The sequence below is a fragment of the Seriola dumerili genome, unplaced genomic scaffold (genome assembly GCF_002260705.1).
Source record: "Seriola dumerili isolate Sdu_G_001 unplaced genomic scaffold, Sdu_1.0 BDQW01000331.1, whole genome shotgun sequence".
Classification (NCBI taxonomy): Eukaryota; Metazoa; Chordata; class Actinopteri; order Carangiformes; family Carangidae; genus Seriola; species Seriola dumerili.
The window spans coordinates 1271050-1392945 of NW_019174586.1; the positions used below are offsets into that span (position 1 = coordinate 1271050).

At 39.9% G+C, this 121896-nt stretch overlaps 6 protein-coding genes across 7 annotated transcripts in view; 5 read left to right on the forward strand and 1 right to left on the reverse strand.

Annotated features, from left to right (window-relative positions):
* The window catches only part of LOC111232436 (neuronal acetylcholine receptor subunit alpha-7-like), a 41789-nt gene extending 41326 nt beyond the window's left edge, over positions 1-463 (forward strand). Inside the window, exon 10 of the mRNA XM_022759952.1 lies at positions 1-463. This exon is cut by the window's left edge and continues 187 nt beyond it. Within this exon, the coding sequence (XP_022615673.1) occupies positions 1-46 (46 nt within the window). The 3' untranslated portion in view covers positions 47-463.
* Positions 464-11969: 11506 nt separating this feature from the next.
* Positions 11970-18117, reverse strand: LOC111232697. Its single transcript, XM_022760325.1, has 6 exons — positions 17854-18117; positions 17514-17720; positions 17267-17437; positions 17081-17180; positions 14432-14562; positions 11970-13905 (listed from the first exon to the last, which is right to left on the reverse strand). Exons 2-6 carry the CDS (start codon positions 17565-17567, stop codon positions 13615-13617), a joined length of 747 nt encoding a protein of 248 aa, XP_022616046.1. The 5' UTR covers positions 17568-17720; positions 17854-18117; the 3' UTR covers positions 11970-13614.
* Positions 18118-18275: 158 nt separating this feature from the next.
* Positions 18276-21407, forward strand: polr2g (RNA polymerase II subunit G). The gene is made up of 8 exons (XM_022760327.1): positions 18276-18388; positions 18675-18784; positions 19312-19471; positions 20014-20064; positions 20172-20237; positions 20589-20660; positions 20827-20860; positions 21120-21407. The coding sequence occupies exons 1-8, from the start codon at positions 18377-18379 to the stop codon at positions 21131-21133; spliced, it is 519 nt and encodes a 172-aa protein (XP_022616048.1). The 5' UTR covers positions 18276-18376; the 3' UTR covers positions 21134-21407.
* A 262-nt stretch (positions 21408-21669) lies between these two features.
* Positions 21670-28136, forward strand: eef1g (eukaryotic translation elongation factor 1 gamma). The gene is made up of 10 exons (XM_022759940.1): positions 21670-21740; positions 22512-22670; positions 22939-23002; positions 23582-23724; positions 23933-24076; positions 24230-24359; positions 24654-24858; positions 25664-25836; positions 26987-27111; positions 27766-28136. The coding sequence occupies exons 1-10, from the start codon at positions 21729-21731 to the stop codon at positions 27922-27924; spliced, it is 1314 nt and encodes a 437-aa protein (XP_022615661.1). The 5' UTR covers positions 21670-21728; the 3' UTR covers positions 27925-28136.
* A 12891-nt stretch (positions 28137-41027) lies between these two features.
* Positions 41028-72663, forward strand: ahnak (AHNAK nucleoprotein). The gene is given in 7 exon segments (XM_022760134.1): positions 41028-41106; positions 48848-48910; positions 53617-53675; positions 53814-53970; positions 54106-54323; positions 54437-58761; positions 58763-72663. Coding segments are annotated over 4 exon segments (17580 nt in total). The 5' UTR covers positions 41028-41106; positions 48848-48910; positions 53617-53675; the 3' UTR covers positions 71643-72663.
* Positions 72664-76444: 3781 nt separating this feature from the next.
* Positions 76445-103248, forward strand: LOC111232676 (kelch-like protein 4). Of its 2 annotated transcripts, XM_022760300.1 has the most exons (12): positions 76445-76554; positions 81104-81570; positions 89231-89398; positions 91317-91453; positions 91816-92012; positions 94574-94786; positions 96017-96203; positions 96286-96510; positions 98158-98320; positions 99627-99839; positions 101212-101383; positions 101761-103248. In XM_022760300.1, the coding sequence occupies exons 1-12, from the start codon at positions 76510-76512 to the stop codon at positions 101818-101820; spliced, it is 2247 nt and encodes a 748-aa protein (XP_022616021.1). In that variant the 5' UTR covers positions 76445-76509; the 3' UTR covers positions 101821-103248. The 2 variants fall into 2 exon arrangements, with proteins under 2 accessions (XP_022616021.1, XP_022616022.1); XM_022760301.1 differs by lacking the exon at positions 81104-81570 and having other exon boundaries at positions 76467-76554.
* The last annotated feature ends 18648 nt before the right edge of the window (positions 103249-121896 follow it).

A 121896-nucleotide genomic window follows, 5' to 3' on the forward strand; every position in this document is an offset into this window, starting at 1 on the left:
GTCAGCACCCAACTTCATCGAGGCTGTTTCCAAGGACTTCACATAGCTGGTTGCAGCAGCAGGAGGGAGGGAAGGAAGAATGTGCAAAATAAAAAAGGGGAGGGGGAAAGGAAAGAGTGCAGTGCTGTATGTGGTCCCCAACCTACAGGTTGGACACCCCATTGGATAGGAGGTGAGCCACACAGTGTTTTATGAGGAAAAATGGTAATATCTCCAAAAACTTAGTGCAAAGAAATAGAGCCTTGCAGTTCTGCCAAGCAGCTGAATCGTGTAGTCAGTTGAACCAATCATGAAACAAAACATTTGCGATTGATCAGCAAGTAATTACAAAGACACATCACTATGTTTCATTAGCAAATTTCAAATTGAGAAAAGAAACATATATATATAGTAATTATTCTAATATCTAGAAGAGCAAAAGAGGTTGGTCATGCAGACTAAACAATGAAGGTCACCTGGGGCAGTAGAGCATTGCACTGTATAGATTTTCTTTTTTACATTGATCAAGATATCAATAAGGAAAAGATAATATGGTTGTCTTTAAATATCATCATTGTATCTGCACCAGTCATTTAAAAAACAGCTTAATTTACTGCACAGTGACACATGAAGCACCACAGTCCAACTCACTGCCTCCTCTCTAGTTCATTTCAGTCAGCTCAACTGTTGTTGTCCTGTATGTACAAATCCACACATGCACATGTATAAATATCACGTCAGTCTGAGCTCATACACCGACTGTTCACTTCATGAACTCTTGATAAGGAAGTCACACAGACTTTTCTCTGACGATGTACCATCCTTGTAATGATGTTAGGTTAGATACTAAAATGAGATGTTTCACTGTGAATTTTATTGTTTTTCGTTTTCACTTTGATCATCATAGCACTGGACACAACTTCATTGCTTTGACACTTGTGTACAGGCATTTTCTTTATCCGCCAGTGTAAAAATGTTCATTTAGGATCACTTTTCGCTTTGTCTTGCCTGTTTAATGTTGCCAGTAGTCAACAGTTTGGGACGGTGTAGTAATGAAACATCCAGTATATTGTATCAAGCAGTGCTGTGCTGACTGGCATGTACTGGTGTTGACCAGTAACACAAGCAGAACAGGTGTCTTTTAACTGTAGAGTACATCTTTTAACCAGGTGGTCTGACACTTCGCATACAAGTCATTCATTTATCCGTAGGAAACAGGTCAAGTAGTTGCAATAGTTTTGAAAAAGAAATTGTCTCGCTGCTGTAAAAAAACGTATATTTATGTACCCCTAAAAGATGAACGGGAAGTTGGACTTGTTGCTCTTTACTGTATATAAGTGGTCACTGAAGATGAAGAGCGATGTGACTTTTGAACCTCTGACACCACAAACAGTGGAAAGAGACTTGACTGCAAGAGGAAAACTTCTCAACTCCATCTGAAACCATATCACTGGAGAATAAAACTGTAGATTTATAAAAGGCCCTAGTGTCAGTAAGTTTTGCCTGTGTTTTGTAGAGGGAGCCGAGTGACTGATTCATACAACAAAGACGTTAATGTGTTAAGTTCCTCCTCCACATCCCAGCCACCTCTTTGTTGTAGCTACAGTTATTGGTCTCTTTTTCTCTTTCTCATTCCAAGTGTCATTTTTTGGCTCTATGTTAATAAAAGTCTATTTATTCTCTGTATAACAGGCTCTGGGGAATGCTTGGTGCAGTCTGGGAAGAAACCAGAGGTGTGTTGCTTGTCATCTGGAAGAGTCGCCATAGAAACTATATATCGTATAGTACAATAACAGCTAAGCCGGATTATAAGTTCACTGTGGTGAACAAATTGAAATTGAACTGTGGTAAGTTGTGGCATTCAGAGCATTATCCCAAACAAAATCTAAATCCCAATAAGCGTAACTTACTGGGATAACTTCAGTAGTTTCAAGCCTGTTAAACTCCATCCACAAGTTACAAGTTCAGTCAGAGTGCACGCTGCTTTACTGCAAGCTGCCAAATTGGAAGAAAACAGATCGGCCAGATGTCTTCAGTGCAAAATTTAAAGGCTCTGTTAATGAGGATAATACAATGGAAACTGGAATAAACAGCTAAATGGTTGCGACTCGGTTGTATTAATAGCAAAAGAGTGGCATATGTAACGATGAGCACATCAATAAAAACAATGTCAGCATCCTCACTGATAATTAGGAAGATTAGTGATACATTACGGCATCTGGTGTTTTTGTCTCCAGCTTTTATCACTTTGAAATATTCACAGTATTTTCATGGGCTGGGGTGTGCTAACCATGACAGAGAGGCAAAAAAGAAAGCAACGAATTCAGTCTCAACTGTGAGTCTTTACCATGAATCTCAAGACTGTTGGACAGCTCAAACAATCAAAGAATATCATTAGGACAATGCAAGTACAATGTTTTCAGTTTTATATAAAAATGTCCAAATTCCATTTATTTAAGCTTAGCAGATAGAGGTAGAAAATTGTGTTTGGTCTAAGGAAGGGAAATAAAACATTGAATTGGAGCGGAAATCAAATAGAAATCCGAGCTGAAATAGGCCAAAAAGAAAACATGCAAACCAAAATATGTGGGGCATGTTTTCCTTCTGTGGTCTAGGAAATATGCTCTGATTTCTTTCTTGTGCAACCAACAAAGGATTCCTCTCTACTTCCAATTGTTTGATGTTTTGTGGATGAACTCCAGTCAGTAAGATCGGGCCCTCATTTCAGGTGGAGTAGTTGGTGTATTTATTTTTTTAATAGATAAAGTTTTATTTTAGTAAGTCTACACACTCAAGGACTATCAAAAACCAATCAGCTTTGTCCTTGCACAATACAATTTTTTTTTCTGAATTCAGTCATGAAAAGATCTCAAAATTAGTGTAAAACCTCTACCAATACAAGTTGAAACTCCATTATTTTGGCATCAGCTTGAGTTTCAAATTCATGGTATTTTACAAAATAAAGCTTTATTCACTATCTGCTTGTTCAAAGTTTGTGTGACAAAAAGGCATGGAAATATATGGGTTACAGTTACAGTTAGCAGCAAGGCAGTTTTATTTTAAAGTGTGGAATTAACATCCTAAATAAACATTTTGCTATAAAGGCTAAGACTGAATATACCTGCAAGAGCATCACTTCTTAAATTGGCTTCATTTGACTATTGCCACTCATTTCATGATAATTCCTGGTAATAGGAATGTTTATTCACTCATTTAAAAAAAAAAAAACTAAAAAAATGATCATAATTATATTTTGTCTTTTTTTTGGAAAATGCATAAAGAAAAACATTCAGGGGTGTTTGATTTAGCTGAGCATTAGATACTTTACTGAGGTAGAAGTACTCACCACTGGGGACCGTCAAATGTATGTGCACTGTTTATTACTGATAAATGGGATGTCTAAAATTGTGTATAAACTCTGTATGTGTAACACACAGGGACACTAAAGTGCTGACTTATGCCTCCTGCTGTCTCAGTATTCTAATCATTTATTAAAAGGGCATGGGAATAAAAATGAGTGAAACAGTCCATGACGGAGGCAGATGGAAGTAATGCAGCCCGTGGGCGGAGGAGTACGCAGCACTTTGAATAAGCTTTTTAAAAAGAGATTCACCCGTAGATCTATGAAAGATCAAACTGTATAATCGCACTTTGGTTAACAGTTATAGCAGTTGTGATTTGGACTGATCATACTGTAAATAGATGAGCAGCTGCACTGGTTATGCAACAGTATCCTAATGCATTTGCCCCATTAAACTGCGATGTCACTTTGAATTCAGAAGTGGAACAAGGAGGCTGTGTTAACTATTCAGTCATTTTCGTGGCCCACAAGTACTGGTCATGAGAGAGCAAAGAAGTCAACAAACGCTAACAGTAAATATGATGTTATGATTCCCTTACAGTCATTCAGATGAATAGTTTAAAAGAAAGTACTTTGAGAGTTTGGACTAAAGGGTTTAGGGCTGCAATCAGTCAGTGGGCCACATGTAAAGAATATTACATAACTGAGGATAAACTGAGAATCCCTGATACAAGTTTATAGGTTAAGGATAGAGAGAGTAGGTTCACAATAAAGGTTGAGCTCTTACATCCATATGTTGATGTGTCTGTGTGTGTGTGTGTGTGTGTGTGTGTGTGTGTATTGTGTGCGTGCTATGTTCAACTCTATTTTTTAAAGGAACAAGTTTAGAATTACAAGCAGATTAAACTATGAAGGTGAATGTAGGTTTATCCTCATAAATATAGTAGGGGGAGTTTTGTGTGTGTGTGTCTGTGTGTGTGTGTGTGTGTGTGTGTGTGTGTGTGTGTGTGTGTGTGTGTGTGTGTGTGTAGGTGTGTGTGTCTGTGTGTGTGTGTGTGTGTGTATACTTGATGCCCGAAGGATCTCAAAGTATGTTGGCTGAAAGACAAGCAGCCTCTCTATATTGTGTGTTAAAGGTTAATCCCTCTCTCTATTTCTGCAAGACAGGCCCTCCTCTGTTTTGTTCTGCTTACCTTAGCTACACCCTTAAGGGTTTTGGAGACTGAGTGGTGTGTGTGTGTGTGTGTGTGTGTGTGTGTGTGTGTGTGTGTGTGTGTGTGTGTGTGTGTGTGTGTGTGTGTGTGTATAGAAGAAAAACACACTAAGGAAGTGTCTATTCACTGAAGATTATATACTACAGCCAACTAGATACATACACAGGACACGAAGAAAGCTGGAGTTAGAATCTGATTCTGGATCAGGGTCTTCATTAAACTTCACATGGTGATATACAATCACACAGTCAATGACATTCATTATTGTCATTATCAATGGAACTAAACAAGGCGGAAGAAAGTCAGTGCTGTCTTGGTGCACATAAACAACAACTATGATTGGGAGCAGGAAGAGTCAAGGACGCCCAAACTGCCCAGCTCCAGCCGCAACCTGAAATGAAACAGAATCGCACCCAAACACACAGCAGGCACACTCAACTCCCACTGGCAAGAAGTTGAACTCGTGCTGTCTAACTGCTCTTACCTTACCTTACTCTGATGAGACTGAGTCATAGCAAGTAACTGCTCAAAGCTAAGTCTGACCAAATTATAAGGGCAATGATGTCATATGAGGAAGTGTGGTAGGAATAATACATACAGCCAAACACAAAGTTTTGCTTTTGTTTGGTTTTTTTGTGACACGTTACAGGCCTCAGGGTTACAAAATGTTAGCTGTTATTAATGCATGAAGTATTCTACTGTATGTCAGCGCAGTGCAACACCAGCTCAGTGCAATATACACAGACAAATAGAGCAAATAGTACTATTTGAGAAATATTAATGATCTCTAAATTTGCAGGTAATCTCGTTTTGGATAGACGAACAATAAACAAATCCAGTCGAAGTCTGTCAGACTCACTTGTGAGAGCCAGCATTTTCTGGTTGATAAAAAAAAACTGCTATAGTAGAAAGTGAAAGTCAGGATAGTGTTTAGGGTGTAAGAACATGTACTGCATCGATTATGTACAGCTGTAGCGAACCTGCTAAAAACTGTTTTGTGTCAATAGGGAAAACTCTGATCTTCCAACTCAGATTTATCCTTGTAAATTCTCAAGGATTTGGGGAATATGTAGCAATCACTCACCACATTGCACACAGTTTAATTACAAATCTGTTCGCTCTTATGTCCCACTGAGGTCATCTGGGGTCAGAGTACAATGGTGCTATGAAGAGAGTCAGTGAGCACATGACTAAAACACAAAATAGACTATGTATTCAAATACATAACGATACGAAACAAACATCATGTTACGTTCTTCAACACAAACATAACAAGAAATGCACCATTACCATGAAGTCTTACGGTGGCAGCATCAGGCCAGCCCTGGAAGATTTGGGAAAGTAGATGCTAAAATGACGCAACAAAATACAGAGAAGTCCTGGAGGCAAATGGTCTTTATTTATGCTGCTGTAAAAAGATGCAAATGGTTTCTCTTTTTCCTGAAAGGTTTCCTGTGGTCTCCAGAACGTTTTTGGCCCTTCCCCACACTCTTCCCTATATTTAACATGTCTTTTATAATGTCTAACATTATGAAAATTAGAAAACAGTCTTGGGGAGGATAAACCGTTGGAATAGATGTGTGTAACCTCAGTCTCATCAACACGGCCTGGTATACATAGCCAATCCCCTGTGAGGAAAAACATCTCAGCTGCCAGACTCCACTGCTAATCTTAAAGTGCTACAAATATTCATCCAGACCTTAACAGTCAAGCGGCTTCTGAGATGACACACATGTAAACAAATGTTGTTGATGTTTTCATGTCAGGCTGTAGATACCGAACCTGAGTGGCAACATGGCAGGTGCAAGACTGGGAAGTTGGGTGTCTTGCAAACACACATACACACTTTTACAAAACTTCAGCACAAACACACACTGACATATAATCACAAACACACTTGTATGGCATCAACATAAACACATTCACGCACACTGTGCTCAGCGGGGGCCTAAGAAAGACCAGATTGCATGTTCAGAGAGTGTCAAACGGTCAGGCTGCTGAGCTCAGTGTGCTGCTGATGTACACTTCACAGGGAATCAGAAAGTTATGAACCAAAAACACAGATGCTTTTCTTTTGTTTTTTTCTTTTGTTTTTTTTTGTGTTCTCAAAATACAGATTCAAATCTAATCTGTAATGGTTAATAATGCAACTACGGTAGATTATATACTGTGGATAAATTATTTGGAAACCCAAACAACAAACAAGTCAAGGGGGGCTATAGTGCAGAGTGAGGAAAGGGCTGAAAAGTAATGAATTCAATAAAAAAGTTATGGGTTGAAGCTCAATCTTATTACCATCCAATATGGCGTCGACCTCTGCCTGCTGAACTGCTGGGCCAGCATTATTAGTTAAAAGAAAAATGAAGCTTTCACTGTGTGTGTGTGTGTGTGTGTGTGTGGCCAGCGGATTGTGGGTGGGTTGTTGTATTGCTTCTTCAAAATGAACAGAAGCACATCAGCTCCGCAGCAGATCTCTTTCTCCCTCTTCACATTGTCTCATTCCAGGCCCTATCAATCCACCACTCCCACAATCCCCTGGGGGTCGGAGTTGAGAAACAGCCCTGCTGGACGCTGCTGCCACACCAGATGATCGTCTCTCCCCTCCTTGCCCTGCATGTTGCCAGGCCACCTGTCTGGTCCTCAGGTCCAAACAGTCTCTCACCTTCAAACACCATCCCACTCTACTTTCTTTTACTGAGCTCTCTTGTCCTCTCCGCTTTGTTTTCTTTTTTGTCTTCTATTCTTCTGTCGTCGCTGTGCTGTCACGTTTCAGTAATTCATTAATGCATTATTTGATTAATTCTGTCGTGGCACTTTCATTACTGTAATAAGCTCTGATTCATTTCAGTGGGTGGTGAAAAAAGGGGACGGCCTGAATGCTAATGTGACGCATCGCCAAATGAGAGAGCGGCACAGGGGTTGGCTGGGCAGGGAGTCCTTGTCATCCATCAGTCTCCTCTCACTCTCCTCAATAGTTTTCCTGACAGGGCAGAACTCTCCCCCCTCTTTGAGCCAAAACATGAGCTTTATATGTGAGATGTGTAAATCCCCCTGAAGAGATATGGCAGTATTTAAATGACTCAAATGATATTCATATTCATGGCACACACAAACAAATGAGCACAGCATTTGCAAATACTTACAATAGAGTCTCCCAAGTGGTGATCTTGCTAAGTTTTCAAGGACAAGCGCAAGAGAAAGCAGACTTCTGAAATAGTTATTACAACCTAGATGCAAGCATAATCTGAAACCTAATCATGGTGAAAACAGAGAAAAAAACAAAGCAGATGGAAGCTTTTGATGTTTAAGATGGGAATGATGCCAAGAAAGAAACACATCAGAGCGATTAGACAATCCTCCATCGAATATTAAAGCCATTAGTTCCAGTGTGCTCGGGAGCTCAGAGGACAGGCTGCAGGTCACACTGAACTGAACTCTTTTTTTTTCTTTTTATGAAATTAAATAAATATAATAAACAAACTACAACAACAACAACATAAACAGGGAACGTGCACAACATACGGTGCCTCGAAGCGCACAGCCAGCCATAAATGCCAAAAACAAACATACACTATAACGCACAAAATACCTAGGAAGCAAGCAAAGGATACGCAAGCAAACACAATCAGCACAGGCATGAATCTCTCTCTCTCTCTCTCTCTTTCTGCAGCAAATATGAGATGATGCATGACCTGTAATCCGCAGGCATGAAGTAATCTGAGTGAATGTGCATTTGGATTATCAGTCTGGAACAGTCTAATCTGAAACACTTCGCAAACTGGTTGACTGAGAGGTCATGAAAGAGCTCCTGCCATGTGGAGATGCAGTGTATCAGTATGTTTTCACTGAGCTTTGAGGCCCAACAAGCAGGCACAGCAGTTCTGGTGAACTTGGGTTCTAGTCCTCTGGGAGTTTATAGCTCCTCTGTTGGCAGATATCAAGCGCGTTACTCGTTCTTACTCTCACGGGCTCATCGGCTGCTATTTAGAGTTCCTTTGGCTGCTGCCACGCCTTTATCTGAGAGTCACTGTTGTGACTTTTATCATCATGATGCATTATGTGACAGCTGCTGTGACAGGTCTACCAGCTCCCTGATCAGATTTGGGATGTGCAAATTGACTTTTCTGTTGTACCCATCTTGCATCATGCTTCCCCACCAATTGCTAAATTTATTCATCTCGTACATTTTGAAAGATTGCTTACAACAACCCAAAGATGTTACAAATTACAAAATTACAAGTTACAAAATATCACATTGCAGAAATCTGTTAAACATACCTTGTGTATTAGGATCTTTGGATATTACATGGATTGATATTATTGCCCTTGGAGGTGATGAGTATTAGGAACATGATTCAGTTAATGATACCTAATCTAATAAAACACCTTCAGAAGAAAATTCATGTCATTCAGCACTTTTTTTTTTTTAGTTAATTTGATCATTTTTCTTTGTAAAGGCTCCCTTTATGATACATCTTTTTACTCATCACGTATTTCAGAGACTGACAACAAAACCTGACATTTAATACTGATATTTTTATTTATTGGACAGATGAAGCTGCAGCAAACCATTTACCTGCTACGATGATACATCCCTGACCTCTACAATGTTGCCTGTGCACATGCATATTCACCAAAATCTCATGCACTGTTTGTCTATGACCATATTTTATTTTTGCTCTGTGTGCCTCAGCTGTGTGACTGACTGCATGTTTTATCTTCGATGTAGTCTGTAAGGATTCCATTCGCAGATAGGGGAGAAGTAGCTGCTGTGTAACATGTGAAATTCCATCAAGCCAAATTAATGCAAATGACCCCAGCTGCAAATGCTCACAAAGCATCCTTATTCAACACACACACACACACACACACACACACACACAGACACACACACACACATACACACACACACACACACTGTGCGTGTGTTTGTCACACACTTTGCTGGAGAAAGAAAATGACTGTGTAGATGCATTAACACAACAGTGTGTGTGTACGTAGACTTGCACACATGCATGTTCACATTTTTAACAGGAACTGACACAGTGTTAACGGGAGACGATAATGGTCTCGTCCATGTGTCTGACCATTCGCTAATGTCCCATATGTGTCTGCTTGGTTAGAATACAGCCCTTCTGCCCATCTGCATTCTCTTCAATGAGTCACAAAGTGGGAGTGCATCCCTTCTGTGTAAATAAAGCATTAGTTAAAGGAAAAAGCCATCCCAAAATAGACTTTCTGATATAATCAGTATAACAGTCGCTACATTTTATTATTCCCAGTAATTTTGTAATCAAGTGTAATGTGCTTTTTTTTCACGCTTTGTCAGATTCTACTAAATCAATTATCTCATTTCCCAGACATATTCTCCAACACAAATGTTGATTTTAATGAATAGGTTTATGTCTGACCTATTACTGTAGGTACATGCCTCACAATAAAAATTGAACATCAGAGTGCTCTTATGGTCATGGCAGCACCCTGTATTCAAAACACATTTCCTGACTATACTGTGTGGTAGAGGAAAGATTCATTTTTCTAATGGTATGTAAGTGTTGAACACTGGGTCATAATGGCGACGAAGGAAAGAAGCCCTGATTCCTTCCCTCTCAGGGATTTAAGTTTATTGTTCATTTTCCTATTAATTGTAGCTGCACTGGAAATACAAGACTGTGCTTAGAAATGCATAACACACACATAACCAAGTGCTGAATGTTGATTTTTTTTTTTGTTGTGCTGTAGGTCTTTTTTCTAAAACAATTTTCTTATTCATATGACGATTTCTGTTCATCTTGCAAGTTTTCTCAAATACTGAAGAAATATTAGCATTTTGTATTAAAAAAACAACAGCAGTAGCAGCAGCTGTTTCCTAGAAAATCATAATTTCTCTCTTGTTCTTGCTTCCTATCTTGATTTCTGATATCTTATCTCTACTTACTACATCAGTAGTCACAGTTTCCCATCTTCTGCCCTCACATCCAAATAATATGCACTGTTGAAGATCAGGAGTGAGGTTTTGTATCGGCTTTGGATTTGAAGTTACAGTCAAAGCGAACTGTGTACAGATCTTCAGCAAAGTTTGATGAGCTTGATCGCCGCACAATAAAGAGGAGACGCTGAACACACAATTTAGGGCAGAACAATTATGTTTTCCCAGTTAACATTTTTTGGGCCATTCCTCTCCTCTCCCCTGCAAATGTGAGAGAATGGAAGAGTTGTCTGTCAAAACTCAGAGTTGTGTTAAATTGAATTGGGCAAGTTTGCCTGAACACCCAGAGGAGGCATAAAAGATGAGAAGCACTTCTTCCAAAAACTCCATTTCTTATCTCTCCTCGAGCTGTGTGGGTCGACTCTGAATGTACCACGTCTGGAGACTGTGTGCAGACACAAAGATGGAGCAGATCTACACCAATGAATATATATAGTAAATAACAGGAATAAAGCCAAATTGCTATTGTCAGTTTAAGAGAAGGTATGTGAAAGGTTACATTCTGTCAACTTACAGTTATTTGAAGGAAAAATATCATTGTGTTGCAAATAGTTATCACTTTGTAATAATAATAATAATAATAATAATAATAATAATGATCATGTTTCAAATGCTTCACGCATAATTTTGAAGAAAAAAACCTTTTGATACACTGCAAACCACCATTAATATAAAGCACCTAAGTCCAGAATCCAGCCATTGTTATTAATGTATTATTATATAATTACTTTTTATTTATCTATTTTTTTTTTTTTTTTTTACTGAATTTGGCACTGAAATGTGTCTGAAAAATCCCCTTATAAATTGCTGCAAATTCCTGGATCCCAGTGAGAATCACTGTTCAGATAAGGGATGTCTCAACCCTGTTGCCACTGCTCTTTAATTCACAGTACTATCAACCCACATGGAAGTTAAGCTTCATAACTGATGTGTACTTCACTGGGGTTCACCAATCCTCTTCTTTTTTTTTCACTTGACCCACAACCTCACCACTCCTCTTGCTTGCTTTACAACTAAGTCTCTTTTCTCTGGCAATGTGTGTGTGTGTGTGTGTGTGTGTGCGTGTGTTTGTGTGTGTGTTTGTGTGAGTCATGACAGGTTTTATCTGCCTCAGGAGAATAAAGACACAGTGCCAAGCCTCCCCAAACTCCTCTTCCAACTCACAACAGGCATAAAATCCTATTGATTTGTCCATCAATGTACCGACAGACTACGATAAGAGACGAGTGAAAGCTTCCACCTGAAAACTGTTAATCTTTTCATGTGATCCATCTCTGCCAACAGTAGATATCAGAAATTGGCCTGTCGTATTCTATCCTTCTCTTGGTCTGAACAGCTACAAGATGAGTGATGCAGGGCAGGTCCAGACCATAAATTAGCCTTGTCTGGAGCCTGTTGTCTCCTTTTAATACTAATAGGAGACATGGGGGTCACAAGGGCTGATGGTTAATGAGAAACTGTAACAGTACATAAGCAGTTTCTGAGACATAAGACACTTTATTGGTGTGAGAGGAACAGGACAGGAGAGGCCTGGGGAGAAAACTGACAGTGAAATGACTTTCAGTGATGTCAGCAGATTGTCTTTCGCATAGTTTAGCAATGGGTCTCAAGCTCTGTCAGAGGAGTCTAACACGTGTGTTTATAACCATTCCACTTAAATAAATCCCCAGTCTGGATGACTTTAAGGTTTTGAATGACTTTCAGACTGTTGCTTAACGTGTTAACACTGATACATCATTTGAGTGTCTTTGGTCTGAAATCACAGCTCTGTTCACAGTCTGATATCAAATGACACTTTTTCCTCAAGTGTGAATATCTCCTAAATATTCAAGTGAGGATGGCAGTTTTCAAATGCACTCAAAGACGTAGTCTCACCACAACCGAGCGCGTGGAACTCGGGGCATCACTTGCACAAGCACACCAAAGTGAACCTTCTGGTGATGCCTGGAGTCATGTGTGACTTGTGTCATTTTAGAAAGCACATGGCACAGGAACATAAATATTAGAAGTAGGTTGCACAGAAAAAAAACTTTGGGGGAAAATTAAGCTAGATCATGCATGATCCTATTCATGTTTGTGGGATAAGAGGCCTCTGAGGAACTTCAACTTCATTTTCCTTTCAATTTAAGCCATTCCAATATGTATATGGATGTGATGCCACCTGGTGGTGTTACACAGTCTCAATATTGACTCATTGTGATACAAATGATTTGATCAAAATTAATTATTCTCAAAAATTCTTCCTTTATTTGAGAGAGCTAAGTGGTGAAGCCAGAAAAACAAGTGTTAAATCTCACTTACCGCCAAGAAAACTATAGTTTACTTAGAAGGCAAAGAGGAGGCTCTAGTTAGCTCTAGAAAACTAGTTATGCCGCACATCATAACAAAGAGTTCTTTCTATTCATTTCCTAAACAAGGAAATAAAGAGCCGCCATGAGTTTCTGAATTGCAGGTGATTATTTTTCATAGGTTTTAATATACAAACTAACCTTGTTATGGGAGTTAAAGCACAACTGTCATATTTTGTAAATTCTCTCATGAAGTACAATCATTAAGTTTAATGCACAATTGCAAAATATAAACTTGCCCCCATCACATGCCAAGAATAAAACAATATCTGTCGTAACAGCAACAGTCCCGCTGGCACTTCTTTTTTTATCATTTGACTCATCACAGTTTTTTAAGGCCAGAGTCATTCACATGTAGGTTTTCAGATTAAGAAAACTACACATACAGTATGAGAATTTTGATTGGATTAAAACATTTACTAAATTATCGATGAGCTCATCTTGCTTTCTTTTCATGTCAGTCTCTATCTGTCATCCATGTCACCACTGAGTCAGTACAGTTGCTGGAGTGCCTGAGTTATGATGTCAGGACACACTCACTGCAGTGTTCATGTTCAAATTTAACTGCTTTCAGGTGTCACACCTGTTGATCTGATACTGCGCCTCATTTCAACATAAGCTGTAAAAGATCAGGTTTTTCACATGCGAGAGGAAAGCAAAAATATGAAACGGAAATGAGACACTTCTAGCTACAGTGTGAAACATATTGTTACATGTTACATATTACATTGTCACATGTGACCTTTGACCTCTTATAATCTTGTCTGTTACATTACCCCCCTTTCACTTGCTCTCTCCCCCTGCCTTGTCCTTACTCTTGTCCCGTGGTATACGGCCCATATTGTAAAATTCTAGGTTTGGCCTCATGTCGGTGAGATGGGCGAGCCGGTTGGACATGGCAAAGAAGGCGGCAATGGCAGCGATGTCCCAGGCATCCTCACGGTCAAAACCCACTTCCTCCAAAGACTGGAAGTGCTGTTCTGTGATGGCGTCGCAGCAACACACAGCCAGCGCAAAGTCCAGCATGGCACGCTCCCGAGGTCCCAGGTCCGCATTCTCATAGTTAACAATGACCTGGGTGAAAGTAGGAAGAGGGCTGATTGTTTTATAGTAATTCAGAGAGAAACCAAAATAAGACACAACATATGCAAACACAAAATTAGTAAGAAGGGAATATTATAAGGATGTGAATAGTCCAAACTCACACATTAAGTGCCATGTAAATGTATCTACCTTAAGGAATATAAAAAACATGATACATGAAATATTTCTCCTTTCCTTCCCATTACAAACATACCCTGAAATGTATTTTATGCAACTTGCATACAGTGACGGGATGTGTTATTTATGAGTTAGAATGTACATACTTGTGTTGATCAATTTAATTATAAAATAATTTTGAAAATAGCCTGAAATACTTTAATGCCAGTACGCATTTGGTAAACAGCAACTTCTTTACCACTCAGATCATATTCTTGAATATTTTCCAAACATTACAACACATCTGATTTCAGGTGGGTCCCTGAACTCACCACAATAGATGTAACTGACTACTTTATAACAAATAAGCAGAGCAGAGGCAATCAGTGAAAGACGATACCTGATCGGAAAGAGTGGGTTTCTTAGAGTAAATTCGGTGAAGTGCACTGTGGGATACCACACAATAAAGACACTTGTTGTGGATGCTGGTTGCCACGACAATCAGCTCACGATCTGCCTTGGTTAATCTGCCTGGAAGACATTAGATATTAAATTCATGTGAAATCAGGAAAAAAAACAACACATTCAGAGACTAAAGACACATTCACACAATTGTAAGTTGCAACTCAGCACAGAGTTGAAAAGAGTTGTTAGTTAGGAAGTTGCATATACATTCTCAAACCCAAGTTTATAATATGACAATAAGGAATGCTACTTCACTGCCTAGATCATTTTCTTTTTTATATCATTCAGTGTTCCAGAATTGAGTTGTTTCTGGTCAAAGTTTTAGTCGTTATATAAGTTATAAAGATAAATCAGTAAACCTGCTTCTTGGAACAGGCTCCTGTTATTCAGGGAGTGGCCACAAAAATCTTATAATTCCTCCTTAGATAGTCTATACAAAAAGTCACAGCTCAAATGTAGGCTAACGAAACACCTATTCAAATTTATTTCACACACAAAAACAAAAGACCAAATAAAGAAACCCTTATACTGTATATTCCAGTCACTACTTCCTCTCTTTGATGATGTTGCTGCCAACCTGGTGAGTTTGAAGTAAAATGTGCCAACTTTTAAAACCCCTTTAAATGACTTTATTAAAAACAAGAGCCTATGGACACATCAATTGAAGCGAATCTTCTCTCTTACCAGCAATATAAATCAGCACTACTGTTTTAGTCAGCATATTGACAATAAATATAAAGAATGAATCTTCAGAAGCAGCAACTCCATACAAAATGTTTACTCAGAGCAAAAATCGGTTACAAGATTCACTCTTTGTGCTCGATTTGGCACATCGGTCAAAAACCTGTCTTGCTCCACAGACTAATTAACTCCAACTGAGAACTATTGGCTAAAGGACCATTTCAACATTTTTACAATAAGTCACTAAATACACCTTAGCAATTCTTAATATAGTTCTTACAGACTCTTTGGGAAACATTATCTACTTTCTAATACTTCTACACGAATCTACAGTCTCCCTTGCCTTTTGTGAGTTGTAGAGAGCAGACACATCCAGGTGATCACTTAATAGCCAGACGGAAACAAGAGCAAGCTGCACATGTTCCAGCCAGTGCTCCACTAATACCCACCAATCCACATTGTTACCACAGGAATCCTGTTGTTACAGTTTATGCTGCTTAACGTGATTCTATTTTGGCACTTGATTTGCTGCACTGTTAAAAGCAGCTAATAGGTGCACGTCTTTTAAATACTGTATAAATGAAACACTGATTTTTAAAAAGGTGAAACTGCTTTATTCAGGGTTTTTACTGGATTTAATCACTGTGTTAATCACTTCCTGACTGCGATGACAACTCCCATGATCCCATGCTACTTTACAGCATCACCAAACTCTGTCTTTTGTTGTTTTGATTGGAGAGACCCACAGCCGCAGACAATTACACATTGTGCATTTAAAGCGCCGGTCTGTATTGGATGGGTGGGGTTTCCTCTAACTAAATCCTGCACACCTGCTTCTTATGCTGACCTGAATGACTGTTGTTTTGTTTGCCTATCTGACATGTACCTGATATGTTTCTACTAAAACCTTATTCACCCAAACCTTTGACCACACTACCTGCCGCTGTTTGCTTAAGAGCTGAAACAGATTCAGCGTCACACCTACCACCTCATGTACCACCTGCACTCCAAAAGAGGTTTTTCCATGCCCCCGCTGCCATTAGAGTGCAACAGACCGGCAAAGCCAAACAGAGCACAGCCCTGAAAAAGGTGTCAACAACACTGCCTACAAAGGTCACATAAGGACGCTGACTCCATCTAGTTTTCCTCCTACTAAGAAGCATCGCCAAACTCAGGGCTGTTGTGGTGCAAAATGAAATGGAGATGCTAATACATGCTTTTATCTCATCACAATTGGACTCTCATTTCCTGCCTTAATACACCTTCCTTACACTGGTTACAAAATGCTGCTGCTAGACTCCTAACACAAACACGGTCACATATTACACCTATTTTAACCTCTCTGCAGTGGCCTCTTGTTCATTTTAGAATTAATTTTAAAATTTTGGTGAACATTTATAGAGCCCTTAATGGCCATGCTCCACAGTATATTATTGACCCTCTGCACACCCACACCACGAGATGATGTTTTAAGATTTGGGGAGATCATGCTTTCCAGTCCCTAGCCCCTAAGCTTAATGTGTTTGGACTCTGTGGAAAGCAGCTAAAGCCCATCTGTTGTGCAGACAGGAATTTAGGTAACATGTAGTATTTTATGTTTTATGTCTTATCTTTGTTTCATTTGTATCTGACTTTATCTCTTTGTTTGATGAGCACTTCCTGAAGTGTCTTTGGAAGACTATATTTAAACAAACTTTACTTGCTTGCATCCACCTTGACAAATAACATCTTGGCTTATTGCGAGTGTTGGAGGATGTTTTGTCTGACCTTATAGCACATGCCAGGAATTCTAGATGTCAGTATTGTTTCAGGGGCCATAGTGTTGACCTCAAGATGCTTAGAATTTCTAGTAACACCCCTGAAAAATTACTAGCACTATCAGAGAAACATGACAAACACACACCTGTCTCCTTGTTCATTAGTTCATTGTAGTATGCGAAGAAAGCTCTGAACTCTGCTGGTCTATGAGAGAGGACTTTGAAGACATTTGGCAAAAAGCCTCCCTGAAAGAAAATGTACAGTTTAGCAGGTAAATCATTGTCACAAATATATATTATATGGTCTATCAAGGCTTTTTTTTTTGTTTTACCTTAGACTCCACTTCCTCCATGAGCTCCACTATATCATAAGGTAAGTCTTTCTTGTAAGGAACTGGATAGCGACTGATTTTCTCCGGTGGAGGGTCGCTGGAGAAATGTCTGGTCCCCGCCACTGCCGCTGCCGCCCTCCGCCGGGACACGCAGCCCGACCGGAGAGACGCCTGGATGGAGGACCGGAGAGTCAGACAGAAACACGACTGAGAACAGCACAAAGTAGAAAACTGTACGACAACTTACGAGCTGTGTGAACACAGGACGACGAAACAACTTGGCGACAAGGTTATTCGCCATGCCAGTCCGCTGAGAAAACAGGCTGTTTCTTTGGATTTAATTTCGTCTCGTCGGACTGGAAAGTGCAGAAGAGCAGCCAGAGGGAGTGTCAACACCAGCAGTCAGCTCGGATGGTTTTAGGCTTCTCAGAATGATTAAGGAAGTCAGTTACCGCTGCAAAATTAAAAATTATTCATCAGTCTTTCCAACTTTCAGTCACCTGTCAATTGATGTTTGCCTCTATGTGAAGGGTTATAAGATCCTATGAAGGCTAATTATATATTGTTATAACTGTAACTTTATTTACCATTAACCTCTCGTCTTAGGGTTAAAAATCTTTCTCTGTTTCGCTTCGTTGCTCACCGTCCAGCCAAACAATCCAATCACAGTACGGTACTGAGTCACGCCTGCTGTCTGTCCCTGCCTTTTTACAGACAGTCTATGGTTCTGGCCTCATGCACTATTCCTCCTCACCACCAGGGGTCAGGCTGTGTGGACCGGACTGTGTTGCCATGGGGCGTTTATGCCTGTAGCTTACAACCCACTAACCATGCAGATAAGACATTTCATGTAGGTTTGAGATCATTAGAATTGTGCTTATTGTTGTGGATAGTATGAGTTTATCGCTGGATTTGTTCCACAGACTGTACGCTTCATGACAGACAGAAACCGGGACAACAAAGGGGACGTCATCAACGCTCGACCCGGTGCCCCGGAAGCGACTTTGTTGCGAATGAGCGACTGGTTTTCATTCATCAAGTGACATACGGTTTGGATAATTTATCAAAACAAGAATACTAATCGAGGCCGAATTGAACATTGTAACTGACATGTTTTACCACGTAAGTTTGTGTTATTTTTCCTTTAAGAGCCGGTTATTAGCAATGACCGGATGTTTTGTTTATAAATGTTTGCCTAGCGTGATCGCTGCTTCGTTAGCAGCGCTAAACAAAACTTCTCCAAATAAGTTTTTGTTTTGCTGGTATGTAGTAACTCTTGTTTTCCTGGTCTTTAATCACCATCACCGCAGGACCACGTTCATAAACACTGAAACAGTAATATATCTGTATGCAGTCGCTAACAATGGAAGCGTTGTCTTATAATGCACGCACTATTTGGTGTTCGCAGATTTCCTTGGAGCATGAAATCTTGCTACACCCGAGGTATTTTGGTCCGAACCTCCTCAACACCGTGAAGCAGAAGCTTTTCACAGAAGTGGAGGGTACCTGCACTGGCAAGTGAGTGGCTTCGTGCAAGACTCAATTCAGTGCACAAAATCAATTCAATTATATAATTTAACTGGACAGTGTTAATCTACCATTTTGTTGACATGTAACATATTAGGTTGGATCAGATGTTACTAAAGTTCAATGAACCCCAACCCAAATCAAACGCATGTGTACACACTTTTAGAAATAAACAAATAGCCACTTCCCTCTATTCTGGAATGAACTGCCTCACTGCTATTTTAGAACTTGTTATAATGTCTGTCATAATGTGTTTAATGACTTTGAAAACTGAGTAAGTCTAGTAATATTGAATCTTTCGGACCTATGGCCATAACATTTTGCTTAAGACTCTTGACTCTTGACTCTGACTTAAATTAAAAAATAAAACATTCAAAAACCAAAGGCACTAGATCAGGGTTGTGGCCTTTTTTAAGTTATCATGACAATATCAAATGCATAACAAATACTTTAATTTTACATTCATGTTCCCGCATGCAAAGCTTGACGTATACATGTTAATAATTTATCTCTTTCAGGTATGGCTTCGTCATTGCAGTCACCACCATTGACAACATTGGGGCAGGTGTAATTCAGCCAGGCAGAGGGTTTGTCCTGTACCCTGTGAAATACAAGGCCATTGTGTTTCGGCCATTTAAAGGGGAAGTGGTGGACGCTGTGGTTACTCAGGTTAACAAGGTGAGGTACAGTATAGTGCAGGTTTATCAGCCACTATAGAGAATTTCTAAGCTTTAATGTAATTTTTATATGATGAGGGCATTTTAATTCCCACTGTGGACTGTCTCAAAAGCTTCACTTCCACCATCCCTTCACCCCTCCATGCTGTTATCTGACACTGACATTGCATTGCTTGATAAACTTCTGAAAAATCTGTACAGTATTATATAGTATTATGGCTAAAACTCCTGTTTTCACATCTTTTCTGACCAATCAGTCAGTTAAAAAGTAAAACGATACGCATGGTGATATCGGTTATATTAATTATAATGATAACTTTGTATGCCATTATTTTGACCAAGATAATTACTCTGGTACATGCCTAAGATTAATGGAATTTTTCATTGTTGAAGCACACAAATTTAACTTTATCATAGTAAATGTAAATGCTGAGCTATTTGAGTTAAGAGTTAATGCATCTGTAGTGGATGATGTTTTAAATATAAAGTGATGAACCAGTTTTGTGCCTTTATTTAAATGATATTTTTCCGTGTTTCTTGCAGGTTGGATTGTTCACCGAAATTGGTCCCATGTCTTGCTTCATCTCTCGCCATGTGAGTCAGTGTAACATCTGTAGTTATTGACTGAATAGGTTGTCTTTGATACATGTTTAGATTTATATTTGTTATCGTATTTCTCACAAGAAACACTCTTTTTGCAGTCCATCCCCTCAGAAATGGAGTTTGACCCCAATTCTAATCCTCCTTGTTATAAGACAGTTGATGAGGTAAGAATATTCAGTGTTGTTTGTCATTACCAGCTGCTGGATAGAAACATTTACCATATGACACAAGAGTGTGTAACAAAATAAATGCCATTTTCAGCTGAAAACAATCTCCTCTCTTAGGCTTCTGAAATTAAACTTTTAGAATTAAATGTTTACATGTAAAAATTCAGGTAATGATAGTTACACTGGTGTTAAAGAAGGTATTTTTCAGGAAATGTAAGCGATCGTGACTGGAACATCAAACATTCTGTATGCCAAGTATCTGCAGTGCTGCTCACTGTTGTTTTCCTCCTGTCACTTTACTGTTGTTGAGTCTTGCATTTAAGAATGTTTTCTTCTCTTCTTTTCAAGGACATTGTAATCCAGCAAGACGATGAGATCCGGCTTAAGATTGTGGGAACACGAGTGGACAAGAATGACATTGTAAGTGTTTTTGTTCTTTTTAAAATAATAATATTTCATCTTGCCATGGGAAAAAATAACAAGAAAGGATATGTGACTATATCTCAGGTGTTACATAGTAGTTTATAGAAAAGACACACTGTATGCTAATTTACAGTAAGTTAAAAACTTTCCCCTTGTTTTCCAGTTTGCTATTGGATCTCTCATGGATGATTATCTGGGTGAGTATTACACCACAGCATATTGTCACACAGGTGGTAGATCTGCTCATTCGATGGGCATGAATCGATAAAATGCCTTGTATTATGTAAAATTACTCTGCACAATCAGGACAACATGATTCATAGTGTCACAAGACAGGCTTTTTATTGTTTCAGTTTGGTTACTGTGGTTGCAATAGCACATATGTAGGCACCCTGTAGGTAGAATATATTATTTTTTGTTTTGTAACTGATCATTGCCCTCAACTTTTATTTCCAGGTCTTGTGAGCTGATTCATCCCAGAGGTTTCACATTACATGGGACATTTTATGTAGTAGCCTATTTCTTTCTTGGTTAAAATTGATATTTTTCTACACTGATTGATTTTGTTTGGTGACAGGTGGTGAAGCCCCATAGCTACATTGTTTTGTCGTTATTTGTTTGTATTGCAAGTAGTGCAAAAGAAAATTTACTTGTAATCAGAAATAATTCATATGCTTAATTTTCAGTTTTTTCGTTGAATTCGTAATTTTGATCTCAACTATATATTGATTGTTTTTTGTATGTGGACTGTAATAAAATATTTTATTTGTTCTTATATTCTTGTATCTTTTCCTATTTTAAGTATCACGGTGTGTTAATTTGATTTTACTTTGACTTAAAATAGATTCAATGTGCTGTAACTGTACGCCATCTTTAGTTAATATTTATACATTTTAAAATCAGATCAGATGTGTTGAAATCGGTTGAAATGTGGCAAAGCATCCCCCCGCCGGTACAAAACATTCGGCGAAATGTGAACGCGGAAATTTTACGGGCGCGCACGTCTTGTGACCGTAAATACGTCAGAGGAGCGCGCCCTCGTTCTTTCTTTCTCTCGTCCTGAAGATGGCGGCAGGGGTGAGTAAGATGGAGAGATGGCAAGTGATGTTGCTCTGTTTAAACTTTCCTGGCGTAATCCGATGAAAATCAGTCCCATCTGCACCTTTACTGAGTACCTTTGGATGTGAACAACGCTTTGTGTCTGTTAGGTAGATGTTAGAGGGTTTATTTTCAAAGAATTTCATTCAGTGTTCATATTAACTGAGGTTAGCTTTTGCTATCCTGACGTTGCATTGAAAGTGAATGACGCCCCTTTGCTGGCCCAGTCTTGTGCCACGTTACCTTAGCTATTTTCATTCTGTTAAAAGTTAGACCTTGGACCTTATGTCCAGATTTTTAGCGCCTGTAATTACGGCTATTGTTAAATGTTACGCGAACTAAGACTCCGGTTAAACTGCCGGTAATGATAGCTAGTTAGCATTTAGAGCGAGCTAGTAGCCACGTGAATATTTCAGTTTTTGCTCGTAGTTTGTTACCAAACGTACATTTGTCATTGGTAACCTGCTTTAGTTAAATCTGTGGACGTATCCCAGCTTCACCCTGTTACCCTTTCTAGCTAGGGGGTTATAAATTGTCAACCAGCTGGATTTGGATGGCATCATTCATCTTTTACCTCGTAACTGAAAGAGGATGTGCTTTGTTGAAACATTGAGAGATTACTGTGAGAACATCCTTAGGTCAACCCAGTATGCAGTTATCTTGTTTGCAAATTGTGATTTTATATATGTTTAAATTAATTTTAATGCTTTTAATTGTATAAAAAATTTTTGTGTTCTCTCTTCCTTTCAGACTCTGTTCACATACCCAGAGAACTGGCGGGCCTTCAAGGCCCAGATTGCAGCCCAGTACAGTGGTGCTCGCCTCAAAGTTGCCAGCAACTCCCCTGCCTTCACCTTCGGGCAGACAAACCGTACTCCTGCCTTCCTCAATAACTTCCCTCTGGGCAAGGTTAGTGCAACTAGTTAAATGGAATTGCACCAGTTTTGCAAATATATCTGCAGTCGACTTGAAGAGCCTCCTTTTCTACTGTAGGACTTGTGGCGATGTTGGCAACGAATGTGGCCAAAACAGTTGCTGCAATTATTTCTAAACTCAATTCATTAACTTGCTGTTAAATGTAATTATTTAAGAACACCATTGTAACCAAAGAATCTGCTCATGCACATTACTGCTTGATTCTCTGGATAAAAATATAACTAAATCCCACTGTTTGCAGGTACCTGCCTACCAGGGAGATGACGGCTTCTGTCTGTTTGAGAGTAATGCCATTGCTCACTACTGTAAGTTGCATTCACTAATAACTAAATGGTTAGTGCATTATGCACTCTGGGTGTTCATCAAAAAGGTCTACATTTAGTCATAAAGGAAGTAGAGTTAATACCACTTGTCCAAACAGACGGCTTCTTCATTAGGGCTTAAATGTTTATCACAGATGTAGAGTTTGTGGTGACATACATAATTTGAGTCAGCAAAACAATAATTCAGTCATTTATTTTTTTTTATTTTTAGAGGAGCTCTCTCATGGCAGACATTTAGACTGTTTTGGAGCTGGGCCAAACCTGTGACACAGCATGATCAGCATTGGGTCCCTACCTAAATGGAACAAAACTGTTAAACTTGTTGGACAAATCAAATGTGTCACATTCCTTTCTTCACACCTTTCTGTCAGAATTTTAACTCGACTGCATTTGTAACTGCAATTCAATGCAAGTGTTTCAAGACAGTACATTAATGTTGAAATACAGAGTTCATCCCATGAAAACCCACTTATTGTATGTGTTCAGCACACAGAATTTGGACTGGCTCTGTAATTTTGACTTTTTCGTCAAAAAATTTTTTTTTCTACCTTTCAACAACAGTGAGCAATGATGCCCTGCGTGGCGCCACTCCCCAGGCTGCAGCCGAGGTGCTGCAGTGGGTGAGCTTTGCTGACTCAGAGATCATCCCTCCAGCCAGCGCTTGGGTCTTCCCCACTCTGGGAATCATGCAGTTCAACAAGCAGGTGTGCAGCTCAGCATTTTCTGGCCAAGCAAAAGACTTAAATTACTATTTTGTAGCTGTGTTGGAACGTGGGTGCCAGTTGGCCATAGTACAACACCCTCTTGTGACTTAGCGCTTGACTACAGACTTTAAATATTGTGCAACCCCTCATAGACATTGTTTTTTTTTTTTGTTTTGTTTTGTTTTTTTTTTTCTGTTGAACTGTCCAGGCCACGGAGCAGGCCAAGGAGGATGTGAAGAAGGCCCTCACAGTACTGAACCAACACCTGAATACCCGTACCTTTCTTGTGGGAGAGAGGATCAGCCTTGCTGACATCACTGTGGTCTGCTCCATGCTCTGGCTCTACAAACAGGTTTGACATACACACAGCAAATAAGTTACATGAACAGCCACATACTCAATGGTCATTAATTTTGACATTTCTCTGATCAACTTTTGATCTATAAAATGTTATTTGTGCTAAGATGCTCTCCAAAAGACCGTAACACATCTTTGTACCCTTCAGGTTCTTGAACCTTCCTTCCGTCAGCCATACCCCAACGTGACCCGCTGGTTTGTCACCTGTGTCAACCAGCCCCAGTTCAAGGCTGTCCTTGGAGAGGTCAAGCTGTGTGACAAGATGGCCCAGTTTGATGGTATGTTGATGGCAATGAGATCAGAAGTGGTCATTCAGCACATTGCTGTCGTTTGAAAGGTGAAATAAGTACTCCCCCTTTGTTGCTGAATTCTTTATTGTTCAGCTGAATGATCTATAATAGATGTGTAATAAAATAGCTGCAGCCTTATTTATTTTAACACTTCTGCAAACTTTGTCAAATTGCTTGTAATATTTTACAATTTATTTCCAAAGTATTTGCCAGAGAGTGGTCTCAGAGGGTGGAACATTTAACAGAAAACATGTTGTTCATTGTTTTGTTCTCTTTGACCAGCCAAGAAGTTTGCTGAGATGCAGCCCAAGAAAGAGACCCCTGCTAAGAAAGAGAAGGGAGGAAAAGAGGCAGCCAAGCCCCAGGAGAAAAAAGAAAAGAAAAAGGAAGAGAAGAAGCCTGCACCAGAGGAGGAGATGGATGACTGTGATGCTGTTTTGGCTGCAGAGCCCAAAGCCAAGGACCCCTTTGCACACCTGCCTAAGAGGTAAATGTCTAGAGGCATTTCTTGTCTGTAGTTTTGGTATGCAGTTTTATTAATGTCATTTAGAAATTGTCACGTCTAGTTAACAATTTAGATTTTGGAACAGGAGTGGTCAACATGGAATGGAGGGTCAATAGTATGCCGGTTTTTATTCCAACTGATCACCTCAGCATGATCACCTCTTAGTACTTCTTTCTACTTTAGAGGAGTTCTAATTAGCGGGTGGAGGCAGTTGACTCCATGGCGCATTTGATGGCGCATTGAATCATTCATGGTCAGGATGTTTAGTCTACAGATAATTTGTTGGTCAGTAACAGACCTCTGCAGCAATTGACAAAACTTCCCTTGTTGGGGAAAGCAGATGGTCCCCTGTCATTGGGCAAGGCAGTGTCCAGTCATGGCACCCAGTCTTAATCTGACAGGGGAAGAGAAACTTGAGACCACATTCATCCCAGTCATCTCTGTTTCAGTGAGCAAAAGGCTGGTTCATGCTGTGGCCACAAATTCAACTTGGAGCTCTATTGTTGACCTTGGCATTGAAAGATGAAGTAGAGTGTAGATATTTCCAAGTGATTTAGTTGGGACTTTGTCACCAGCCAAAGTTGTTTTTTTGTGTATATATATATATATATATATATATATATAATTTTTTTTTTTTTTTTTTTTGTGGTGGGGACATGAAAAGTTAATTGAGCATTTAGATCACATTTTTGCAACATCTTATTTTTCTCCTATCTACATGTTCAGACAGCAGACATGCATGACCCAAATCTGTCTCCGCTTTTTTTTTTCTTTTTTTTTTTTTAAGCACATTCGTCATGGACGAGTTCAAGAGGAAGTACTCCAATGAGGACACCCTGACAGTAGCCCTTCCCCACTTCTGGGAGCACTTTGACCGTGAGGGGTACTCCATCTGGTATGGCCAGTACAAATACCCCGAGGAGCTTACACTTACCTTCAAGAGCTGCAACCTTATCACAGGTGAGACTCAGCAGCAGCCACTTTACCGAGCTTATTGATCTAAAGGGGATGGCTGTAGGGGTTCTGTAGTGTATTGATGTCATTTTTGTGAAGGCACAGTTCATACTTTTCAGTCCTACGTATTTATCTGGAACAGCATGGTCGCTCAGTTGTTGGAATGAAACTTCAGAAAGGGATTTAATTTTGGCCTTGGCCCTACTTGTTATGGGGGTTTCCTGGGTCATGCATTGGCATGAATTTCCTCCATTTAAGGTTGGTTCCCATGGTCCAAAAACAAGTTTTTATCAGAGCAGATTCAGCTCATATTTTAATGTGACCTCAAGAGTTAGTAGGTCTTTTAGGAAACTTTCATGTGGCTTTGAAAAGTAGGCAGGTACTGATTAAATATGAATGTATTGGATAGATCTTTATTTAGAAATAATGGCTTACATCATATTCATACATTTTAAAGGTTGCATGTACTGTGCTTAAAAATTTTAAAGCCTCAGCGGCTTCTGAGGTTGCAACATAAGTTTTCAGTTTTCAAGATATCCATGGTTGCTCTAAAGTTCTTAGAATTAAGATGCGATTTCCAGATCAGTTTTTTGAAATGAGACACATCTTCCTTCTTAATTTGTTAAAGAAAACTCAATGCTGTATACAGTATGTGCTGTTAAAATGCACAGTATTTGTTGGGTAGAAATAGGCCTGCACTATAATCAGGAGTCATCCCTGTGTGGGGAAAGCGGTGTGTGTCCCCTGTCATTGGGCAAGGCAGTGTCCAATCATGGCACCAAGTCTTAATCTGATGGGGGAAGAGAAACTAGAGACCACATTCATCCCAGTCATCTCCGTTTCAGTGAGCAATAGGCTGGTTCATGCTGTGGTCACAGTAAAACAAGACTCATATTGAAGTGTTACTCTAAGACAGAAGTGAGCAGCAGGTATTTTAGTTTTTTTTCTTCTTGGCTATTTATGAAGGTGGGCATGGAGTTGCTGTGGATCATCTATAAATATTTCGAGTTAGGCATTGAGTGAAGTCTTTTACAACAAACATGGATGGCAAACATATGGCGTTGTTCAGTGTTGCTACTATACTGTATGTTGTGGATGTTTGATTGTTCATTGATAAAATACCCACCATGTGTCAAATGCCTTCCTTGTTCTTCAGGTATGTTCCAGCGCTTGGACAAACTCAGAAAGAATGCCTTTGCCAGCGTCATCTTGTTTGGCACCAACAACGACAGCAGCATCTCTGGCATCTGGATCTTCAGAGGCCAGGAACTGGCCTTCACTGTAAGTATTTAAGTATGAACACACTTTCCATGGTGTTCTGACTTCATATGAACCCCACCCTGGAGCATTTACTGCCTGTTTTTGACAAACTAATTTGTTTCCTGAGAGATTAAATGAGTGGATTCTCATTATTTCCGGGTTAGTGGATTGTCCCCTGTCATTGGGCAAGGCAGTGTCCAATCATGGCACCAAGTCTTAATCTGACAGGGGAAGAGAGACTTGAGACCACATTCATCCCAGTCATCTCTGTTTCAGTGAGGAAAAAGGCTGGTTCATGCTGTGGCCACATTAAACAATGTCAAAAACTCGCAGTAGAAATTCTAGATGTAGGTTGAGTTGTCTGCACTGCTGTAGTTTGGACTTTATTTACTGGCTAAATTGATTGCAGCTCAAATTGGAAATGAGTTGTTTGAGAAAATGAGTCTTATCAGTAAATGCTGTGAAATTTTACATTCAGACTGTTGAGACACACTGTAGCTTACATGATCTGCATTTGACTGCACACATTTTATGGTCCAAGTATTCCCTGCTGGATAAACTGCATTGAGTAATCTATCATCTGATAATCAGTGGTGGTTGTTCATTTATCAGCTCATCAAAGTTGAGGGTAATTCCCTTCCATTCAAATAAGGAATTGTTTCATTTCTCCCCCAGCTGTCTGAAGACTGGCAGATCGACTATGAATCATACGATTGGCGCAAGCTGAATCCAGACAGCGAGGAGTGCAAGACCATGGTAAAGGAGTACTTTGCCTGGGAGGGAGACTTCAAGCACGTGGGTAAAGCCTTCAACCAGGGCAAGATCTTCAAGTGAGAGGGCTCTGGGGACAGTATGAACAAAAGCACTCTGCGCCTATGCTCTCCAAAATGTAAAACCTACAGACTTTCAGCCACCACGTGCTTACTTAACCGCAAAAATGACTTGGAATGACGGTGTTAAAAGACGAGTGAATTGTCTGTGGCCCCAAACTGGTTTTTTGTTGTTTGACCTGCAAAATAAAGCATTTTCCACCATGCCAACTATGGGATTTGATGTCTGTTGTATGGCTTCAGTCTAAATATGTTTTTTAAAGTGAGTGTCTGGTGTTTTTTGGTTTTTAGAGTGGTAACCCATCAACAAATGCATTTGCATTTCCCTAAATCATTGGTTATAACCATGCTGCTGCTATATAGGAGTGTATTGAATAAACTGACATCACTGTTATATGGTACAACAGTGCACACTTCTGACCACACCCAACAGTAGTGCTGGGTGTGGCTGGAGGTATCAGATTTGAAACTTTCAGCCAGAAGGGGTCAGTGAAACAATGCTTTTTAGCTTGGTATCAAGTTACTCTAATGGTCACTACAGGTGTTTTCTCTACCATCTATACTGTTGACTTTAAATTGGTTAATGCATCTATGAAATATTTTTGATCTAAGAATTAAATTGGTCCCTATCAGCTGTTATTCCTAAACTGTAGGTTTTAGGTCCAGCCGGTTATGCAGTGTTGTCTAATCCCTGCAGAGGGCAGGCAAAGACTTGTCACTGGGAAACTGAAGGGCTTGTTGAATGACAAGCATCCAACAGCAGGAGAGAAAAAGAAAATGACTGGGCTAAGCTTCGTGGTTTGCTCAAACTAAAACAAAAATGTAGTCTGCTTTTAAAGTTTGAGCTCTTGTAATATTTCTTGTGCTTCCCCAAGGAGTGGAAGTCTGGAACAAATCAAGTAGCATCCAGCTGGATGCCCCTTGAAATGTCATCTACAAGGCCCTGGGCCATAAACATAAAACTTTTTCAGTTTAACTTTCTCTTGAGTAACATTTAACTTGCGTGTTAATTTTATGACACATGAAATGAGAAAAGGCTGCACACTGACTCAAAACAAAAATTCTTTAAAAAGACAATGTTGCTACGCTGGTCATATAATTTTTAAATTTATCCTCATTTAACTTTATAAAGACATAAATTCATACAGTGTATTGTAAATGCACAGTATCTGAGAATGAATTTATTTACTTGACGTGACAGACGGATGTAAAAATCTTTTGTATGATTTGACCACACCCCACTCAAATGGAGAAATGCCATGTTTCGGAGCCTACTTCTGCAAGTTGGTATCATTAAAGAAGAAAAAACTTTCCATTAAAGGGGATAGAACATGTTAATGCAATTTTTTTGTCTTCTTACGTCAGCCTGCAGCTTAAAACATTTCCTTTCTTCTATAATGATTGAGGAAAATGTTTATGACGCTTCATGTGATTTGTGTCTGTACAAGGTAGAGTTAATGTTGGACTGTGAAGACAAAGCACTTGATTTAATCGGGCACACCCAAATGTATGAAAGTTGTTTTTGACCATTTGTTGTTGACCGTTCCCACACCTGCAAACGAACTTATCCTTTCAATTCTGCCATAACTGATTTCTTTGTTTAGTGCTTCATTGTTTGTTGTACATACAGTAGCTATGGGCAACATAGGACACCTGGCCCAGCCCATATAATGTCTATTGATATTCTAATTATGAAGTCACTTCATTTTGAATGTCAGTTTGGAAATGTTCAGTAATGTATTTAGCATAATCAACCTTTGTTTCAACACAGAATATGTTCAATTCATAAGATTAGAAAATCTTAGGTGGATCTCTTTTTGTCTATGACACACAGGCTCACACTCACACACGAGAGATGCACAAGAGGGGAATCTCATCCCGGAGTGAGTCAGATGTGTCATATTTTCCAGCTTACTAAGCGTGATTCAAGATCATTTTGGCGCAACCATCTTCCACCATAGTGTTGAATCAGGGAGGCCATTTTAGTTTGTTCTGTGGTCTCATGGAAATCAGAAAATGGAAATCTTCCCATAACAGCAAAGCGCACAAGTCCTTGAACACATGACTCACCCATCCTGTGGATCGTAGTGGAAGAGGGCTGTAACTTGAACAAATAGCTTTGACTTCACCCGCAGTATCGCGGCAGTTACAACACTGCTGATGGCTAATCCTTGGATTGCTGAAGGAGTGGCGTTACAAAAGCCATTTCATCTTGCAATCAACTATGATATTAATGTGAGCAGAACACACACAGCTGTAAGGCTCTTGGGGCAACTTCCCTACGCAAAAGCAGCAAGTATTAAGTCCATAAAATGTTCTGGTCCTTATTTGTGTTTAGTAACTGCAGAGTAAAAAAAAGCTAAACTAAATTAAAACACATGAACAATATGCAGTCTTATGCCAACAGCAACATTTTCTCCTCCAGCCCTGCCAACCTTCCTCCCCCTGGTCTTTATTTCGCTGTTGGCCGCACACACACACACACACACATACACACACATACACTACTTTTTCCTTCCCCTCTCTCGATCCTTGGTCCCTGGACATCTTTTTTTCTGTGTCCGTTTCAGGGAGGGAGTGGGGGGTGGTGGGTAGTGGAGGGGGTGGGGTGAGCAGGGGTTTGTCTTAAAAGCAGTTGCAGCAGTGAGGAGTGCTGGTGAGTGAGGAACACAGAGAGAGAGAGAGAGAGGCCGTATTGTTTCACCACACAAGGTCCCTGTGTGGCTGTCAGCCCCCTGTAGGAGCTTTAGGCATGGTATGCATGTGCTGAGCATCTGGTGGTGCAGGGCACACATCTGGAAAAGAGTGAGGCGGTCGGTGGTGGGCTTGGAACAACGAGGTGAAGAGCTAACACCGGGGAGTCCGAGGTTGAACTACAACACAGCATTTTCTAAAGAACCTCAATGCATTGCAGATGCTATTGCTACAAAAGTTCCTCCTTTATGTGTTTAGCATTTTTTCGTGACTCTAAAATGAGACAGTTATAATTAGATAATGTGCATTTTTTTGTGTGTGTGTGTGGGGGGGCTGTAACTGTCTGCAAAGTCTTTAAATAGATATTTTCTTCCCCTTTAGACATGTTTACAGGCTTTTTGGGCTTAATAGCCAGTATCAGAGTGTCAGTGTTGTCAGTTGTAGGGATGTTTCTAGGCCGACAGAGACAGCACTCAGCCACCACACAGTCCCACCCTCAAAGTTTTATGGAGTTTTCCCTAGACTCTAGTTTGGGGTTGGGCTTCGAGTCCACCTAACACACACACACACAAACACACACAAACACACACATAAACTTGGGCAAAAGGAATGGGGGCAGGAAAATGGATCCTTAGTCAGCACTTGAGGGCTGCTTCACCTCGAGTGTCCTCTCTTTGCATTTGAGATACAGCCAGGGACATGTGAAAGCTAAACCGGAATTCCAACAAAGGCAAGTGAGTACTCTGATAAATACATGTAAAACAGAAAAAAATGGAAAACTGCAAAATTACAAGAGAGGTAGAAATGCATATCTACATGCATATTAGTGTCTTCTATTAGGCAAGAAAAGTGACCCTTGGATCAGGAGTGAGGGGCGTTTCTTCCTATTTCTGCACTTAAAGGGGTGTGAGCTGCACATTTCTCTCTGGCAGTAAAACATAGTGTAGTAATTCAGTACTGGAATGGAATGAGGGAGGTCAAAGGTGAGTCTGCTGAGGGGAAATAGCTGAAGAAGGCAGGGAAAGAAAAGATGATATGATATAGTAACCAAGCGGTCATGGCTACATAACAATGCCTGCAAGTAACATCCTTAAACAAGTCATTGTTTGGAGAAGTGAATATCAGTTATGTATTTTCATCGCTAGTTTGCGTTGCCCTGCAACAGAGGTTGCCAGTGTGAGAGTGGAGAGGAAAGTGCGTGACACGAGGGAGGGAAGAGAGGAGAGGTACGGCGGAGGGAAAACAGACAGCCCCTGCGTTTTTGGACATGAAACCCCAGAGTTGCCTCTGGCTCATATTACCAGAATCTGGAGGTGGGGCAGGAGGAGCGATGTTGTCAAACTAAAGCAAAACTGTAATACACACTGCCATGACTACCAAGAGCAGAAATATTGATCACTGCCCTGGAAATAAATAATAGTAATAAAATAAAAATATCATGATAACTATAATTGACTCCCTTTCATCATCCTTCCACTTGGTGCACAACACAGCATTGTATATTAGTGAATATTACATTCAAAAGTTAGTGTCAGCTACTTTGTGGTTTGGGTGTGTTGTGTACTGAACCCTAAATCTTTAAATTGGCCCCCAGCTATCCATTATCTTCTCATGAAACACATGTACAGTTGTCCTTTGTGTTGTAAATAGGTAAATTGCAGGTGCAGGAAACTAAAATCAGCACAATTTACAGTAACTTACATTGTTTCACTTCTTTTCAAGACCTTTAATAGACTTCCCCTTTTAATGCTTGGTATAGTAAGTGGCAGTTGAGACCTGGACGGGCTTTCTGAACAAACAGATACCCCAACCCTGCTCTGGAAAGAATTAATTGCCATTTCATGTACTGACTTGCTGGTGGTTTACATCCCACCCATTGAAAGAGCTGGAGTGTTGGAACATTTACAGCTATGACTGGAATGTGCAGCTCATGAAGGTATCTGCTTGTGTTGAAACACAAGAGATGAGAGTAAGCCGCAGGGAGGAGAAACCCTTGCAAAACCCCTTATCTCTCCAACTGATCAGTGATTCAAAACAAATAAACAATAAGTGATTGTTGGCCACTATAAAGAAATTGATCTCACAGTAATCTAATCCCACGGAGTGTTATTTGCTTGAAAGCGTCAAATCTGCGGAGTTGCGTCACTGTAAATGGGCTGATGTGTTAAAACAATTGGGCAACAGTACTATACCTGAAGGTAAGTTTTCAGTAATCTTATCACGCTGACTGCACATTGTGATGGCAGCAGGACCAAACCTGTAAAAAGTGTTCCCAGCACCAGTGTGTTTAGATGAGTGTAGTAAAGACCATTCAAACTGCGTTGGAAAAAACAGAAATGGGGTGGGGGTGTGTGGGTTGGGGGGCATTCTCTCTGAAAAAGAGAAAAAAAAGACTTACCAACTTTGTGTAACAAAAAAGAACGCTACAAACAGCATTGTGGCATGTGATATTTATCCATACACACACAGGGCATTGCTATGGAAACATCCCTGCAAGTACCTGCCCCTTGCTTATTATGTTGCTATAGCAGCCATCCCAGAATAGTCTCTTTTTTTTTTCTCTGTCCCTCCCTCGTGTTCGTGACTCACAACTTGCAGTGGAAACCACAATTCAGTCTGTCTCTTATTCCCCTTTTTTCCCTTACATTCCTTTGTGCACCAAAGGAGCAACTTGCTTTTCTGAATCATCAGTGTGTGTTTGTGTGTGAGTGAGGGAGCACGCGCTGCGGGGAATTCCAAACAGATTACCAATGATGAGTTACTATGGTGATGGCAAATATCAGGCGGGGCGACCTGTGTGTTGCGAGATAGTGTATCTTGAGTACTGCGCATTCATTATCTGACTGTGATTTCTTTGTAGCTGTAATCTCTCCATGGATACACTCTGCTCTCGTGGTTTCTTTAGGTCCACTTTGTTTTGAGAAGTCCCAGCTTGTCTACTAACCCGGCTCCAGCACAGCACAGCACGAAAATGCTGCATCCAGTGTAACAAACAGTGCATGTGGTAATTGAGTTAAAGGGAATTTCTTTTTACTGATGTGCTGAACAGGAACATTATCTCTCTAGCTTTGTTTTAGTTCTACGGTCTAATTAATTTGTCAAGATGATGAAGGAAATCCAATTATCAGCGCTAATTAAATTAACTTAAATCAAATTAAATTAGAAAAAAAAGGACTTCACAGCAATTTTACAAGTCAGGAATTTTCCAATTATATTTAAAGCTTCACTGATTTCAGTCTGAAAAAATAAGGGAAGGAAGTAGGAAAAGTCAATGATTTTCACTCAGATGATTAAGACACTATATTACCAAAGGAGATGACATGTTAACATTTTAGATTTTATTGCATTATAAGCAGTGTTAGAGGACATATTCAGTTCTTTTTCACAGGGATACCACACTGTAAAAACGGACTGTCCCATTGCAAGTAAATGTTCTGCATTCAATTTCTTAAACAGCTACACTATAATTGATACTTAATAACAAGGTTTCAAATGACAATGTGAATAGGGAGACTCCTTTCACAATGAAAGGAGTTTCTCAGGGTGAAGAGATTTGTCACCTGAATGAGCAGTTCCCCTTGGCTTTACACAGCTTTAAAGCAAGTTTCTGCTCACTGTTTAGCCACAACTTTACTATTCTGGCTCACTCTCCCCACCCTCATAGCATCATTTTCAGTTGCAGCAGGCAGCTTTTTTCAGAGAAGAAGCTCCTGCTCAACACCAAACAGCAAACAGACTCAGTTCAAGTATTTCAATTTTGAGTTGGTAGAGACCAAAAACAGAGTTAAAAGAAGAGTGTTTATTCGATATTAGTCAGGCCATGAACCATAATCATTTTATTTTTGTAGCAGGTGGAGGTGGAGCAAAATCTAAGAACTAATTATACTGTTAGGTAGTGTAATCTATAACAATCATTGGCGTCATATTTTAGAAAAATGATAACATGCATCATGAAATGTGGAAAGCGAAGCAACTGCTAACTGTAGCTGTAAAATAAACACAGTGAGAAAAAAAAAGTGCAATATTTTCCTCTGAGATCTACTGGATGAATTCCACCACTGATTATAAAAAAAAAGATTTCACTTCTTTAGAAATGGTTAATAGCTGTATGTATTTGCTTATGAATGTATTCTTTTCTTCTCGTTTTTCATTCTTATTTTATTACATTGCATGAGATTATATTACACTGAATTGCATTTGATTACATTAAAATTCTCCTCATGATACAACATAAATGAGGGGGACGTAACAACAATCTGTGGGTCAATTGTTTGATTTAACATTGTTATCTCAACAATGCAGATAAGACACGATAGCTACAGAAAATCATCTGAAGATGTGGAACTCGTGTGCTTCTAATAACCGTACATACCGCGTTAAAGACTGAGAGTAGAGGCTGCAGGTGATCACAAACAACTTGCATTCATTACAACCCTGCAGATCCTCTATTTCTATGGCTTGTCCTTCTTTTTTATGTTCTCCTCTTGTATGTACTGAAGTCCAGTTCTATTGAAATAAACAGTGACAAGGGAAAATATCAAAGAAAAAGTAAAAGAGAAGAGATTTTGTATTAAACTGGAATAAGCTGTGGGAACATATGATAGGTTGCTATTTGTGCTGCTTAATATTGCAGCTTTTCTGATTCATCCTCAACAACAGTGCATTCATTCATTTACGAAGAACACAAGCTGAATCTGTGCTACATTTTCTTTGACGTTCTTTGACACTGACAATGCTTCTTTGGCAGTGTTTATCTGATTGTGTCTTCAGCATTTGCTGGTGAAACACTTATCACAATATTGACAATGTTGCATTGTGTAAAAAAATCTAATGAAGTTGGTATACAAAGAAGTCTTCTATCTGCACACAATTTGGTTTGTGTAGTAAAGTGCTTGCTTTCAACAATGATCTTTCCAGATGCAGATTGGACTGTTAACTGGACTGGACTGACTTTTAAGTTCATTGACATTCTCCACCATGACCACAAATGCAACAAACAAGATCACTTTCAGTGAAAGCACACACTTTGAATAGGTTTGCCGTTTGTTTAAATTTTGTTTGGGATTAGTGCCAAGGCTTTCATTTCACAACAGAGGATAATGAAATCACACAACACTTTAAAAATGTGACACATGTACAGAATTACAGAATTACATTACACACATTACAGAATTATTTAAATACATGGACTACACCTTACTTACCAAATACTTTGCAATTTACCATTTTAATTTTGCTATAATTCTGTAGCCGTCACCTGTAGCAAACATGCAAAAAAAAGAGAAGAAAAGATAAGAATCTTAAAAAATAGTGCCGCAAACACCAAGTTACATTCTCAAGTATGTTTTGGAATAAAATCCTTCTATTGTATCCCGTGTTCTCACAAATGATCTTGATGACTCATACAAACAGGCCATTTGCCAAGTACACTGCTTGCATTGTCTGAATTTGGGAAGGAATTTCAGTTAATAACTGTGACATTTTGCAAATATAATACAAGAATTTTTTCTGTTTTGACCAAATGCTAACCTTTACCAACTTTTTTCAAAACTATTGCAAATTTTTTGTTGATCTCAACTGTGTTCAGATAGTCCTTTTTGTGTCATTAAACTTGTGTTACACAATCAAATGTGTAGCTCCCACCCATTTGGCTCTTGTCTATGGACAGAGCCAAACAGTTGCTCAAGGAGATTTAATAGAATTAAAATCATTAGATCCAGGTGTGGTGTCACTTTTCTTCAATCGTATCACAAGTTAAAGTTTTCTTCAGGCCAGTGCCATGTGACTTCCCTTATCCTGCGGAGACATTAATCATACACACACGCTCACATGTACACAAACAAGCACAAACATACACACACACAAACACACACAAACACACACAAACACACACACACGCACACACACACACACACACACACACACACACACACACACACGCGCACACACACACACACACACACACACACACACACACACACACACACACACACACACACACACACACACACACACACACACACGCGCACACACACACACACACACACACACACACACACACACACACACACACACACACACACACATGCGCACACACACTCACACACATTCAACCGTCCATCCCTATCTAATCCTCTGATTTACCTCCTCTCTACAGTCTGAGCTGCCCTGTTTTCATTGTAGTCATGGGCTGTGACTCATCGTGCTCGTCTGAGCCAAACTATTTGCGTTGGTTCACACTGGCTGACACACCTAGGACCAGGAAACACACCCATTCCCACATATCCTTGTATTCAACTAGAGTGACCTGCCATAAAGCTGTGACAGGCAGAGGGGACTGAGTTTGTAAAAACATGCACAAACATGCATTTTTCACACGCGTGAAAAATAATCAGGACATCTCCTAAATGTTTAGTTTTATCCCTATGGTACAATCCACATTTTAGTTGTCTCAAGGCTCATTCTCTTCTACTTATCTTTATCTTGATCTCCAACACCCACTGTTGATTGATTTAGAGTTAATAAGGCGTAATCAACAGGTGATAAAAGATTTTAAAACACTATTTACCTCATCATTTAAGAATGAGTAAGAGTGAAAGTGCAGAAACAAATAGTGAGCAGTAAAAAAAACACGCAGCAAGGCACGTATTTACTGTGGGGTTGTTATCTGACCATAAACATTCAAAACCAGCAGAAAAGTTGTTGGGTAGCACACACTTCAGACAGGAGCCCTGCTGTTTACATGAGAACACTTCATAGGAGTTGTCTGTCTGGAAGCAGCAGTTGCTCTAAGCTGAAACTGTTCTTCAAAGGCAACAACGGCCACACCTTATGCACGGAGCTGTGCAAACAGGTGCAGTAGCACGACACTGTACGAGGAGGATGATCCTTTTTGCCAATGCAGCAACGCAGTTCTGTAGCTAATACTTTCAATCATGTAGAAAAGCACCAGAGGGTTACTTTGAAACAAGGCAGCGCGTGGACAGTATGAATGATCTCTGCAGTCAATAAAATGATGTAATACATGTTGTAAACCTACTCATTCACATAATATGTTTTCAGAAAATTTGCATCCATACAGTGGCTAATTTATTTTTTGTTAACACCTTATAACTGTCCTTCAAAAAACAGTTTGTTTAAAACACAGTTACAGTCCAAAGAGTAAAGCAATACTACACTTCGGACATAGTTCTTTATGATTCCTACTTATCTTACACATGGTTGGGATTACTCCATCACTTTTATCTCAGTGTGCACACTTGCAAATAAATGCATGCACACGTGCACACACACAAACAGTGGGCCTTCTTCTTTTTGTGGGAGAACTGCACTCTTTTTTTCAGAGAAAACAAAATCAGAGCTCTCTTGGATGGTGGTGTAATGCGGTTACATTAAAATACATGTGTGCACACATGTACAAGAGTGTGTGTGTGTGTGTGTGCGTGTGTGTGTGTGCGTGTGTGTGCGTGTGCGTGTGTGCGCCACTCCCTGTTCTTTCCCCACAAAGCCACGCAGTAACTTCCTCTGTGTTTGCTCTACTCCTTGCATGGTGTTTGCTTTTTCACCCTGTGGAGAATGGGTGCGACAGGTTGGTGAGGGGTGTTTCAAGGACGCTGCACATTGAAGTAAGAGGTGAACAAGCATACACATACATTAACACATACATGTACATACTTCAACATCCCACATGACAGGCCATTTGCAAAACTGTATGCAGACACATATCCTGCAGTTGCAAGGGGATACATGTTAATATTATAGAGTAGCTTGCCAAAAAAATAAAGTAAAATAAAAATAGAAATTATGGTTTGGTATAAAAATATATCCCCATATTGGGTCAGCTGTAACACATGATCTCTAAGTCATGATTGAGAGTGTGTGAAAGCTAGTTAGGAAGTGAGAAGAAAAGTCTAAACAGCTGTAGTAATATTAAGGTATTAAATATTATTAAATCAATACATAAAGAATTCAACTAGTTAGGTAAAAGTAATGGATAAACAGTTGAAATAGCAAGCTAAAAACAATTATTTCAATGAAATTAAACTTAAAAGTTAGACGAAAATGGTTGAAGTAGGTGGCTAAAAATAATGGATAAACAGCTGAAATAGCTATCTTGAAGAAGGTTAAAGGGAAAATTGTTGAAATAGCTAGCTAAAAGCAGGCCAATGCGTAAATAGTTGAAATGGTTATCTTAAAATAATGGAGGAATAGTTGAAATTGTTAGTAAAAAGTTATGGATGGACAGTTGGAATAAATGAAGTTGTAGCTAATGAATAGAAGATAAAAAAATTATAGAGAAAATGGTTTTAAAGGCTAAACGTAATGGAACAATAATAGACTGTATATAAAAAAAGGGAACAATAGTTAAAAGCTAATTAACTAAACATGATGGATAGTTGAAATACAAAGCTGAATAAAAGATATATAGATAAATGGTTGAAAAGATAAAAATAATGGATAGATGGTTGAAATGTTAAGTGTTAATAACTGTAAAATAGTATATAGCAACTGTTAAATAACACATGGTTTAAAATCAGTTCAAATGAACTAATTTGGAACATGATGGACGGTGTCGATGCAGAGTATATGTGACAGGGCTCTGTGGGATCACACCTAAAATATTGTTTTTGTTACTGAACTCGTGTTTTATCAGACATTCTCATCTATAAGCCTGTAAGGACTCATTTGCTGAGCCAATATTACCCGTTATCCCAGGCTGAATTAGCCCGAGGCACCACCCAATATGACTCAGTGGCTCACATATATCCTTTATTTCTCCACCACAGTGAAACAGATGCACAAATTCAAATTTGCCTTAACTCTTAGTGATCATTTGCAGTGTTTTTGAGTTTTATAAAACAAAAGTTACTAAGTGAGGGAAAAAAAAAAAAAATTCAGAGTGAGTTCGGATGCGAACTGTTTGCTTTTGCTGGTCCTTAGAACTTGTAGGAACATGTATCTCTGTGTGGAGATTAAAATGTGCTCCACAACAATATTGTGTCAGTGGAAAAATGAAACATCATTTAGTGCATCATGGCTGTAAAATACTATACTTAAAATACTTGAAATAACAGTGGGCTGTAAGAGGAACAGTACCTATAAAAATGAGAAGAGTTTCATTCCAAAAAAAAATCTTTCATGTGACACAGAGATCTTACGAAATTATGCAGAGAAGACAGTTTGGTATTCCTTCCAGCAATTACTGAGACTTTACAATTGCTGTTTTCAGCCGAAGCTGTAATGGAAAATAACAATGTAAAGCATGCTTTTGATATCTTCCATCAAAATAAATAAATAAATCCAAAGCAGAAATAAAGTTATTCAATATAAAACATGCAGCTATTGCAATTCAATAAGATCCTGTTCAGGGTGGGCATTGTTAAAATAAGTGAACTTGGAGACAAAGACAGAAAATCTTGTCTTGTAAATAGACGCTTTGGCCTATGTAAGCAAAGGACTCATTCTTGAGTCATTTTGTTAATGACAACTTTGGATCAGTTTGTGTGCAGTAATTTAAGCGCCATAATAACATGTTTATGTCATTGTCTATCATATGATGATATGATATGACCCATTTTGTGGTGCGTTACTCTGTGTATTTCATTCTTATCCTCAAATCCAGGTGGGCTGCTGCAAATCCATGTGCTTGAGAGCGTTCTGCATGAGTGTTCCGGGACTGAGCTCACTGGCCAATCACAACCGAGTTTCCACCGTCACCGACTCAAGGATACATGTATAATGTGAAAGTACTTATGCAAAGCTTGCGTATGGGTAGATGGATATAGTGAGGTGTGTCATGTGCCTTAAATTAGCTCAAAACAGTCAAAATGTTATCCAGTTTTGGTATTAGTACTGGCAGCAAAGATGAAGAAAAAATGTCCAAAGCCATGCCAAAAATATCTTGCTTCAATAACATGTGACTCAAAAAAATATTTTCTCAGTCACTGCTCATTTTGACTGATACGCACTTTCAAAAGCTGACTGGCTGCTGTTAAAATATTTCTGTTAAATGGACTTATTGAAATTTGATATAGGTGTTTTGCAATTAATTTCTGTTCATTTTTTAAAGCAGAAGTTACTTTACTTGCATGTCATCGGAGCCCTCGATGTGAAGCAGTGGGTGGTCCCATGGCTGCTGAGGACCACTCCCTCGCACCGGTCCCCTCCCCTGCATTCCCCTCCTTCTGCAAACCAGGAGCCCTACCCAACTCCCTGTCCAACCACTCTGCTCAGCCCAGAGGAGCAGCCACATAGAAAAAAAGAAAGAAGTTAAAATCAACTCACAGCAGAGGAGGGAGGGAGAGAGGGGGGGAGAAAACGCCCTGGAAACTTGGTTGATCGAGACATAGGAAAGGAGTGACAGAATCCTAACAGACTGCAAAGTTGTGACTGGAAGAGGTGCTTTTCTTGGGCTGGGGAGAAGGGGAGAGGACACGTTTTCAAGGATGCTCAAGCTGGTGTGAGGCTTCTTGGGCGCAAAGACTGCGCACAGGTAAAGATGCACTTTTTTCTTTCCTCAGATTGAAATGAAAGTTTTTTGGTTTGTTTTAAAAACTGTGTTTCTGTACTTTGTTGCGAGTTGTACTTTGCTTAAAACTTAACAGTGCTACAAAATACTATATATATAATATACTATAATATTCACTTACAATAACTTGACCAAAGTTTTATCAACTAAGTTGCAAAAGTGTCAAAGTGAAGTCCAACGTTCCTGTAATATTCCAATGGGCACTTGTAGTGAGACTGTGTATCATAAGTAAGATGACAGTGACTTTTTTCCTATTTGTCCTATGTGTTTATCTCCTGTGTTATCTTATGGTTTTTCTCATAGGGCAGTTTTGCTGTTTTGTTCAGTTGTATGAATAGAAAACACATGTGAGTTTTCCTGTTAATGTGGTGGTAATGTTTTGCGAATATTATCATAAGTTTTAAATGCTGATTTAAAATGGTGCAGCACATGAGAAGTGGGTGTGTATCCACAGCCACCATATGAATGCAGAGGACTGGAGTTGCGCACTTCACTTTTCCTTTAACTACACACAAAGGTTGTTATCTAAGTTGCATATAAGTGCTGAACCCATTGTTGTCGAGAGAATAAAGAGGAGCTTCATATGATTTTTGCCCCTTTGGATATGAGAGGTAACACCTCCTCACTCTGTATTTGTGAAGTAATTTGACTATTATGCAATGTTTATTTCACTCTCCATATTCATAATCCCTAGTCTGTGAGATAAGAAACTTTTTTATGGCACTGGAATATCACACACACTGAAGGTGGAAAGGAATAAGCGCTGGAAAGATAAAAGAGTTAGGCTGTGTGAGTTGATATTATAGACGAGGTGTTTCTCTTATCTGTCCAACGCCCTTCGCTGAGATTTGGAAGTTTATAACGTGAAGGTACTTCCCTATGGAAGCCTGCAGCAACAAGCTTGGGTGTGGATTCCTCTCCTTCACCTCCCTCCTCCCCCCTCCTTTTTTTCTCCCTCCCTTCTTGCTTCGCTGTCTCCTCACAGAGGCACACCCTTTACAGCCAAAAAAGAAAAGAGGAAAAAACCCCATACATGCTATCGCAGTGGGTCCCTCCAAGCACATCCAAAGGTCCTTTATGGGGTATCCAGGGGGTTTCAAATTAAACGTACCAATCACAACTTTTTCTTTGCCTAATCTCATGTTATGTCATATATGGGCATATTTTAATGCAGTATGCTTTCGTGGAATGTAGCGATCTTGTCTCAAGCTTCTTGATGTGATAAGTTTTTGAACAAAGCGTCCCTCCTTTCCAGCTAGTGTTACGTAAGAGAAAGTTCAAAACTATCACTGCTGCTTTGTGCTGAGGCATGTATGTTTTTTTTATTTTTATTTTTTTATATATATATATAGCTTACTTTTTCTTTGGCAGAGAGAGATTTCTCTTTCTTTCTGTTACCTTGGGTCTTTTAACCTGGGCTCCCAGCCAGGGTGTGCAGGGGAGGAGTGAGGGGAGAAGAGGAGAAGGAGGGAGGAAGACGGGGAAAGAGAGCCAGGGAGTGAGTTAGTGAGGGGGGATGGGTGGGGCGGGGGCGAGGAGGGGAGTAATGGAATGTAGTGGTTTGGAAAGACAAGCTAATTGAAACCAGGTTTGAGGCATAGAGGGGGAGCGAAGACTTCGCACATTTGTAGAAAGACAGGAACGCATTTTATAAACCCAAAAGTTGTGAGATATTTATTTTTCCTCCTTATGTATATGTAAAGCAGAAGTGGCATCTTTCCAGGTGTGGTTCAAACTTGAATCACCACATATCGTCTGCTCTGCGTTTTGATGTGATGTGTTTGTTCAAATAGTGGCAAAAGCAGATAAAAAAAAACAACCTCATACATAATCCTTTGTCGTATCTCACTTGAAAGTCAAATTTCTGTGTGTGCAGTTGCCTGTCCTCCACAGCTCCCTGCTGCCACACCCAAAAGTCATTTCAGTGGAGTGCTCCGCTCTGCACAGTTTTTTCTACAATGCGCACTTAACTCATGTTTAGGGCTCCACAGCTGTAACTGTCTGGCATTTCTCAAGTCACTCTTGTCAAGGTGATTGATTGTGACTCAGACTGCCTGAAGAGCCAAATGGTCACACAGGGCTAAAAGATCTTTGGGCAGTAGGTGTGTGTTAAAGTTATAAGTGTTTAGTGTTCTTTGTATTTCAAAAATTCCACTTTTACTTGGTGATAATATGGCGAGACGTATTATATGACATGTTACTTCATGTGGAGAGTTTTGCTGCAATGGTATGGGTATATAAAATGGGAACATAAAAACAAAGTAAATAACTTACATTATAAACTTATTTTTCAGGCGTGGAAAGTTTCAGAACTGGTTCCTCACTGCCTGCAGCTAAAGCCAGTCAGTTGTGACCTGGGGCGGATACTGTTTATTTAAATACTTGCAACGTCTATCACTGCAGCAGTACAGAGGCTACATTATGTTGTCACCTAGATTAATGTAAGACATCTGGAATGCCAAAAACCACACTGTGAAATTTTGAAGAAGCTTAACTGATAGAATCTTGCTCGGTCATCATAGCCGATATCCCTCTGTGAGTGCCACTCATGGTGATTTTGTTGCACTTGCCACCCATGTGGCAAACAGCATCTTTACTAGCCTGAAGAACTGTTTGGAGTCTTAGCTTGACCATGTCAAAATATTTATCACAGCAGTCCACCAGAGCCACTATATATTCTTGTCCTGTTGACTGGCAGACGGGAGGAGCTGTGTTACTCAGCCGTGCCAGTGTGAAACGGAAAGAAGCTGGTCTCTAGCACACTTCCTCTGTCATTTCCTCATGGGTTTGTTGAGTGGGTGGTTAAAAGGAGGGACAGCGTGGAGAGGCAAAAAGAGGGAGGTGGATTTAGTGAATAAGCTGAAAGAAGGGAGGCTGAATGCAATCAAACTATAGCTTTTTTTTCACACTTGGCATTCATTTAGAAGCAAAGCTGGGCTCTTGGACATCCTGAAGTTCCAGCAAACTCGCTGAAGTCCCACCCTAGAGCTTGGGTAAATAACACAATAGTGAATTTGTAGATACACAACTGCTCCAGTGAGGGATGTTTAGTTTTCCTCCTGCTGCAAATAAACATCTAACTGTGGTGTGTGATTTTAGAGAGTCTTTCTAGGCAGTCCACTCAGCAGCCACTCCCTTTTCATCCATCCATGCTGGGCTGGAATGTTTCAGCATGCCCTCAGTATGCTCTACGGAGTGGCTATCATTATCATCGGCTGCCTTCTGGTTGAGAAATAGTGTTTTGAGAGGTATGATGAGACAGTCATCACAAGTTACGCATAATACCCCTGTAAGTCACACCCATGCACGTGCACACAAGCTTGGTGGGACTTTTGCAAGCATCGCATTTTGTCTGATAAGCCTGCAACGTTCGCCATTGCTCAGCTAAACATCTGTGGTACGACACCATCCAAAAACAATAAATCTTACGTAACAGTTGCCTCACTGCACCTGCCCCCCCCCCCCCCCCCCCACACACACACACACACACACACTAACTGTCTTGTCTTGCACCCCAACCCCCACAAACGCTGTTATGTTGCCTTGCACAAGGAGTGACATGCGGCATCTGTTACAAAAACTCTATTTGGAATGAGGCGCCCAAAATGTCAGGGCGGCAGGGCTTGGAATGTAAATTTAGAAATACATTCAGCTTTGTTTAGGCTTTCTTTATCTGGCACAAGATACTCAAGGATGGCACTCCTCACAGTCCAACATCTCTTGCTCTAAACAACTCTGCGCTATGTGGTCTAAATATTAAGTACGAATACATATCCTAATGCAGTGCTAATGCTTCAGGTTCTACAGCCAAGGAAGTCTTATGTCTATATATACATTCTGCTCCTATGGTTTCCATCTAGCCCTGCCTTTAACCTTCTCACCTCCTGCTCCATGAATGGACTTGCATTTGTTCTTGTTCAAACAGCAGCTGTGGAAGACTGAAACAAATCCTGACTAAGTTGCCAAACTAAATTAAGTTGAAGTAGGACAGTTACATGACATGGCCTCCGGAAGGGCTGGTGTGGATGTCTGCAAACCTGAAATGATATCCTAATTATGTGTCAGAACTGTATTAACTTCACTCTCCCCTTTCTCTTTATCTCACTCTCTCTGGTGTAACTAGTTATGCCAGTTGTGCCATCTTCATCTCAGAAACATGGCTGTGCTTTTCTTCATCATATTGTTTTACTTTGTTAGTTGCTCAATGTTCTTGGCTCTGAAACTGCCTGTAGGAACCAGCCCTGGATCACTTCTCATTTCAGAATTTCAGCTATAGTCAAATGACCGCTTTCATTTTTGCTAAAATGTTACGGTTGTGTTCTTTCGACTTTTATGTCAACCTTTTTTGTATGGCCCAATATCACATATAATGTCTCAGAGGGATTTTCGAGGCACACAACAGTACAGTTTATGATGCTGCCTAAGTTCCTAAGAAAACACTCCCCTTTAAACCTTAGCGCATTAGGAAAAAATTGAAGAAACCCTGGGAGAGGAAATTCAAATTGAGATCCTCCCTCCTAGGAACATCTAGGGGTGTAACAGAGAACAATGAGTAATGATAGGAACCATGAGTTATCTGGCACGTACTGCCTCATACAGTATAGAACCTTTAAGCTACTTTCCTTTTGTGAACACGAGGCTTAAAATATAATTTACATGAAAATCAAGGCAAAGTTGAAATGTACTCTCAACGCGCAACCCCTGGTCTTGTTTGTGATCTCGTAAAAGCAAGAGAAGAGTGTTTTAAGAGTCTTCATCAGTTTTTCCATTTAGTGCACGACTCCTGCCAAAGTCACAATGGTTTAATCAGCAGCAGGCCAACTTGGCGTCAGTGGGCAGGCTTTGGTCTTCTGCAGGACTTGTGGTTTGGTTTAGGGCTATGTGGACTATGGAGTGCAGAAAAGAACCATTTATTTTGACGTGCATTCCTTTTATATGCGTCACACATGCATGTCCTATCTGCGTTTTTGGGGGAAGAGTGAACCTACGCTGGGGCCTGCTGTGTCTCCTTTTGTGTTTGTTGTACTTGCTGCGTCAAACTGCAGTGCAGAGAGGGGAACACAGAGTCTGTTTTGACAACAAGACTGATTTGGTCACTGCTCCTCTCTCCCTCTTTCCCTCCCTGCACTGAGGCCTTTTTATTTGCTCATAATCAAATCTTATCACTCAACAGCACCGCTGTGCCTGATTCACTTATGACTGAGCTTTAATCATTGTCACACTGCTCCTGTTTTCTGTTCACCAAACTGATTGGATTTGGCAATCAACCAGATGAACTGGCTAAAGCCACTTTGATCAGTTACCAGTGTGCTGTGATCTAAGTACAAACTATGACCAGGTACAGTATGTGTTCTGAAGGCGTAGAATAAGAGCTAAAGCCTGGGGTGGAAATGGACAGTAGTGACATGTAGAGTACTGTTTGTTGTAACTGATTGCACAGGTGGAGCCAGCTACGATAATTATAGGAGCTGTGTGTATGGATGATTGAAATGGGATCCATTCAGCCAGTCCTGTTACTTTTCAGCGTTCATTTGAGAGACTGTGTTTCACGGTGCCGTTAAATGTGCCTATGTGACTGGATGTGGTGTTCTTGTTTATTTGAGCAGAACCTGGAGGTGGGGGGTGTGGTGGACTGGCTGCAGGAGGGTGGCCACTCAGGCAGGGTCCAGGGTGGGCGGCATAGAACGAAGCTGGAGTCAGAGTCAGAGAGAGAGAGAGAGAGAGAGAGAGAGGACATTTCTTTATAGTTAGTCATTGTGGGGAGAGGCTGGGCTCACTTCCAGCTGGCCTGACGGCTCTATCAAGGAATGTGTGTGACTGGAGGCCTGGGTGGGGCTGTGCTCTGAGCTGCTCCCTCTGTAAGCAGAGCAGAGGCAAAGCGACGTGATCCACCTCGTGGACTGTGGCGTGGTATTTCTACTCTTGAGCACAGCATGTGTTTTTATTTGCTTTCGCCACTGTTGGTGACCACGTTTCACCTTACTGTGTTGTGTGTGTTTGTGTGTGTGTGTGTGTGTGTGTGTGAGTGTGTGTGGTCTCACCAAGGAACTGAGTGCTGAAGGTGTGACAACCTGTTTTCTTATCATTTGACTGTGTTTATTCAGATATGGCCATTGTAAAAAAAAATCTACTTGCATGAGACTATGTATTTTTTTTGCTTCATGTATCTGGATGTTCATCAGAAAATCTTATGAAAATAAGTAATAAGTCTCTTTCACAGAGATCTCACATACCCATTATCTGATTTTGTTTTGGGCCTCATGTTTAACCATTCAATTTGTACCTTTTAAAAGTGTCATTCAGTCATCCCTGTACCTGAATGACTCCCCAACACGGCAGTCTGATGAATGCGTCTCTGTAACTAGAGTATCGGCCAGGGAGTGTACACAGCTGCTGTGGCACAAGTCTTCCTACACAAACACAATGACAACCACGTACTGGCTGCCATTTATCTCAGCTATGTCCCATCTATTTCAACATAGGACCAGTTCAAAGCAGTCAACAACAATGCATTCTTGGGCAAAAACTTTTTACAAGCTTTTCACTGCTATTGCTGCTTTTAAAAGGACACGTTTGCTCACTTTCTCTCTATTGCATTTAGTGTTTAGCAAAGGTATTTAAACCCCGACTGTTTAGAAATGGTTTCAGAGTCTCACAAACACAGTTATTTGGTGTAATTTTCACCACGGTAATGAGCACTTTAGTTTATTGAACACGGGGGGACTGGGGAGGGGGAGGTTAATGATGGGGTTGGAGAGCCTGTCTCGAAAGAATTTTTCTGAGGGACATGTTCCCACCGGTAGATGCCTGTCTGTACACACATCAAGTCTGGTTCTGTTTGTACTGAGACTGACAAAGAGAAGGCTTTGTTTCACAATATGCCGGTGGGTTGAAACAATAATTCTCATAAATCTTGTAAGATTTTGGGCTAGTTACAGCGGGTAAAAGTAAGATTGACTTGGCATGCAGTATGAAACTCGGAATCCAAATGATGAATACAGTTACAGCAACAACATTTTCCTGCTATATTGGCTTATATGGCTACCTGTTTCTGCCATTATACTGCAGTGAGTTTGTACGTCACACCTTGGCAGGGAAGTCTTGTTTCACAGTCAGTGAGCGTAGAGGAATTTACAAACACATTTTAGAGAACATTTCCTTTTAGATTTCCTCTAAAACTTGATTTGTTTCTTTTTAACTCTCAGTTTCAAATTCCATCAAACTGAGCAGGATCCTGGATAGACAGTGTGTTAGTGTGTCCATCCGTGTCCTCTTCTGCAGAAGTCAGAGCCACATTGAAGAAGCAGGTGGACTGATTAACCTCAAAGGGAGTGTTTTGCATAATTACTTGTCAGGGTCAATACTGCTACCATTGGTTGGTTAATTATTGAAGACTCTGAAGGCTATGATTGGTGATGGAGGGTCCATTGAGCATGTGCAGTAAAATACCATGAGTAAATCTTGTCTGTAACACCGCTATACGTGGCTGTCATGTGAGGACACAACTAATAATGCAACAGTGACTTTTTATGTGAGGAATTTGTTTACTCATCTGTCAAACATGTTGTGTTATTGTATAGGAGAACAGCATGATGAATTTGTGATATGGTTCTTTTGTATTGCCCATGGTAGTGTAATTAACTGTATATATATTTTAAAATTCATATTAAGTAAACTCCAATCTTCTCATTGTTTTTGTCAACAGAAGTCAAGAAAGAAGCATCACAGCATAAGACCGAAGCCCTTGGCATTGCTTGAGCAATCTAAGGTAAGTGTCCCTCGACATGATGCATAAGATCCACACATCACATCAGTGGTGCAAAGAAAACTTAATTTCTCTCTACCCATCACTCCGCTCCAAGGCCATCTAGTCAGTGTCACCTTAGAACAGCGCTCTCTTATGCGGCCAGACACCAAACCACTGTTGGAATGTTTGTTGTAAAGCCTCCTTTGAACCTGGAAGGTCATGCCACCGTCATTCAGCTGTGAAAGGCCTGCCTTGTGGAAACCTGACACTTGGCTGCTTCTGCTCCCCGAGCCTCCTCTTGCACCCCTCCTTCCTCCCCCAGCGACCACCTGTTCCGCTCGAACCCCTTTCCCCTTCTTATGAAATAACCTTGCCAAAAGCCCGCCAAGCTCACACTGTTTTAACTGTTTGTAGTCTGCATCTTTGGGAGGTTTATTCCTTTTGAGTGGAGGGAAAAGCTAGATGAAAAGGCATACTAATCCAAAACCACACACAGCCTCTGAAGGCCAATGACAAGCCAGAAGTAAACACAAGCTTTTGTCTAGCTGGCTGTGCCCATGACACCCCTTGCTCAACACACATGCTAGGCCATAATAAAATATGATATATAGACAAGCTCATCTATCTCCCTTTCCCCTAATTTTCCTCCCGCTTTCAGGGTTTCTTCAATGCTTTTTGCTAAGATCTCATTTTGTGTGTCCTTCAAATACGCTTTAGATGACATCACTAATGAAATTTAAGGACATGTGACACCAGGAATGTCACCCTCAGACATGAAAAGAAGAGAAATAAAAGGGAAGGATAGAGGACTGGTTGATTGTCATATTGCCTGATCGCTTTGAGTCACAGACTGTCTGCCTGTCTTATGATCCCAAGAACAGGGGCTTACTTATTTAGTATCTGTTTACAACACAATCCATATCTAATCATATGATCTTTTTGGATCATTACTTGTATCCATGTTTGCCCCTATTTCCATCATAGTTTATAATTGTTAAGGCATATTCTGAGCTTGTGTACAGAGGGGGATTCTGAGACTGAGTTTAGTAAAGAATGAAAAAGCAAAGAGATTTTCCTGCAAATATTCCCGATGCCCTATGCACTGTATGGCATTGTACGTCTCTGAGAACACACGTCAGAAATAGCCCCAAATTTTCATTTCTACTCGGCTGTCTTACCCCGTCGTCACTGCTAACATTCCACAGAGCAGTCTCACAACCATTTGCTTTCATTTTTTTTTAACCATTTCCTCTTCTTTCCATCTCCCTCCTTCTCACTGAGTTCCTTCCTTCCCTCCTATATTGCTGTGAGGCTCAGCTCCTCCCTGCAGCTTTCTGCCAGAAATATGTCAAAACTAGGAGAGTAAGGACGGCCCAAATAGTGCACTCTCTCTCATGGAGAACCTCAGAGCCTGGGTAAAATGCGGGAGGAGGAAAAGAGGTTTAAAAATGAAAGGGTGATTATGGATGAAAATAGACAGATGGATAAGGAGGGAAAACTGAAGTTGTGCCTTTGAGTGAGAGATTGAAAAATGAATAAGAAAACTGTTTTCTCTCCCTTGCTCTTGGGGAGTTTTTGTGAACACATAGATGTTGCCTTCCCTTTGTCTCTGCGAATTGTTTATTTCAAAAATGTAATCCAGCCAATAATAATATGTGCCTTGTGTGAGAGTTTAAGTGTTTCATCTTCACTGGCCCCATCTCAAACGCTAAACAGTTCTTTGCAATACCAATAAGCCCTGAGAGGCAAGTGGAAGAACGAAAAAAGTGAGGAAACCAAGATCATGTGAAAAGATTTTCAGCTATTTTTGTCTGTTTTCATTGACTGAGTGAAGAGAGGAGGTGGATGTGTAAACTGAGCCACATTGTGACCCATGGGGAAAACACAAATTCTTTTGGTTCAGTCCAGATACTCTCAGGGTGGGATCAGAGGAGCCTTGTTAAGATACTATAACTGGCAGTGTCAGCTGACATGAATGGAATTTGTTATATATAAAATTAATTGGATAAAGCTGGATATTTGGCACTGCAAACTGCCTTATTTGTCCCCTCCGCACTGTATTTGATCGACATAATGGAGCAGATTTAAGGCTTGAGGTTTCATGATTTATGTTCAAGTCACACTGACAGACACAATGAGATTGAAAGGGAGAGGAGAAAGAGAGAGAGGGGGAAGAAGATCAGGTTGTGGATGCGTACAAGTGGTTGGTATCATCTTTGGCATAAACACCATCCCTATCGATGTTGGTGGCCCTGGCCCTTGTTATTCAGTCCCGAGAGTTTGCGAAAGGCTATTTTAGAGAGAGGCCTTAATATTACCTCAAAGCATTGCTTGCATTTTCCAGTGTTCCCAGTCATGCAGGGCCAGTCTATTTATTGACGTGTGTTAATTGGTGTATTGCGTGTTATGTGTTCTTGGATAGGGTCCAGCAAACTAGGGAGACAGTTTGCAAATCACTTGGCATTCCAAGTGTCTGTGTTGCTTTCTCACACACCCTATGTTTTTTCAGAAATCTGCTCTGTTAATTTTAGTTTCATAATCTTTATTGACACAGAAGTCTAGACAGTCCTGTTTTCCATGTATTTTTTTTTTTGTTTTGTTTTTACAATTTAGAGTTTGACAGTTGATACATAAATGTTCAAGCAGGGAACAGAAAAATTTTGTTAAAACATTTTAATGTATAGCCTACATATCTGCCAAAATTATTATTTATCTCCATGTAAAAGCACTGGAGCAAATCCAGGCATAGTTGCTGTATGCATGGTAATATTTTAACACACTACCTTAATTACATTAGGAGACAAACAGGTCTCCACTAGTATTTTTTGAAATCCCAGCAAACTATCCAAACCATTAGTGTTGTCTTCTTCCAAACTTCTCATTTTGTTTAATATACTGTACGTTGGAAGTGTGGAGAGAGTGGCAGATGGCAGTTAAGTGAGTGATGCATAATACCGACCCTTTGGAAACAGCTGTTTTGTTATCTTTGCCTCAGGTTCCTCTTGTTCTCAGCAGCTTGTTATCTTGCAGAGCAGTGTGGCAGCTTCAATGAATGGGGGTGGGGTGGGGGGGTTGTGGCTTATTGGTCTAATTATGTTATTTAAAGTTACAGGCTTTCCCTTTCCTAGTTAGTCTCTGGTTGTCAAGTACATCCCATGAAAAACACAAGCAACCATTCACCACCATGACTCACATCCTATTTCTTTTGTGTCATCGCATGGATAGGCTTTTAATATTTGCATTGGCTGGTGATGATGATGAATGATTCTCTGAAATTACTTTTGCGATACAGCTTTTATTTGTGTCTCACAGTGCGATACCATTCAGCAAAAAAAAGTTTTAGTACTGTGAAACATTGACTGGTTGCTGTTGGTATGATCAAGTCAGATGCTCAAGCAATGAAAACAGCACATTGAATGACCTTGCTTTTTTTTTTTTTAAAAAAAAAACAATCTTTTTTGTTTTCTAACACAGTTCCACTACTTATTATCTAGTCAGTGGGTCCTCTGGACGATGACTTGTCGGTTCATGCATTGAACCATTAAATTGGTGAGTGGCTGTAGTTCAGTCGGTAGAAAGGGTAGTCTTTTAATATTAAGGTTGGTGGTTTGGTTCCCTGTGTCTCCATGTACATGGAAGGTGTCTGAGCAAGAAACATCATGTGTGTATGGGAAAAATGGATTAAAGTGTGGGCCAAATGACTGCATTGTAAAAACATGCAAGCAATTGCTGGCTAGGTAGAGATATACGGCTCAACAATGGGTTGGCTGTTCAAAAGAGGAGCGTGGATACTAGTCAGCATGTTTGAGGAAGCAGAAGATGATGCAAACAAACTTTATTATTATTGTGATGGTCGCATATGTGTTTACGACAGTACACATACACAGTTTAAGTCAAGCATGCTTGTGAACTGGCTTGATGTGAAGTAATAGGAATATGGTGAACTGTTACATCGTTTGCTTATTGAAAGAGATTCTGTATCATGGCCAGCAATATCTAGTAAAGACTAATGACCACACCCAGTAAGTAACATGATATATGTTTTTGTATTACTATGCGCACCTTAGTGTTTAAAAGTTTAAACTGTGTGCAGTGATATATATTGAACAAAATTAGAACAAATTTATGGTCAACCTAGACTGAAATTGATATGTATCTGTCATTAGTGAACACAATAATAAGTTTGGTGTGCCTTGTTTGTATGAACATGCGACATGCAAATGTGTAATTGTTTTAGAATTACAGTGCTGTTTGTGGATGTGCATGTGAGTGGGCATGAGGTAACATGCTGATGTACAGTATCTGTTACTGTGTATGTCTGCGTGTGCGTGTTTTCCTAAAGCAAGGCAGCTTTAACCATCATTGTTCTCTCTACTGACATTGGAGCTGGGGTGTAGGCGAAGGATCAGGCTGCTTTCCTCAGGGCAGGGTGTGGTTTGACTCCAACCAAATTTCCAAAACAGAGCAAAAAGGAGTGAGAGAGAGAATGATTTGTTTTTTGCAGAGGTAGAGGCTGTGTTGTATGACAAGGTTTCAACACCATCTAGTGTCCACCATTGGGTCCTACAAGATGGACCTACTTTTAAACCTGGTTTGGTAAATGTTTAATTCAGTCAAATATAGAATTTGTCTTAAGGGTGTCTCTACTTGGTGAATATAAAGTGATGTTATTTTGTTGTTTGTCATGATTTTGTCTTAGTGATCATCACTGTGTTTTCTTCATGTAGGAAAACAAAGGTAGAGTTTCCATCACACCAGGGGTTAAAAAGAGGAAAGCAAAAACAAGGTATTTTATGAGTATTTAAAGTCACAATAAATTCCTTGTATTTTCTATATTTCTTCCTGTATAGTTGGATGCAAATGCATACATTCTTTGTAGTTTGTTATTTTTTTTCTTGAACCCATTATTTGGTTATGTTTACAGATGGCTGAAGAGGAAGAAACCAGGGAGGTGCTCTTTCCAGACTGGGAGGGGCCAGACAAAACTGGCTTAACCATTGAACAGACAAGTGGAGGAGAGATCTTCGTCAAGGAGGTGAAAGGAGAGTCGCCTGCTGCACGGTCTGGAAAAGTATATGAAGGTAGTAAATTCCTTTTTTCCTTCTAAATAAGTGTCTTTCATCAAGTCAAAGTAAGAATTGTCCCACCTATGTGTCGACTAATATCCAGTATTCTTAACAGACTTTTTTTTGCTACTGTCTCCACTTAATTCACAGGTGACCAGATTGTGGGCGCCACTATCTACTTTGATAACATGAGCTCAGAAGAAACAGCTGACCTACTGAAGACACTGAACCGCCACAAGGTTGGACTGAAACTACAAAACAAATCCCCTTGCTGCTCGCCTGTGAGCACACCATGTCGTTCACCAATGGGGACATTGACATGGGAGGGGAAGACCAGGTTTGGAGGTTCCAGTCCAGACATCATCCTTGTAAGTTTTTTATTAAGTTGTAAGATATTTGACTTGTTCGTAGGGAACAGAACAAAATACATGGTATAATAACATTTCCATGTTGTGTGCCTTCTTGTTTTTTCTATCAAAAGAGTGGGGATGATGAGGACTATAAGAGAATATACACAAAAAAGATCAAACCAAGGCTGAAGTCTGACGACCTTGCAGAGGGAGTAGATGTTCGCACAGAGCGGCACAGCAGCACAAGCAGCGATGGCAGCACAATTACTACCATCACCCGCCGCATCACTACCTACACTGTGGATATGCCGAGTGGCATAAGTGAGCAACTTGAACTTTCAAGCCCAGAGTTTAAGGGGCTAAGACACGAATCTGGAGATGGCTCTCCTCGTATCAGGATCTCACATGGCAGCCCTTCAGGTAAAGGGGGAGCAGAGGAGGGAGTTTTTGAGTCAAGTAATGTCTCTTACACTGGGCCACACATTAGCTCCACAGAGACACGCTGGGGCAGTGGGGGAGTTAAGACCACAACAATTACAAGAGAGGCAGAAAAAGACAGAGGTACAGGTCTTAGATTTAAAGGGCCAAACTTTGGAATAGGTGGCAGCCAGGGAGGCATTGAGATCTCAAGAGGGAGTGTGGAGCAGGGAGATGGAAGCATTCAGGTGCCAGAAACAAGCATGACACTAAGAGACAGCACAAACACTGGGAGTAGGCATGTTACAGTAGGAGGGTTGGGAGGTGCAGAGGTAACCTCAGCTGATGAGAACGGAGGGTCAATTAGTCTGACTTTACCAGGAAAAGGCATGCAGATTTTGACTACATCAATAGATAAAACACAGGAGGGAGACACTGACACCAGTTTAGGTGAGAGAACAAAGATGACAGTATCTGAAATTACCATCAGTAACTCGCAGGCAAAAGGATCAGGCAGTATTGATATTCCGAATGTCAGACATGGTGGAGGTTCCACAGATATTGATACTGAATTGAGAGGTGGCAGGATCGGAGGATCAGCAGTGTCATTAGGCAATATTGCTTCAGGATATTCCTCAGGGCCAGGCAAGATTTCAGTGACAGGTGTGGATGTTAACCTCACAAATTCAAAGTCCAAAGGTGAGGTTGATGTTAACCTACCAAGCACAAAGGGAGGAATAAAAGCATCTGGAATAGACACAGAAGGTGAAATGTCAAAAATCAAGATGCCTGGTTTTGGAATGAAAGGAATCAAGAGAGAGGGAGCTAGTGTTGAGTTTAAACTCAGTGGTGATGCAGATATATCAGTACCCGTGACACATGAAGAGGTGGAAACACCAGAACAAGACATCAAAGGGACATACATGCAAATCAAAGGTCCAAATGCGAATATTCAAGGACCAGTTATGAATGTGAGCCTCCCAGAGGCAGTAAACCTGAAGGGTTCTAAGGCAGAGGGAAGTTTTGATATAACAGTGCCAAAAACTGAGGGAGAAATAAAGGCACCCAAACTAAACATTAAACAAGGTGTTGTTGAAAGCACTGATGTAAAAATAAAAGGAACCAAACCTGACATTGACATTAAAACAGCTCAAGTTGACATTAAAGCACCAGACCTTGATGGTAGGGCTGCTGATATAAAAACAGAAGGACTGAAATTCAAGATGTCGTCCAAAAAAGGAACTACAATGCCAGATTTGGATATCAATCTGAAAGGATCCAAGCTAAAGGGAGATGTGGCAGTTCCAAAGATTGAGGGAAGAACAACAAAACCTGAGGTTCAGATCAAGGGACAAGAAATTGATACTGAAAGACCTAAAGGTGGATTTGAGGTAAAAATTCCAGGAACTCATATTGAAGGACCTGATGCAAAACTCAAAGGACCAAAACTGAAAATGCCATCCATAAAAGGAACAAAGGTGCCAGATGTCGATATCAAAGTTGAAGGTCCAAGAGCTGAAGGAGATGTGGCTATATCAATGCCAAAGATAGAAGGAGACATAAAAGCACCTGTAGTGGATGTTGAAGTTCCAGATGTTGACACTGAGGTTCACAAAGGAGGATTTAAAGTGCCTAAATTTAAAATTCCATCATTTGGAATAAAGAGTCCAAAAATGGAAGGGCCAGAAGTCGATGTTCATCTACCAAAAGCAGACATTAACGTGAAAGCTCCTGAAGTGGAAATGAAAGGGCAAAATGTTGACATGGAAAGTGTTGGTGGTAATATTAAAGGATCAAAAATCACCGTGTCAGGACCGAAAATCTCAATGCCTGATGTGGATGTAAGTGTCAAAAGTCCAAAACTCAAAAGTGATGTGGACTTGTCAGCTCCAAAGATGGGAAAAATAAAAACACCTGGAGTTGACATCAAAGGTCCAGAGGTTGACATTGAAGGACCAAAGGGTGGATTTGAAACACCTAAGATAAAAATGCCATCATTTAACATAAAAGGTCCAAAAGTGGAGGGGCCAGATGTTGATGTGAACGTGCCCAGAGGAAACATTGATGTGAAAGCACCAGAAGTTGACATTAAAGCTACAGAGATTGACATTGAAGGCCCTGATGCAAACATCAAAGGACCCAAAGTCAAGGCACCAACCATAAAAGGACCAAAGATGCCAGATTTTGACATCAAACTAAGAGGTCCTAAAGTCGAGGGAGATGTGGATGTTTCACTTCCAAAGATTAAAGGAGACATAAAAGCTCCTGAGGTGGACATTGAAGGACCAGAAATTGACATTGACGGCCACAAAGGTGGATTCAAAATGCCTAAATTTAAAATGCCATCATTTGGCATGAAAGGTCCAAAAGTAGAAGGCCCAGAAATTGATGTCAGTATTCCAAAAGCCAGCATTGACGTGAAAGCACCTGATGTTGACATCAAAGCACCAGAGGTTGACATTGAAGGACATAATGCAAAACTCAAAGGACCCAAATTCAACATGCCAACAATTTCAGGACCAAAAATCAATAAGCCTGATGTGGATTTCAATCTAAAAGGTCCAAAACTAAAAGGTGATGTGGATGTGTCAGTTCCTAAGCTAGAAGGAGACATAAAGACACCTGATATTGACATTAAAGGTCCACAGGTTGATATTGAAGGTACAAGAGGTGGATTTGAAATGCCTAAAATCAAAATGCCATCATTTAACATCAAAGGTCCAAAACTGGAGGGTCAAGATGTTGATATAAACCTTCCCAAAGCAAACATTGAATTGAAAGCACCTGATGTTGACATTAAAGCTCCAGAGATTGACATTGAAGGCCCTGATACAAAAATCAAAGGTCCTAAAATGAAGATGCCAACCATAAAAGGACCAAAGATGCCAGATTTTGACATTAAACTAAAAGGCCCTAAAGTCGATGGAGATGTGGATGTTTCACTTCCAAAAGTTGAAGGAGACATAAAAGCTCCTGAGGTGGACATTGAAGGACCAGATGTTGACATTGACGGGCACAAAGGTGGATTCAAAATGCCTAAATTTAAAATTCCATCCTTTGGCATGAAGGGTCCAAAAGTAGAAGGCCCAGATGTTGACGTAAGCCTTCCCAAAGCCAACATTGACATGAAAGCACCTGATGTTGACATCAGTGCACCGGAAGTTGACATTGAAGGACCGAATGCAAAACTCAAGGGAGCCAAATTCAACATGCCAACAATTTCAGGACCGAAACTCTCAATGCCAGATGTGGATTTCAATCTCAAGGGTCCAAAACTCAAGGGTGACGTGAATGTGTCAGCTCCTAAACTAGAAGGAGACATAAAAGCACCTGAAATTGACATCAAAGGTCCAGAGGTTGATATTGAAGGAACAAAGGGTGGATTTGAAATGCCTAAGATCAAAATGCCATCATTTAACATAAAAGGTCCAAAGGTGGAGGGTCCAGATGTTGATATAAACCTCCCCAAAGCAAATATTGATGTGAAAGCACCTGAAGTTGATATTAAAGCCCCAGAAATTGACATTGAAGGCCCTGATGCAAAAATTAAAGGACCTAAAATGAAGATGCCAACCATCAAAGGACCAAAGATGCCAGATTTTGACATTAAACTAAAAGGTCCTAAAGTCGAAGGAGATGTGGATGTTTCACTTCCAAAGATTGAAGGAGACATAAAAGCTCCTGAGGTGGACATTGAAGGACCAGATGTTGACATTGACGGGCACAAAGGTGGATTCAAAATGCCAAAATTTAAAATGCCATCCTTTGGCATGAAAGGTCCAAAAGTAGAAGGCCCAGATGTTGATGTAAGCCTTCCCAAAGCCAACATTGACATGAAAGCACCTGACGTTGACATCAGTGCACCAGAGGTTGACATTGAAGGACCGAATGCAAAACTCAAGGGACCCAAATTCAACATGCCATCAATTTCAGGACCGAAACTCTCAATGCCAGATGTGGATTTCAATCTCAAGGGTCCAAAACTCAAAGGTGACATGGATGTGTCAGCTCCTAAGCTAGAAGGAGACATAAAAACACCTGAAATTCAACATGCCAACAATTTCAGGACCGAAACTTTCAATGCCAGATGTGGATTTCAATCTCAAGGGTCCAAAACTCAAAGGTGACATGGATTTGTCAGCTCCTAAGCTAGAAGGAGACATAAAAACACCTGAACTTGACATCAAAGGTCCAGAGGTTGATATTGAGGGGACAAAGGGTGGATTTGAAATGCCTAAGCTCAAAATGCCATCATTTAACATCAAAGGTCCAAAAGTGGAGGGTCCAGATGTTGATATAAACCTCCCCAAAGCAAACATTGATGTGAAAGCACCTGATGTTGACATTGAAGGCCCTGATGCAAAAATCAAAGGACCCAAAATGAAGATGCCAACCATCAAAGGACCAAAGATGCCAGATTTTGACATTAAACTAAAAGGCCCTAAAGTTGAGGGAGATGTGGATGTTTCACTTCCAAAGATTGAAGGAGACATAAAGGCTCCTGAGGTGGACATTGAAGGACCAGATGTTGACCTTGACGGGCACAAAGGTGGATTCAAAATGCCTAAATTTAAAATTCCATCATTTGGCATTAAGGGTCCAAAAGTAGAAGGCCCAGATGTTGATGTAAGCCTTCCCAAAGCCAACATTGACATGAAAGCACCTGATGTTGACATCTCAGCACCAGACATTGATATTGAAGGGCCGAATGCAAAACTCAAGGGACCCAAATTCAACATGCCGACAATTTCAGGACCGAAACTCTCAATGCCAGATGTGGATTTCAATCTCAAAGGTCCAAAACTCAAAGGTGACATGGATGTGTCAGCTCCTAAGCTAGAAGGAGACATAAAAACACCTGAAATTGACATCAAAGGTCCAGAGGTTGATATTGAAGGGACAAAGGGTGGATTTGAAATGCCCAAGATCAAAATGCCATCATTTAACATCAAAGGTCCAAAAGTGGAGGGTCCAGATGTTGATATAAACCTCCCCAAAGCCAACATTGATGTGAAAGCACCTGATGTTGACATTGAAGGCCCTGATGCAAAAATCAAAGGACCCAAAATGAAGATGCCAACCATCAAAGGACCAAAGATGCCAGATTTTGACATCAAACTAAAAGGCCCTAAAGTCGAGGGAGATGTGGATGTTTCACTTCCAAAGATTGAAGGAGACATAAAAGCTCCTGAGGTGGACATTGAAGGACCAGATGTTGACATTGACGGGCACAAAGGTGGATTCAAAATGCCTAAATTTAAAATTCCATCATTTGGCATGAAGGGTCCAAAAGTAGAAGGCCCAGATGTTGACGTAAGCCTTCCCAAAGCCAACATTGACATGAAAGCACCTGACGTTGACATCAGTGCACCGGAGGTTGACATTGAAGGACCGAATGCAAAACTCAAGGGACCCAAATTCAACATGCCGACAATTTCAGGACCGAAACTCTCAATGCCAGATGTGGATTTCAATCTCAAAGGTCCAAAACTCAAAGGTGACGTGAATGTGTCAGCTCCTAAGCTAGAAGGAGACATAAAAACACCTGAAATTGACATCAAAGGTCCAGAGGTTGATATTGAAGGAACAAAGGGTGGATTTGAAATGCCTAAGATCAAAATGCCATCATTTAACATAAAAGGTCCAAAGGTAGAAGGTCCAGATGTTGATATAAACCTCCCGAAAGCAAACATTGATGTGAAAGCACCCAAAGTTGACATTAAAGCTCCAGAGATTGACATTGAAGGACCTGATGCAAAAATCAAAGGGCCCAAAATGAAGATGCCGACCATAAAAGGACCAAAGTTGCCAGATTTTGACATCAAACTAAAAGGTCCTAAAGTCGAGGGAGATATGGATGTTTCACTTCCAAAGATTGAAGGAGACATAAAAGCTCCTGAGGTGGACATTGAAGGACCAGATGTTGACATTGATGGGCACAAAGGTGGATTCAAAATGCCTAAATTTAAAATTCCATCATTTGGCATGAAAGGTCCAAAAGTAGAAGGCCCAGATGTTGACATAAGCCTTCCCAAAGCCAACATTGACATGAAAGCACCTGACGTTGACATCTCAGCACCAGACATTGATATTGAAGGGCCGAATGCAAAGCTCAAGGGACCGAAATTCAACATGCCAACAATTTCAGGGCCGAAACTCTCAATGCCAGATGTGGATTTCAATCTCAAGGGTCCAAAACTCAAAGGTGACATGAATGTGTCAGCTCCTAAGCTAGAAGGAGACATAAAAACACCTGAAATTGACATCAAAGGTCCAGAGGTTGATATTGAAGGGACAAAAGGTGGATTTGAAATGCCTAAAATTAAAATGCCATCATTTGGATTCAAAGGACCAAAAGTGGAAGGTCCAGATGTTGATATAAACCTCCCTAAAGCAAACATTGATGTGAAAGCACCTGATGTTGACATTAAAGCTCCAGAGATTGACATTGAAGGCCCTGATGCTAAAATTAAAGGACCCAAAATGAAGATGCCAACCATCAAAGGACCAAAGATGCCAGATTTTGACATCAAACTAAAAGGTCCCAAAGTTGAGGGAGATGTGGATGTTTCACTTCCAAAGATTGAAGGAGACATAAAGGCTCCCAAGGTGGACATTGAAGGACCAGATGTTGACATTGAAGGTCCAAAAGGAGGATTCAAGATGCCAAAATTTAAAATGCCATCCTTTGGAGTTAAAGGTCCAAATGTTGAAGGGCCAGACATTGATGTAAGCCTTCCAAAAGCTGAAATTGATGTTAAAGCGCCTGAGTTGGACATCAAAGGACCAGAAGTTGACTTTGAGAGTCCTAGTGGTAAAATCAAAGGACCCAAATTCAACATGCCAACCCTTTCCGGACCGAAACTCTCAATGCCAGATGTGGATTTCAATCTGAAAGGCCCCAAACTCAAAGGTGATGTTGATGTGTCAGTTCCAAAGATAGAGGGAGATATTAAAACACCCAAGATTGACATCAAAGGTCCAGAGGTCGATATTGAGGGTCCTAAAGGTGGATTTGAGATGCCAAAAATCAAAATGCCATCATTTGGCATGAAAGGTCCAAAGGTAGAAGGCCCAGATGTTGATATAAATCTTCCCAAAGGCAACATTGACATGAAAGCACCTGACGTTGACATCAGTGCACCAGAGGTTGACATTGAAGGGTCAAATTTAAAACTCAAAGGACCCAAATTCAACATGCCTACAATTTCGGGACCAAAAATATCCATGCCAGATGTGGATTTCAATTTGAAAGGTCCTAAACTTAAAGGAGATGTGGATGTGACAGTTCCAAAAATTGAGGGAGACATAAAAACACCTGAGGTTAAGCTCAAAGGTCCCAACGTTGACTTGGAATCACAAGGGGAATTTTCTGGGCCCAGGATCAAGTTACCAACAACATCTGGACCGAAAATGTCATTGCCAAATGTTGATATCAACCTGAAGGGGCCAAAATTGAAAGGTGATTTGAAAGGGGATGTTCAACTGCCAAAAGCTGAACTTGAGGGCCCAGATGTTACAGTTGATGTTCCTGAAATTGGGACAAAGAAAACTAAATTTAAAATGCCAAAGTTTGGATTTAAGGGTCCCAAAGTAAAGGCCCCAGAAACTGATGTGAAATTGGTACAAGGGGATATGAACATCAAGGGAAAAACTGGTAGCTCTGAAGGTCTTGATGTTGACCTAGGACTGACTGGTCCCAAAACCAAAGGATCCAAATTCAAGATGCCAAAGTTTGGATTCAAAGGACCAAAGGCTGAAATGCAAGAAGTTGATCTCAATCTTCCCAAAGCTGGCATTAACATAAAAACACCCGATGTTGACATTGAGGGACCAGATGTTAAAATTGAGAGTCCTGATGGCAAAGTCAAAGGAGCAAAACTCAAAATGCCAAGTATTTCTGGACCAAAGATTTCCATGCCAGATGTGGATTTCAATTTGAAAGGTCCCAAAATTAAAGGTGATGTGGATGTGACAGTTCCAAAGATTAAAGGGGACATAAAAGCACCTGAAGTTGACATCAAAGTTCCAGAGGCTGAAATTGAAGGACTACAAGGGGGATTTGAAATACCAAAAATAAAAATGCCATCCTTTGGCATTAAGGGTCCCAAAATGGAGAGTCCTGAAGTTGATATTGATCTTCCAAAAGCTGATGTTAAGGTGGAGTCACCTGAGATTGACATTAAAGGACAGAGTATTGACGTTGAAGGCCCTGATGCAAAATTGAAAGGACCCAAATTAAAGTTGCCATCCTTATCGGCTCCCAAGATGCCAGACTGGGAAATCAATCTGAAAGGACCAAAACTGAAGGGAGATGTGAATGTGAAGGGTCCCAAGATTGAGGGAGACATAGAAGCTCCTAAAGCAGACATTGAAATTCCAGAGGTTGACTTGGAGGGTCCTAGTGGTAAAATCAAGGGACCAAAATTCAAAATGCCAACTATCTCAGGACCTAAGATCTCTATGCCAGATGTGGATTTCAATCTAAAAGGTCCCAAACTCAAAGGTGATGTGGATGTGTCAGTTCCAAAGATAGAAGGAGACATGAAAGGACCTGAGATTGACATCAAAGGTCCAGAGTTTGACATTGAAGGTCCAAAAGGTGGATTTGAGATGCCTAAAATCAAAATGCCGTCATTTGGATTCAAAGGTCCTAAAGTCGAGGGTCCAGACATTGATATGAATCTCCCCAAAGCAAATATTGATGTCAAGGCACCTGAAATTGACATGACAGGGCCAGAATTTGATGTTGAATGCCCTGACGCAAAACTCAAAGGACCCAAATTTAAGCTCCCCTCCATTTCCGGACCCACGATGCCAGATTGGGATATTAGTCTGAAAGGGCCCAAGATAAAAGGAGATGCTGACGTATCAGTTCCAAAGATCGAGGGTGACATCAAAGCTCCCAAGGTGGACATTGAAGGACCAGATTTTGATATTGAGGGCCACAAAGGAGGATTTAAAATGCCTAAGTTCAAAATGCCATCCTTTGGAGTTAAGGGTCCAAATGTTGAAGGGCCAGAAGTTGATGTCAGCCTCCCAAAAGCTGATATTGATATTGAAGCCCCTGAATTGGATATCAAAGGACCAGAAGTTGAGTTTGAGAGGCCTAGTGGCAAGATCAAAGGAGCCAAATTCAACATGCCATCCATTTCCGGACCGAAAATCTCAATGCCAGATGTGGATTTCAATCTGAAAGGTCCAAAACTCAAAGGTGACATGGATGTGTCAATTCCAAAGATAGAGGGAGACATAAAAACACCTGAAATAGACCTTAAGGGTCCACAGGTTGATATTGAAGGTCCAAAAGGTGGATTTGAGATGCCTAAAATCAAAATGCCATCATTTGGATTCAAAGGACCCAAAGTGGAAGGTCCAGATGTAGATATAAACCTTCCCAAAGCCAACATTGATGTGAAAGCACCTGAAGTTGACATTGAAGGTCCTGATGCAAAAATCAAAGGACCCAAATTTAAGCTTCCCTCCATTTCCGGACCATCAATGCCAGATTGGGATATAAGCCTGAAAGGGCCAAAGATAAAGGGGGATGTGGATGTGTCAGTTCCAAAGATCGAGGGTGACATCAAAGCACCCAAAGTCGACATTGAAGGACCAGATATTGACCTCGAGGGGCACAAAGGAGGATTCAAAATGCCTAAATTTAAGATGCCATCCTTTGGAGTTAAAGGCCCAAATGTTGAAGGGCCAGACATTGATGTCAGCCTCCCAAGAGCTGATATTGATGTTAAAGCCCCTGAATTGGATATCAAAGGACCAGAAATTGACATTGAGAGTCCTAGTGGCAAGATAAAAGGACCCAAATTCAACATGCCAACCATATCAGGACCGAAAATCTCAATGCCAGATGTGGATTTCAATCTGAAAGGTCCCAAACTCAAAGGTGACATGGACATTTCAATTCCAAAGATAGAGGGAGATATAAAAACACCTGAAATCGACATTAAAGGTCCACAGGTTGATATTGAAGGTCCAAAAGGTGGATTTGAGATGCCTAAAATCAAAATGCCCTCATTTGGATTCAGAGGACCAAAAGTGGAGGGTCCAGACATTGACATTAACCTCCCAAAAGCAGACATTGACCTGAAGGGACCTGAAGTTGATATCAAAGGACCAGAATTCAATGTTGAAGGTCCTGATTCAAAATTGAAAGGACCCAAAATCAAACTGCCATCAATATCAGGACCAAAGTTGCCAGATTGGGATATCAATCTGAAAGGGCCCAAAATGAAAGGAGATGTTGATATGTCACTTCCAAAGATCGAGGGTGACATAAAGGCTCCCAAAGTTGACATTGAAGGACCAGATTTTGACATTGAGGGACCCAAAGGAGGATTTAAAATGCCTAAATTCAAAATGCCATCCTTTGGAGGTAAAGGTCCGAATGTTGAAGGGCCAGAAATTGATGTTAACCTTCCAAAAGCTGATGTTGATATTAAAGCCCCGGAATTGGATATCAAAGGACCTGATGTAGACATTGACAGCCCAAGTGGTAGATTCAAAGGACCCAAATTCAACATGCCAACCATTTCTGGACCAAAACTCTCAATGCCAGATGTTGATTTTAATCTGAAAGGTCCCAAACTCAAAGGTGATGTGGATGTGCCAGTTCCAAAGATAGAGGGAGACATCAAAACACCTAAGATTGATATTAAAGGTCCAGAGGTTGATATTGAAGGTCCAAAGGGTGGATTTGAGATGCCAAAAATCAAGATGCCGTCATTTGGATTCAAAGGTCCAAAAGTGGAGGGTCCAGACATTGATATTAATCTCCCCAAAGCAAACATTGATGTTAAGGCACCTGAGATTGACATGAAAGGGCCAAATGTTGAAATTGAATGCCCTGATGCCAAACTCAAAGGACCCAAATTCAAGCTTCCATCCATATCAGGACCCACAATGCCAGATTGGGATATCAATCTGAAAGGTCCCAAAATGAAGGGTGATGTTGATATGTCACTTCCAAAGATCGAGGGTGACATAAAGGCTCCCAAAGTTGACATTGAAGGACCAGATTTTGACATTGAAGGCCACAAAGGAGGCTTTAAAATGCCTAAGTTCAAAATGCCATCCTTTGGGGGAAAAGGTCCAAAACTTGAAGGGCCAGAAATTGATGTCAGCCTCCCAAAAGCTGATATCGACCTGAAAGCCCCTGAAATGGATATCAAAGGACCAGAGGTTGAGTTTGACAGTCCTAGTGGTAAAATCAAAGGACCCAAATTCAACATGCCAACCCTTTCCGGACCGAAAATCTCAATGCCAGACGTGGATTTCAATCTGAAAGGTCCCAAACTCAAAGGTGATGTGGATGTGTCAGTTCCAAAGATAGAGGGAGATATAAAAACACCTGAGATTGACATTAAAGGTCCAGAGGTTGATATTGAAGGTCCAAAAGGTGGATTTGAGATGCCTAAAATCAAAATGCCGTCATTTGGATTCAAAGGACCAAAAGTGGAGGGTCCAGACATTGATATCAATCTCCCCAAAGCAAATATTGATGTCAAAGCACCTGAGATTGACATGAAAGGGCCAGATGTTGAAGTTGAATGCCCTGACGCCAAACTCAAAGGACCCAAATTCAAGCTTCCATCCATATCTGGACCCACAATGCCAGATTGGGATATTAGTCTGAAAGGTCCCAAAATGAAGGGTGATGTTGATATGTCACTTCCAAAGATCGAGGGTGACATAAAGGCTCCCAAAGTCGATATTGAAGGACCAGATTTTGACATTGAGGGACCCAAAGGAGGATTTAAAATGCCTAAGTTCAAAATGCCATCCTTTGGGGGAAAAGGTCCAAAACTTGAAGGGCCAGAAGTTGATGTTAGCCTCCCAAAAGCTGATATTGACCTCAAAGCCCCTGAATTGGATATTAAAGGACCAGAAGTTGAGTTTGAGAGTCCTAGTGGCAAGATCAAAGGACCCAAATTCAACATGCCAAGCATTTCAGGGCCGAAAATCTCAATGCCAGATGTAGATTTCAATCTGAAAGGCCCCAAGTTCAAAGGTGATGTGGATGTGTCAGTTCCAAAGATAGAGGGAGATATAAAAACACCTGAAATCGACATCAAAGGTCCACAAGTTGATATCGAAAGTCCGAAAGGTGGATTTGAGATGCCTAAAATCAAGATGCCGTCATTTGGATTCAAAGGTCCTAAAGTGGAGGGTCCAGATTTTGATGTTAATCTCCCCAAAGCAAATATTGATATCAAAGCACCTGAAGTTGACATTAAGGGACCTGAAGTTGAAGTTGAATGTCCTGATGCAAAACTGAAAGGACCCAAATTCAAGCTTCCCTCCATATCTGGACCAACAATGCCAGATTGGGATATTAATCTGAAAGGGCCCAAAATAAAGGGAGATGTGGATGTGTCAGTTCCAAAGATCGAGGGTGACATCAAAGCTCCCAAGGTGGACATTGAAGGACCAGATTTTGAGATTGAAGGCCACAAAGGAGGCTTTAAAATGCCTAAGTTCAAAATGCCATCCTTTGGGGGAAAAGGTCCAAAACTTGAAGGGCCAGAAATTGATGTCAGCCTCCCAAAAGCTGATAGCGACCTCAAAGCCCCTGAATTGGATATCAAAGGACCAGAGGTTGAGTTTGACAGTCCTAGTGGTAAAATCAAAGGACCCAAATTCAACATGCCAACCATTTCTGGACCGAAAATCTCAATGCCAGATGTGGATTTCAATCTGAAAGGTCCCAAACTGAAAGGTGATGTGGATGTGTCTGTTCCAAAGATAGAAGGAGACATAAAAACACCTGAGATTGACATTAAAAGCCCAGAGCTTGATATTGAAGGTCCAAAAGGTGGATTTGAGATGCCAAAAATCAAAATGCCGTCATTCGGATTCAGAGGACCAAAAGTGGAGGGTCCAGACGTTGATATTAATCTTCCAAAAGCAAATATTGATGTTAAGGCACCTGAAATTGACATGAAAGGGCCAAATGTTGAAATTGAATGCCCTGACGCTAAACTCAAAGGACCCAAATTCAAGCTTCCATCCATATCAGGACCCACGATGCCAGATTGGGATATCAATCTGAAAGGGCCCAAAATGAAAGGAGATGTTGATATGTCACTTCCAAAGATCGAGGGTGACATAAAGGCTCCCAAAGTCGACATTGAAGGACCAGATTTTGACATTGAGGGCCACAAAGGAGGATTTAAAATGCCTAAGTTCAAAATGCCATCCTTTGGGGGTAAAGGTCCAAAACTTGAAGGGCCAGAAATTGATGTCAGCCTCCCCAAAGGTGATATTGACCTCAAAGCCCCTGAATTGGATATCAGGGGACCAGAAATTGACATTGAGAGTCCTAGTGGCAAGATCAAAGGACCCAAATTCAACATGCCAACCATTTCAGGACCGAAAATCTCAATGCCAGATGTAGATTTCAATCTCAAAGGTCCCAAACTCAAAGGTGATGTGGATGTGTCAATTCCAAAGATGGAGGGAGACATAAAAACACCTGAGATTGACATTAAAGGTCCACAGGTTGATATTGAAGGTCCAAAAGGGGGATTTGAGATGCCAAAAATCAAAATGCCATCATTTGGATTCAAAGGTCCAAAAGTGGAGGGTCCAGATGTTGACATCAATCTCCCCAGAGCAAATATTGATGTTAAGGCACCTGAGATTGACATGAAAGGGCCAGAGATTGATGTTGAATGCCCTGATGCAAAAGTCAAGGGTCCTAAATTCAAGCTTCCATCCATATCTGGACCCACCATGCCAGATTGGGATATTAATCTGAAAGGGCCTAAAATAAAGGGAGATGTGGATGTGTCAGTTCCAAAGATCGAAGGTGACATAAAAGCTCCTAAAGTTGACATTGAAGGACCAGATGTTGACCTAGATGGTAACAAAGGAGGATTTAAAATGCCTAAATTCAAAATGCCATCCTTTGGAGTTAAAGGCCCAAATCTTGAAGGGCCAGAAGTTGATGTCAGCCTCCCAAAAGCTGAAATTGATATGAAAGCCCCTGAATTGGATATCAAAGGACCAGAAGTTGAGTTTGACAGTCCCAGTGGCAAAATCAAAGGACCCAAATTTAACATGCCATCCATTTCTGGACCAAAAATCTCAATGCCAGATGTGGATTTTAACCTTAAAGGTCCCAAACTCAAAGGTGATTACGATGTTTCAGTGCCAAAGATAGAGGGAGAAATGAAAGCACCTGAGATTGACATTAAAGGACCCCAGGTTGATATTGAAGGTCCAAAAGGTGGATTTGAGATGCCTAAAATCAAAATGCCATCATTTGGGATCAAAGGTCCCAAATTTGAGGGTCCAGATGTTGACATAAACCTCCCTAAAGGAAACATTGATGTTAAGGGACCAGATGTTGACATTAAGGGGCCAGAGGTTGATGTTGAAGGACCTGATGCCAAAATCAAAGGACCCAAAATCAAATTGCCATCAATATCCGGACCAAAGCTGCCAGATTGGGATATCAATCTGAAAGGGCCAAAAATCAAGGGAGATGTTGATATGTCAGCTCCAAAAATCGAGGGTGACATAAAGGCTCCCAAGCTTGACTTTGAAGGACCAGATGTTGATATTGAGGGTCCCAAAGGAGGATTTAAAATGCCTAAATTTAAAATGCCATCTTTTGGGGTGAAAGGTCCAAATGTTGAGGGGCCAGAAATTGATGTCAGCCTCCCGAAAGGTGATATTGATGTTAAAGCCCCTGAATTTGATATCAAAGGACCAGAAGTTGAATTTGAAAGTCCTAGTGGCAAGATCAAAGGACCCAAATTTAATATGCCAACCATTTCCGGACCAAAAATGTCAATGCCAGATGTGGATTTCAATCTGAAAGGTCCAAAACTCAAAGGTGATGTTGATGTGTCAGTTCCAAAGATTGAAGGAGACATAAAAGTACCTGATGTTGACATCAAAGGTCCGGCAGTTGATATTGAAGGACCAAAGGGTGGATTTGAAATGCCTAAAATCAAAATGCCATCACTGAACATTAAAGGTCCAAAGGTCGAGCGTCCAGATATTGACATAAACCTTCCAAAAACTAACATCGATGTGAAAGCACCTGAGATTGACATGAAAGCTCCAGAAATTGACATTGAAGGCCCTGGGGCAAAAATCAAAGGACCCAAAATGAAGATGCCAACCATAAAAGGACCAAAGATGCCTGATTTCGATATCAATCTAAAAGGCCCGAAACTCAAAGGTGATGTTGATGTGTCAGTTCCAAAGATTGAAGGAGACATAAAAACACCTACCATTAACATCAAAGGTCCAGAGGTTGATGTGGAAGGACCTAAGGGTGGAATTGAAATGCCTAAAATCAAAATGCCATCACTTAACATCAAAGGTCCAAATGTGCAGGGTCCAGGCTTTGACATCAACCTTCCCAAATCTAACATCAACACTGAAGCTCCTGATCTTGATGTAAACCTCAAAGGGCCTAAAATTAAAGGGGAGATTGATGCTTCTTTTCCCAAAATGGAAGGTGATATGAAAGGTCCAAATGCTAACATTAAAGTACCATCCATCTCCATGGAAGGTGGAAAGACAGGTGTTACATTTCCTAAATTCAAAGGTCCTAAGTTTGGAATGAAATACCCAGAAGTGGAGGGAACGGCACCCATGTTCAGTGTGGGAGCAAAAGGTCCTAAAACACAAGTACATATCCCAGATACTGAAGCAAGTCTGGATGCCCCTGATGTTGACATCAATGTAAAGGGGAAAAAGGGGAAATTTAAACTTCTTAAAGTGAAAGGAAAGGCAAAGAAACCTGATCTTGACATAGACATGCCAGCAGCTGACCTGGATGTAGACACACCCAATATTCATGTTAAAAGAACAAAGGTAAAGAAGCCTCTTTTTGGCAAGCTTCATTTTCCTGATGTGGAATTAGATATCAAATCACCAAAAGTGAAAGGCGAGGGGTCTTTCTCAGAGGGACTGAAATCACCTGACATAGATTTGTCATCTGCTAGTCTGAATGCTAGTATTGACAGTCCAGATGTTAGTTTGAAAGGGTCAGATGTAAAATTAAAGACTCCTCATATTAAAATGCCAAATGTGAAAGGTGGTGCAGAGATTGATGCAAGTGTTTCAGGGGGCAGTGTCATTGGTGGCCTTCAATACCCAGAGGGTACAGTAACATTTCCAAAAATGAAGGTACCAAAATTCGGTATTGCTCTGCCTCAGCTTGAAGGCCAAGAAGGTAGAGGAAATGTTGAATCAGAACTTTCAGCCAGTGGGGGAATAAACATACAGTCTCCATCTATTAGCTGTCAAGCCAGTTCACAAAATATTGAGGTTCCCAGTCCAGAGCTGAGGCACAGTGAAGGAAAAGTAAAGGTAAAGATGCCAAAATTGTTTGGCAAATCAAAAGCAAAGGGCAGTAGTTCAGGTGACCTTCGGGGACCAGAGTTAGAATTGAGTACTAGTGGAAAAGGCAGTAAGGTCTCCAAAGACCTAAGTGTACACACAGGGGAACTGAAAGTTGGGAAATTGGAATTAGAGGGTGATCCTGGACTCAGTGTGTCAACTAAAGGCAAGTCAGCCTCACTGGATCTATTCAAGAAATCAAGGCATCGGTCTTCTTCTCTGAGTGATGAAGGTGGGCTTGCAGTCAGTTCTCCTTCAACTCACTTAGAAGCTGAGGGTGGTGACATTTCATTAGATCTAGGAGCAAGCAAAGGAAAGAAAGGCAAGCTGAAGTTTGGCACTTTTGGAGGTTTTGGTTCAAAGTCAAAGGGCTCATATGAAGTGACACTTGGTGAGGACAGAGAAGCAGGAGCGGAGGGAAGTGCAAGTGTTTCTCTACCCTCTAAAAAGTCGAGATTGTCTTCATCTTCCAGCAGTGACAGTGGTTCAAGAGGTGGTTTTAGGTTCCCAAGAGTTGAACTATCTGTTTCACCAAAAAAATGATTAACTATAAGGCAAATTAAACTCTCTCATGTACACTCAAATGTGTCCTCCTAATAAAAAATCTTAAAACTTGTCTCTTTCAAACCTGAGGGGACATACACAGTCATCTCAATGTCGTTAACCACGAGTAATTCATTTTTTCAGTAATTAGACAGGAGGGCATGAGATTGTTTAAAATCCCTTAAAACTGTAAATAAGATTAATTTGTATTGTAATAATAAATATTGTTTTTTTGTACATAGTCCAGATTTATTGAAAATATGCCATCTTACCAAATATTCACCAATAGTTTATTACAGGGTTTGCCATTTTGTCCTATTTCATTCTTTTAAATGAATGTTGTTAATGAACAGGTGTGGTATATTTTTATCCAAGGGTCTATTGCACAGAAAAGATAGTTACAATAGTTATTTTGAAGGAAAATGTTGTTTATACACCAGACACAAATATAGACAGTCACCACTTTTTTATGTATGAAATTATTTTATTTTCAAGCTTTAATATTATGTAATCAGTGCAGGAGCATATATATGCAACATAGAGCTGACCCTGTCTAACACATTCTAAAGAGTGATGGTGTTGTAGATACCAAAATTGCAAAGACAATCACTGTTTGGAAATTATCAACTCTCTAAAATGCTGTCAGTACTTCCTGTTTATTTTAAGAAAATGTATTCACCCTTAAAATCTATGCCATTTACCAAAAATAAGCATTTGCTTCATTTGTTTTAAACATATTTTGCTTCCTAATCCTGTCATTTTCATTCTTACCTGTTTTATGATCCTCTGTATTTTATTTCCTTTGTCACTCTGTCTTTGTACACACTCCTTATGAATATGTAAACAATGTCACAAATAAACAGTCACTTTTTCATGTTATTTTGTTTGCAAACAAAACCTGCGTTGATAGAGAGTTGCATAGTTTTGATCAGATATGATGGAAATAGAACATGATTCTTTGGGTCTATTCTTTTGTGTGCATTCTGCCGAATAAAATAAATAAAAAGATTTATAGAATTTATAATGTTTCTTAAATCAGTATTTGCCAGTTCCTTAATTACATGATATGATATGATATGACATGACATGACATGACATGACATGATATATGAAATTATATGATATGATATGGACAACACTTTTTCCATATCTATTTCCATGTTACAGTAATCCTATCCAAATATTCATAATTCATTAATGTCCTACACATTGCTCAACTGCATTACCTTGAAAGGTTTCCCATGTCTGTAAGGCCATTATGTTTTCACATTTATTTCAATGAAAATTGTTTGCAGTGGTGAAGTAGGCATTTGGATTACTACTTGTTTTTGATTATGATGTACTCATTAGGAGTCATCCATCAATTCATCTGACAAGAGTTATCATTTGTTTTTTTGAGGCTTGTCACTGGTATTAAGATGTTCACCACTGAGTCACAAGCATAAAAGCTAACACTGGATACAGGGATACATAGTGAAAAGTTAATGACAAGAAACACCAATGGGCTGAATAACTCGACTTGTAAAAAAAATGAAGATACATTTTGTCACAGTTTATATATATATGCAGTACATTCATAGAGCAAGGCACCCAGAGGGGTTGCATCTGTCATAAAGAGAAGTTGAAAATAACTATGATGAGTGGGGCCAGATCTATTGCAAGATGTTTTTTAAGGATATGTTCTTAGATAACCTGTTTTAGTCACAAGCATGAAACTGAAGTTATCACGTTCAGCTAGCAGTTTTTTTTTTCTGATGGTGATTGTCTTAATTGAATATATGGACTATCAGTGAAAGAAAAGCTCATATAAAGGGCATTTGGGCAATGAAGACATCTATATCTACGACATGTTGGTAAAATTATAGGTTGGAATGGTTAAAAATAGAACAACAAAAAAATACAAAATGCAAAATATCTGTAACCTCACCTGGTGGTTTCTGAAAGGAGTTGTCATCTTTGTGCAGTGAAGTTTCATATTTGGGTATAGCAGGGGAAACCATATAGGCCTGTGCCTAATATGTACAGTTGAACTTACCATTTAGTATGTTGTATCACTGCCAGGAAACCAAGTGGTCAATCTTCTACTTAGATTTGAATCCACATATTCTATGGTAATGAAATGACAACAAGATTAGCAAGTATTTAGTTGAAAAACATGTTTTTAATTATCCCATGAACTTTACCAAATTTATAAACCTTCTTTAAGGCCAGGGCATTGCAGATAATAAATAACCAGGGTGTCAGCAGTGTTGTCCCTGCAAGTGAGCTTAACTTCCAGCCATTGTATCTATCATTTCAGTCATGTACGTGGGTGTGACCAATGACAAAAGCTGGGGTTTGTCAAGCAGGGACGAAAGCATCTTAATTCGGAGGTTTGCGCATGAGCATTGAGGATAATCCTGGGATCTTTGACTGGTGATTAGCGTTAGCCAAAGTGTGCTTGTCAAGATCCCCTTGACTCAGCTTCCATCTTTCTGAGATCAGTAATGATATTGCACACATAATGGGCACGCGCAGACTTGTGTGGAAACTTGCAGCAGTAGCAGGTAAACAAGAAAATGACTCCAATTTATCATCCCTGTGCAAGATCTGCATTGTCACTGGTGTGTCATTGTCAGTTACTGGTAAATATTTTGAAGACTTTAGAAGTTTTAGATATTTCTCCTCTATACTGCACATTTGGTTGCCTGCTCGATTCTGCTTCCCTATCTGTAAAAGTCAGCTCACGCCATTGCTTCAAGGTGAAGGGCAAAGCTCTCCTCTCACCAGTCCAGCCTGTCTCCATGACCAACTGCCCTTCACTGTGATGCGAAATGCTTCACCTCACCTAACTGGCTAAGTGTTTGTTCTCGCATGCTCCTGCTAGCAGGCACATCAAAAGGGAATTTGCATTAGGTACTGAAATTTTTGAATATACAGTGTATGGCTTAGCTTTATGATCCTGCCTGTCGTTTCATTGCCAAGCTTGTAAACAATGTCATTGTGTTTGGTGATTTTAGTAACATTCACATTTTCTCCACATATTCAGTTAAGTTTTATAGAATATTCAGAAACTAATTGGTTAATGTTTAGCCCAACTTTGCATTATTATTTGTTCTTCATATTACATTAATTGTTATCTGCTGCATAACTACATAACCTGTGGCATATCACATGGGTTAAATCTGCATAAATCTATCTAAATCTGTCAAAATCCTATCTAAACTTTGGTGACAGAGGTCAAAGCCTTGATGCCAAATAACGACCATATCGATACATCATATTCTTCACTCACAAGAAAAATCCATCTCATGTGATTTACTGACAAAGATATGGTTGGGCTTTAGTTAATTTTAGACAGCAGAACGATTTGGATATGGTTAAAATTCCAAAACTGATTTTTTGTGACCACTTGGGAGCAGGAGAAAACAGGTTACATATAGAAGATTGACTTGTCACTTTCTGAATTAATATGATGTATTTACTCATGAATGAATGAATGAATGATAATATTTATTATTCATTCACAGTCATTTTTCTGGCCACTTTGCAAATATGAGTCCAATATTCACTCTTCTCTAAATGTTGTTCTTGATTTCTGCCATCTCCTGACAGGAAAAATTTGGTATTTTAGCTGCCAAATGTTCCACTATCTTCACTAGCTAGTCATTGACTGTGTCTGTCTGCTGTTTGGTGCTGAGCAAGTAGTGTATGCAGTGGGGTTTTAGAGCTTTTTTCCCAGAAGAAAATGGCCCTGCTGTGGCTGAAAAAGATGCTATTGAGAGCGAACCAAAACAGTGGCAGCTAAACAAAACTCCATAAAGCAGAGCAGCAGATTCAGGTGACAATTATTCGTAAGGTTCATCACTTCATTGTCACATTGTTTTCACATTGTCATTAAATACATTGTTATTATGAAAATATCAATTATAGCCACTTAAAGGAAAGGTTATGGACTTGGATAAAATTAGGGAAAGATCAACCTCACGGTTACAAGTAGCCAACACTGAATGTAGGTTGTAGAGTACATGTGAACCACAGTTTCTGATTATTGTACAGTTTTTTGAAAGTGGTTTCATTCACACATCTTTACTCTCACAAAATGTTGTCACACTGTTTACATTCTATACAAGATTACTCAAATTTGGTTTCAATGTGGAAATGTAGACAGAGAGTAGGATAATTTTGACAAAATTAAAATGTTTTAAGGCCCTTTGAAATGCTTGAAACAATAATACTATGAATTGATAGGTCTTCGCAACAGAAATGAAAAATGTGCCACCCAGTGGTTAAATAGTAATACACCACTACTGTTAAAGGATTTGATACATATTGACTACCCTTTTGTGATTAATTAATTGTCGACATTTAATTTATCCAACTCATACATTCATACAAAGCTGCATAATCATACGCAGTTTTAAAACTTTTGATTATTATTACTGATTACTATTTATTTGATATTATATGTACTTGAACTGCATTTTCAATGCACAGACATGGCTTCAGTAATTCAGTTTTTTTTACCAGGCAGAAGTTAGAGATCCTCACTCATTAAACACATTAAATCCCATTAAAATGAGTGCTACAGAAACACAGTTTGCAGGGTAAAGCTTTGTGAAAGCGCTGTTGTTCCTCAAACACAGGATGTGATCCCACTGCTCCTGGTTGCATGAATCCAATTGTTGTGGTAGTGCAGAGGAAGGAACTTATCAGGAATTTCCTTTAAAAGAGGAAAGTGCCCCTTTCCTTTCTGGAGAGGCAAACATATTTGGGCTGAAAGAGGGACACAGGGGAAGAAAAAAAAAACACAGGAACAGTCCTGCACAGTTGTGAGTTGTGTGTAAGCTACTGGATTACATGTAGCTCGGTGATGTTGGTCATTTAAATGAAGAAGATAATTCCACCAGAAGAAGAAGAATCAGTTTGTCAGGTAAGAAGAGAGATTGCTACATTTCCATAGACATTTGCTGTAAATGAAAAATTGATTCTACATATATTATTACAACAGCGGGAGGTGTTGCCAGGAAGAGATTTAAATTTAACCGGTAGCCAAATTTTTTATGCATTTTGGTTATTTGGTTACAATGTTTCTGCTGTTGATTCAGGAGGTACAGTAACCTCGTGTGCCGGCTCAGCCATAAATGTAACATTAAATGTCATTTTCTCGTAAATTCTCGACTTGTCCCTCCTGATGGCCGTGGTGAGTGAAAGGCTCAAACTCGTTTCTTCACCCTGGTCACGTACATACAAGGTCATGGATATTTCAGCAAAGAATTAGACATTCTCATATTTGAGGGTAGTATCTTATCATGCTTTGAAATTTCAAATCACCATTTATATGTGAGCAGTATGCTTGAGTGTGAATGCTGTGCAAGTACTGGTGAGTATGTGAACACGTTTTTGTGTGTGTGTGGCTGTGTTTTTCATTGCATTTTTATTTGCTGAGCTACGTATAAACTCTAGTCCCCATGAATATGGACAATGGTCAATTATATTTGAAGTATCACTGCCCAACACAGCATGGAATTTGACATGTGAGGCCTTGCTTTCATCTTTCCAATAAGCATTTAGTTGATATTCATGCTAGGATCTTGCAGTTGTAGCTGGGAGTGGAGGGGGTATCCACACTTATCTAGAATACTCCACAGTGGAGGTGGGAGTATAATGCAAAATAGCACATATATAATGCTTCTTGACAGTCAGATAGCAGATCACATAATGAATGTCTCACCTCTATAGCAAGGCATGAGAGTTGTAGTTACTCTATTTTTCTAACATGGTACTCTGCTTTTTATTGATTTACAATCCTTAATAAATTACACAATTTCCCTTCCGGTAATACAAATAATTTATAAGAATACATTTAAGACATTTAACTCATTCAGCTTGATTGCTAGTGCAAAAATGGCCATATAGGCACATAGGTATGTTCACTGGGGAGGCAGATGTTGGATGTTAATGTGGTTTACCACACCAGTCTGACATCTGACATCTAATGTGTCATGCGGAGTGCATCCAGATGGTGTCCTTGACTCCTGCAAGAATAAAAGAGGTTACCCAGTGTGATGTGTTACTATACATTAGATCGTATCTCACTGTAATAGGCCTTTATTATTATGATACACCTCGACTTCTAGACAAGTAGATAGTGTCCATAAAATACCCTATTTCTTTTATGCAACAATAATAATAGTACTTTCATTAAGAATCCATTGTCATATAGTTGATGCATTAAAGTATTAAAAATGAGTTTAGCTTCTGCACGAATCCGTCTTTAGTGGGATTGAGAGATTTTAGGGGAATTGTTATTCTTATTCCAGTTACTGAATGTGCTTCGGGTACAACACCGCACATATACAGCTGTATTTGAAGATAATTTTGTAAAAGCTGCTTTCATAATATGTTTGGTTTAAAAAGGTATCAAGTACAAAGGAGTCAAGTGCCTCCTGGACTAAAATAAATGTATGGAAACTCATGAGTAGAATTTCTGTCCAATAAGATAAATAAAGGTGATATTAAAGTCTCTCTGAATTCTGTTTTCATGAGTTTATGCATACAGCGAAAGCTACCTAGGATGATAATGTCATTTAGTGATTAATGACTTAATTTGTTAGCAGGGAATAACAACAAAACCAAGAAACTGCATCATTAGAAATTATTACAGGCAATAGTAAGGGCAATAATATTCTTTATTATCATTTTGTAAGTTCAGGGTCATTTTTATTTCCATTTAATGCCCGTAGTCCAGTGTCCTATTTTGGTTGTGGAACAGCAAAGTGAGATTAGTAACACAATCATTTTATGTACATGCGAACATATATTACTCAATAAATACTGTACATCCAAATGACTTGCTGCTTTAAATTATTAAATTATTGACAGTCATCAGTCATGATGACTTGTTACATTACAGATGATTGCTATTTCTGTTGTGAAATGGTTACTGTCAAAAGGTGAAGGTCTGAGGCACAGGAAACCAAGATGGCTTCTTTTACAGACAAATGAAACCCCAGAGCAACTGAACTGGTGCTGTGGTGGATACACCAACTCAAAGCATGTGTATAAACCCTTTCAATTAATAGAATCCCCAGTAGGGAGCAGCTACTGTATGCTGGTCCTTTTGGGCTCCACAATAACATAATACAATGTAAAATATTTTTATATCCAGAGAAAGCTCTTATTAATAATTCAGTGTTTTGCCTCTTAACTGTGAAAATAATCTTCGAAGCTCATTCATTCTTATTGTATCATTAGCATAAACACTTGGCTATAAACAAAGAATGATCCACACGCTTCATGCAGTCATTCAACTTTATATAGTTTTTACCATAGACTTGATTTAAATAATGCATTGACCTGAACATCCTCATCCTCATCTGTGTTGTAATCTTTATCTCTATTGTGTTGTTTGGTATGTATGAAAAAAACAAAGACTTTGAGTAAAAGAGATTTTCTCATCTAATACAAGAAGGAAGGACTAGTGAGCTGTAAAGCATTCACAGATGCTTCATTGGGCAAGGCATAATAATTTGTGAGTGGCAAGAAATAGTGTTCATATCATCTTTAGCTATAAATATGTTATTTATAGTCAGAGAATGGAGGCAATATGCAGTCTGGGAGTTTAAGATATTTAAACATCTTTTATAGCTCAGATCAATGCCTGTGTAACTATCCCATCAAATAATATGGACAGTTTTCCTTTAGGTAGATACTAGTAGACACAATAGCACAGTAGCAAACCTGCAGTGGGAGGTGGTGGAGGCGGATGAGAGATTGCACAATATTGAAATCCAGCAGTTTGAGTGCAAGGTTCTTCTCTCACCTTTGTCATGGAAGGCAAAATTTGGTACAGAGAGACAGTGCTGCATTTTCATGAGTTTTACAGGAATGTGAATGTCAATATATAAGCTTGCAGTGATAAAAGCCGTGAAAACAAAGTGTTAATAGGGAGCTCAGATGCAGAATTAACACTGAGTAAATCCAGTGTAAAAATCCATAAATCCTGACCAGATGCAATGCAGTATCAAGCAGGTAGGATAAGCTTAGAATAGCTTGTTGTGTTTCACAATCTTTCATGGTTCACAATTCATTTCTAAATCCAATTACCACCTGTCCTGTGGGCATATACAGTTTCCTTTGACAACTGGATTGTAAAAAAAAAAAGAAAAAAAAAGTACCTACAACACCCAGATCCAATAGTGTTGACAACATACCCTACATAATACCTGCATGCCACTCTTTTCATATTCTGGTGATGCTGTCAAAATTGATCAAATGTCCCCAAATTACCTTGTAGGCTGTTTCACCGCCTGCCTTTGAAGTATGAGTTTAGTTGTGGTATCTCAATTACCTACAGTGGTGGAGTATTAAGATTATGCTGTAGCAGGATCTATTTTTGAAATGTAAAAGACTGAAGCCCTGACTAGGGATGAGGCAGCTTACTGACCTTGAAGGTTCATCAGTATGTAGTTTTTCACTTGTAATCGCAGGGAGCTTTCAACACAGTGACTGAAGGAGAATATTTTTTCTGCATGACTAACTACACTGACACAGTCCCCCATGGGATTCTGTTTGATGCGAGAATAGCAGCCTGCACAGATGTGTGTTAGTATGAGATAAATTTCACTCGCCTTTAACAGTGTGAGTTGATATGTGTTGGTTATTTATGAGTTATTAATGTATCCCTGCTTTTCTGTTTATGGAGGAGCATGCGGGTGTATCCACATACATTAATGTATTACAAGCTCCTACTAATAGTTCTGATCATGCAGTGTAGTTAGTAGTCTCCCTCCTTCAGCAAGCAGCGATTTACTTTGTTAAGGTGTGACCTCATCATCCTGGCTCCATGATCCTCCACCTCCCCCCTGCATGAGCAGGCAGCCCTGATATCACACAAGCATACATAGTCACACAGGGACACACAGAACAGCAGCAGAGGGGACTGGGCAGGGCTGGGGAGATTTTCTCATTTTATTTGCAGGGTATATGTGTCTATCTCTCACTGTGTGTGTATGTGTGTGTGTGTGTGTGTGTGTGCACAGGAGAGCCAAGCAGAGGGGGAGAGAGAGAGAAAGCGAAACAGGGGAGGCGAAAGGGAGGGAGTGTGGATCATGCATGTGCATTAACTCAGCTCCAGCGGCGCAGCAGCAGCAGCAGCAGCAGCAGCAGCAGAAGCAGCAAACAGAAACAGCAGCAGCACAGGAGGAAAGAGAGAGAGAAAGACAGAGAGGGAGAGTTGGAGGCAGGGTAGTAGTCTCAGGCACAGGAACAAAAGCTGCAGAGGACTGCTTTCCATCTCCACTAAAAGAACAACGGAGGAGTAATAGAAGGAGGAGGGGGTGGTCATGATAGTAGTGAGACAATAACGGAAGAGAAGAGGCACATTGTAGTCAGTGAGGACTGAAACCAAGGCTCTTCTCTTCTCTGCTCTCCATGTTTTTGGGGACTCAACGTACTATTGCCTTCGTCTCCAAACCCAGAGGAGGATGTCTGTGTCGGGGAAGAAGGAATTTGATGTAAAGCAGATCCTCAGGCTTCGCTGGCGCTGGTTCAGTCATTCATCCCAAGGTTCTGCTGGTGGCGGAGGTGGTGGCGTTGGCGGGGTGGGAGGCTACATCCAACAGGATGGCCTGGACCACAGAGGGACGCCTACCCAGGGTCGGTTGAAGAGTCACTCACGGGAAAGAGGTGTTGGAGGGCTACGGAAGACTAACAGCCCGGTCCACAGCATCTTGGCACCAACGCCAGGGCCCACGCCTGTCTATGTCAGAGCGGGGCATCAATCATGGCACCATCAACAGAACACCATCCAGGGTCTCCAGGTCAATGAGGAGACTTCAAAGAGCAGTTCCTCACCCAGTGCCACAAGGAAAGAGGACACCAACACTGGCCAGGAAGATGTGAAGAGCAGCACAGAGGAACCTGCAGAGGTGGAGGCCAGAGAGAGGTATGACTGTCATTAGGAGACACAGATTGATTATGTGGCGCCACACCATTCACTTTCTGAGCATATGTTATGCTCAGTTAGCAGAGTGCTATTTTGGGAACACATGGTTCCCTCACATTTCATAGTGAAAGTATAGCTGCTAAATAAAATCTGCATCTAATGGGGAAAGCCTGATGTCTGAGGCAGAACGTGAGGATTAGAAAGTGAGGATGTCTTGTTGTGATTGGGAAAGATGAGCACAGCCCTGCTTTAAACAATAAATGCTGCTTACTTAGCACATAACAGTCATAGTTAATATCTCATTTCCACATCTCTGAGATTAAATACATTTATACTGTGTATGACGAGTGTATCCACAAAATTTTAACTTCATTCAACATCCGCTGTGCCATGCCGCATGTAGATCCTTTAATTAAGATCAGAGTAAATTATCTGCAAGGCTATCATTTTCCAATTTACTCAGGCTAGGCACCTGCCACCATGGCTCACCTGGGGAATCTCACTCTCATTGTCCACAGTATGTTAGGCAGGATAAACCAATAAAGCATCCTTTTAATTATTCAGTGGACCGAAAGCCCAGGCTTTTTTCTGCTCCCTTGTCTGTGTTGTGGTCCAGATTATATGCACAGTATGCCTTTGCCTGGTTCCTCTGAGTATTTAGTTTTTACACAGCACACTAATGCATTTTTTCATAGAGTTAGAAGTGGATTGCAGGGAAAGAGCAATTACCTCACGTACCGGACCTATAAAAAGAGGTAGTGCAATCACATGAATTATCTAGACTGCCACTAGAAACACTTTAAAAGGCAAAATCTATCATACCTAGTGGCTGGCACAGGCTATTGAATGTATTTTCCACCAAAATCTTTTTACCAATACTGATGACAAACTCTCAGGGTCATACATGTTTTTTTCAGCTATAAATCCCACCCCCTGCCTTTCTAGCTTGTGTTTTTTCCCCCTGTCTTCCATGTGATCCTACATCTTCTTCCAGGAAGTAAACAGGTTAGAGATGTGTGTGTGTGTGTGTGTCTGTGTGTGTGTGTGTGTGTGTGTGTGTGTGTGTGTGCGTGTGTGCGCGTGTGTGTGTGGTGTCTGGCAGAACACTAAAAGCACCTCACATCAAGGTGAAATGAAAAGACCAACTCTCCTTTTATCTTGTCTGTGACATTCTAAGGTGATTGTTCCTTAAGCTTCTCTGATTTCTGCACGCTTTTGTTCCGTGCACCTGGCGATGAAATGAACAATGAAACTGAAGTAGTCCCTTTGTTTTAGAAAAAGCTCACTTTGATTAAACAGATAAATAACCGCTCTCTACCTACAGCCAAAAACGTGTCAATATGCATTAAATAAATGCTAGAGGCAGTGGACAGTCTGAACAGAACATGAATTATTCTGAGTTAAAATAAAATGCAGTTTGGAAGCAGCTCGATGTTCTGCTCTCTGTGTTGGCATAATTGGCAGATGTTCATGTTTTGGGGTCCCTATGTGTGAAAAGTGCATGCATAAAAGATGTGCCTCACAGTAAAAGTGTGTAACTCTCTGGCTCTCAGGGGGACCTTGAGTTCATGCTGGCCATGTAAAATACAGCACAGCCATCATATTTTGACAATGATACTGAAATATTAAAATGGTTCTGCTCTGTTGGATCATAAAACTTGGCTCAGTTGCTCTGGGCAATAGCGATTCCCATTTATGAATTTGATAATCAGCAATGGAATCTGCCTTAAAAGTCCTTTTAATCGGTTTCATTCTTTTTCCCCACCTATCACTTTACAGTGTCAACAGAAGATGAATCTTCTAATGGCAGCATATTGACAGACAGTTCCATCACTTTTCCCCTGTTTTACATAATTATTAAGGCAAGGAATCAGTGTTTTCTGATCATTCATTGGCTTCAGTAGCAAAGAACGGCAGCAAAAATTAGTTTGACATGAGCAGTTAGCAGGGAAACGCATAGCCGCGTGTTGCATGATGCCACATTTCAATCAAGGTTATGTTTAATGGAAATGCAGTCACTCAATAACTGTGAAGGACCAGACTCGGGAAATGACATTTGGACACGCAGTGCATCTGTAGATGTACAAAGTTGCACAGCGAATCAGGCCAGTGACTGTGTGACACATCATGGCTCGCATGTTCATCGGCGGCTAAGCAGATGTGTGGATGTCACTGAGATATGCACATTCATTTACTCCACCAGCTGGGTGGCCCTATTACGTCTCACATCATAAATCCGTGACACATAATTTGTCACAATCCCTCAGGCTGGCTCTAGAAATGAGTTCTGCCGGCTGTGAAAAATACAAAAGTTTTAGCCGTTCCTCTGTGGCTGGAAAATATGTGTCAGTCATTTTGTGGTACATGCCCCTCAGTGATTAGTTTCTTTCTCACAATGTCTACAAGAAATCCATCCTATCAGTTTCTTCCGTTTTTTTCCGTTGATTTGGCTTCTCACTTCTGTTACTGATATTTACGGTTGTTGTCAAACGGATCTAACTGGTGGTGAAAACAGCGCATGCTAACTCGTGGGTGAACGTTATTGGAGTAAATTATGTGGAAAAATTGTCCATTTAAAATTCTCCACAAGTTGAAGATTTGCTGTTTTATATTAATATGCTTAATAGTTCACTGGTATTTATGTGGCAGGAAGGCTCTTGGAAACATTGAGCTAATGAAACATATTTTCGTCTTTATATTTAATGTGGTTAATTATGTTTTGTAGCAAACTCTAAAAACCTGTGTGGGTGCCATGAGTACTGAAGCTAACTCAAAAAGTCAGTGACTCATCTAAGTTGTGGTGTATGCTTGTGTAGTTACTCTCATTCTATTAGCATTCTCCTGAGTTTAGTTAACCTATCTCATCTAACTGACTGGTACATATCCACAGAGCTGTTAAGAGATATAATACCATGTTTTTTCCCACCCTTGCTCCTAATGCCCCTACATAACTGTATATTTGTTGTGTCCTCACGACTCTCATCCAAATAACCTCTCCCTATTGTTGGCAGAGAATATATGACAGAAGTTAACCTGAATGGAATGGAAACCCTGACCTCTCCCACATAAACACTAACAGAGGCTTGAGTCAGCGGGCTGTTAGTTTGAATGATATCTCAATTCTCTCTCTACCGCCTCGGAAAAGAAATACCACCACCTCTCCCCCTGTCAACAGCAGTAATTCAGATATTTGTTGGATGCCTCATAACACCACAAGGCTTATAGGGTCTCGGGCTACATGTGACACATCCAGCGGAGGCGTCCTCAAGATCCTGTAAATTGCAAAATACAGTACATCTGTTGTAATCTCAAAATGACAGCCAGGCGGATTAGAAGATTTTGTGATCACATATAATTCTGAAAGGTCTTTAACTTTGCCAAATCAGCATTCTGTATGCAACAAGGTTTCCTGAGATGGAAAGCGAAACGTTCAGTGTTCAGAGCCCCTTTTTGTGGCAGAAGGCTTTGAACAGCAGTGAGAAGAGATACAGCAAGATTGTATGCTGGATTTCTTCTCTCATTTCTGTACAAATGTGGATGGGTCATTTTTCCACCAAATGGACCTAATTCAGAGGAAACAATTCCTGACACAGCTTTCTATGAATTTTACATGGTTACTATTAGTAAGGGCTGTGACGTCGTTCACCAGTGTCCTGAGGCTTACATCCAGTAATTTGCACTGAAAAAGAATCACAGAGGAATGGACGTCTGTGATCAAGCTGAAAATGTGATAGTGTGGGCAAAAAATGAAACAAGGAGGCAATTTAGAAAATATCCAGTGGGTTTACTATAATATGCACATTAGAATATACAATAAAACTTAAGATCAGTGTTAAGAATTCAGGAAAATGAAAAATTATTCAATTAATTTGTGAAATAATTCACCATGTTTTAGAATCCTGCCGTGTTACCATTAGAATATTAAGGCCTTAAGACCACCAAGCTAGATAGACAAATACAAATACATACAGTAAAGGATCTAAAATACCTGGATCTATAAATATCTAATCTATGCAGTAGACCACATGCAATCCAGGACCCACCACTGTAATGTTGTGGATTAATTTGTTTACCCGCTAACATCAGATGTAAATAAATTACGGACAGCCCAACAAAGATGACAGTCTCATGCACTATATAAGTTAACCTGCTATCAGCAAAGCAGTGGGGAGCTTTCTGCTAGGATCTGCACATTTTTCCCTTACAGGATGCCCCCAACCCCCCAACACACACACACACACACACAGACACACACAGACACACACACACACACACACACACACACACACACACACACACACACACACACACACACACACACACACACACACACACACACACACACAATTTACACCAAATTCCTCATCTTTAAATGCACAGCTCAGCATTTCAATCACAGTTAACCTATGAACAATGACTGAAAATCACAACATGGGATTAAAATTGACCATACATGCACCTTTTCAAGGCAGGTCCAGTATTAATATGCTGTACTGAACATAACATAAAGAGTGAAGTCTCTATTTTGAAATATATTCATAACCTGGCACACTATTCCTCAATGGTGTCAAACAGATATCTCACTTACTGTATAAGTCAATTATGCAGAATATCATTATTAAACCAACAGCTATTTTGACTGATAATTTGTAATTTTCACTGTGCATTATTTATCTCCTCTTCATGTAGTTTCTTAATATTCAAAACAAAACTCAGTAACTCACCTGATGTGTTCATTATCTGTTCGTAGATACTGTGCTGTCATGAACTTCTCCACCACTCTTTTATACAGCATGTGCAGTTTTGTTAAAAGCTGAGGGGAAAAGCTGTAAGAAGGCAATATTTCATTTCTGCTAATAGCTGTGGCAATTTTCCACTGCACTCTCTAACACAAAGGGCCCGCTGGCCACATTTGGAGCAGATTTCAAAAGACATGGTTCCTGTATGCAGCTGCATTTCCTCCGTCATTATCAATATTGAGCACGTACTGTATGTCTGGCATAACAATGGCATCAGAAGAAGAATGTCTGTTGTAAGCCTGGGTGAGATAGGGAAAGTGCAGAGAGGAAAATCTATTTCAGCGCAAAGTTATCATTTCAGTCTCACTGCTGGGATCAAGTTATTACAGTCAGTGTATATACTGTATTTCTCTCCATGCACACAAAGCCGAATGGCAGTACACCGACTGTCAAAGCGCAGAGGCATAAAGATCTCATGGAATATATACACTTGGCACATGCTGCATGAGGCTTTGTAGGGGTTGTTGGATTGTCAACCCAACCCAAGCTACTCAGCAGCCTTCAGGGGCAAATGGCTGTTATAATCCATTTTGAAAGAGACATTTCCCGTTTGGCCCAAGCAGGCACGACTTTCCCTCTTGTAGGGGGATGGAGTTGACACTAGTTGGAATAAGACTGAGATTCTCAGCAACATGTCTGACTCATAACCTTTACAGCTAGCGGCTAATCTGGGCTGATGAAAGCACATCTTGAATCGTCGAACCATTCATCTCGGAGGGCAGTGTCAGCACATTGAGAACTCGATCACATCCGATGGAACAGAGGGAGGGACATTAAACCTGATTTTTAAATAACTCCTCTGTATTATTATTAATGCGTCTTTACTTTATATTACTGCATTTGTCTTTATCTTATGCTTAAAAAATAGCACATGGATTTTTCAATGGCACAGCCTTAAAACAGACTCCTGTTCTTGACAACATGGGAAAAAAAGCTGCATAGCATCTCCTTCACCTGCATAGCAGAGTTTTTTGAGTGTGCAGTGTCTTTTCTCAGATCCAATTAGTCACATTGAGATGTGATAGCTTTGGAAAGGTGTAAGGCGCAAATCACAAGACTTCAGGTGAGATGTGTTCACAAACTAAAATCTTACGTGCAGGTTAAATTGGGATGGGTCGATTCTGTTCTGGCTTATTTCATTCTATTTTAGGTTAATTTACCTTCTTATAGGTCTCACAGTCACATTGAAATTGTTTGTAGACCACAAAAGAAATCCATAGGCCCTGTGGGGCTCTGTGAGTCTTTTTGAATTGCTTGCGAACTGTGTAATGTACAGCATTGTCCCTGCAGCAGTTTCTCTGGAGTAGGTGTTCTGGGGCTTTAGTGCCTCGATAAAATTGGGCTCTACCTCTGATGATCCAACTCACTACTGAAAGCGAACTATACACCTCAGAGAAATTTACTGCTCCCTAGAATGTGATACCAATGCAATTAGTGTCGGAGAGATTGGTAGGCATGAAAAATCCTTACTGCATGCCTTGGAGCCAATACAAAGGCAATGCATCTTAGTTTTACGGCCCCATTGCTTATTCAGTCTTGTTTGGTGTTCCTCTCCAAGACTCCAGAGTCAGTGGGGAATTATTGTGACAGGGCAATAAATTACTCTTGCATTTAGCATAAAGTCTCACAATAAAGATTAGACTATAGGATACTGCGGTGACCAGAGAGCAATATAAACAATTCCTGGAAGGAAAACCTTGCGTTAGGTAATCAAGGGATGAGAAAGTCACACACTCGGCTAAAAACTTTATAATAGTGTTAATCGGGACATCAATAAAAGCCACCACCCCCTCCATCCTCCCTGCATTATTAGTCCTAGCATGTGCCAATATGTTGTGCTGCCAAGCATCACAGGGTTTTCAGTTCATTTGTATTGACATATCTGTAACTTTGCTGGTTTATGCAGCTCTCATATCAGCATATGAGTGGTAATGAGTGGGGACATTAAGTGTCTCTTTAAATAGCAGTGACATTTTTTTTTTCTGGTGCACTATCAGTCTTTACACAGCAGTGGCACCATGAGATGACAGTAAATTCCCTCGGAGAGACGGCTTGGGTCTGTTTATTTGGCGTAACAAACAACCCTAAATGTCAATGAGTGGACTTGCTCTGTGAAGGACACCAAAGTGACTGGGCGGCATTATTTGCCACAAGTCTGAGGGATTACTTGGATGACTGTAAAACAGCATGTAATCTAGCAGCCTGTGGGGACACAGACCCAGCCTCTCCACAATGCTGTGAGAAACAGGCTTGTTCACTTGTTAAGTCCCTGTCTTTGGAAAACACACAGATATGCAGACACACGCAGGAACAGACACAAAGGCATGCACGCATACAGACATAAGGAAATTGTGTGTCTGGGTAGCTGTTGCATAGATTGCGGTGCTTGCTTGTCCCATTGGACTGAAGCGCTTAGTTATCCATTTATGTGCAGAGTTTAGTCCATAACAATTTTAATTTCAGCTCAGAGTGGCAAGAAAGACGCAGATGCACACAGGGAATAGAGGATTCAGGAGTGCCATGTGTCCATATAAACCCTTTTGTGTCCTCAATAATTCGTTGCTTATCTTGCTGTGTACAGCACATACTTGGACAAGGAGGATAAACAGTGAGCATAATTAATTAATTTGTTTAATTAATTTGTCTTCCTGAATTAAAATCTCTTTATTAATTTTACCTGTGTCTCAGGTTTCTTTTGCTTTTGTCCTCTTTTTGATTTAGAAGAGACGGCATGCCATGTTGTAACAGGAGCAAATGGGTTATGGTGCAATGCCAAAAAAAGTGGAGAAGCGTTTCCATCAAGAAATGTACATTAAAAACAGAGCAAAATACATCTCTTTTCTCTTCCTCCCTCCTTACAGGTTGGCTCTGAGCACCTTCTCCAGAATGAACACCAACTCCTCAGATGAGTTTTTCCAGGCCACAAATCATGCAGAGCAGACTTTCCGTAAGATGGAGACCTACCTCCAGCACAAGCAGCTGTGTGATGTCCTCTTGATAGCAGGGGATCACAAGATACCAGCTCACAGGTTGGTGTTGCTTTGATTTTATTAATTACACCTACATCTGCTTTAGTTTCGATTAATCTGGATTCACTTAGGCCAGTGTCAATGTGCACATCCATGCTTTGGTCTGGACCAGGGTTGAAACATGAAACATGTTTTATCGGTCCGATCCATCTGAGCAATAATTGATGAAGTTTTGAAATGCAAAGCCAAATCCTTTAGATTTTTAGGTGACAGTTGACAGGAACGACATGCAACTCCATGTTCACTGGTCTAAATAATGTACACTGCTGGGATCTAATTACACCTCAGCCCTTCCTCATTTCCACAGTACATTTGATACATGGAAGAGCACTGTGATCCACTACATAGAGGTGTCAATATTTGGGCATCCAACCCTCGGTTGAATGGCTGTAACATCCCTGATGTTCACTGAGTGCATGCGCTTGTACATCTATCCACCGGCACATTTTGTTAGTTCATCCAGACAGACTCATGAAACAGAAACCAGAATGCTCCACAGAGAGAAAAAAGTATCAGTGACTGACCTAGTTGGGTGAAATGAACAGCTCTCTGACTTGTCTCTTTCAGTGTGGCTTTATATTTGCTCAGCAGATATGGAATATAGATATACTAAATGACACATGAGATAATAAATATATAATGGCTTCACTTTATTGTGTTGAGGCTTAAATGGATAAATGGCTGTTTTACCTATCAATCTACAATCCTCAAAGTGAAAGTGAAAACATGTTTTTAGAAATTTAAGCAGATTTGTAAAAAATCCAAAACTGAAATCTCTTATTTACAATAGTATTCTAACTCTTTGCTGTGGCACTCTAGACTTTGGTTAAGTGCATCCTCTTTGCTTTAATTATCCTTGAGAAATGAGTGAATCAACTGAGGATAGTTTAGAAAGGCAGAGTGTATGCAACCTGAGACTGGGGTGATGGTTCACCTTTCGGCATGAGAGTGACACAAAGCAAACAGACTACACAGGAGAAGTCTCAAAGCCAAGACTTAAACCCCACAGAGCATCTGAGGAGAGACCTGAAGATGGCAGTTCACAGACACTTCCCATCAAATCTGATGGAGCTTGAGAGGATCTGCCAGGAAGAATGGGATAAACTGCTCCAATCCAGGTGTGCAAAGCTTGAGAGGACTTGAGGCTGTAATTTGTGCCAAAGGGGCTTCTACAAAGTGTTGAATTAACGGTCAGAATACTTTTGTAAATAAGAGATTTCAGTTTTTTATTCTGAATGAATTTGCAAGAAATTTCTAAAAATATGTTTTCTCTTTGTCATTCTGGGTTACTGAGTGTACAGCGAAGAGCAAAAATTTTATCCATTTACAATGAAATCTACAACGACAGTAGTGTGTGCAAAAAGTGAAGGGACCTGAATATTTTCTAAACATTAGAAACCACAACATTATGGGAAGATGGGTGTAGACTGTTGGACTGTGTCACAGGATCTCAATTCCTCATAATGCCTTATGATCTCTCTTTTCCTTCATGAATCTCCCAGTGTGTTATGCGAGCTAGACAAATGAGTTCATAATTACAAGCCTGACCAGTGTAGCTATTAGCAACATGAAGTATGTGGGGTAATTTCATTCATCACACACTGACAAAGTGGAATGATACAGAATATGGGAGGAACAGTAAGTTACACAATTTCTCCCCCATGACCTAGCATGGTGTTAAAGCACACAAGTGGTATAAATCACTGTTAGGACCAGTCCTACATGAAATTATTACGCCAACAGCATAATGTGATACAATAAACTACAAAGATATGCCCTTTCTTATGAAGCTAAGCATTTGAGGGATTCAGGATTGATTCACTAATCACTTTAAATAATCAGCATATAGATCTCCCTCAGACATTTACGCTTATGTACAGTACAAGAGCATTAACTCATGATGTTTTCTTCATGGCAGACTGGTCCTGAGTGCTGTGTCAGACTACTTTGCTGCTATGTTCACCAGCGATGTGAGAGAGGCAAAGCAGGAGGAGATCAAGATGGAGGGAGTGGATCCAGAGGCCCTCAGATCCCTCGTTCATTTTGCCTACACTGGTGAGTGCTCATAAAGACATTCACTGGCTCTTGTAAGTAGTTATGAGACTTCTGAAATCCAGCGTGATTAAAATGGATCAATAAGGCAATTCATCACTGGGCAGCACTGCTTTATTTTACCAGGCAAATTGCCCTTTGATAAATCCCCCACCATGTGTTCAATCACAATATCCACTTCAGTGGTATGTTTTTAATATTCTGAGGATGAACTATTCCTCAATAAGTATTTTTTTAACTATTAATTCTTTATACAGTTTCACTGCTAATATTTGTTGCCATTTCCTTAATTAAAGTGTTAGTGATTGGCAGTTACATTCAGTCTCGACATAAAAATGTGTTTTCGCCCTGTCCTGACATTGCAGGTGTCCTTGAGCTGAAAGAGGAGACCATTGAGAGTTTATTGGCAGCAGCTTGTCTCCTCCAGCTTTCACAAGTCATCCAGGTTTGCTGTAACTTTCTGATGAAACAGCTTCATCCCTCCAACTGCCTGGGAATACGCTCATTTGCAGATGCCCAGGGCTGCGTGGACCTGCTCAATGTGGCTCATAACTACACTATGGTAGGAGGGCGAACAGAGCCAGACTACATTTACATGCTGGGTGGGCTAAATTATTCATTTTGTAATAAGGAATTGAACTCTCAGAGTGACTCATTATTGCATGAATATACAAAGGCAGCTGTAGTAATGAACGCTATAATAGTAGCAAGAGTATTTAAAAATTTACTTTAATTACCCTTATATGTGCTTTTACAATCACAATTTCAATCGAATGAATTCAGCTCCTTATAATCTAAGGTACTGACAGGAGTCTGATTTCAACACTCATCTGAATTTTATTTTCCTCACATCAACTCTGATTATAACCTGCATGATATCCATTGTTTTGTCAGTTCAGTCAGTGAATACAATACGTCCTGGTTGGATATACTATACATAACACACTGAAATATTTGTGACTATCCTCTGTGTTGCGGCTTGTTAACTTAAATAACCTGTCAAAACCTGTAAAGGAAGGAACTGTTGGTGTCAAGGTTATTTATATCATATAATTTCAGTAGAGAATTGGGTGACATGCACATTTGAATAGAAATTGAATAGTTTCATGCTTGCACTTTGTCTAATTTGGTTATGTGGCTGTCAGTAAGAGATACCATGTTGCCGCACATTGATTATTGCGCTGCCAGACTCGTGAAAATGTGATTTCTATATATCTCTGTGAGGATTATTTGCATTGGATTAAGATTTATGCACATATTTGTCAGATAACGTCTTGCTGGCCACGTAGAAGTGACAGCGCTAGGCAGGCGTTATCTCCTAAAGGACATCTGCTCAGCCTGTTTACAGAGGCCCCATCCAGGACCAGGAGGTTAATCTAATCATCAAACTGCACAAGAGGGCCAACTTCCCGTTCAATCACTTCAGTAATGAGCAGAGTGAGCTGTGGGCTTCCTGGATGTCCATCCTCTGGGTTCTAAGTGGAGCGAGTTGTGTTTTGATAAGCTTGTTTTTCCTGGTTGAGAGTGGCAGCCGATATCTGCCTCTGACATCCTCTTCCTATATGAAAGAGTTGCTGCTTTTTTATGTTGCAGTAGATAAAAATGTAATATTTCATTGTTTGAGATAACAGCACTTCTTTTCAGCAATAAAACTCCATTTCATTTACATATTTTGATAAATACTAATGGATTTAGATTTAGTAAATGAATCCGACTTTAAGAAAATAATGAGATACAGCAGTCTGGCTATGCCAGCCTCTGCAAATTACATGGTAATCGAAAAGTTCTTGAAAGGTAGTTTTCCCAGCCTCCTGCCGATTAAACATCAGCATCCCTCGTCTTCCAAACACTGTTATTACACAATTACTCTTTTGCAGTAGTTAAATCAATTAGTATCCTCTCCCACTGATCTTGTTTTCCAGGCAGTTTACTCACCAATGAGTTTGCCAGCGTCTGAAAACACGTCCTTTTAAATGCTCATGAAATAAACTCTGTTGAGCTTTCAATTTTGTCATCAGCTGTTCTGGACGAGTAATTACAAATAATTGGTCGAACGCAATGTCAAAGAGTTGGATGGAATTTCTCCCTCAGCATTACCACAACAGATCAATAGATGTCCCTCATTTCATTAAAGCTGTCTGTGCTAAGCTCTCAAAATCTGTCCTCATAATAGATCGGACCAAGGCACTGTAATTTGTTGCAAGTTGATGATCAATTGCGTGCTTGTTTTTCGTAATTGTCAAGCATCTACTCCGCAGCGAGCACTTGATTCGTCAAAGTTATTCTGGCATCTTAATAATTAATGCTCAGCTGCTTTGTACAGAATGGAAACGGGGCATGGTTACGCCCAGGGAATGCTCTGCATGTCTTTCATGTGTTTTAATGTTGGACATAACATAGAGGCGCAGAGGAGGGAGGGTGTTTTATGTAGCATCATCTCTAATGGAACTGCCCAGAGACAATGTCCTTGAAGAGGTAGCCATGCAGTGCTGTAATATCGCCTGGGCTTCTGGCCAGTAAATGGAAGATCAATCTTTAGGAAGGCAATAGAGAACAGCTTCCACAAAACTTAAAGCTGGACTCCACCTTGGTGTGATGGTAATGCTGGTGTGCAGTGCCATTCTGCTTCTCATTAAATGGCTTATAAATGCTGAGTGGTTCCATGTATGATCAGCAGCAGAAAAATGGTTTATAAGCTCATGAAGAGGCTTTTTTTGAAGATGCTTGATGCCAGATTGATTTGTAGCCTGCTGCTGTGTGGATCATTTGATTTAATGAGCTAAGTAGAACAGATGAAGCCGTCATATGTTCCTTCAAAAGTTTGAGTAATGGAGAGGATTTCACTGTGGTTATCAGTTGTGTTAGAAATTGGAGATAGAGACCTCAAAATTGCCATTCTCTATCTCCTTCCTTTCATTTTTCTTCACCTCTGTGTCCTTGTGACATTTGGCCCTCATAGGTATGGAAACACACCCACACACACACACACACACACACACACACACACACACACACACACACACACACACACACACACATACGCACACACTTGCTGCACCGCGTGTACTCCTCGGCTAATGACTGATGATTATCTGCCTCCTCCGCGTCTCCTCTGTGTTCCAGGAACACTTCCTGGAGGTCATTCAGAACCAGGAGTTCCTGCTCCTCCCCACAGCTGAGATTGTGAAGCTGCTCTCCAGCGATGACATCAACGTTCCCGACGAGGAAACCATCTTCCAGGCTTTGATGATGTGGGTACGGTATGATGTCCAGCATCGGCAACAGGACCTCGGGGTGCTTCTCGCCTACATCCGTCTGCCTCTTCTTCCTCCACAGGTGAGATTGCGGATGAAGGGGCAGAGGTGGCGATGAAGAAAATGCATGATCAGGATGATGTGGTGATTTTTGCTGAAGTTTGTAGCTGAGAACTAAGCTGTCAAAGATTTTCACTTTCCTATCATACAAAACAAACCAGAGAATATTTATGTTTGCTTGACAAATAACTGAAATGATTAACTGAATATCAAAATAGTTGCCAATTAAAGGCACTGCCCACTATACCTACAACTACTGCACTGTCAATAATCACTGTTTGTCATTGAAGTGAAGATAAATCCAAATGAGAGCTGCATATGAGTTTTTATTATGTACTGTCGGGCTATAAATAGCTTGCTTATGTTTGAATTGTTATTGTTTTAAACACTGCAACTCATGTTTTATGAATGCTTTATTTCTGTGAAGACACACTGTTTTACAGTTGTGTCATCCTAATTTACATAACATCAGACACAGATAAGCATACTTTTGGCAGATCTGAAATATAAAAATATTGCTGTTTTTAAAATACGGCTGCTTTATTTTCATTACTTTCATTACTTTCCAAAACTAGTTATGCTCATGCAAACTTTATATTTCAATTTACTGTGAATATATGCAGGAAAAATAGCTCAGAGCATTGTTGTTTGCAAAAAAACAATGAAGTAAGTGTTTTTATGAATGAAAAAAATATGTGGAAAGTATGATCTAATGCATTAGTTATCTCATCCATTGGCTTGGGAGATGCTGTTTGCTGTGAGGTAAATAAACACCAGAAATGAATCATTGTTTTTTTTCTAAACTCTTATTTAGTAGAAACTGAAAGGATGAACAGAGCGGTGCGGCTGACATTTCTTGCAGGCATAGCAAGATCAATAAACATAACTTTCTGTCATGAAAATGGAGTGTGGTGAAATATTCACTTTTTACGCCATTTGAAAATAAGTAGAGAGAATTTGTCTCTCTACAAGGGTCTTACATAATACCCTCACTTAACTGAGATCATAGATTAATAGATAAATCACAGAGAGTTTGTCTATTGTTTCAGAATGAGAGTGAAAACTGTATACATGTTAATACACTGTTAACATGTTATGTCTGCGTTCTATTGCATTAATTATTATTTCACATATAAACTGTTGAGGATTAGCATAGTCTTAGATTATGGAGCAGTTCATTGCATCCACTCAAAAGATTTTAAGTATAAACAATAAAACAGTAAAACCTACTGAGTCATTTCTTGTATTGTAGCTCCTTGCAGATCTGGAAAACAACAAGATGTTCTCTGATGATCTGGAATGCCAAAAGCTGCTGATGGAGGCCATGAAGTACCATCTTCTGCCTGAGCGACGTCCCATGTTTCAGAGCCCTAGAACCAAACCTAGAAAGTCCACTGTGGGTGCACTTTACGCTGTCGGCGGGATGGATGCCACCAAAGGTATGGCCCATTTGCACTAGCCAGCAATACACATCAACTCAGTTTAGGTGAATTGTAATACTTCACGTCTCTGTGGTTTTAGGATCTACCACCATAGAAAAGTATGACCTGCGGACAAACACTTGGGTCCAGGTTGGTGTCATGAATGGACGCCGGCTGCAGTTTGGTGTGGCGGTGATAGACAACAAGCTGTATGTGGTGGGAGGGAGAGATGGACTCAAGACGTCCAACATGGTGGAGTGCTACAATCCAATCAATAAAGTATGGTCCACCATGCCACCCATGTCAACACATAGACACGGACTTGGTGAGTGTATCTTTCGAGGCAACTGTACTTCACTTATTTCATGAAAAAAAAGAGGAAGTAATACATTAATGAAACAATGCTATTTTCTCCAACAATATTCGCATTGTTCAGCTATTCAAAAATGTATCGTCACTTATTAACTTAGCTTATTAACTTTAAAGGTAATTTGGAACTAGTTCAGGCAGTCGACCCATCTGACGGACCTCATTCTCCACAGTCATCTGCTATGTATACACACCCTCACGATTTAATGGTCTATTTAAGATATTTGCTTATCACTCTGACTGAACTATTCTGAGTTATTGTGCCAGTTATTTTCTCAATAAAACCAATTAGTAGTTTCATGAACAAAGTTTTAGGCAATGTTTTTCTACCTTACCACTATTATGATTATTATATAAACTACTGTTTTCAGAGGGTGTCGACAACAAGATACAATTCATTCAACTAATTCAGTGCTTTAGGTTTTAGCTCAGTGTTGTGTTATGAAAAACATAAATTGCACAACACATGCTCAGAGGGGTCACGGCTGGCATGATGTAAAAAAAAAAATCCCACATTTCTTTTTGAGATAGACCTTTGATATTTTCCCATTCCCCTATCAAAGCTTGGCAAGCTGTGCTGGCCCTGCTCTTCCTTACCCTTCCCAACCCAATAAATCTCATATCAGAGGCATTTGGATTCACAGTTGAAACAGGTCTGGGTAACAGAACAGGGAGATCTTGTCAAAGCATTCAGCTCACTCACCCAGTGTGGTCGGAGGTATCAGCGAGCCCAGGAGATCACACTGTACAGATTACCTGTGTTGTCTTTGATCTTTCCTGTAGCAAATATCTCTTGCTGCTTTGCTTGTGGCGTGCATATTTTGATTCTGAATGTATTTGAGCTTAGTGTCTACCAACATCCCCGCACGGCCAGTTCCGGCTGTGTGCATTATAGGTAAAGACAAGAAAAAGAAATATTATTTTTATTCCAAAACCACCAGTCTTTAATATAAGGGAGCTTGAGGACAAGAATTGTTTCTGTCTGACAGTGTTTATGTCATTGGAGGCGCTCTGAATGTGCTCTTGCCCTTGTGTTTCCTCGAAAAAACTGAACTCTCACCAAAGGAAATAATGGTGCTAATATAAAAATCCATTGTGTTAAAACATCCTTTTCGCATTGTTACTGATGAAAACCGCTTTCCTCTGTGACTTGGGACTGAGGAATAACAATGCAGTTTTATAGTCTTCCTGTTTTTTTGAATAGATTTGTTCAGCGCTATGACTCACTCTGTTCAGTTCTAAAATGAGAAACGTGCCTCTGCTTCGGTTCTCTCCAAGAACTGTCGAAAGAAGAGAGTTTGATTTAGAAATGTCATTTTATTTCTTCTCATTGATTATTCACTAACATGTTACATTACCTTTTGCTGACATTATGCTTTGTGACAAGAAAGTAATCTTTGTTTCATTAGCCTCTAAGAGGAATTGAATATACCGTGGCTTTAGCTCTGATATTTAAATAAAATCATCTATTGCATTACAAAACAGTAGGTGAATGTCATAGATGTTACATCATCTACTGTGTGCATATACTACAAACTGCCAATACAAAAAAACACACACACACTAGTGAAATACATAAAATGTGATGTGTCCATTTGTGTAGGTATTGCTGTGCTGGAAGGCCCCATGTATGCTGTCGGCGGCCATGATGGCTGGAGCTATCTCAACACAGTGGAACGCTGGGACCCGCAGGCCAGGCAATGGAACTATGTGGCCAGTATGTCGACACCACGGAGCACCATGGGAGTCACAGCACTCAATGGAAAGTAAGTTGCACTCTTTTTTTATGAAAACTACTCAATATCTCAGACACAGCCTTCTGATAAAAATGTGCAACCTTAAACTTTCGAGCAAAGTATGTTGTTGTGTTTTTGCTACTTTGAAATATCATCTGGACTAAGGGTGAGGTCACTGGCATCTGCAAACCCACAACAGACACTGAGGAGGCAGACAAGTACAGGCAATTTACACAAAAAAAATGCCAGTGTTTTTGAAAGGGCCCTGTCTGCCAAGATTTTCACTTTGTCATTTAAATGCGGAAAAATTTCATATTCCAGTGTTATAATGACCAAACAATACCACCGTTCTTGCACCTTCTCGCGTGTTTTTTTCTTACAAAGTCATCTTCTTCTTAGACTTGCTTGAACTTTAACAGTAATCCTCATGTCTGCTTTTGTTTTTGCGAAGTATAAGTTTTCTTTCTTTGCAACAACACTCTGTGTTTATCTAGAAAATTGAATCATCTGCAAGTTCATTTGCATACTGTGCTAAATGAATGACAATGAAAAATCCAGACATCTATGAAACTACAGCATGCCTTGTTTTGAGTCACAGTCAGCAGTAATGTGAGGCGTAACTTGGAATAGAGCATCTAATAACACAGACATGGTTGTGTAACTCACAGTGCATTGGTCCAGGAAAAGCTGGAAGTGCAGTATTAGTGTTGTAATAGTTTGACAACACTATACTTCTGAATCCGACCTCATTGGTCTGTGTGTGATAAACTACAGTGCCGCTGTGCAGAGGCCGCTCTGATTAGTGTGGTAATTTATACAGTGTAATCGAGACTCTATAAAAGCAAAACACTTTATGTGTTTGTATGTATTAAATGCATTACAACACTATTTGAAAGTAAATTAAGCAAAGAACAGACCAGCTCTCAGCCTAATTTAAATATGTTTGTGAGCCGACGGAGAAAAGAGGCTGCTGCTCTACATCCACTATTCAGTGTTGAAGTCGGTGCTGAGTTATTTCTGCATCTAGGTCAAAAATAGACAACAAGGAAACTGTTTCCCTAGCCTCTACTTTCTTGCTGTCGGGCCTGTGAGCCACAAGCACTTAAAACACTGATGTGATCTTTCTGGGAGGGAACACTCTCAAGGAAAGGGCCTTTGAAAACTGCAATCCACTGCTCACTGCTGTATTTTATAAAATCTGTCACATCGTCACTGTTCTGTCAGTATTTTTACTAACACCTGACAACTGATGTTTGCTTCTCTTGACGGATTCAGTAGTGTTGGATGTACATGTCAAATATTTGAGAGTTTGACCCCATTTTGTTTAATTTCCCAGACTGTTTGCAGTAGGTGGTCGGGACGGCAGCTCATGCCTGAGGTCGATGGAGTGCTTCGATCCGCACACCAACAAGTGGAGCATGTGTGCTCCCATGGCCAAGAGGCGAGGAGGAGTGGGTGTGGCAACGTATAACAACTTCCTGTATGCTGTAGGCGGACACGACGCTCCCGCTTCCAACCACTGTTCTAGACTCTCCGATTGTGTTGAGAGGTCAGTGAATGCTTGGAGAAAATACACAAACACAGAAATGTTGCGTAAGCAGTTTTGGATTGCATTTGGTAGAACTCAGTCATGGGTGGGGACGAGGGCTGTTGACTTTCTAATAAGAACAAAAGGTAGTTAAGCTCCTATTGATCCCCACCCTGTTCCTGCATTTTGAGGCTTGTCAGTGTTACTACATGTACTACGTGATACTCAACCGAAGAGATCATAGTTTCCACACATGCTTTTATTTTATAGTGTCTGGCACCATCTGCTGGCTATAATATCCTCCTGCAACACACCAGTAGAGCGCCTTCAGTTGTCATTCGCTGCTCAGGATACCTTCTCTTCTTTTTCAAAATATGGAATTGTGTCTAATTTATAATTGCTTCCTATTATGTTTATACTTAAAGAGATATTATTGCAACAATAATCTTCAAAAGCTAATTGATGCATTCATTGGTTTTGCAAGTGGTAATGATAAAATTAAGCAAGATTTCTCAGCTCCTACAGATTAATTTGGCACATATATTTTCCACCATATGCTGTTTCATTTAATCATCCATGAAACTTTTGTTAACTGGTAGGATGCATGTATACTGACTGACTGAACAGACTTCAGTTTAGCACTTTCTGATTGTTACATACAGTCTCTTTTGGGTCTTGTCAGCGTGTTTGTCAGTTTATTTTTCCTATAATTTCTCAAACTCTTTAGTTGTCTCCAAAGCAATGTTAAAATTTGTCCCTAAAAATATTTGATGCCTCACGATTGTCGCAGCACTTTTAACATTTTAAACAATCAATTTGTCAAATCAAAACATTCTGATTATATCAGTACCTCTGGCTTTTCCATTTATTATACAGTGCTGGGATGCTATTTAAATGCATGATACTTCACAATTTACTGTCCGGATACATTCTCACACATGCATTTCATTATTTTGCTTAAACACGACAAAAATGCATTTGAATGACTTCATTACAGGGAAATCATACAAAATAAATCACATAACGTGTGTGTTTTCCTCATCTACGCGGTCAACAAAGAATTTTTGTGCAGCTGCTTCTGCCCTCACTGATGAGTCCAGCTCTCTCTGGACTCAGCATCCACCAGCTGCTGTTCAAGAGACAGTTTTTGCTTTTAAGTTTCAATTTAGTTCTCTGTCTGTGCTGAAAGGAGTTTCCCCTGGTGACAATTCATACATCTGTGATTTAAGAGAGCGAACATAAGGGCGTCTCAATTAGTAGGGAAGGGATGCTGTTTTCCTCTTGAGATCCAGACGGATGGAATAAATGAAATTTTACAAAATGGAAAAAATCTTCTTTGACCATACCAGCCATAATGCAAAAACAATCATTTGACCAAATATTGCAATTGCAGGTACGATCCAAAGACAGACATGTGGACCACCGTGTCCTCTCTCAGTGTTCCCCGGGATGCAGTGGGAGTATGCCTGCTGGGCGACAGGCTGTATGCTGTGGGTGGATATGATGGGCAGTCGTATCTGAGCACTGTTGAATCCTACGATGCACAGAACAATGAGTGGACTGAGGTAATTACATCGACCAAAATGAATTCATCACAGTCACACAACATGTCTTGAATATTATATTCTATATTAACCATGAACATTTTCTTTTTGGGAACTTTTGACATTTTAAATGGTTAAAATTTTAATGTAATTGTAGCTTGTATTTGCCAGAACTGGTTACATATAACATCAGGGTTCCAGTTAATGCCCTTTGGGAAGATAAATCTGCTGAAGTCACAGAATCCTATCAATATTTTATAGCCTTCGTTTCTTCTTTTGCAATATGTTTTTCCAATCTTGCCTTTGTAACCCTCTTATCTGCATGAAATAAAATTGGATTTCTTTGGAAGACAGCCTCAGATGAGAGGCTGCATGTTAACCTCTCTGTCTTCCTGTAGGAGGTCCCTCTCAACATTGGCAGGGCAGGCGCCTGTGTGGTTGTGGTGAAATTGCCTTGAGCGTTTTGTCTCATGACAGCACGGGAAACAAATGAGAGAGCTGCGAAGAAAAGTGGACAAACAAAACAACAGATCGAGGACACATCCTTCGAGAGTCATGTTTTTATTTTTTTTTTTCCTTTAACTCTGCTCTACAGATTTTTCAGAGGGAAACACAGACAGAGCCTTGCCCATAAAGCATTGTTTCTATCATTAGTGGACATGTCTGCCCACTGGGGACGACTTGTTCAGAAACTGGAATGCACTGCACATTCTCCACATTCTCAACCGATCAAGAATTTTCATACACTTGGCTAAGCTGTAGCAAATCAGTGCCAAGCCTTTGTTGTACTGATTTGTTATACTAGTTTTATGAAAACTTCTGTCTATGTCTGTAAAATTAAATTTAAAAGTTACATTTTGAGTAAACAAGCCTAACTCCAGGTTAGCTTACATTTATACACAAACATTTCCTATCAGTGCCATCACATACAGTATATTTTTTGGGTTTATATTTCCCTTTATAGCCACTCAAATGAAAATTGTTATAATGAATAAATGTAACTATATACCAGTGTCAGAACAGATTCTTACTCTTTAATGAAGAAGACTGCTATGACACTGAGGCTAATGAGTTTGTCCAGGCTGGTTAGGAGTTCGGGAGTGAAATCAAACTTTTTGCTGAGTAATATATTTGGACATTTTCTTGAGTACTTTTTTTATTGAGCCTGTAGCTACAGAACACCAAAGTCATTTGCTTGTCTTGTTACGCATTAAATAAAGGTTTACAAAATTGTGAATTACAGAAAATATATCATATTGATATTTCACATGGCTGTACAGATTTTTGTGAACTTTCTGAAACTACATTTGTGTTGTAAGAATCATGCCTAAACCAGTGCACTGGTGACTGCAGTTGTTATTATTCTTTTGGCTTTATTTCAAAGGCATGCTAGCTGAGCTAAAATTTATTTGATTTATACAATATTGTATATCAAGATCATTGTCTCTACTGTATTTTAAAGGCTTTAATGCCTTCCTGGAAAGAAACAGCAAACTAAGTGGCGCAAGCTGCACCCAAACCACCAACTGTAACTGAGAGAAGTTCTATTTTACATTTTTAAATTTCCACAGCATTTCTCTAATGTGACTCTGATTAGAATTTTTAGATTTGTAGTCAGCTGTTCGGCTGCCCATAAAAGTTAACATTACTAACGTCTTCACAATGAGAACTATTTGTAATTGTAATCCTAACATGTTTTGGGGGTCAAATCTTACTTTTTATGTTTTTATCATAATTTTGTACAGCATGCAAACCTCTAAATGAAAAGACTTCAGTCTTCTCTGCATGATCAAATCCATGTTTAGAGCTGAATGTGGCCCCTCAGCGGGCAGATTTTGATTTCTCTTGTTCTGCTTTAAGTAAACTAAACTCATTCTTTCACTAAACAGACTTGGAAGCTACTTTGATGTCAGAATTAACCTCAGTTTTGTTGTAACTGCAGCACCCACTTCTAAAATCAAGGAAGCATGTTTGTTGATATCGCTCTGGGTTTTCATTTTCTCATCAACAGACTGAGGACCAACTGTTATTGCTTGCCTTTGTGCTTTTTTTTTTTTTATTGTTTACCTTCCAAATAGTTTCAAAGTCCCTCCACTCCCTTCTCATGTGTTTGGTTGGATTCCAATAGTTTTTGCATATGAAAAACTGGCTTGTGTGTCCACATGTACAGTTTTTTAGTAAACACAAAATATTAGACACACATTACAGCAAAACCCAATTTGCACACTCCATATCTGAGTTGACACAAAGATTAATCTCCTTCTCTAACTTTCTATTTCTGTTTATCTGTATCTCCTCCTGTCAGATCCTATAAAGGAAATCAATAAAGGATAATAGCTTTGACCTCAGTCCAGCTCCTCAGAGTATAATATTACTGAAAGCCCCAACATGTAGAATATTTATCTCAACATATCTCTGTCCAATTAATTCGAGATGCACAGTGTAACGGCTGTAGAAACATGAGAGCATAATGATGAAAATAGCTTGATTCAATTTGTCCCTGTATTTGATATGGTTGTTGCAAAAACACAAGATTCTTTCCCATCCTTTCCAGCTCAGTGTTTCACAATGTTAAATTCCACATCTGTTAGACTAAACTGCTTTGCCAACACAGTCTAGGTGCCACCCACAGATCAGCAACCGCAGTTAAAAACACACAGTGATAAACAGTGAGAGAGTCAGCAACACGTGATGAGAGCATGATGCAACACACCGCCTCAAAATCATCAGATAGGTTTTCCAAGACTGATTGTAGCTGAAAGGGCCCGAGGAAAATGTGCTTTATCTTACAGTATAACATTACAGTAGTATGCTTTCAGTGATAATTTAGAAATATGGCATCACAACACTGACACTTTTTTACAGGTTTTAGCTGATGTTGGACAACTCTGATCCTGCTATCCTTATTTAACCCTTTTACAGCAGGTATTTAACAAGACCTCAGTCCCTTGATATAAAACATCTTACTTGAAAAGAGGAACCTTAGTTCTTCTCAACATGTTGATTAAATTATACTTCCCTTTATTTTTCTTTTTATATTTTGAGGAACCATTAATGATAGACTGAGATTGTCAATGAAGTAATTAAAATCAAAATATCTCAACGCAATGCATCACAAAACAGCTGATTCTTCTCTCGATTTGTAAATTCCCACCATAAAACAAGCAGGTCTACTCCCAAAATAATAAGAAATAATTAATAAGCGATATTTGGGGTGACTCAGCCAAATGCATGAAATGTAAAACATGCATTTAATGACTACAACACAGAATGAATTTGTTTCATATTTCAAAGACTGAATGAATTTGAATAAAAATCCTCTATCCCGTAGTGACTTCCATTTTTAAATCAACAACCATTGTAATGGAGGAAGTGAAGACAATGAAAAACAGACAAGTTAGAAAGTGAGTTAATAAATAATAATATATATAATATTATATTTAATAAATAAATACTATATAAAATAATACAAAAAGCAGGTATGGGTTAGTTTTTTTTAGCTTAGTTCATCTTAGCATTTTGAGTTTGAGTTTTATTTCACCTGTTTCTCACACACACACACACACACACACACACACACACACACACACACACACACACTAACGCACACACACTATCATGTAAGCAGGATAGTGTACAAACACATCATGCTGAATGAGCTGGAGTTTAACAACAGAGCAAGCTGGCTGCCACATTCACACATATACACTCTGGATGTTAAAGATGTCTGTACCTGCCTGTTTGTTGTGCTGTGACTATCTTGTGACTGTCTTGTGCTGACATGTGGCTTTCTATGTAGAGGAAAACACTCAGGGTTTTTCCACTGGCTTCATTTTTTTTTTCTAAATCTCACAAAGAAAGCGAATGAAGCACATTTTCCAAAAAAAGGTAAAATTGTGATCATACCAATATCTTACCAAAAGAAGAATACGCTTAGGGGGTAAATTTATTTCAAATATATACCTGCCTTAACATTCATACTGTCTGTATGCATTGATTTTTTCCAACAATACTTGCACATAGCAACTAAACTATGGCTAAGGGCTCATTATGTCATAGCAACTAATACAACCTGTGGTCAGAGAAAGACTGTGATCCTATTTAAATTAGAAAATGCCAACAGCTGGTCAGTGCAGACATATTGGAAGTTCAATGTGGAAGGCCATTTTCTTTCTATGGCCACTGTCATACTAATATCTATTGAGTACAGTTTCACTTTCTCTGTTTTTTTTTTTTACCCAAGGCCACATCTATACCAAACATAACATCGCTGTCAAATACAGTATATCTTTATAGTCATTGTGTGTAGGACACTGCAGCACTCCTCAGATCCATCAGTAGCGTCAAATGTAGTAGATGCAGGTTCAAGCCACGATACCACACAGGACCGTACAAAGATCGGCCTCAACATTAAAACCGGTGACTGGTTTTCATGTTGTGGCTGCTCAGTGTATACTGTATGCTCCTTCGTGGTGATGTAATCATATCATAAATTATCAAGAGAGGGTGCTGTTGCACTGCAGAGGACTCACCAAACCGCGCTTACCACTGCAAACGGCAAATCAAAGATCTCCAATACCATTACTGTTCATAATAAATGTCAACCGACATTAAGAATTCCAAGGACAAATACTTGAGCTAATAACCCTGCATAATTATTGAGACATGATGATGAAATGTTGGGAAATTGGATGTTAAGGCGTCACCTTCTCTTACTTTTAAATGAGCATCTTGCTGAGTTTTAAGAGGAGCACAGAGCCTCCGAACAAGATGAGTTCTGACTTGAGAGATGATTTATCAGGTTTTAAAGGGATTTTGGCATCACAAAAGTCTGAACAATCTCTTATAATTGTGTGACAAATGCAGACAGATTGTTCTATTTTTGAGCTCTGCTCCTAGCCCCTTTTTGAAATTCTTCTTTCTTCGTTTTTTTTTTTTGGAAGTGAGGGAGCAGCTCTCCTTCGTATTTTATTCTTTTTTTGTGACAGTGAGAGATGGAAAGTGATGAGAGAGAGAGGCAAGAGCACAGCATGAGTTGCAAGCATTGTACTATATTGATTGTTGGTTGTGAATGCTTAACATATGTGTACCAGGTTTGCTTTCTTATATAATATATATTTTTGGATTTAGGGGGGAATGACAGATTTCATAAATTACAAATTACTGCTTTACAAAGATAACATGTTACAGGCACAGAATTTTGGATTTCTCTGAACACATTTCTCGTCTGCCAGATAAATGATAGCGCTGCATAATTGTTTGCTGTCAAAATACAGCCTCAGAACTTCAGCATAGATCAGTTGGCCTAATGCTCACTGAAAAACGCCTGAAAAAAAAGAAAAAAAAGAAAAAAGGATTTGGATGGTTTATTTGTCAAAACACAGTGTTCTAAGAAAGACTGAGAATAAAAAAAAAACAGCATGCGAGGGATCATCTTCACCACGGGGACAAAAGACAAGATGGATCCCTCTCCAAGTGCCACAACAAACTGTCAACTTAGAATAAGATTGTGTCGTCAAGCCTGCTTAAATAAGCCTGTTAACATTGCACTTTTGACATCTCGGAATGCAGCGCCATATCAGGCAAAACGCTGTGTCTTCCCTTCCCCAGGTGATGGCAAATTGATTTCACACGGCAACAATTTTTTCATGTGTGTGTGTCTGAATTCAGGAAGAGACACAGATTTAACATATCACACAGGCAACAGGCCTGTATGTAACCACAGAGGTGTGTGTGTTCCTGTTTCAGCTCAACAATCCAGGTGAAACTTGAGAAATCACCTGCTTGAGGAACTACGCCGCAAACCTTTTAGTGACACCGTTGGTGATGAAGTAGTTAGCTGAGCTTTCATGAGTCTAGCACTGATACAAAGAATGACAGTTGCTTTTCTCGTCTGATCAAAGGCAGCAGACAAGTGCTGTAGAATGTTTCTCCCTCCATCCTCCCCCCAAACCCTGTCTCTATCTAATGATAGTTGAATACATTGTCATCTCATTATCTTTGAAGAGGGGAAAGATCCCTCCCGTATGAGTGGGCACTGTGTCTCTTGCCATCAGACGAGCCCTAAGATTGGTGAAGCGCATTCTCGTCTCATTATGTTGAGTGAGAGATATCAGACACATCCCATCTGCCTAACGCCTTCCACACACATGCCGCCATGCTTCAGCCATACAGGCTGCCACAGAAACACTGCAAATAGTTGCTCTGCAATTGTATAACTCAGCTATGAGAATGGTTTTCTAAGCAGGTTCAGACACTGCTATCACCTAGATCACTGTATGGTTAAATATCATGGGCAGGATTAATATAATACAGGAGTGTAAGCTAGGACTAGTTATCACAGCGCCTACCACCAAAGAGCCCTGGACTCTTATGTCTAGTCTGCATCTCATATAACCATTAATACTGCAGCATATCATGTAGTTTATTTCTCAATGGTTTTAAAGTAGAACACAAAACTCATTTACCCCCAGGCAACTTGCTGCAAGGCTTTAAATGCGGTTCCTTTTGACAAATGAAAAGAGAACTAAATTTCACTTGTGCAATCCCTCCCAATTTCCCAATTTGCAAAGCCCCCCCAGGGTAAAGAAAGAAAAAAAAAGAACATATTACACAACCACACAATCTGATGCAATCACGTCCCAAACTTCAACCTGAAAAATCAACATGATACGGTTCATATACAGAAAATATACACTTTTTAATTTAGTTTTTCAATTTTCAATAAAAAAAAATAAAAAAACACAGTCCAGTTGCATGAAGGTATAATTTTGTTGCTTGTGTGACTATTCTAATATGAATGAATAGTGCTCAAAGCCGAAAGCCAACAATAATAATATGTGACAGAAATGCCAAATTGGTCCCAGTTTCTCTTGACTGGCTCTAACAGATGTCATGGGCCGATTGCCAAAACATCTTATCGTGGACACAGTACAGTGAAGCCACAACACTGATCTACATGATGGATGTCAGATCAAAATGAATCCAGCCATGGTTTTACCAGCTTTGAATTCATGCATGGGGAAGCCTGTCAGGGGCGAGAGATGATGTGGACACTGGCTCTCACTGTTTGTCAAGATTTTACATCCCTCCCCCTCGCTACTCGTTTGAAGCAAGTCATCTGCTGTCTAGCAGCTTGCTGCCAGTACGCCTGAGAATCTAGATTCAACATTTGCGGTCTTCTCACAGGAATGAATGCAATTAGACTGTTTTGTGGGTGTAAAGCGTCCTTTTGCATACACCATGCAATTTATCATTTTAATGGGCCTCAACTTTCCCAGGGAACATACTTTAATTTAGTAACTACACTTCGTCTATTCCTTATTTTATGTGTCTAATTCAGACAGTAAACCAGTGACCCATCAATGGCACTTTTTGTTTTTCATGGCAGTTTTGCCTCTTTGGAAAGCTGAGCGGAATAAAGAAATACAGAACTAAAAGCAGACTTTTGAAAGTTGAGCATCATATGATGTCCTGACATCAAATGGAATAAAAAGGAATCATCAAAACCTGGAAAAGATCACATACACAAACAGCCCATTTCTTTAAATGAGATGTGTTGTTTGTTTTCTGACTGATACAACCGTGATGACAAAGTTGCACTTCTCTAACTCACTTTTTAAGCCTTTGCAGCATCCATAATTCAGAGAACATCATGTCCACTTCAATAACACAAGGCCTAGCTCCTTGAAGGACACACACAATATACATTTTTACTGCTTCTTTATATTTCAGATAAATCATTGCAATGGAGGAAAAAAAAAAATCTAGTGTTGCTTGTGTGCTACTATTGTGTCTGCTACGCCTCTTACCCCATACGATCTTTCTCTCGGCACATTACTGCTGCCCCTGCAACACCCACTTACGAATTACCTCCAGAACTAAATCACTTCCTTTGTCAGACACGACTGCCTTTCTTTCCCAGACCCATTGCTTACTGCTATTGTTAGTGAAGATGAACAGCCCACGACAATTAAAGGTGTGGACCATTACTTCAGCTGTAAGGAAGGTTAGGCCTCATGCTTTACAGCCTGAGGGAGCGCACTGCCATATCTACATCTGTCATCCAGAGCCATAATGGACAGCCTTTCGAATGGATGACGAGCCAACAAATGTCCACCGCTCTGGGTCAGGTTTATGCAGCCATGTCAGACGTCTGACGGATGCACGCTGAGAATATTATGGAACCGTGGTGAAACTGGGTTAGAGAAACGCAGCCTACTGCAAAAACAGAAAACACAACCATGCAGAAGTGCTGCAAGCCCAACACATCACAATGGGATTTATTTAAAGCTGGCTGCTACTTGTCGATGGTGTACAAAAATTAGCTCGTTCACAATGTTTATTTTAGATTCTATTTAGGAGGTTCTGATTTCGCTAGAGGTATTCCCTATATGTTTTGCTTTAGTCCTATGTTAATGACTATAGCTGCTCATCAGTTTTAATTGTTTAACTTCCTTTGTTTGTAACTGTGGCCCATGAAGGCTTAATACACTGCTCTTGCAGTGCATTCAACATGTGCAGCACAGTGTCAACACTAGTTTAGAAACTACTAAATGCATACAATTGCTTCCTATTGACATAAATATGTTTTGCACAGGTAGAAGCACTACAATGGGACTGTTATCGTGACAAAATACAGTATAAATTTTTGTAAACAGCTCAATACAAGACAGCAACATTTTGTAAACCTAATCTTTTCTGCTTTGCTGCTTTGCCTCAGTGTGATTGTGACTAAATAGTTATGTCATCACTATAACATCAGGTTAGTGAACTTCATGTACAATGTGTGTTGAGACGGCTGTTTGGTTCACTACTAAACTGACTGACCTGTTGATTGTTTGGCTTCTAATGAACCCGTCTTGTGCCAAGTCATTTTTAAGACAGTAAAAGTTAACAGGAAAATACTGCTTAAGTCGTAAAATTTACTACAGTTTAGTGGCTTTTTTTTCCCAGGCATCATTCTTGGTACCATCTTATTGTGCTGTTGTACAGCGATGCCCAGAGAGTCTGCTTTTGATGATGAGTTTGTAGAGAGTGTAAAAGCTGGTGCTGTTGTGTTCTCTTACAGCCAAATTGGCCAAAACTGCTTTTGCACCACACTGCCCTATCCTCTTCTTCTGTTTACGGTAACAGAAAATATATTGCTTCCTGTGCACCAAGGGATTTCCCAGGAAAGTCCTGCCAGGCGAGAGTGATTAGAGTAACAAAAAGGAAATAAATTTATGTAAAAACATCACAGATGACTTTAATCTGTAAATCACTTTAAATCTTACAGTAATATGTTCTTAGTTCAAAATCCCATAGCGAAAGACAGGTTAGGTCAAACCTTCTTTAAATCAGTGAAGAAAATAGAGACGCATCACTACACATGCACAGGGATGAAATGACAGTTATATGAATGCAGGAAGAAAAAATGAAATTTCTAAAGTAATAATAATATGCAAGTATGGTGAAGTGATATTGTAAAACTGAACACTTCTGCTACAGTGTTTGAGCTGTAGGCAATAGTCTATAACTACCTACAGATGTGATCTTACCAGAGACGCACCAGGGCTGATTTAATCAATTTTTAGAACATTTTGTTTCTTGCTTAACCCCAGGCAATCAGCAGTACACAGGCAAAACCCACATGGCAGCCATATTGCCAGGAGGATTGCCCACGGTGGACAAAAGCTGAACCTTTCTTATCCTCCTATAGCCCGGTGTCTGAATCTGATAGTGTATGCATGCAGATAACAACTTCAAAAGATTAATTCTCATCTTACTACACATTTTTTTGCAGAAAAATCTCTTGTACTCCAAGTAGCCTAAGTCTTTTGTTACATAGCCTTTAGCTTGGTAAAGAACTTTCCCTTCAAATTCATCCTGAGGCTCATGCCTGATACCCCTGTTTGACGTGCAGAGGTGTTAAATTATTTAGGTTGAATCTGTATTTTGTTATAGAATGGAGTTGGAAGGAATACTAAAACGTATCAAGTTACTAGCTATGAAGGCTGCTTTGGGTGAATTAAACACAAGATATTGACCTTGTAAATAGTGGATTCGTACACCTGATCATTACATAATGTTTCCCCTGACTGCTCCTAAGCACATCGCATTTTAGCAAGTTAACTAAAGAAAAATTTCTCCAGAGAGTAGTGCATGTGAGCTGGCTTTTAATGGGTATTCTCAATTGTCAATGGATATGCCAAAGCAGACTCACTTTAATAAGTCAAGGCGTACAATAAAGCACTACATACAGTATACGAAAACAATAAAATTAAAAATAAAATTAAAAATCAAAATAACGGACAAATAACAGAATGTGAATATAATAAAGTAAATAGTGAATGCCACTAGTTCAATATGTTCTGTGTCCCCTTTCTTCTCTCTTGCACTCTACTGTATACCTTATGTCCTTCACAGCACAGGAAACCATGCATAAAGACCAGGCTTCCCAGCATGCCTCAGGCTTTCCAACATAGTTGCCAGCAGGATGCAACACTTCGAAAGGTGCTGCCTCTTTAAGTCTCCTGTGTGGCATGTTAAGCAATGGTAATCTGCCGCAGTGCAGACAATAAATTCCACTGCATAACTAAGCGTCGCCATGACATCGTACCTGGATGGAATATCATATGGGCAGATGGAGGGATAGATGGATGGAGGCCATGCTCCTTGCAGAATAAATATGTGTCCCCAGTGTTGACACAAACGTGACAGAATCCGACAACGAGTCGCAGTGTCACCAGTTGTCCATGTGCTGTATTAGAGAAAAAAAATAAATGAGGACTGTGCATTAATTATTTCCTCTAGCTTAGTGCCGGATTGGTCAACATGTGATTCATCTGTTCAGTGCAACAATGGAGCTCAATGCTATGACAAATCTGAAGGCCTGGGCTGTCTTCCCAGTTCCCAAAAGCTTAATAGTGTGCCATGTGGAATGATGTAATGCTAAAACACTGCAAAACTTGAGCGCTCACCAGCTTTAGCGAGGGCAGGGGAAAGAGGGAGAAACAGACTGGAGAAAGAGAGACAGAGAAAGAGAGAGAGGGAGGGAGGGAGGGAGAGAGACAGAAGGAGACTCAAAGGGCCTGATTACTGCATATCATCTAGAATACAACTTGTACCACACAAATCTCCAGTGAGATCCCCATACTGTTGGAGTATGATAACAGAAATGAAAAGCTAGTTTGTGCTGGGGCTCTCTTAACACAGCCGCCTTGCACTGTTGAGGAAAGTGATCTTTGAATGTTCACTGCATGACTTAGACAGCAACTCTGCAGTTATTTGACAAACTGAAAGCCATTTCAGACTGTCACAAGCAAAATTATTTGGAACACCCTGTAGCAAGGACCTATAATCCCTAACAAAGAAATGTTATTATTCACAACAGTGTGAAAAGAGACACGCCAAAGCTGCCCTGCACTAAGTGTGGGTTTTGCTATGGGTTTTGATCATTTTTTCTCAATTTTTTCATGAAAAATATTAGACTGGCTTTTTATTCTTTTCACTTCTTTCAAGTACAGAAGATTAAAGGGTGGTGCGTTATAGCAAGCACAGTAACACTTGATAAAACAGCTCTTTGCATAGATATTGGTTCTTACATAAAGGAAACCAGTCAATCCAATTCTTACATGTGACAGCATGCTGTCAAATGTAATGAGAAATTCTCAATCAGATGCAGTGAAATACAAAGATTGTTGCTCAATTGTTCTAATCCATTCATAGGATCTCTATAAGTGTGATTGCTAAATCTCAGCATGCAGTACTAACTAGTCAGATCTTTAGAGGTGATACTACATGAATACAACATTGCTTCAAAGTAAACTTAAGCTGTTATAACATAAGAAATGATTGATAAAAAAGTGACATTGCTCACTACTTCAAAAGTTAAAATACTTTGTTAAAATTGAGCCCAACATCCACATCAGGTTAATGAATTTCTATAAACATTTGTGAGATATGACAAGAGTAAAATTTTGTTCTAAGAAGTAAATGCAACCCAGTTTTAAATTGCTTGAAATGAAGATCTGATATGATTTTTTTTTTATCTCCAAGTATAGTCTGTGGGCATATTTCAGTCTCATCTCACACTGAGAAAAATATGCACAAGGAATACATATGAGATCTCGATCAGAGAATTCCAGAGAATAATCGCCGCAGTTTTTATTACATTACCAACCAAATTACATTATGTCATTAGGCAACATAATTGCAGTTTGTATTTTAAATCATGAGTCAGAGAAAAACATTAGATCCAAGGTGTAATGAGGCTGGATTCTTAAAAGGTCTCATAAGAGTAGTTTCTTCATGGTAAGTCTTTATTATTGCATGGCACAGAAATCAATTACAGTTTTATAGAGAATCTTGATCCCTTATGGGGAATTCAGCAAGGAACACTTGCATTTTTACAGGTCTACAGGATTTAGACGGCAATGAAAAGCATTCACTGGTGACATGTCCAGGGTGTTTCAAAGCCAAATCCATGCTGGCACAAGCCTCATCCTCCTCATAATAATAATAATAATAATAATAATAATAATAATAATAATAATAATAATAATAATAGAAAACCAACTCCAATATAATTCATGCATCCAATCACTAAAACTCTATTTTACAGCACATGTTGAAATACTTTTTGTTGTCATTTTGATGGCTATATGACAAACTTGGTATCCAACATTCATGGTCGATTTTCTATTTCTATTCAGATCCCAGACCAATTTATTGCAGCCCGCAGAAACACGCTCTTTACTATGCATGGCCTTCTAATACCCTTGGCCCTTTTTGGACAAAAGGCAGGGCAGAGAGCCAGGGGCATTTCATTTCATGCTCTGCCTCCTCAACCCCAGATGTTCACCTCGAAAACATCTCCACTGAAACAGGTAGGAGCTTAATGGCCTGCAAATTGCCCCGAGCTCAGGTAATGAAATGCAACCTCTGTATAATTTTAATTGAGAACTCTGGATGGAAATCAAATGATAATGTGCTCCATGCATGGAAAGTTTTCAAGTAACAGTGAAATTTGTGTGTGGTGTGTAAGTGCAGCTTGGGCTAAGGTAAATGGCTTTTTCCTTGTGAGCCTCTCTTCATTTTAATTGTGGATTGCACGGTGTAATAAACGGGTTGGTCATGACTTAGCATCGGGTAAATGAAGCAGAGGATGTACACACCTCTGAATGCACAACGGTGCTCCATATTTACAATTCAATCCGACAGGGTGCCTATTAGAAGCCATAAAGCTACTCAACTGTTAGATAAGATACCCTCAATAACCCCCACCCCTCCCCTTCATACACACACACACACACACACACACACACACACACACACACACACACGCACCTATAATTCCTGCAGTTAACATTGTTCAGTCAATGTGTCTTCATTTATATCCCATGTTTTCTATATATGTTTATTACAAGTATTTGTTGTACTTGATTAAGTCCAACACAGAGCAGCGCCCTTATTCGTAATCACCTATTCTTGTTTCAACAGGATTGCAGTTCATTGCAGAGCATTCTCACTTTAACATTCATTGCCACTTAAAATGTTTACATGGAAAAAGTGTTAGCAAACAAATGCCTATTTATACATCCAGCAGACACAAGACAACATTTGCATTAATTTCGAGTATCTTTTCAGATGGCTTGAAAAATCAAAGCCCAAAATTTATTCCATTTTTGTCTCTGTTTTGGCCTCCACCAACTGCTGTGGGATAGATTTGACATTTTAGCTGCTAAGTTCTCCACTATGTTCCATGGCAAGTCCCCAATTTTGTCTTTGTGCCGTTCGTTGCTGGGCAGGTAGTACTGTGAGTTTATCGCTGTTTGTCACTGAAAATGTGCTGCTGGAAAGGGAGTTGATGAGTGTTGGTCAGACTGTCTCGTCACTTTCTAGTGGAGTCACTGTAGCGTCCAGTCTGCCCTGAAGAAGAAGCTCTGCTCAGAGGACATATTATAACCTCTTGTTTTATAAATGCAACAGTGGCTGAAGCTCTTGGCAAGACTGGTGAGTGAACAGCTTAATATTAACGTTGGCTCTGTAGCAATAGCAAAACTTACAAATAGCTCCTTTAACAACAGCACTATTGCCAGCTTTTATTCAGTGAACATGAGAAGTATCGTCTTTCTCTAAGCTCTAGTAAACTCGTCTTACATTACAACTTTGTTGACCAAAGGAAGGTCACAGTCAACAGGTGTCAGCGATGCAGAGATGCTACGGGTGCACTGCACTGTGGGACAGGCTTGGAGGATCCAGGGCAAACCAGATGTTGTTAAACTGAAGCCCCGTCACTGTGAAAAATATAGTATTTGAACCAAAACTTGAGTGACAATGACATGATTAAAAAAAAAAAAAAAAGGGGGCGGATGTTGAGATACAGACCAAGTGTTTGAAATACTACTGAGAGCCAGGCTGGTGAACACTTTACCAGAAAGCAATTTATATACAGCAAATTATATGTCTTCTTGGCTGTGTCATTTGACATGTGGTGCAGAAGTGCAAACTAACTGAAGTGCTGGTATCATCTCCAGACACTACTGCTTATTTGTCACCTGTCGCACCTCTCCCAGATGTTCAGGAGAGTCCTAATGATGTGCACTCTTGCTCTCTCTCTCTCTCCTTGTCTCTCCAGTTTTTAGGGAAGAGGATGGAATTTGTGCTCTGCCTGAAGTTGACTCTCAAGTATGTTGCACATGAACACAAACACACACATTCGCACACATAGATACATACACTTAGGGCATGGATGGACCATATTTGAAAGCCTTCTGACAGGCAGCAGGTGACGGCGCCAAGGCCAGCTGCTCCTGCCCCACCTCTGCTCAGCTGTCCGAGCCCAGAGCAGCCTTTGAACAGCCTATTACCCCGACACAGCAACGGGGGAAAGCAATCAGCTCCAGAGGTGCACCACTCTCACACCAGATGGTGTGGGAGATGAATCGAGCCATTATATTAGTGCTGGATAATTCCTCAGATGAAGCTAATTAAAAAGAAAAATAAGTGCTATCCTCCCTCTTCTTACCTCCTTTGCAATCTGAATGGAAACTCCACGGACATCCTTTCACTTCACGTGAAAAGAGAGAAACAGACGTTTTTTGAGATTCCACAGATTAACTTTCCACCAACCGTCAAGAAATGAAAAGTTTCTTCATAAAACAAGATGTCCAGCATCTGAAAAACACCTGTTCTTAACTGAAATGATTGACAGCACAATCTGATGCTTGTTTTTCAGACGATAAACAATGCTGTTGACAAAGTCAGCGTATTTTAATTATACTGAATAACATCATAATCTGATGAGATCATCAGTTCATGATTGTTTTTATCCCAATATGTTTATATGTGTGTCATGTCTAATACTCAGGGATTTAACCCTTCAGCTGCATGAGCAGTCAGATGATATAGATACACTTAATGGCGATATCCAGCACATTAGGAAACATGAAATTCTTTTAAAACAAGGAAGCCCTCTGCAGCCTCTCAGCAGTAAGGATTTTACAATGACCTTTTTGCATTCATGTTGAAAATCCAAAGCACTCATTAAAGTACAAAACAGAGGCACGGCATCTTGTTACATGCATCTTCCTTGTTTTAACAACTCTGCGTGTAGTTCAAGTTTACACGGAAAGCTGTGAAATTAACTTGGTGCCTGCGATTGTTTGTAGTCACACTTTGAAAAATACAGCCAAAAAAGTATGTCAAAGAGCTCTGTAAATATGGTACCTGCATTGGCTTAAGCCCAAGCAGACAGAGACAGACGACACCAGAATGTGAATCTCGGTTAGCTTTAAAGGATTTAGGTAAACTCTGAAACAGTGCTTATTGCTCTCTTATCCACTTTTGTGTTAATGAAAAGCATGTCCTGAATCTGTCAAGGGAGATTAGGTGAATATCATTACTATTGTCCTTTTGCCAATGTAGATCCACTGTATCCACAGGGATTATAGTCCAACCCATTCCAACATGTATTACCGCTCTCCGCCAAGGAAACTTAAGAAAGGTTGAGCTGATGATAAGGGCTGGAAATCATGTGTCACAGGAAATTCAGACTGCATCAAATTCTGAGAGGTGGTTCCTATTCTTGACTACACCAGTGCAATCCAGTGTCCCCCAAATCACAGTACTGAATGATGAAGATGGAAGATTGCTATGTCTGTGCATCGAGTTCATTCACAGCTAAAAGTGATTTTTAACAACTTGGATTTTCTGAAATCAAACTGAGACAGGGGTTAATGACTTTCATTTACATCACATTATCACGTACAAATAAATCAACAGTGCCTATTGTCTTATAAGGGTGATCCAATCAGATCTGTAATAAAATAACAGAAAAGAACACATATTTCTTAAAAAAAAAATCTCATAATCTTTTTTAAGGGACGTGCTGTGGTGTTCATGCTTTTGTTGTAAATAATTATAATTTATGCATATTGTTTCCTGAATCTCTGAGGTTCATTTGTCCCCACTAACTGATGATACTTTTATGAAGCATAGCATAAAATTTCAGATTGATTTCCTTCCTCAATGTCAGAAATAATTTGCCCAGTGCTGAGCATTTTGTTAGTCTTTGGTGTAAAAAGTTTGGAAAAGCAGGTCCCCAAAATAAGATCCACGGTTCAAGTTCAGCTTTTCAGCAGCTCTGCGCGTTCTTCCCTGGCTCTCAGTGGCTCAACACCACAGAACAGACTTTGTGTGTTGATGTTTCCTTTAAATGCCACTAAAATCCATATCAATGCAAAATTGTTCATATGCAGGACCATGCCGGTCTGGAACTTAACTCTCAACTTGGGAACAGCAACAGAAACATTTAAATCACTCATCTCAAGCTCCTGCCCATAGCTTTTGAAATCAGGGGCAAAAAGCTCTTGGCCTTAATTTCAAGAAAATGGACAAATTCACCAGCCAGCGCCTGGAGATACCTTGCGGTCTTTTCCAAGAAAAGTTGAAACAACTCAATTACATTTTTAAATTAACTAATTAAATTAACCATAACTTGCTTTACATGTATATGTTGTAGATTGTCTGGAGATGAAGCCATATGTAGACAACACATTTAATACATTTGTAATTGAATAATCTTTTCACATCCTTTTGAAATTGGTTGAGAATAAAGTCTATATTTGAAAAAAAAAATCGGATTATACACACACAGAATGATTTTCAACAGGATTAAAGAAGTCTTAAGTCTCATTTCTTGTTTGCCAAACTCACAGCAGCAGTGAATTATGGCACATGTCAGTTCAGAGGAGTGAATCCCAGTTATCAAAGGTCATACTACATAGTTGAACACTTCCACTGCAGCCAATTCAGTGTTTAGAGTTGAGAGCAATGCTCATGCAAATGCTCGGCATTAAAAAAAAAAAAAAAAAACACCACAAAAAAACCAGTTGAGGATGTCAGCTCGAAATAGAAAAAAAGTCGAACACATCCAGAAAATGCAAAACAGCCAATTATGTAGTCTGTGTTAGTTGGTGTTAGTCAAAAATACATCAGAGCATTCACAGTTGCTGTCTGTGAACTGTTACACCACCTAAACTTTATTTTAAGGCACATGTGCACTGGTCAGCAATAGAAGAGAAGAAGAGTTAACCTCAAGTTCGTGATTGAAATCCCACCTTATTCTCTGCAGAGCTTCGACCTGATTTATTACTGTTCACTGTTCACTTTTCATTTAACTAAAATGGAACAATGTAAAGCTGAATCAAACCCTCTGCTCCACCATTTTTCTATTACTGTCAGAAGAGCTAGGCCCTTTCTCACAGATCCATCATCAGAACTGAAGTGCTAAGCTGAACACAGCACGGAGCTGAGGGAATTTAAAGAACAAATACAATGGTGCTGTACACATTATATGCAGAATATCTACAGAATGCAATTTGTTTTAAACCAACAATGAAGTCGGGAGGAAGATGGTCCCTTTAAAACACAAATGCGTACGATGTTTCACATTATAATTCTGAAATTACTAGCCACAGCTGAGATCACCTGCCTGTGTCGCGTCAAGATCATTTTGGCACTTCAAACTTAGTTCAGAGCTTTGAAGAGGACTGAAGGCACAAATGAGATTGTCAGTGCCACAGGTTACAGGCTATCCCCGAAGCTAAGATGTGCTTAAAAATTCATAGAGTATCGATCCTTACACTCGAGCAAAGTAAAATACCACGTATAAAGGCAATATTGATGTATATAGTTCCTGAAGTATAATGTTTAAGATATAAGTTCAGGAGCCCACATATTGTAAGTCAAAGAGGAGGTCTGCTCAGGTCTCTGTTGCTCGTGATGTGCACTCTAAAACTTTGTGTAGTACGACTTTTTTTAGTTGACAGAAAAAAAAGGTAAAGGAAAAGGAAAGTTGAGGTATTAGGGCTGTGTGAACATGCATATATTTGAGTTTGTTTTGCTTGCACAACAGCAAATTGAATGAAGATTGAGAATTATTGAAGTGGATCTCGATAAAAAAGAATATAAACAAACAAAGAACAAAAAAAAAGCTTTTCTAAATAGGCACAGATTAGCAGTATATAGCAATACAAGCCGTGTTAGTCAGATTTTTCTCTTTTGGTGTTAAAAAACAAAAAAAAAAATCAATCAAGCTGGTCATTTGCTTCTCTCTGTACAACTGTAATTCCAGGCCAGTGCTCAGCCCCGTTTAGCAATAATAACTAATCATGCAAATGGCATCTAGAGTGCCACTTTTGTCTCTTTCAATAGGTGACACTCTGTGCCCACACAGCACTGGCATTTACACAAGTGTGCACACCAAAAGCAACACAAACGTACACTCAAAAATACATACTGTAGACAAACATCACAAAATTTCCATACAGTTATCATTAACAGCCATTCCATCATGCAGAAGCTGCCAGACTACATGAGTGATATACAATCAGTGGCAGAAGTAATCCATAAAATAGCCATGCACTTGTCCAAGGTGTAATTTCCATTTCAAGATGTGATTGCATGCAGTTGCTGAGTGAAGTGAATTGAAATACTGTTTACATTTCTTTTCTCGATTGATTTTCTTATCTCTAGCTGCATGATTTGGAATGTTTTTCTTGCATCTCACCACACAAGACGCCAAGTTATGGACTGTTTCTAACTGTTTGCTTGTTTCACGCACTCAAAACTGACGTCATTGCTATTTAATGACTACGTAATTCCATGTCTAAAATCTCAACACTTTGGCTTTGGTCAGAGACATGAGCCACCACATACGTGTAAATTAAAAACACAAAAATAGTATATGCAAAACAGATATGAACATAGTGTAAATGCAACCTTGAAATGCTAATATTTTGCAAGTCTCAAGAGTTTCTCTGACAGATACTCAGAAGAATAGTTTGATGTTTATGTAAATCATATCTTGCTGACAGATGTAATGCTGTCTTTGGAAGTGCAAACAAAGGAAAATGGGGAAGGGGAAAGTAAGCACTGAGGAGCATGTCTATTGTTTCGACAGCTTGTGTCCCCAGCATCTGGCATCAAGCAGGAACAGCATGTCAAGATTAATGAAATGTTACTTTTATTGATCTACAGCATGCAGTATATAAATATATACTTCTTTAGAAACTGCAGGCACTCATATAGTACCCAACAGCGAGTGCAAGCTCAGTTTGTAAAGTTTCTGAAGTTTTAAGGCTGCAAACTAAAAAGACAAGGTTTCAGCCATACTGTACCACAATTTAAAAACAAATGTTCAGCACAAGGTTTAGGGAATAGATAATCTTAATGTCTTCCTTGCTATATTCCGGGGCTTTAAATTCCAATCAATGAAGTGAAATTAAAGACCATGTGAATGACTTTCAGCGCGAGTCGACTGAGCGGACTTGTTAGTGGGAGCAGGGGCACGGTGACAAGAGCGTGGCAGAGACTGCTCTCTCACTCTCCTCTCCCCATTTAATTTTCCAATCCACTTCCTCCACATAGTTAGGAGAAGTGAGTTTTGTTCTGGTTTGATACACCATCTAATGAGAGCTACTAAGAGCCTGTTGAAATCATTCCCTAATAACACATTCTGAAGGCTGCGAATGAAAAATATTTTTCCTCTCTCTCTCCATTCAGGGTTTAATATATTCTTTCACTCACCTCTGTTCCATTTCCATTCTTCCACTGTGTTTCTCCACTTTTATCAACTGTATGTCGTTTTTTTGGGAGGAAAAAGGAAGAAAAAAGATTTTGAACAATCATTGTACTTTGATTTTATATGATTTTAACAAGCAACACATTTTGATTTTATAGTATGTGGTCACTGGCTGTTGATGTACTCCCAAAAAAATCCTAGAAGAGGAAGAAGTCTTTGAAACAGCACAGGACCATAAAATGAGCAGCACAGGGTTTGATATGTTCCATGCACAGATTCACAGATACAATTGATGTAAGCATAACTTCTTATCTCAATAAGACCATAGGCTTCAGCAGGTAACTTTTATTTGATCTGAGGTTGGTCACACATTTACCATCAAAAGATCCTGTTTATCAGGCATATAGTGTACAGGCGTCTGATACTTTTCTTCAAATAATTAATTATTCAACACTACGCATAGACG

Bases quoted from the DNA above. Each gene is read 5' to 3' on its own strand.
- LOC111232697 (XM_022760325.1), bottom strand. From the start codon at position 17,567: ATGGCGAATAACCTTGTCGCCAAGTTGTTTCGTCGTCCTGTGTTCACA. The intron at 17,438-17,513 runs GTAAGTTGTCGT...TCCTCCATCCAG, and splicing joins GTCCTGTGTTCACACAGCTC to GCGTCTCTCCGGTCGGGCTG. The intron at 13,906-14,431 runs GTATCGTCTTTC...ACTTTCACCCAG, and splicing joins AACCCACTCTTTCCGATCAG to GTCATTGTTAACTATGAGAA.
- polr2g (XM_022760327.1), top strand. The intron at 19,472-20,013 runs GTGAGGTACAGT...TGTTTCTTGCAG, and splicing joins TGGTTACTCAGGTTAACAAG to GTTGGATTGTTCACCGAAAT. The intron at 20,661-20,826 runs GTAAGTGTTTTT...CTTGTTTTCCAG, and splicing joins GAGTGGACAAGAATGACATT to TTTGCTATTGGATCTCTCAT.
- eef1g (XM_022759940.1), top strand. The intron at 23,003-23,581 runs GTAAGTTGCATT...TTTCAACAACAG, and splicing joins TAATGCCATTGCTCACTACT to TGAGCAATGATGCCCTGCGT. The intron at 24,360-24,653 runs GTATGTTGATGG...CTCTTTGACCAG, and splicing joins CAAGATGGCCCAGTTTGATG to CCAAGAAGTTTGCTGAGATG.
- LOC111232676 (XM_022760300.1), top strand. From the start codon at position 76,510: ATGAAGAAGATAATTCCACCAGAAGAAGAAGAATCAGTTTGTCAG. The intron at 81,571-89,230 runs GTATGACTGTCA...CCCTCCTTACAG, and splicing joins GAGGTGGAGGCCAGAGAGAG to GTTGGCTCTGAGCACCTTCT. The intron at 94,787-96,016 runs GTGAGATTGCGG...CTTGTATTGTAG, and splicing joins TGCCTCTTCTTCCTCCACAG to CTCCTTGCAGATCTGGAAAA.